General features: G+C 38.5%; 2 protein-coding genes across 2 annotated transcripts; both read left to right on the plus strand.

The window, feature by feature from the left end:
• Positions 1-21688: 21688 nt before the first annotated feature.
• Il13ra1 (interleukin 13 receptor subunit alpha 1) lies at positions 21689-80678 on the plus strand. The gene is made up of 11 exons (XM_077106352.1): positions 21689-21823; positions 33242-33381; positions 38639-38777; positions 40571-40691; positions 50570-50757; positions 53160-53311; positions 58642-58689; positions 58985-59117; positions 62275-62371; positions 64244-64328; positions 78141-80678. Exons 1-11 carry the CDS (start codon positions 21745-21747, stop codon positions 78231-78233), a joined length of 1275 nt encoding a protein of 424 aa, XP_076962467.1. The 5' UTR covers positions 21689-21744; the 3' UTR covers positions 78234-80678.
• A 24937-nt stretch (positions 80679-105615) lies between these two features.
• Zcchc12 (zinc finger CCHC-type containing 12) lies at positions 105616-108664 on the plus strand. The gene is made up of 4 exons (XM_077107271.1): positions 105616-105798; positions 106143-106200; positions 106361-106449; positions 106876-108664. Exon 4 carries the CDS (start codon positions 106984-106986, stop codon positions 108187-108189), a length of 1206 nt encoding a protein of 401 aa, XP_076963386.1. The 5' UTR covers positions 105616-105798; positions 106143-106200; positions 106361-106449; positions 106876-106983; the 3' UTR covers positions 108190-108664.
• Positions 108665-144179: the final 35515 nt, after the last annotated feature.

A 144179-nucleotide genomic window follows, 5' to 3' on the forward strand; every position in this document is an offset into this window, starting at 1 on the left:
ATCTGCCTCCTCTTTCTCACACACCTTGCATATAATCCTTTAGTAAACATTTTTGGCTCTAACTTCAAAATATACATCTAATCTTAATCTTCCTCACCACCTTTCATACTACCATCCTAGTTCAAATAACTTTCATCACATGTCTGCCCAACAAAAATAGCCCTCTAACATATCTGCATGGATTCACCTTTTACTTCCTAAGGGTTCAACAGCAAAAAAAAAAAAAAAAAAAAGATTCTTTAAAAATAAAAGGTAATGGCCGTGGGTGTGGCTCAGTGGTAGAGTGCTTGCTTAGCATGTGTGAGACCCTAGGTTTAATTCCTAACACCACAAAAGAAAAAAAAGGTAGATTATGTCATGTCTCTGTTCAAATTATCCAAAGGCTTCTCTTCTCCAAGTGGAAGCAAAAACCTATGACATGCTGGACATGGTGGCTCACGCCTGTAACCCCAGCAGCTTGGGAGGCTGAGGCAGGAGGATCCCGAGTTCAAAACCAGCCTCAGCAACTTAACAAGATCCTTTCTCTAAATAAAATATGAAAAGGGATGGGGATGTGGCTCAGTTGTTGAGTGCCACTGGGTTCAGTTCCCAGTACAAAAGAAAAAAAAAAAAGCCTTTGAAACCGAGACTGGTGTGGTACTTTGCTACCTCTAGAGAACAGCACTAACTCTCTCCCATTTTCCCACTACATTCCTGTTACACAGGCCTCCTTAGTGTTCCTTGTATATACCATGTCCACTGCCACCTCAGTACCTTGCACTTATTCTTGCTTCTGCCTGGAATGCTCTTGCCCAAAATGACATCAGTTTTCTTCCTCATTTTAGGTTGTTATTCAAATGTCACCTTATCACAGAAGCCTGCTCTGAACTAATAAGTACTCATCTCACTCTAGGACTCCTTATCCCTTAATTTGCTTTATTGTTCTCCATACCAGCTCACACCCTCTGTTATGGTTTGGATGTAAGGTGTCTCCCTAAAGCTCATGTGTGAGACAATGTAAGAATGTTGAGGTGAAATGATTAAGTTATGGGAGCTGTAATCAATGGATTAATCCATTTGATGGATTAATAATTTGAAAGGACCACTGTATCGGGTGATAATTATAGGCAGATAGGGTGTGGCTAGAGGAAGTAGGTTACTTGGCGTATGCCTTTGGGGTTTATATTTTGTCCCCAGTGAGTGGGACACTCTGCTTCCTAGCTGTCGTGGTCTGAGCTACTTTTCTCTACCGTGCCCTTCCACCATGATGTTCTACTTCACCTTAGGCCCAGAGCTGTGAAGCTGGCCAACCATAGATTAAACCTCTGAAACCATGAGCCAAAATAAACTTTTCCTCCTCTAAGTTGTTCTTATCAGGTATATTGGTCACGGTGACACAAAGCTGACTAATACACCCTCTGACATTATAGTATTGTATTTGCTGGTTTGTGGTCTGTCTCCCTTAAATGGAATATAAGATCCATGAGAACAGAAACTTTGTCTTGTTCACTGCTGTATTCTCACCTCCTAAAATAGTTTCTGACACATAGTAAATGCTGAATGAAGAGATTAATGAAAGACACAGCCAAGAGTACAAGAAATTAAGGTATAAGAAAGGAAGAGGGAACCATCTTAGAATGATATACAGGTGACCTGTATTCTAGTGACATGAGATTTAAGTCCATTGGCAAAGACTGTTAGTTATCTTCCAATATTTATTCTCCTCTATGTCCATAGTAACAGAACTCCTAATTATTTATTGTGGGTCTTTCATTATAAGGCAAGCACTCTTCTGCTGAGCTATACTCCCATCCCAGAACTCCTAATAATATTTGGGGAGGTACTAGGGATTGAATTCAGGAGCACTTGACCACTGAGCCACATCCCCAGCCAAAGTATTTTATATTTTATTTACAAACCCTCACTGAGTTGCTTATCACCTTACTTTTCCTGAGGCTGGCCTTGAACTCACGATCCTCCAGCCTCATCCTCCTGAGCTGTTGGAATTACAGATGTGTGCCACTACACCCGGCCCAGGACTCCTAATTTTTGACTGGACACATGACCACCCAGAATGAAGATTACCATGACTAACTTCTGAACAAGCAAATGTCATGGAAGCTACTGGGAATCATCCTTAGAAGACAATTACCAAATCCCTCTTCTTGGACTCTTTTTTTCTACTGGCTAGAATGTGAAAGTGAAGGTTAGAGCTGGAGCAATAGAGGTCACATACAGTGGAATAACAAGATTGAAAGACCCTGTGTGTGCCTGTGAGCATTGTGGGGACAAGTACTCCATACCAGCCTCAGACTGCCTTTCTCTGGACTGTTGTGAAAGAGACAAGTTTTTCTCTTGTTTATTCCATTATCATTTTAGAACTCTGTTGCTCTCAGTGGAAACTAATGTTAACCAATCGATACACATTCAGAGAGAGGAGCCAAAGTCTTGGAACCAAGAGCCCCATATAAAGCCTGAATCTTCAATTAGCTTTTCCCTGACTAAAATGGTGAATTACAATAAGCCTGTCTACTGGATGCCTGCCTAGCACTGGTTTCTGGGCATGAAAATAGACCTCACTTGAGAACTCATAACTACTAATAAGGAAATACTTTTTAACATTCATTTTTTAGTTATAGGTGGACACAATATCTTTATTTTATTTTATGTGGTGCTGAGGATTGAACTCAGTGCACCACGCATGCCAGGCGAGCACTGTACCTCTGAGCCACAACCCCAGCCCAAGGAAGGATTTTTTCTAAACAACATGTAAACAAATTAACCCAAAGGCAGAGATGATAAATCTGAGTGCATTAAAATAAAAAATACACTTCCAAATGACAAAGACAACATAAATGAAGTTAAAACCACAGACTTCATGAGCAAGGGATCAGTGCAAGAAAATATATAAAGGATCCTATAAATCAGTTGTTTAAAAAAGACAACCTAGGAGCTAGGATTGTGGCTCAGTGGTAAAGTGCTTGCCTAGCACACATGAGGCTCTGGGTTCGATCCTCGGCACCACATAAAAATAAAATAAAGTTTATTGTGTACACTTACAACTAAAACAAATATTTAAAAAAATACAACCTAATTAAAAAAAAAACTAAGAGGGAAAGGACATGTAGAGGTGCCTCAGGGAGGAGGAATGCTTAATGACCAGCAAACAATTGAAAAGGTGCCCAACTGCCATATGGAACAGGGAAGTGTGAAAAACTCACCCTTAATTGAGTCCTCATTACATGTCAGACAACATTTCAAGTGCTGCCCATAAGATACTATTTCACATTCATTAAATTGGCAAAAAAAATTATATTTATTTTTTAGTTTTAGGTGGACACAATATCTTTATTTTACATTTATGTGGTGTTGGGGATTGAACCCAGTGCCTCATGCATGCTAGGCAAGCACTCTACCACTGAACCACAACCCCAGCCCCAAATTGGCAAAACTTTTAAAAAATATTTTTTTAGTTGTTGATGAACATAATATCTTCATTTTTATTTATTTATTTTTATGTGGTGCTGATGATTGAACCCAGGGCCTCACACTTGTGAGGCAAGCAGTCTAACACTGAGCTACAACCCCAGCCCAAATTGGCAAGACTTTTGAGAGTACAACGAATCACCCACTCCGGCAAGGATACGAACCAATGGAAACTTTCACGTGCTGCTAGAATACAATCACCTTACAGGGCAATTCAGCAATATTTAGTAAAGTTGAAGATTCGAATTAGTTCCAGAAGGACACTTTAGAAAATCCTGAATGTGTCTCAATACTGTTCATAAAGTTGGTTGTGGGGGCACATGTCTGTAATCCCAGCGCTAGGGAGGTTCAGGCGGGAAGATCACTGAGTCTAGGAGTCTGAGGTCAGCTTGGGCAACATAGTGAGATCCATCTCAAAAAGACTGCCCTTGAACTTGTGATTCTTCTGCCTCAGCCCCCTGAGCTTCTGGGATTATAGGTGTGCACTACCACACCCAGCAGTAACAGCCCTATTTTAATAGCTAAGAAATGAAAACAATATCAATGTCCTCCAATGAATACCCAAACATACATGATCTGGAATATTCTACAACAAGGAAGGTGAATGAACTAAAGCTATATGGATCAACATAGACAAGTCTCACAAAATCCTGAATGAAAAAGGCAAATTCTAGGATGGTGTGTACCAATTATCATGTGTCTCTAGTTTTAAAATATGCAGAACAATCCTGTATTATGAACACTCTCATTATAGTACTAGTACAAAAATATTCAACATAATGGTACCTCCAGAGAGAGATGGTATATGAGAGACTTTGGAAATGGTTTCTATGCAGTGCCGACACTGTAATATTTTAATTCCTTTGTGTGTGTGTGTGTGTGTGTGTGTGTGTATGTGTGTTTGTGTGTATGAGACAAAATCTTGCTATGTTGTCCAGGATGACCTCAAACTTACAATCCCCCTCCTCAGCCTCCCAAGTGAGTGGGATTACAAGCATGCACCACCATGCCTGGTTCTAATGTTTGAATTCTGAAAAAGAAAGGCAGAGGCTGGAGGTATGGCCCAGTGGTCATGCTAGGCACATATTCAGCACCTACAAGGTTCTGGGATTCAAAGAAAGAAAGAGAGAGAGAGAGAGAGAGAGAGAGAGAGAGAGAGAAGGAGGGGTGGGGAAGAGAATAAAGGAAGGAAGAAGAAAAGAAGAAAGGAAAAGAAAGAAAAAAAGAGAGAGGGAAAGAGGGAGGAACAGAACTTTCTATTGCCGTGACAAAATGCATAAGATAATCAATTTAGAAGGATTTATAGATTTATTTTTTTATAGATTTATTTCGGCTCCTGGTTTCAGTCCAAGGTCTCTTAACAGGCCCATTGCTCTGAGCCTGTTGGGAGACAGAACAAATGACAGAGGGCATGGTGGAGAGAAACTGCTTACTTCTTGGCAGCTAGGGAGTAAAGAGAGAGAGAGAGAGAGAGAGAGAGAGAGAGAGAGAGGAAGGGGCTAAAGAGAGAGAGAGAGGAAGGGGCTAAAAGTCCCAAGATGTCAAAGGCATGCCCCCAGTGACCCAACTCTCCAAAGCACCACCAGCAGGGGCCCAAACAATCAACACACGTGAGCCTTTGGAGATCATTCTAGATCCAAACTACAACAGGAAATCATGTAACTGCAGTATAAAGTTACAGTTTGAAAAAAAGCTTACTAGTAGATATAAATGTGTTTTTATGTTTTTCAGTATACATTTCTGTATGCTTGAAATATTAACAATAAAAATATATAAATCAAAAGTAATCATGTTGAAAAAATAGAAATCAAGGAAAAGAATACAACATAATCTCATCATCTACAAGTGTTAATTAACTCTTTTTTTTCAATTTATCAGAAAATAAGTTTTGTTTCAAAATACTGGGGATTGAACCCAGGGGTGTTCTACCACTACACTACATTCCAGACATAATAATAATAATAATAATTATTATTATTATTTATTACTATTAAGGTATTGGGGATTGAACCCTGGGATACTTTACCACTGAGCTATACTCTGAGTCCTTTTTTATTTTTATTTTTTATTTTGAGACAGAGTCTCACTGAGTTGCTTAGGGAATCATTAAATTGCTGAGGCTGGCCTTGAACTTGAAATCCTCTTGTCTCAGCCTACTGAGTCACTGGGATTATAGTCATGCTCCACCATACCCAGACAGAAATGTTAACATTTTGATCTAAATTTTTTCATTGATTTCTGGTATTTTTTGAACCCCTATTCTGTGCCCAAACAGGATACTGGACATTGAGGATACTTTGAGCCAATAACACCATAACATTCTTTTTTCAGATCTTTTTTCTTCTTTAGTAGATTTATGTTGATTTATAAGATACAAATACAGGACTGGGGTTGTGGCTCAGTGGTAGAACACTTATCTAGCACATGTGAGGCATTAGGTTTGATCCTTAGCACCACATGATAAATTAAATAAAATAAAGTTTTAAAAGATACAAATATATATTTATAATTTCAATGCACATTTGACAATTTGATGTTTGACATGCAATAAAGAATATATATTTAAAGTCTAAAATTGTATATTTTGATATATGTATACACTTGTGAAGCCATCCCCAAAATCAATATAATGAACCCCATTCATTTCCCCCCAAAATACTGTAACATTCTTGAATATGTACTACTACTGTCAAAAGTCACAGCTCTGTTAAGAAGTATTTTTAAAGTGTCTATTTAAAGTTTTTTTAGTTGCAAGGACCATTTCTACTTTTTTGTGTTTGTTATGATATATTGAGGCCTGTGTATAATTCTAATTTTCCAAGAATATTACCCAGTGGTTTGAAGTTCAATAAGTTTATGCATTTGAATGATGGTAGTTGTTGTAATTTATTAAAAGATACAATATTTTCAAATGTTGATGATTTACTATGGCTTAAATTTTTTATAACAGAATTAAAAATAATTACCTAATTTCCATGTCTCATGGTAATTTTGTTCCTTTCTTCACTTTATTTTTTTCATTACAATTCTTAATACACCTTTATACCACAATTTATCACATCTCTGTATATAAGGTATGTTGACACCAAATTCACATCTTCATACATGTATTTTGAATAATGATGCCTGCCAAAATAAATGTCAAGATAATTATTGAGCAAATATTTAATGGAGAAAATTGCTTCACTTTTTACATAGAGGATACCACAAAAGTAGAACATGTATTCTATCTGGCATTTTTTGCGTTTTCAGGAAATATTGTAAAAAATTAGAAAGAAAAAGTAAATTTTAAAAAAGTAAACAGTGTTGTGAATGCTATGAAATATGCTATGTATAGTGTACAGGATTCAATTGTATAAACTTGAAAATAAAATATTTCATTTCCCCCCCCCCAAAAATAAAGTTTTTTTTAGACTAATATTCAGTGTTTGTCAAAGGTATTACCCACAGTTTCCTGGAAATAACAGTAACTACTCCTTTTATTGAGCATTTGCTATGTGCAAGGGCCTATTCTGAGAACTTTCAATGTATGAACACATCGAATCCTCACAACTACCCTCTGAAGCAGGTGTCATTATTATCATATCTCCATTTTCAAAAGAAGGAAGCTGAGGCCCTGAGAAATTAAGTAACTTGCACATAGTCTCACAAATAGGAAGTGGTGGAGTCAGGATTCCTACCAAGCAGTCTGGCTCTGGAGCCCTTGCTCTTAACGACTATGAAATCTTATTTTAGGATCACTAATTTTGCAGTTATGATATTTTGGGTTGTTGCTGTGCAGTGGGTGAAATCATTAGCATGAGTTGATATTTGAAGTCCAACATGGTATAGCTTTAATTAGTATCATTCCATGAAGCCTGTATGGCTTATGTCCTTAATCAGAGAGCAAACTTCTGAAAAACAGACAATATTTTTTAGGTCACCATGTACCTTAAAAGTGTTTTCTGCCCACAGAAGGTTGTCAGTATTTACTAAATGGTTAAAAGAAAACACACCAATATTTCCACACTGAGGCATTAAAAAGTTTAATTTCCTAGGTCAATCACAAAAGATAATTCTTAAGAAAGCCTCTTGTACTATTTTGGTTCTCGTCAATCATTTTGTTAATAGTAACTTTTTTAAAATTTTTGGTGTTAGGGATTGAGCCCAGGGACACTTACCACTGAGCCACATCCCTAGTCCTTTATATGTTTTACTTTGAGACAGGGTCTCCCTGAGTTGCTGAGGTCCTCACTAAGTTGCTGATGCTGGCTTTGAACTCCAGATCCTCCTGCCTCAGCCTCCCAAGCTGGTGGGATTATAGGAGTGCACCACCATGCCCTGCTATCCTTTTTATTTTTATTGTGGTAAACTATACATGATGCAAAATGCACCATGTTATCAATTTTTTATTTTTGGTACTGGGGATTGAATCCAGAGGTGCTTTACCACTGAGCTACATCCCCAACACTTTTTATTTTTTATTTTGACACAGTGTCTTGCTTTGAGCCTTGCTAAATTGCTAAGGCTGATCTCCATCTTAGGAGCCTCCTGCCTCAGCCTCCCAAGTCACTGGGATTATAGGCATGCATCATCATGCCCAGCAGTAATTTTTAATGTACAATTCATACTGTTCTGCAACCATCACGACTATCCATCTCCAGCAATATTTTTTCATCCCCAAAAGAAAACTGCTCACATTAACAGTAAATCCCTCGTTTGGATGTCCCCAGACCCTTATAACCATCATTCTACTTTCTGACTCTTTGAATTTGACTATACCAAGTATCACATAGCAGGGGAATATTGATGCAGTATTTCTTCTTTTGTAACTGGCCTATTTCACCTAGCATAATGCCTGCAATGTCCATTCATGTTGCAGCATGTGTCAGAATTTTCTTCTTTTTAAAGAATGAATAATATGGGCTGGGGTTGTGGCTTAGTGGTAGAGCGCTTGCCTAGCACGTGCAAGGTCCTGGGTTCAATGTTCAGCACTACATAAAAATAAATAAATAAAATAAAGGGCATTATGTCCATCTACAACTAAAAAAATATTTTTAAAAGAATGAATAATATTCTATACTATGTGTATTCCACATTTTCTTTATCCATTTATCAATTTGTAACAGGAGCCCCTTTCTTGTAACTGGGGTCCACTTTATGTTTTGAATATAAACCATGCTATTGGCCTTTAGTGGCTTATTTTAAAACTGATGTGCTTTCTTCTTTCCTCTTCTCTCTCTTCCCCTGCCTAAATGTGGGAAAACAAGATTGACCTCCTTCCTGTCCTAAGCCAAGTTATCTGTCCTTCTGTTTGATGCCCATTGAACAAAGAAACTGGATCTGAAATGGAAAAACAGCTTTCTTAAAAATAAAGTTGAGGATTAATTACATCTACTGATAATATCTGGAAAACAGCCCTTGAATTTCCCTTTTTAAAGTCCTCTATCCCTTCTAGCGGTGAGAATGGCAGCTTCTGTGACATGAGTCCTTGCCTTTCTCTGCCACAGTCTGGCTGGGCACATTCTGACTAAACTGTGGCTCTCAACATTTCTCCTTTGCTAGCAAAGCAACAAAATTTATTTTTCCTTTTTCTCAAAACCTTGTCTTCATTATTGAATTAGCATTGGGTACAAGGATTGAGCTTTCAGTATCACGTTGATGAACATTTGGATTGTTCCCACTATTTGGCAGTATGTCTAATTTGTTTTATTCTTTCTTTTTTTTTAAAGAGAGAGAGAGAGAGAGAGAGAGAGAGAGAGAGAGAGAGAGAGAGAGAATTTTTTATTATTTATTTTTTAGTTTTCGGCGGACACAACATCTTTGTTTGTATGTGGTGCTGAGGATCGAACCCCAGCCGCACGCATGCCAGGCGAGCGCGCTACCGTATGAGCCACATCCCCAGCCCCTTATTCTTTCTTTTTTATTTTCAATGCTGGGAATTGAACCCAGAGCCTCACACAGGCTAAGCAGTTGCTCCTCCACTGAGTCACACCTATTGTCCTACATAATTTGTTAAATAACCTCCATGCTATTTTACATAGCACCTGTGTCATACATTTCACCAGCAGTGCACAAATATTTCAATATCTACACAGGCTCACCAACACTGGTTGCTTTCTGTTTTTATTGTTTATTTTTATTTGGGGCAGGGAAGTACTGTGGATTGAACCTAGTGGTGCTTAACCACCGAGCCATATCCCCAAACCTATTTTGTATTTTATTTAGAGACAGGGTCTCACAGAGTTGCTTAGCACATCTCTTTGCTAAGGCTGGCTTTGAACTCATAATCCTCTTGCCTCAGACTCCTGAGACACTGGGATTACAGGTGTGCACCACTGCTCCTGGCCCTTTTAAATTTTTATTTAGAGACAGGGTCTCATTAATTTGCTTAGGACCTTTCCAAGTTGCTGAGGCTGGCTTTGATTCTCCTGTCTCAGTCTCCCAAGATGCTGGGATTACTGGCATGTGTAACTTTACTCAGACTTGTGTGTGTGTGTGTGTGTGTGTGTGTGTGTGTGTATGTATGTTTTAATAATAACCATCCTAGGGGCTGGGGCTGTTGCTCAGTGGTAGAGTGCTCATCTGGCACACGTGAGGCACTGGGTTCAATCCTCAGCACCACATAAAAATAAAATAAAGCTATTGTGTCCATCTACAGCATATATATATATATATATATATATATATATATATATATATATATATATATTCCTAATAGGTGTGAAGCAGTATCTCATTATGGTTTTAATGTGCATCTCCCTAAGGTTTATGCCTTATATTTTGTCTATTTTATCTTATTTTAAATAAATCATAGTCCCTGTTAAATGCCTTAAGAGAATTCAAGTATTTGTTTACCAGCAAATAATTCTCACATGTCTACCAGTTGCTAAATTTATTTTGTTTAAATTCAAGTATACCTGTGTGTGAAGAAACTCATTGTTTCAATAGTTTAAGCATTAATATGGCAGGCACTGTGCTAGACACTTGTCACAAGTTAGGTTCCCTAGGAAGTAAACTTTTGGACAGGTTGTTAAGGAAGGAGTGCCCTGTGATGAATTCTTATGCAAGAGAGGGGGGAAAGGCAGCATTGAGGTCTTCAACAATTTTTAAGAGTTTAAAGATTCCTGAGATCAGCGCATACCAAGGGAAGTAGAACTCCCATTAGTCATTTCCAATCAGATAGCTGTCTGGGGTTGAGGATGTAGCCTAATGGTAGAGCACCTGCCTTGTATGAGGCCCTGGGTTTCTCCCCTACTACCACAAAATAAAAATAATATACTTTATCTGGATACTAAAATTGAAAGACCCTTTTTTCTCTCCCCCATATACCCCATTTATATTCTTTCTCTCTCTCTTTTCTCCTTCCATTTTCTCATTCTTTCCTAAAATTCTCTCCCCTCTTAAATGTTTCCTTCTTTGCCCCTGTGTACCTGTTTTCCAGTATATGTTTAGTTCACACCCCACTCCTCCAATCTTTCTATGGATTGTAAGAAATCAAATTGCTCCTGCAATTGCTATAATATGCTGGCAGCATCATACTTCTTGATGAAGAAAGATAAGATAGATTATATATAGTTTGTTTTTCAGAACTTCTGAATCATAGAAAGGCATCTTGTTATTGTCTCTGTTAATAGTCATTTTGAGTCCCTGAGAATAGATTGTATTTCACCTACACTTTAAAGTGAAATTGCAGTTTTGTAATAAGGAAATTTCAAACAAAATTCTATCAGAGTCTATTTAAAATTTATCTTGAAGAATAAAAGTGTATAAATTGCCATCAAAACATTAGATTCTCAGGGCTGGGGTTGTGGTTCAGTGGTAGAGCGCTTGCCTAGCATGTGCGAGACCCTGGCTTCAATCCTCAGCACCCCATAAAAATAAATAAATAAAATAAAAAATTAGATTCTCAAAATCAAAAGATTAGATTAGATTCTAAAAATCAACCACTTGAAATATGGAAGTTCAGCACCTCTGTTTATTTCAATCCAAGTGTGGAAACCACCAGAGAACAGAAAAGCACCCAAAATTCCACCAAGCACCAGTGTTCCTCCATTCACACAATATATCTTGAGAGAATGTCATGCTACAAAGGACACAGAAAAAGCAAAGATCTGAAGTAACTGGAGTGAGGAATCTCCACAACCATCAAATACCAAATTAGAAGAGGTCTTCTTTTTTGGGTTTGGGGACTTTTTGCTTTTTGGAAAGAAAATAGGTTGCTTTCTCCAATTATCATGAAAAGAATATATACAGTCTGCTAAATTTAGTTGTAGCTCTGTCACAACAATGATGACAAAATTTTCCTGACCACATTGTGCTTGAGTACAAATGGTTCCTCTTTCCAGGCTCTGGTTCGTGCATATACAAATTCCTGGTGAGCTGACACCCACTGTTCTACAACAGTACTCCTTGAGAGTCCAGAGTAATGATCCAGCTGTCCCTTGAAGGGGAAGATGCAAAGACTTAACCTATATCCTTGCTGGTGAGATCTGTTGTCTTTATAGCCATTCACGGAAGTGCAGGGTCCCAGCTGATCCAGTTTCAACATGGCAGCCTAGACCATCACACAGAGTTGGCTGTGTATTGGGTAATACCTTTGCCACTTAGTAGAGCGGGTATCAGTAGACAAGGGACTGTACATTCTCATTCTGCCCCTACTGTGCCCCTCCACGCTGACTCTCTCCCACAAGTGGCTTTATTGTTGCAGCTTGCACATGTACCTGGCCTGAGGATAAAAGGGCAAGAACAAACAGGAAATTGAGCAAAGGAGAAATGAAAGAAAAAAGACTGAGAACAAATAGGACAATGCCAGTAGAAAGGAGAACAACAGAAGCGGAACCATGAGCTATGAGGGAACTATGAAGATGAAAGAATACTAGAAATGCTAATAAAAGTTCCCATTTCTTAGTACTCATTATGGGCTATGTACGACATAAATATTTCATGTGAGTTTCTTCATCTCGTATCTCACATCTCCTTATAATAAACTTTCTGGTAGACACTGTTATGCCTATATTACAAAGGATCAAAGATACTGTGAAATGAAAAAAAAAAACCCTCAAAACATTAAAAAAAAAGTCAAGAGAAGAGAGGACAAGAAACAAAAAAATGAGCCAGGAGCAGTGGCGCATGCCTATAATCCCAGCAACTAGGGAGGTGGAGGCAGGAGGATTCCCAAGTTCAAAACCAGCCTCAGCAACTTAGCAAGGCCCCTAAACAACTTAGTGAGACACTGCCTCAAAATAAAAAATGAAAAGGACCAGGGAAGTGGACCAGTGGTTAAGTGTCACTGGGTTCAATCCCCAGGTGCCAAAAAAAAAAAAAAAAAAAAAAAGAAGAAGAAGAAGAAGAAGAAAAGAAAAGAAAAGAAACAGAAAAATGAGGCAAATAGCACAAAATCAGATGGTAGAAATAAGTATAATTAGAAGGAAATGGGAACCAGGGATGTAGTTCAATGGTTGAATGTTTGCTTAGCATGGACAAGGCCCTGGGTTTGATCCCCAGCACAAGGGAGAAAAAAGGCAAATGTAAATGAACTAAATGCTACAGTTAAAGGACCATGATTTCCTATGGGATAGAAAACACAAATTGGGCTGGATGTGATGATGCACACCTGTAATCCCAGCAACTCGGGAGGCTGAGGCAGAAGGATTGTGAATTGAAAGCCAGCCTCATCAATTTAGCAAGACCCTAGGCAACTTAGCAAGATCCTGGGCTGGGGATGTGGCTCAAGCGGTAGTGCACTCGCCTGGCATGCATGTGGCCCAGGTTCGATCCTCAGCACCACATACAAACAAAGATGTTGTGTCCGCCAAAAAAAAACTAAGAAATAAATATTAAGAAATTCTCTCTCTCTCTCTCTCTTTCTTTAAAAAAAAAGATCCTATCTCTCAATAAAATAAGGTTGGAGATACTGCTCACTGGTTAAGTGCCCCTGGGTTCAATGTCTAGCCCCCCCAAAAAAATAAATCAATAAAATAAATAAATAAAAGAACCCAGAAGGAAATTGGCAAAGCAGGGGATCTAGTGTCATCCTAAAACTCCAGTTTATAGGACTACTGTCCTATAAACTGGAGACGCAGAGTGAAATGACTGGCCCTTGCTTCTGAGCTGAGAAGTAGCAAGTCTGGTCTCCATCTCTTAGTCCAGAGTGCAGGCCCCCATAGCACGGTACTAGGTATGCAATTGACAAAGTCAGAAGCAATTTTCTCTATGACCAAGGGTCAGAAAAGGCAGTCAAGGTGAAAGGGTGTGGGAAAGATAGGGATAATGTGGGAACTACATTGGGATGAGTTTTGCTGCTCCTCCTGATGCCTGTTGTTTTCCAAGTTAAAAGTGAGGCCTTACAGGGCTCAGAGGCACGCACAGGCCTGAAATCCTAGCAACTCAGGAGGCTGAGGCAGGAGGATTGCAAATTCAAACCAATGCAGCCTCAGCTACTTTGTGACTCAGCTTGACCTTGTCTCAAAATAAAAAGGGCTAGGGATGTGGCTCAGGGGTTAAGCACCCCTGGGTTCAACACCTGGTACCCAAACAACAACAACAAAAAACAACCAACCAACCAACCAAATAAACAAACAAAAAAAAAACCACATGAGGCTTCAATTCTGTGTTTGCATAGGGATCTATTCAAAATCCAGGTGTGCAAAGTGAACTCTGGGGATGCAAATCAGAGTGTTGATTCCTGGAGCAGAGGCGCTGGTATGCAAACCACTTTCTTCTCAGAGAGGCATTGTGGACTGAGGCAAAAGGGACTAGAGGTTTCTTTGGGTAAATGTAAATATTAATTATCCTCTCTTTCAAGGCAAACAATGAAGACCTTTCAGCACAAGAAGGTGCAGGTGACTTAACACGCAAATGGCACATTTGAATCTTTAATCTGAGGACCCCAGAGACTAAGATACTTATGCTAAGGAGCAAAGTGGTGATGCACTAACGTGGCTATTAAAAGCTGCTCTTGAGAGGGCACAAATTGGACCAGTCTTGCCTGGGTTAGTAAAGAGGGGCAGGGTTTTAGATGAGCAGTGGAGAGGGTGCAGTGATAAGGTCGAAGAGGGCTGGGGGATGTAGTCCAGTGGTAAATTCGTCACCTAGCATGTGCAGTCCTAGGTTCCATCCCCAGCACTGCAAAGAAAAAGAAAGGAAGGAAGAAAGGAAGGTTGTAGGGGGGTGATCCTGGCTGAGATAATGGGGTAGCAGCAATGATGACAGCACCTGGACCAGAAGCCAAAGGAGGGTCCTTGGATGCTAACATACAGAGGCACTTCCTGAAGCGTTGGAAAGCAAAGCAGGACCCATTTCAGAGAGGGTTTACAGCCTGAAGAGTGAAGCTACAGAGCATCTGGGGGGAATATTGTAAGTTCTCATGGGGAACAAGAGACAGCAGTGTTTCCATGCCCCCAGGCACACTCTTGCATACAGAAGTACCCCAGGTAGTTTTATCCTGGAAGAATCAGCCTCACAGATCCTCAGCCCTGACTGCAGAAAGTTTGCATAAAGGCTGTCCCTAGTCCTGACTGCCAATACCTCGAATGGTCTCTTCTTGGTCTTCTTGTCTCCAGGTAAGAATTAAGAAGTCTTGTGGAGTACAGTTTTGCACACCTGCAATCCCAATGATTCTGGAGGCTGAGGCAGGAAGATGGCAAGTTTAGGGCCAGCCTCAGCAACTAAGGGAGGCCCTGCCCAAAAATAAAAAATAAAAAGGACTGGGGATGTAGCTCTGAGGTAGGGCACTTGCCTAGAATACATGGGGCCCTAGGTTTCATCCCCAGGACAGGAAAAAAAAGAATGAAGACATGGTAATTCATATTAGCTGTCCCAAATGCCATTTTTATTACATTACACCTCATTTGTGAAAACCTTACTCGTCTCCTTGTTGTTTATGAGCAAGCTACAAACTGACCTCCTCTTCCCCCTTCCTCCTCTTTTTTTCTTGTGTCTCTCATACCCTGGTTATCCTTTGAGGTCTGGTTTAACTCTGTCTTCAACAAGAAGCCTTCTAAAGCAATTCCAATCACAATTGTTTGTCTTGCCTTTCTCTGAACCTATACCACAGATGAACTTTTGTTTGTTTGTTACATTTTCTCTCATTGTTGTGTATACTTTTCCACAGTTTAGACTGGGAGTTTCCCAAGGTCAGAAACTTGCCTTTTGTTTGTTGGTTGCTATCCCTCATAGTACTTAACAAAGTGTAATTTATTTATTCATTAATTATATTTTTTGAGCATGTACTACGTGGCAGGCACAATTCTGGTTGCTGGAGATACAGCTGGGAATAAACAGGAAAAACAATTCTGCCCTCATTCAGCTTACATTCTAGCATGGAGAGATATTGATCCAGGAATGGGGAGGAGGAAGGTGTGTTTGTGGAGCTTGCCATTTTGGGTGGGGTGGCCAAGGCAGGCCTCAATGGGAAATCTGAATGAGGTGAGGGAGTGAGACATGGATATTTTGGGGAGAGGAAGCAAATAGCAGAGCAAATAGGCACAGAAAAGGAGCTGAGGCAGCATTGTGTTTGGCTTGTGTGAGGAACAGCCAGGAGGTCAGTGTGGCTGGAAGAGAGTAGGGGAGCTGGGTAGGAGATGTTAGAGAGGTAATGGGGTCAGGTAGGATAGGGCCTTGGAGGTCATTGTGATGACTTTGATATTGGAGAATTCTGAGCACAGGAACATCTTGTTGAATTAAAAAGTTAGGGCATGGTGGTGCATGCCTGTAATCCCAGTGACTCAGGAGGCTAAGACAGCAGGATTGAGGCTAGTCTCAGAAATTTAGTAAGACACTGTTTCAAAATTAAAAAAAAAATAAAAAAGAAGAAGGGCTGAGGATATAACTCAGTGGTAAGGCACCCTTAGGCTCAATCTCCAGTACTGCCAAAAAATAAATTGTTTAGTACTGGGGGTGTAGCCGACTGGTAGAATTCTTGCCTAGCATGTGTGAGGCCCTGGCATGGATTCCCAGTACTACAAAAAACAACAGCAAATTTCATCTAATGAACACTGTAGGAAGCCTACAGGTCTATGGACTTCAGATTTTGAGCAGCCACCTCAGCGGCATGCCTACTTTGTCTCAAACTAAACCCAAAGCTTCCTGCCAGAGGCCAGAGGTTTCTTATACAAAAGCACTTCCTTGAGTGAACTCGAATAAACCTATAGAAGAAAACCACTTGCTGAAGACTGGGGACCTTCAATTCAATTAATCCTCAACACTAAGGGCAGGACATGTGTCCCTAACCAAGTTACAGTCATCATTTTATTCTCTGTTGTCCCCAAGCCACTTTGAATAAACTTAGAATCTAAGAGCAACGCGTTTCTGTGCATACATGGCCTCAAGATAAGGATGTATGTCCTTTCCAATCCTGCCCCTAAGCTTCTTATGGGTGAAAATTCTGGAGTTACTCTTGACAGAGTCCTTGACCTCCAAGGAGTTGGCTCCAGTTGCAAAAATAGAATGCACACAAATCTCTATTATTTGCTATGACAGTGGAACTTGTTGAGTGTCATGAGCCTACACATAGGAGGAAACAGAATTTTGCATTTGGGGGTTAAAAGAACTACAAAAAAATGTGATATGTGATGGAAAAGCTTTTGAAGCAAAAAGGTTTGTAGTGACAAAAATATCAGAGGTGTCAAACAGGATCAAGGAAAGTAGTAAATGAGCTGGTCCTATTTCCAGTCCTCATCACTGGTCCTGTAGACTATTTATAGCAAAGGTCTTCAAACTGGTCCTGAAGATTCACCCTCCACAAAACAGATGTTCCCCATGTGAAAATCGGATCACTTCATTCCCCAGCTTATGCTTTTTAAATGACACCCCTCTCCTGAAATGCCACAAAGGGAAGTCCTAACAAGCCAGGCCTAGGAGTTGTAGGGGGCCATAGAGCTAGTGCAGACAGGGAACACGTGCTCTGTAGACACAGTGGCAGCTACTTCTTGGCCTCCTCTGACTGTTGCACACTGGAACTAAGGTAGAATACAATTACAGAACTTTTGGTTTCTTTAAAGAACCTAGAGATCCAGGGCTTAGGCAAAATCTGATTTTTTTTTTTTTCATTTTGGCATCTAAAGTCAAGTAAATTTAAACATGTTATGGGCCAAAGAAAAGTGCTCACAAGAAGGTTTGGGGTGTAGCTCAGTTTCAAAGCACTTGCTTAACATGCTGGAGACCTTGGGTTCAATCCCCAGTCCCGTCCCCCCACCAATACACACACACACACATACAAATAAGCAAAATTGTCCGCAAGGGACATTCAGCCTGAAGGTGGCCAGTCAGCTAGTAGTGCTAGAGTTCTGAGTGGCCTAGGAGCCCAGCTGGAAATAAAGCTGGGAAAAGTCTGAGGAATCCAAACAGTCCTGAAGAGGCAATCCTATGGGTAAAGGAGTTGGGACTTCTCTTTGTGGTATTTCAGGAGAGGGGTGTCATTTAAAAAGCATAAGCTGGGGAATGAAGTGATCAGATTTTCACATGGGGAACATCTGTCTTGTGGAGGGTGAATCTTCAGGACCAGTTTGAAGACCTTTGCTATAAACAGTCTACAGGACCAAAGACAAAGACCGGAAATAGGATCATGGTGGTGAGGAGTGGGGAGAACAGACCCATGGGATTGTTTACAGTCTAGCAAGTGACTACATCTACATGGCTAGATAGCAGGATGGAGGCACTGGGAGTGCTAGTTACAAGAAAGAAAAGCCTCAAGACTAAGCAGTTTTTTTAATTTTATTTTTTAAACATTTATTTATTTTTTAGTTGTAGTTTCACACAATACCTTTATTTATATGTAGTGCTGAGGATCAAACCCAGGGCCTCAAACATGCTAGGCGAGCACTCTACCACTGAGCCACAATTCTAGTCCCTCAAGACTAAGTAATTTTAGCATTTATCTTCCACTGTTTTTTGTCAAGCAAGTGGACAATCAATGGGTAGAGACCAATGAACAAAAGACAACAAAAAGTATTCTAGTTCAAGATTTCTCAACTTTGGCACTATTGTCATTTTGAGCAGGATAAGCCTTTGTTGTGGAGGCTATCCTATACATTTTAGAATACTAATAGTATACCTGTCCTCTATCCACTGGATTTCAAAAGCATGCCCCTCCCCAGTCATGACAACCCAAAATATCCTCAGACATTGCCAGATGTCCCGGGGGGTGGGGGTGGGGGGACAAAATTTCACCTCTTCTTGGGACCATTGCTCTAAAGTCAGAAGTAGGGAAATTCCCTTTCTGTGACTTCCCCTTTCTCATTGCATTTCAGTGGTGTGAGGATCTGCCTGGATTTTGCTCGACAAATGGTAGAAGATCCTTTGTGAGATTTTTACTTAAGAGACCAGCATTTTCCGCTAAACCGTTGTGTATGTTAGTGCCTATGTCCTTTTTGAACTCATGAGGATATTTCTCACTGGCTAGAGAGACACACACTTTTGCAAAAAAGGACATCATTCTTTCCTGTCAGATATTTTCTTCTCTCTATCCTCTTCCACTTCCACTTACAGATAAAGGGAGATCCTCAGTGAAAAGGGTCAAAATTAAAAAGATCAAAACAGCTCACTGGAGCAGCTGAGGGGCACAGGTCAGCCCAGGACTCTAAGCCACCCCAAGGTAAGGCAGGACAGGTGACTGGTAGTCTCATGCCCAAGTCATCAGGGCTCTAAGGGTTAAAGCTAAACTTCATGTTTCCTCATCGTGATTTTGATTACTCAAAGCCAAACTGATGAGAGCTTCTTGTTTATACAGTTCCTGGAAAGCTTTCCATTTATCTGCATTCTTCTGCAGACCAGGACAGTGGCCTAATTCAATCCAAGATACCCTTTGAATAAATTAAACAGAATTTACAAAGAAAGGTTTTATGTTGAAGAAACAACGTTCCTAACCCTCTCCACCACCTTAAAAAAGAATTTTTAAAAAATTATTACTGGATGTGTAAGGATCAGAAAGAAAGGGAACCTACTCCAGGTTCTTAGTCATGGACAATAGGCCTGAATTATCTTGGTGGAAGGAAATCAGGTTCCTTCCATCCCCGCACCATGGTTTCTCTTTTTCCTTACAATGCTCAAATTCTCAGGGCCTTTTATGGAAGTTAATGACAAGTCACAAACCTTATTTTTCTAATCATTTGCTAGCATTATGGTTTATTTTATTTTAAAAACACCGCTTGATCTATGCCAGGTAGTACCCATAATGGCACTCAGCCAGTCCCCAGGGCCTCCTCTTCCAACTGGAGACTCCTTAAAAGGTAGATGACATAATCATTTTGGAAATGTTATTATAAACGCATTATATTAATGTTTATAGCAAATGTTAACAAGTGTGTATGTCTGTGGTGATAGGGGAGGCCTTGGGTTAGAGAATGGCCAATCTATTTGCAGAGGGATTTAAAAATAATAGTAATATCTGTCAGTTCTATTTGCTTTGATAATTTATGGAGTGTTTTCATAAATATGACTTTACTCAAATATATATCAAGGATTTATACTGAACCTTTAATTGCAAGAAGAATCAACACCCTAAGAAACAATGCAGGCAGGCCCTCCTCCTAGAAGCCTTTGTTCTCATAACACACCCTTCTTTGTGTCCCATAGTTCCATGTTCTTACCCTTATAATAGACTCTTAAACTGGCTGCAGCTCTTTGTTGGCACCATCTACTGTTTGTGTGTGTGTGTGTGTGTGTGTGTGTGTGGTGCTGAAGATGGAACCCAGGGACTTGTGCATGTTAAGCATGAACTCTATCACTGACACCCCCAGCCAAGGTCTGGTTATAAAGATTGTCTTCCACAGTTCCTGGAAGGACACTTCATAAATATTTATTGAACCTGAAGGCCTTCATTCCAAGAGTGGATCATTTGTTTTGACTGGGTTCAACATCCCAATGCCCTTTGGGTGAGGTTGATACTAGGTACACTATCAGTTGTTTTATTGCTATATTTTTTGCATCTGCTTTTCAGGTATATACGTTGACTTAATTTGCCCCCAATGCACCTAACTTAATGAGTCTTATAATCCATCCAGATATGACTCTTTCCTAGAGGGGATGATGATAAAATAATGCTTCCTACAACATACTCTGATCCCTAGCACCTGAGGATGTATTGTCTTACATTGTAAAAATGACTGCAAATGTGATTAAATCAAGACTTTTATGCTGGAAAGATTATTGTGGATTATCTGGAAAGCCCTGTCTAATCCAAGGGTCTTTATAAGGGAAAAAATGGAGGCAGGAACAAAAAGGGAAGCAAACAGAGGTCTGAGTGGTACAGCAACAAACCAAGGAATGTGGGCAGCCAAGAAACTGGAAAAGTCAGGAAACAGATTCTCTTCTACAATCTTGAAAAGAAATGCACTTTGATTTTAGGTTAGTGAGACTTCTGACCTCCAGAAGAGACCAAATTTGTGATTTGTTGTAGCAGCAGTGGGAAACTCATAAGGGTTCTCTTTTTCCTTCTTCCTCAACCTCTCACAGGCACCTACTTTCAATTCAATGTATTCAATGGTAGCCTTCCAACTCATCCCATGCTCTCAATTGTCATTGAATATACATATATATATATATATATATATATATATATATATATATTGGTTGTGGGCTTTCAAAAATACAAGTACATTGTATGGTACTGTCCTTCATATTTGGAATGTTGCTTTTTTATAAAAATACAACTCAATATACTGCATCACCAGCTTTCAGATATACCGTTTATCCTTCTCATAAAGCACAGATGCTACCAAATCTCCTATTTGGACTTTCAAGTCCACCCAGTGAAGTAGGGCTGGTGTTAGTAACCCTGGAGTCAGAGTTTAAGAAACAAGGGCTCAGAGGTCAAGGGCTGGCAGGCAGGTTTCCCTACTCCCAGGCCAAGGTTCTTTCCACAGATGACAGTGCCCTAGTGTCCAGCAGGGCACAGCCCTTGGTACCTCTGAGGCCCCGCAAGTGCGCACCCAGCGGCTACGCCAGCGGGCACCGAATCCACGGCGCGTAGGGCGGGGGCTCCTAGGCTCTTGAGCTGGACCGCGACGTGGTCGAGGAAGTTGTGTTTGGTCAGAGATCGGACCTCGGAGGCGGCGGGCTGTGGCCTGCGACAAGGCCAGGTGTCTGGAGCGCAGTGGGAGCCTCTGGAGCCGCCGGCGCCCCGCCCCCTCCGCCCGCGCTCTCCGGCTCGGGTTACCTGGGGCCGTGGGCGGGGCGGCCCTTCCCGTCTGCGCCGGCCCTCAGCCTCCAGGGCGGCGGAGCCGGGAAGTGGGAGAGGGAGCGAAGTAGGCGGAGACTGCCGAGGCTCCAGCCCGGCCGGGCTCCAAAGCAAGGGGCTGCATGGAGCGGCCGGCGCGGCTCTATGGGCTGTGGGCGCTGCTGCTCTGCGCCACTGGTGGCAGGGGCGCCGCGCCCACAGGTGAGTGGGGCCCCTGGCCCGGGATGGAGGCTGGAGGGCTGGGGGTCGTAGGGGTCGCGGCCGAAAGTTCCGCGAGGGCACCGCGGGGCCGAGGGGTGCGTCGAGGGAGCTGGGAGCTGCCCTCGCGTCGCCCCGCGTTCGGCGACCGCAGCTCCCAGCGACGGCCGTCTGGGGTCCGTCGCTCGCACTCAGTTCGAGGTGGGAGACCCAGAAGTGTCGGGGTTTTCCTGGGCGCGGTGGTTGTGGCAGTGGCGGCAGCGGAGCAGGGGGACGACGGTAGGCAGTCTCACTTCCCTTGAGCCGTCGGGAAGAGCCCAGGAGGCTAGCTCCCGGGGGCGGTACTGAAACATGCCTGTGGCTTTCCAAGTGAGCCCAGGAGGGGTTGAGGAAGCCAGAGATGGCAGGGACTGTGATCCAAGTCCGGGCGAGCCCGGAACTTCCCAGGATCTGCCCAGGGCGGCGCAGATCCTTACTATGGGAACGTGGCTTTTGGGGGGTGGAAGTTGACGGGAAGCTCTCAAGATCCCGATCCCTGTAGAAAAGGACGTGAGAGTCAGCCTTCTCTGGCATCTGAAATATCCGTAGGGGAAACCTGGAGCACTATCTGGGCAGATCCTTCTCCCTTTAATAAATTTATGTTTTGGGATAATCTTACATATATGGAAAAGTTGCAAAGATTGTTCAGAAAGTTCCCCTATCCTTCTCAACCCTTTGCAGAAACTTTAGAATAATCAACACTGCAGAGTCGCTATGAAAATTAAAGATTAATGATGTATTCACGGACTATTCCTGGTATGAGTGGCCTTTGGGACATTTTGGGTAGCAATGGTAGCTCTAAATTTTATGGATTTTATTATTATATTGACACAAATATCAAGAATTTGCTTATTGCATTTTTACAAATGTGCTATGCTTTGAAACTCAAGTAAAAATGAGTCTGCTTTGTTCCAGGCAATGTTCTAAGGGGCTAAAGATGCCACAGTGAGCAAAATAGATCGAATCTTTGCCCTGCAGAGCTAAGGTACTATTGGCAGAGTCAGAGAAGGGGGGAAAAGTAAAATATATGGTATGTCAGATGACACAGGTTTGCCATTGTAAATTTTTCAGACTTTATTGAAAAAGCAGCATTTGAGTAGAGACCTGAGGGAGGCTTGAAGTATGACAGTGTGTGTGTTTTTCTTGTGATGCTAGGGGTAGAACCCAGGGCCTCATGGATACTAAGCGAGTGCTCTACCACTGAGCTACATCCTCAACCTTTAATAATTATTGAACTGTCTGCCTTATTTACTGATGAGCCAGGCTCTGAAAATTGACTTAGAACCTTAGAGGAACAAGCATAATCTTTTCCTCCAGAGTGTTTCTAGTTCAACTGGGAACAGGTTTCCACAAACAGGTGAGGAAATTGCAGGTCAGAGAAGGGAAGGGACTTGTCTAAGGTCACCCATATTATTAGTTTCCTGATATGCAACCTTGCCACTGCAGCACCCTCCCTCCTACAGAGCCCTTCCCACACACACCTGAAACAACACCTGGCTTTCTAGACAATACTGGCAACCCCCAAATTAATTTTGTCACAGTGATTTGTTGGTAACTTGTTTACTTAGAATACAAAATTTTTTTCTCTCCATTAGAAATATCAGTAGAATTTGCATTGAGGTATGGTGGCAAAAGCATTAAATATCTCCAGTCATGAGACTTGAATTTTGGTAGTTATGACATTTACCAGCTGTGAGACTCTGAGTTAGTCATTTCCCCTTCCCTTGCACCATAGTTTTCTCATCAGTGAAATGCCAAGGTTGAACTCCATAAGTTCGAACAGTTCTTGCATCTCTGAGCCTTTGAGTATTTAAACATGATTAGGTTACCAGCTTAGTTTTAGTCTGGTTAGCTCAATAGCCCACTTTGTGGCAAGTCCAAATAAGAGGCAGCATTTATATAATATTTACTCTATGCCCAGCAATTTTCTAAGTGCTTTCTATTCCATTTCATCTTTACTGCCTAAACTGTAGGTGTTGTTACTAGTTCCATTTTGTATGTGAGGAAGCTTAGGCACAGTGAGGCTAAGACCCTTGCCCAAATAAAGTGGAAAAGTGAGGCCTCTAACCCAAGCAGCCTGATTCCAGAGGCCATGCCCTTAACCCCTGTACTTAGTGTCCTTTTCAATAGAAGCGAGGGTAATCCTTAGTTGGCAGAGGAGCTGGTTGCTTTACAGGGCAGCAGGGCAGAATCAATTGGGACCCGTGGAAGTATATGCAGACTATTCATTAAGAAGCAAATTATATATATATATATATATATATATATATATATATATATATATATATGAATGAGACTGCTTTTTATCAAGGCTGAACTGTGTAATCCAAACAATAAGTACTATAGGCATTCAGAACAGAGGAAACTGTGAGGGTCGATAGTTTTATGGAAGAGGTAATATTTAAGCTAGACCTCGAAGATAGGTGGAATTTGAGTATGTGAGAAGTGATTCCCAGTAGGAGGTGGTTGGCAGGAGCAGACCCAGAGGTGAAGGTAAGAGTGTTCCTTTGTGGTCAGTAAGGAGCCTAAGTTGGCAGGAGAGGATATTGGCAAGGTCAGTTCAGACAGAAGAGCTTTATTTGCCTTTTTGGGAGGGGGGTACTGGAGATTGAACCCAGGGGCACTTAACCACTGAACCACACCTCCAGCCCTTTTCATTTTGAGTCAGGGTCTCGCTAAGTTGCTGGCTTTAAATTCACAATCCTCCTGCCTCAGTATCCTGAACCATTGGGATTACAAGTGCGTGCCACTGTGCCCTGCTTTGTTTGCTCCTAAAGGCCCTGAACTGGACACAGCCCAAGGGAAATGACCCTGGAGGAGAAGCAAGCAGGAAGACTTGACTAGTTAGGGGAGCCACTGGAATGTAAGCTCTGTGGCAATTGGGGTTTGCAGGTCTCCATTGGAAAGATGTGCTCTGTACACGTCCAGTGCAGAACATGATTTCCTGGTGTCTTCCCCCACCTGGTGGGGCTCAACAGAGCATGTTATTGTGGTTGGGGTGATTAAGAAAGATGTTCAAGAAAAAAAATGGACAGGAATTGATGACTGAGTGTATGTGAGGAAAGGAGATGAATGACTCATATGATTCTTGTGATGTCCTTAACTTTTCCCAAAATGTGCCAGCTCCTGTGTCTGGACGGGAGAAAGTCAAAGCTACCAGCTAAGCAAAATGCATTAAATCTTTAAAAAATATTGATTCTGTTAACTCTTACTTCACATAGTCTAGATGACTGTAGACTCACTTGGGGTTTTCAATTTACCAGGAGGAGATACAAGGGTCCCTTCTTCCTTCCCTCTTCCACTTCTGATGTCAGTGATCAATCTCCAAAAAATAATTGAGAGTGGATGCCTAAGGAAGGTACAAGGGATACTTTTTATGTCTCAAAGGCCATGGGTACATAACAATTTCACAGAAAACGGAAGCAACTATTTAGAACCATTATGTCTAGTCAAAAAGAAAGCAGGGCTGGGCACGTGGTGCATGCCTGTAATCCCAGTGGCTCTGGAGGCTGAGGCAGGAGAATTGTGAGTTCAAGGCCAGCCTCAGCAATTTAGTGAGGCCCTGAGCAACTTAGCAAGACCCTTTCTCTAAGTAAAATATTTTAAAAAGGCAGACAGCCGTGTGCATTGGCACATGTCTGTAATCCCAGCAGCTTAGGAGGCTAAGGCAGGAGGATCATGAGTTCAAAGCCAGCCTCAGCAATGGCAAGGTGCTAAGCAACTCAGTGAGACCCTCTCTCTAAATAAAACACAAAATGGGGCTGAGGATGTGGCTCAGTGGTTGAGTGTCCCTGAGTTCAATCCCCAGTACCTAAAAAAAAAAAAAAAAAAAAAAAATGCTGGGGATGTGGCTCCATAGTTAAGTGCCCCTGGATTCAGTTTGTGGTACAAAAAGCAAGCAAGCAAGTAGCTAATACATAGTACTTGCACTGTACAAGAATTGTTCTCAGCATTTTACCTATATTAACTCATTTAATCCTTCAGAAACCCTTTTGCAATATTATTAGTATTATCATTATCAAGTAGATAAGAAAACTGAGGAATAGAGAGGTTAAGTAACTTGCCATTTACTAAATTGCAGAGCTGGGATATGAACTTGGGCAGTCTGGCTCTTTTAAGTCTTTCCTTCTAATTACTGCACTATAGTGAAAGAACAATTAGAGATCTTTACAAAGAGTATTGTTACCGCTATTTATCAGTAAGGAGAAGCACGCTGGGGCAAGTGTAGAGTGGAAAGTGGAAGGCTTTATTAAAGGACAGCAGAAAGACTTCTCCCCAGAGGAAGAAGAGGACCCAAAAGGCTGGATCCATGGAAGGGGGAAGTCTTCCCTTTTTTATAGCTGAGGTCTTCTTTCAGCTTTCCCACACTCCTGTCTTTTTTTACCTTTATCTTGCAGTGATAGAATGCAGATGCGAAGGCCTAAAAGGTGGGAGTTAGGTGGACTGAAGGAGTAATCTGGGCAGGAAGGGCCTGGGGCAGCTTTTTGATTAGCAGTTCCCTGTTTGCTGGGAGCTGTTTCATTAACATTTCCTTTGGATGGGCTCTGGGCTTTGGGGACATTAACATTTCAATTTTCCCAAGTGCTGCTCTGGTTTCTGGGACTCCAGTCTCTATAATAGCCTCTGTTTTATTTCTTACTGGATATTAGACCCGATTTACCTAACTACACTAACTACCTATCTTTAAATCTGGCTTCATTATCATTACCACTTATTTATGTATATGTCTGAGTGTGTTATACATACATACACATATACACACAGTGCACATGGATTCATATATGTTTAAATATTTGGTGATTGTATTTTAAGATTTATTTATTTATACTGGGGTTTAACCCAGGGATACTTTACCATTGAGTGACATCCCAGCCCTTTTTTATTTTTATTTAGTTAATTTTTTTTTTAGCTGTAGAGGGACACAATACACTTATTTATTTATGTGGTGCTGACGATTGAACACAGTGCCTCACATGTGCTAGGCAAGTGCTCTACCACTAAGATACAATTCCAATCTCCCAAGCCTTTTTTTATTTTTTTATTTTGAAATAGAGTTGTACTCAGTTGCTTTAAGGCCTCACTAAGTTGCTATGGCTGGCCTTGAACTTGTGATCCTTTTGCCTCAGCCTCCAAAGTTTCTGGGATTGCAGGTGTGCACCATTGAACCCAGCTCAATTTTTTTATTGGGTAAAATAAAATGATGATCTACTTAATGATGATCTTGCCTGAAATTTTCAACTTTACAATGGTGTGAAATCAGTACATATTAAAAAGAAACTGTATTTCAAGTTTTGAATTTTGATCTTTTTAATAAATTACATGAGATATTTCATATTTTATTATAAAATAGACTTTGTGTCAGCTGATTTTGTCCTAACTATTGACTAATGTAAGATTGCTGAGCACTTTTAAGGTAAACTAATCTAAACTATGATATTTGGCAGGTTAGGTGTATTTAAACACATTTTCTTTCCTTTTTTTAAAAAATAAGAGTCAGGTTTTGCTATTTTGCCCAGACTGGTCTTGAACTTTTGGGTTCAAGTAATGCTCCTGCCTCAGCCTCCCAAGTGACTAGGACTACCGATGCAAGTGCCCAGCTTGTTTTCTGTTTTTATTATTATTATTTTTACACTAGTCATCCTAATGGGTACAAAGTGGTATCTCATTATAGTTTTGAATGGCATTTCCCTAAATGTTAGATATTGTGAGCATTTTCATGTGCTTTTGACCATTTGTATATCCTGTTTGGTGAAATGTCTATTCAGGTCCTCTGCCTCTGTTTTTGCTGGGGGAGAGGGGCGGGTACCGGGGATTGAACTCAGGGGCACTTGACCACTTAGCCACATACCCAGCCCTATTTTGTATTTTATTTAGAGACAAGGTCTCAATAAGTTACTTACTTAACACCTCTCTTTTGCTGAGGCTGGCTTTGAACTTGCGATCCTCCTGCCTCAGCCTCCTGAGCTGCTGGGATTACAGGCCTGCACCACCACACCCAGTCTTTGCCTCTTTTTGAGTTTTTTTTCTTTGTTGTTGAGTTTTTAGAATTCTCTCTATATTCTGGATATGAATCCCTTATCATATATGATAGATAACTATTTTCCCCCATTCTTTGTGTTGCTTTGAGACTATGTTGATATTGCCATTCTATACACAATTTTTAAAAAATTTTCACAAATTTCAGCTTGTTAATTATTTTTGTTATCTGTGTCCTTAGTGTCCTATCAAAGAAATCAATGCCAGATCCAGTGGCATGAAGCTTTTGTCTCACATTTTCTTCTGAGAGTTTTAGATATCATATTTGGGTCTTTGATCCATTGTGAGTTCATTTTGTACACAGTGTTACGTAAAATCTACCTTTCTTCTTTCACATGTGGATATCCAGTATTCCCAGCATCATTTATTAAGACTGCCCTTTCCGAGGAGTGTTCATTTGGCACCCTTGTCAAATATCATTTGGCCATATATGTGATAGTTTATTTTCATGTTTTCTATTTTATTCGATTGTTCTGTATGTCTTTTTGAAAGGACCATGCTGATTATTGATTATTATAGCTTTTAAATAAGTCTTGAAATCAGAAGTATGAGTCTTCCAGCTTTGTTCATCGTTTTCAAAATCATTCTGGCTATTCAGGTTCTCTTGAGGTTCTGTATGAATTCTTTTTTTTTAATTTGTTTTAATTAGTTACACATGACAGTACAATGACCTTGACATAGCATACATTTGAATCAGATATAATTTCTCATTTTTCTGAGTGTACAGGTCGCAGAATTACATTGGTCATGCAGTCACATATATACACACAGAAATAATAATGTTTGTTTCATTCTACTGTCTTTCCTATCCCCCCTTCCCCTCCCCTCCCCTCCCCTCCCATCACTTCTCTCTACCCAATCTAATGTGACACATTTTTTTTTCTTTTTCTTCACATCGTCAAACATGTATTCTGTATAATGATGAGGGTCTCCTTCCATCTTCCGTGCAATTCCCCTTCTCCCACCCTTTCCCTCTCACCTCTCTTCCCTATTTAGTGATAATCTTCTTCTCATGCTCTTCCTCACTACACCATTTTGAGTCACCCCCCCCCTTATATCAGGAAGACATTTGGCATTTGTTTTTTAGGGATTGGCAAACTTCACTTAGCATAATCTGCTCTAATGCCATCCATTTCCCTGCAAATGCTATGATCTTGTTATTTTTTAGTGTTGAGTAATATTCCATTGAGTATATATGACACATTTTTTTTTTTATCCATTCATCCATTGATCAGCATCTAGGTTGGTTCCACAGTCTAGCTATTGTGAATTGTGCTGCTATAAACATTGATGTGGCTGTGTCCCTGTAGTATGCTGTTTTTAGGTCTTTTGGGTATAGTCCGAGAAGAAGAATAGCTGTGTCAATGGTGGTTCCATTCCCAGATTTCCAAGGAATCTCCATATTGCTTTCCAAATTGGCTGCACCATTTTGCAGTCCCACCAGCAATGTATGAGTGTACCTTTTTCCCTGCATCCTTGCCAGCACTTGTTGTTGTTTGACTTCATAATGGCTGCCATTCTTACTGGAGTGAGATGGTATCTTGGCCATATTACCAAAAGCACTTTACAAATTCAATGCGATTCCAATCAAAATCTCAACAACATTTCTCCCAGAAATAGAAAAAGCAATTATGAAATTCATCTGGAAAAATAAGAGACCCAGAATAGTTAAAGCAATTCTAAGCAGGAAGAGTGAAACAGGTGGTATCACTATACCAGATTTTAAACTATACTACAGAGCAATAGTAACAAAAACAGCATGGTACTGGCACCAAAACAGGCGGGTAGACCAATGGTACAGAATAGAGGACACAGAGACCAACCCACGAAATGACAACTACCTTATATTAGACAAAGGTGCTAAAAGCATGCAATGGAGATAGGATAGCATCTTCAACAAATGGTGCTGGGAAAACTGGAAATCCATATGCAACAAAATGAAATTGAATCCCTTTCTCTCACCTTGCACAAAAGTTAACTCAAAATGGATCAAGGAGCTAGGAATCAGACCAGAGACTCTGCGTCTAATAGAAGATAAAGTTGACCCTAATCTCCATCACATGGGGGCAGGCCCCAAATTCCTTAATAAGACACCTATAGCACAAGAGTTAAAACCAAGAATCAACAAATGGGACGAATTCAAACTAAAAAGCTTTTTTCTCAGCAAGAGAAACAATAAGAGAGGTAAATAGGGAGCCTACATCCTGGGAACAAATATTTACCCCCCCACACTTCAGATAGAGCTCTAATCTCTAGAGTCTACAAAGAACTCAAAAAGTTAAACAACAAAAAAAACAAATAACCCAATCAACAAATAGACCAAGGACCTAAACAGAAACTTCTCAGAAGAGGATATACAATCAAACAACAAATACATGAAAAAATGCTCACCATCTCTAGCAGTCAGAGAAATGCAAATTAAAACTGTATGAATTCTAGGATGGGTTTTTCTATTTTTGTAGAAAATAGCACTGGGCAGAGCTCTACCACTGAGGCACCTCCCCAGCCCATGCCATATGGAATTTTGAGAAAGATTGCATTGAATCTTGAGGTCACTTTAGATAGAATTGACATCTTAATAATATTAAATTTTGTAATACATGGACATGAGATGTGTTTCTATTAATTTGCATCTTCAATTTCTTTCATAAGAAATAATATGGCCATACAAACCTTTGACCTAGTTTGTTAAATTAATTCCTAAGTATTTTATTCATCCTGACGCTATTGTAAATGGAACTATGTTTGTAATTTCCTTTTCCTGAGGTTTATTGTTAGTTTATAGAAATATGACTGATTTTTGTGTGGTGACTTTGTATCCTGATACATAGTGGAATTAATTTATCAGTTCTAACAGTTTTTTTGATATCTGTAAGGTTTTCCACATGTAAGATCATGCCATCTTCAAAGGCATATTTTGCTTTTTTACAACAGGATGTCTTTTATTTATTTATTTATTTTGTTTCTAATTGCTCTGGTTAGAAATTCCAGGACTATGTTGAATAAAAGGGGCATCTTTGTCTTCTTCCTGGTCTTAGAAAAAGCTTTCAGTCTTTCACCAGTGAATGTAATGTTTGCTTCAGTTTTTTCATATATAGCTTTATTATTGTGAAGTACTTTTTTGTATTTGTAGCTTGTTGAGTATTTTTATAATGAAAGTTTTTTTTGGGGGGGGTACTGGGGATTGACTCCAGGGGTGCTCAATACCTGAGCCATCTATCCAGGTGTTTTTATTTTTTATTTAAAGACAGGGTCTCACTAAGTTGCTTAGGGGCTCGCTAAATTGCTGAGGCTGGCTTTGAACTCACAATCCTCCTGTCTCAGCCTCCTGACCCACTGGATTACAGGCATGTGCCACCATACTTGGCTTTTTCTTATTTTTCTATTCATTCTTTCATTTGTGTCTGCTGTAATCTTCATCATTTTCTTCCTCTTCATAAGTCTGGATTCAGTTTGATAAAGTATTGTAACTATAGTCCTTAATTAATTATTACCACTTTAGAAAATTTTGGAGGATTTTTTTTAATGAGTCTAACAAATTTTATTTTGGATCTTTTTTTGGTAGTTCTGGAGGTGGAACCCAGACTCTTGCTCATGCTGGGCAAGTGCTCCACCAATGACCTGCACTCCAACCATATTTTGGAATAATTTTTGATTTACAGAAGAGTTGGAAAGATTGGACAGAACATTCCACCCAGTTTTTGGGGAATGACATTGATAGCCCTGGTTTTAGGAGTTCTCAGGAATGTTTGAAAATGTGTTTCATGGCTTCTTCTCTTTCCCTCTTCAGATTAGTCAAAGCTCTAGTTCCAGCTGCTTAGTGTCAGACCTCAGGGGAACAACTAGGGCTGCTAAATCTTTTTCTCAGTACTTCTTTGGAAAAGCTATAAAAACAACAAAAACAATAAACAGATCATGTTAGAGAGCATTATTGAAGACAAACTTCTTAAATCCACTGGCAGAAATGCTGAGACTGAACTATTACTAAGTGAGATATAAATCCCAAGTTCAGGGAACCCCAAATCTCTGCATGAGCACAATTCAGAAATGCTAGTATTTAAGAATATGCTCAGCCAGGCACAGTGATGCACACCTGTAATCCCAGCAGCTCAAGAGGCTGAGGCAGGAAGTTCACGAGTTCAAAGCCAGCCTCAGCAAAAGCAAGGTGCTAAGCAACTCAGTGAGACCCTGTCTCTAAATAAAATACAAAATAGGGCTGGGGATGTGGCTCAGTGGTTGAGTGCTCCTGAGTTCAATCCCCAATAACAATATAAAAAAAGAATATACACTTCTTTATGTCAAGTACAATTGGCCCTCTTTTCTCAAAGGGTCCCATATTTGTGGGTCAAACAACCACAAATTGAAAATATTTGAAAAAAAAATTGTGTCTCTACTGAACATTTACAGACTCTCTTTCTTGTCATTATTCCCTAAACAATAGAGTATAACAACTATCTATGTATCAGTTACATTGTATTAGGTATTATAAGTAATCCAGAGATCATTTAAAGCAGAAGGAAGGATGTGCATAGGTTATAGGCAAATACAACTCCATTTTGTGTAAGGGACTTGAGCATCTAAAGATTTTTTGGTTTCCACAGGTGGAACCAAATTCCCAAGGATACTAAGGGAGAACTGTAGTTAAGAACATGATGAAACCATGTTTTCCAGGTTGCAGTCCCAGCTCTGCCATTTACTAACCGTGGGCTATGGGACAAGTGACTAAACCTCCCTGTGCCTCAGTCATGTCATCTTTTGGGGAGGGAAGGGGGTAGTGGGGTGTGAACTTAAGGGCAATCGACCAGTGAGCCATATCCCCAGCCGTATTTTGTATTTTATTTAGAGTCAGGGTCTCACTGAGTTGCTTAGCACCTTACTTTTGCTGAGGCTGGCTTTGAACTCATGATCTTCCTGCCTCAGCCTCCTGAGACACTGGGAATACAGGTGCACCACCATGCCCAGCAGTCATCTCATCTTTTTTTTAAAATTTTTTTTTAGTTGTAAATGGACACAATATCTTTATTTATTTTTATGTGGTGCTGAGGATCAAACCCAGTGCCTCACACGTGCAAGGCAGGTACTCTACCACTGAGCTACAGCCCCAGCCCCCAGTCATGTCGTTTTTAACATTAAGCTAATAGAAGTCCTTATCTCAAAGGTTGTTATGAGGATTAGATGGATTAACTGTGTGTGCAGTGTTTCCAACAATGCCTAAGTCAGTAAATGCTAGATATTGTTAACTCAGCTGTTATTATTTTTGGCTTTTAGGAAGTGGGAGAACAGACCACATGAACCATTAAAAATACTGGTATTGATACATTTCTTTTATGTGCTTGATTTGAACAGAAACTCAGCCACCTGTGACGAATTTGAGTGTCTCTGTTGAAAACCTCTGCACAGTAATATGGACATGGAATCCTCCAGAGGGAGCCAGTCCAAATTGTAGTCTAAGGTATTTCAGTCATTTTGGTGACAAACAGGACAAGGTAAGTTTCCTGGAACATACTGCATTATTGAGGTAAAGTGAACACTATGTATTGGGAGCCAAGAATAAGTCAAAATTCTAATCTTACTTCAAACTGGGAGCTTTATTTTGGGTTGTAGCCAAATTTCAAGAGGGGTTTAACCAGCTATTGACAAAACTGAACTTTTAAAAACTATTTATGTTATTATTAAAATTTATTTTTACCTGTCAACTTGCATCTATATAACAATTTCAGTTTTTCCAGGAACTTTCATATTTACCATCTAGTACAGATAGATATGCAAGAACTTTGTGATCTACAGTAAGTGGCTATATAGAAAGTGAAAATTTAAGATGTCAAGTGGTAGGTGGGTTTGAGCAGAAAGTTTCCTGAAGTTTGAGGAAAAATGAAGAAAACTTTAAACTTTTCTAGTCAAATGTAGTCAACTGATTTAAGTAAATTGGTATTAACATGGTTGGATAATTACAGGGTCTTTATGATCTTATTCAATTGTTATATCAATCTATATCTATATCTATATCTATTTTAGTTGTAGATGGACACAATACCTTTATTTTATTTATTTATTTTTATGTGGTGCTAAGGATCGAACCCAATGCCTCACATGTGGAAGGCAAATAAATGCTCCACCACTGAGCCACAATCCCAGCCCTTCTTTATACCTTCTTTCAGTATGTATATGTTTGTAATGGGAAAAGGGTATTCGGGGTTATATTTGTCCAGGATTTTGAGGAGGCTGATATAGTGAGTTATGAAATCATTATTCTGAAGCAGCTTTGGTGGTGGGATGAGTCAAACTAAATTTAGTTGGCATACTACTCTTAACTGACTTAGCTGGTAAGTGATTTAACCTCTCTGAGCCTTAGTATCCTGTGTGTCAAATGGGACCCCACTCACTTCCCTGGCTTGTTGGCCTGTAACAAATACTATATGTGAAAGTTGAATAGTGATTGGAACAGGGAAGTTTCCAGAGGGAAATTTGCTTTCCTCTCTCTTCTCTGCTGAGATATTAATTATGGCTTAGGTATTAATTGAGGCTTGTCAGGAGTATTTGTGTATGATTGATTAAATGGAATGAACTCAGGGGTACTTTCCCCAGCCTTTTAATTTTCTTTTGAGATACATCTCACCTGGCTAGAAATATTGCTTTCTGCTTTTTTTTTATACTGGATATTGAATCCAGAAGTACTTTACCACTGAGCTTTATCCCTAGCTGCCTACCCAACTTTTGAGTCAGGGTCTTGCTAAGTTGCTTAGAGCTTCACTAAATTGCTTAGAGCCTCACTAAGTTGCTTGAACTTGTGATCCTTTCCTCAGCCTCCTGTGTCATTGGCATTACAGGTGTGTGCCACTGTGCCTGGCAGTATTTGCATTTTAGAAGCGGTCCTCTAATAGGCTAAAAGCCTTGTGATAATTTTAATAGTGAAACTCAAGTTCCCATTGGCTTCTTCTTATTCTTAAGAAAGAGCCTTAAACATTTGAAATCTTAGTGCTTGTTTTGGTAGTTCAGCCTTGAGAAATTCAGGAAAAGAATTGCCTTTGTGTGTGAACCCATGGTCACATAAGTATCTAAGTGGCACTCTGAGGAGAGTCAGGTCTCTTTTTGTTAACTTGTCAAGGATCAGTTAGGTAAATATGCTGATATTCTAGCCCAGAAATTAAGTGTACTTAGAGAAATTTAGACTTGAAAGTCTAAGCCTTAAGAGACAGTGCAATTAAACAGAATTGAGTTTGAAAATTTGTCTCTTTCCCTTTCAAGCTGTGTGACCTTGGGAAGTCACTTCACCTCCCTGAGTCTTCATTTCCTTTTTTTTTTTTTTTAATATGAGGTGTGGCTGAGGATTTCATGTTCATTAAAGGAAAAGAGGTTTGTCATGTACGGGACACAGTTTGTGCTCAAGTAATTGTTAGCTATTATTATTATTACTATTGTTAGGTTGAAACATGCAAAATTGCACTATTATAGCACAAAAATGGTTGAATGTTGACAGTATTATATAATTCAGCCTAATATTATCATTTAATTTTGCTCCTTCTATTTCACTTCTGAAGACACCAGATGGAGACCATAAAGGGTGACCTCTGCCTGAGTCCTTGTTAATTTTAACCATTTGAAAGTTTAATATTTATCAATCCTTTAGTTGTGATAAATGCAGATTATTCCTTCCAATCAGTAATGGGGGATTTCCTGTCTGCCTATTGAAGTTTACTGTGCCAAAGCTGAAAATGAGTGGCAGGAGTAATTTTCCTCTCTCCTTTCTGTCATTTGTATACAGCATTATTATCATAGGTAAAAGATGGGTGTATATACCTTTGAAACATTGAAGCAGTGGCATTAGCATGGTTAGTACATGTTAGGGGGCTTATGCAGTGTCCAGTGGTCCCAAGTTGCTAAGTGAGATAAACTCCGGAGGTCATTTTCAATCTTCAGATAGTAGGCTTATCAGTCAATGTCTATTAATTCCTTAATCTGAAAAGTAGAAGAGGCATCTGGCATCAGATTTTAGTTATCTTTCATCACTAAGAGATAGGCAAGTCCCACTGGGTGAGTTAATCAAAAGTCCCTTCTGTCCAGGCATCTAGAGAGGCAAAAGCTGAAACTGACTCCATTTCTTTCTGAGAAAGGAAATTTGGAGTTGAGAAGATGCAATCTAGCCAAGTGACCATTGGTCCAGAAAAATGAGTTCAGGACTCTGGTCTTGGTTTTTGATAAATTTTCAAAGGATGCCAGATTCCCTGAGGGGTGGAGAATAATACAGCAGCTACCAGTGGAATGATTCACCAAAGCCGAAAGTCACGTGGGAGCACTCACACATATCTCATTAAGATCTGATGGGAGGAATCTAGTCCTGTAATGAGGAGAGAGATGCCTGACTTGGCAATCATTAATAATCAGAGTTCCTATTTTTTTTTTTTTGGTAGTACTATGGATCAATCACAGGGGTGCTTTATCACTGAGCTACGCTTCCAGCCCTTTTTATTTTTATTTTGAGACAGGGTCTTGCTGAGTTGTCCAGTCTGGCCTTGAACTTGTCATATTCCTGCCTCAGCCTCCTGAATGGCTGAGATTACAGGTGTGCACCACAGTGCCCAGCCACAGTTCCTACATTATTCATATCAATTTAACATTATATACCTTGAACTCTCAAATGCTTTAAAAACATTATTTTTTTTTAAATGTTTCCTCCTAGTATTCCTTTTCTAAATTATCTTATTATTCATATGCCTAAAAGATAAGATACAGATATAGGTACTAAAGCATTTTTAAAAAATCTAAATTCCATTATAATAAAAATCTCTGTGTAATAAAACTCCTCAGCCCTCTAACTGAAACAATATCTAATATAATAAGAGAACTGTGATTTTTTAATGATGATTCTAATTTATGCTGTTTTTAAATTCCTGGAAATTTTTTTTTTTTTTTTTTTTTTTTTTTTGTGACGCAGGAGCTTGAACCTAGGGCTTCACACCTGCTAGACAAGCACTCTACCACTGAGCTACACCCCAGTTCTAATTTATGGTATCTGATGGTACATTTTCCCCTGGTATCCTCAAAGGGCAAATACAGATTCCAAACAAGAATTATCAAGGATCATTGAGTCACTGTGATTCATTTAGGGATAGATAGGACTTGTGTTCAGTAAAATTGTGAGGTTAGTGAAATTTTCATGCAAAGTCTTCCTGTTACCTTACACGTGATGCTGGGAGTTGGTCTTCAGTTTCACAGGCCCAGAAACCTCATTTCCTCAGCACCCATTCATCTCTCAAGGTACAATTCCTTACTTTGCTTTGAAAACTAAAATGACGAAGCATTCTAGAAAGACTTCTGTCAGCATAACTGGTGTGTTCCATCCTGGTAAGCAGAGCCTATATGGGAAGCCAAATGATAAGTAGGTTTCTTGGCAAGGAATCAGGAATTTGTTGTGAAAATGTACTTTGCTAAGAATAGCTTGAGGCCCCACTGAGGGTAAGCAGAGCTTTGCTGGCTACTCGATGTCCACGTAGCAAAGTCACCCTCTCTTTCCTCCCAGCCAGAATTTTGCTCAAAGATACTTCTTTTTCCAGGCGGACCAACTTCCCTGTTCATAGTGCTGTCTTGACTGAGCCTAAGAACTATTCTGTCTCTGTAAAATGATTTTTCTCATGTCTTTGCTATGGTTTATTTCTTGTTGATTTACCAGCTACTTCTTAGCAGGTATCCTTATGTCCAGGTTTTGGAGGTGTCTGCAGTTCCTCTCTTGCTTAGCTGGCATTAAGCATGTGAAATTTTAGAATAGCTGTTTGGGGTGGTAGATTGAGCTAGTTGGAACCAATTTTCCCCTTCATGGTCATCAACACATTATAAAAGGAAATACTATCTGAAACTTGAGTCAGAAACTTGCAAAACAGGAAGCTCGCTCCTTGGAGCTCTGATTAAAAGCAGCTCCATTCTTAATTATTCCAACTCTGTCACCTTTGGAAATGTTAATTTTCCAGAGTCATTTAATTTCATTATTCTGAATCATAATAACTGAACTTGTGACTTATGTCTTTAAGATGTCTATAAGTTGACTTTTGTGGTTCCACAAATCTCATCTACTTTTTAGAGTAAGAGTATATATACTCAGTGCACATAGTGACTCTTGAAATTTATATGCATATGGAGGATGATCACAATAATCAAACAGTACAGAAAAGTGTTTAATGAAAACCATTTCTTTGGTTTTCAATCCCTAGAGATAACCACAACTACCAGATTCTTAAAGCGATCCTTTTTTACTGATCTTGATGGTATCTGCTTGAAATTGAATTTTGATAATCATATTGTGTTTCCTTTAAAGTGGTTTTTGGCAGCTGATGTGTTAGCATGGTAGGTTTGTGAATAAACTTCATGATGTTGACACTTGTAAAATGTAGAAAATTGTCTTTAATCCACACCAGGCTTTGTCACTGGTGGCACAACTTATATTTGGTGCCGGGTTGTTTGTTGTGGAATGGATGGCTGTTGTGTGTCTTGCAGGATATTTAGCACCATCCTTAACCTCTATCCTCTAGATGCTAGTAGTTCCCTACCTTCCAAGTTATGAATGTCTAGATATTACTGACTTTCCCCAGGGATGGCAAGAAAACAAAACTACTCTCAATTGAAGATCACTGATCTACACCATTTGACAACTTACCATTTCAAAAACATTTGGGCATGCTCATGTTTAATTTTTTAAGCACATTTTTGTGTGTTTGCTTCATCAATGCTTTTTTTTTAACTTTCTAACCTTAGATTATTGCTCCAGAAACACATCGTTCAAAGGAAGTACCCCTAAATGAGAGGATTTGTCTGCAAGTGGGGTCCCAGTGTAGCACCAATGAAAGTGAGAAGCCCAGCATTTTGGTGGAAAAGTGCATTTCACCCCCTGAAGGTAACTGAAAAAGCACTCTCTCTGTGTTTACAGATTAAATCCAAATTCAGGATGTTTTGAGGGAAGAATGTTAAAAAGGAAAAATAAGCATGTTGGCTTAGTTTCACTAAATACTAGCCCTAGGAAAAACTGTTAAGTAATGAGGTTGATCATTGTCCCCCACTCTCACATTACCTAATGTTCTTCCAGTTCTTATGTTGCATACTGATAAGAGCAGGGCTACGAGATACTAGCTGTCTTAGGTTTAAATCCCAGCTGTCACTTATCACAGTAAAAGTATGATCTGAGGCAGATTCCTTAGCCCCTCTACACCTCAATTTTTTCGTCTGTAAAATGGGGATGATGGTGATAACTACCTCTTAAGATTATTGAAGGGATTATCTAAGTCAATATACATAAGGTACTTAGAATGATCCCTGGCAAGAGCAAATGCTATACATATATGTTCTTCCTTTTTTTTTTTTTTTTTTTAATATACCTGGGATTGAACCCAGGGGCACTTAACCATGAGCCACATCTCCAGCCCCTTTTATTTTTTATTTTGAGACATCTCTTGCTAATTTGCTTGCTGAGGCTTGCCTTGAATTTGTAATCCTCCTACCTGAGCCTCCCAAGCCTCTGGGATTACAGATATGCATCACCATGCCTGGCCATTATGTTATTTCTTAATATTATGTTGTCCCTTGGTTGGGTAGGGAAGGGCCTTATTTTCCACCTCCAAACCTTAGCACTGCATATCCTACCTGCCTTGCGTTGATCAAAACCTGTGAAATGCTATTTATAAAGTTATAAAATTCAGGACTGCCAAGAGATTGGAAGCATGGTTTAAGATAACTTACTTGCTCTGTTCACATTTCTTTAGGAGTTTAATAATCTGAGAAAAAGTTATATTATGACATAAAATGGTTGATGATGGCTTGGTGCAGTACTCCTTCAAGGATTATTAAGGGAAACAAGTTTATTTATTTATTTTTTGGGGGTACTGGGAATTGAACCCAGGGGTGCTTAACTACTGAGCCATATCCCCAGCCCTTTTTTGTATTTTATTTAGAGACAGGGTCTTGCTAAGTTGCTGAGGCTGGCCTTGAACCTGTGATCCTCCTGCCTTAGCATCCTGTGTTGCTGGGATTATAGGCATGCACCATCACACTCAGCTACAGATTTATACTTTAACTAAAATAACTTAATGAAGATAGAGATTTCAGTTCAGAAAGATTTTTGTGCTCCTAAAGGCATAACACAACATAAGTAACTGTTAAAGATTGTTTATCTATTCAGAACTATTTCAGGAGGAATATTCTTTACTTTTAAAAATAGTATTGATCAAAAAGAAGGAAGGTATACTATACCTCAGTAAAGTGTTTTTCAATATAGGGTTGGGGCTAGGGATGTAACTCAGTGGTACAGCATGTGGTTAGCATGTGTAAGACCCAGGGTTCCATCCTGAGCACACAAATAATTAATAAATAATGATTAATAAATAAGTAAGTAAGTAAATAAATAAATAAGGGCTGTTGTATTTTTATATTAATTTATGAATAGTCTTTGCGTATGATTGAAATATTATTTGGCCTTTAAACCTCCCTCTCCAGTTAGAGGTAGAAGAGTTTTCTTTGTGTCAGGAGGTGAGAAACAAGGTTGCAAACCTTAGATTTGGATTTTGGCTATCTGGGTGATTTCTGGGTAAAATGGGATGAGAGATTCTGGTAAAGCAGCTTGAACATCCTCCGCCAACCACCATGCCACAGAAAAATTGGCAAGCAGGGTCCTAAATTCTTACCTGGTTTTTCTAGGTGATCCTGAGTCTGCTGTAACGGAGCTCCAATGCGTTTGGCACAACCTGAGCTACATGAAGTGTTCATGGCTTCCTGGAAGGAATACAAGTCCTGACACTAACTATACTCTTTACTATTGGTGAGTATGTATGTGTACTGGAGGACTGATTATGATTGCATAGGGAACCTTTTGATTCAACCTAGTTTTTTTTTTTTTTTAAAGGAACAGCCTATTATTCTCTACAAAGGCAAGGAGGAGGGCACTTTACTTCAGTGGAAAATGCATCTGCTTTGTGTGTCTTCTTTTAAAAAAATGCTTCCTAGTATGTTCACATAGCTGTATATTCATCACCTTAATCAATTTTAAAATACTTTAATTACTTCAAAGAAACCTGATCCCACGAGTACTCGACTCCCTTTCTTCTCACCCTCCCAACCCCTGGGAACTACTCATCTATTTTCTATCTCTATAGATTTGTCTATTCTGGACATTTAATACAAATGGAATCATGTAATGTGGGGACTTTTGAGACTGGCTTCTTTCACTAGGCACAGTGTTTTCAAGGTTCATCTGTGTTGTAGGATGTATCAGAATATCATCACATTTTATTGCTAAATAATATGCTATTGTAGGGATATACTATGTTTTCTTTATCTGTTCATCAGTTGATGGACATTGGGTTGTTTTCTGCTGTCGGCTGTTGTGAATAATGTTGCTATAAACATTCATGCACAACTATTTATGTGAACCTATGTTTTCACTTCTTTAGGAGTACCCATGAGTAGAATTGCCGAACTGTATGCTAACTATGTTTGATTGTTTAATGAAGGCTGATTTTTCTTAACATTATTGAAAATATCAACAAGTCAAAAAAAAACCACCTTTCTACTTTTAACTCTAGATGCATAGGGTATTGGTGTGTGTGTGTGTGTGTGTGTGTGTGTGTGTGTGTGTGTGTGTGTATGTATCCACACATACTTTTTTGGAAACCTCTTGGGTAACTGTAATGCAATATCAAAACTAGAAAATTGGCATTGGTATCATCCACAACCTTATTCACAGCTCACCAGTTTTACATGTGCTTGTGTATGCTCACTGCAATTTTATCACATTTGAAATATAGAATGGTTCTATTGCTACAAAGATGCCTTGAGTTGCCCTTTTATAGCCATACTTTCCTTCTGCACCTGCTTTTCTCTGCATTCCTCTCTCCCAGGTGTCTCTAGCCACTGGCATCTACTAATCTATTCTCCATCTCTATAATTTTGTCAGTTCAACAATGTTACTGGAATGGAATCCTATAGTGTGTACTACTTAAAACTGGCCATTTTTTTAACACACAAATGCCCTTAAACCTCATGCAAGTTGTTACATATATCAAGAGTTTGTTCAACAATGTTACTGGAATGGAATCCTACAATGTATACCACTTAAAACTGGCCTCTTTTTTTTTACACACACAAAATGGTCTTAAACTTCATGCAAGTTGTTACATGTATCAAGAGTTTGTTCCTTTTCATTGTGGTATTCCATAATATGGATGTACACCTGATTTTTGTTTTTAATTTTTTGATACTAAGGATTGAACCCAAGGATGCTTTACCACTGAGGTAAATTCCCAGCTCATTTTAGTTTTTATTTTGAGACATTTTCACTAAGTTGCTGAGGGTCTTGCTAAGTTGCTGAGGCTGACCTCAAAATTGTGAGCCTATTACCCCAGCCTCCCAAGTTGCTAGGAAAACAGTTGTGTGCCACCATGCCTGACTGGATGCACCTGTATGTTTAACCATTCATTCATTGAAAGGCATTTTGGTTTCCTGTTTGTTGCTATTACAAATAAAACTTCTAGGGCTGGGGATGTGGCTCAAGCGGTAGTGTGCTCACCTGGCATGCGTGCGGCCCGGGTTCGATCCTCAGCACCACATACAAACAAAGATGTTGTGTCCGCCGATAACTAAAAAATAAATATTAAAATTCTTTCTCTCTCTCTCTCCCTCTCTCTTAAAAAAAACAAATAAAACTTCTATAAATATTTATGTATAGATTTTTATGTGAGCATGACTTTTTACTTCTCTTGAATAAGTACACAGGAGTGCAAATTACTGAGTCATATGGTAATTACTTGTTAATATTTTTAAAAAATTGCTAAAGTATTACTTACCTAGGGCAGTTGGACCATATTACATTGCTGCCATCAATCTAATTCAATTCAATAAGCCTTTATTTAGCACACTTTGTAGGTAAAGCACTGAATGGGCAGCAGACAAGAAACTTGTCCCTTGGCTTCTAAAGCCTAAAATAGACAAGGGGAGATAGAGTCCAACACAGTTATCTTTGTCACTATAAGGCAGTATATGCCATAGGCTGTTGCTGAGGCACGGAAGGATTCTTGTAGGAAGCTAGGGTGGAATGGGAACTGGTGGGAGGGGGAAGCTGAAGGCTTCAAATAGGAGATAGACTGGACAGGTGGGAGAATTTCTTACAGGTTGGCCTCTGGGGAAGAGTGTTCTGAAGAATGGAGAATTTTTTCAAAGTAGGTTTATTTACTCTTTCCAAGGCCCTGAAAATATCATGAATGCATTGACTCTTTTTTTAATCAACATATAATATTTATGCATATTTATGAAATAGAATATTATAATTTGATACATGTATACAATAGGTAATGAGCAAATCAAGGTAATTAACATTTTCATCTCCTCAAATATTATTGGTTCTGTTTTGGGACCTTCAAAGTCTTCTCTACTTATTTTGAAATGTACAATTAATTGTGGACTACTGTTGCCTTATTGTGCTCTAGAATATTAGAACTGCTTCCCTGTTCCCCAACTGTGTATTGGTACATTATCCAAACTCCCATTATTCCTTTTATCTTCAGAAATGGGGATACTGAGTTAGCTTAATAGCAGATGGAGAAGGGAGAATCCAGCCTTGACACTCTATCTTGTACATGGACTTGTTCCCTCACTATTATTTGTTAAAGTGGATCTGAGAGAATGGGGTGTAAAGGACTGTGTCCAGGAGTTCTAAAGCTACCAAATAAGCACTTTCATCCTGGAGTGTTGAGCTGAGCGTAGAGTTCAGTGACAGAGCACTTGCATGAAGTCCTGAGTTTGATCCCCAGCATCACAAAAAAAGAAGAAAATAAAAAAAGAACGAAAGAAAAAGAAAAAAATCCTGGTGTGTCTATTTTGCTTGATGACCTCACAAAAAGTATTTTTGGTATATAAAAACACTCATGAAAAAAAAACACTCATGGCTATAGAATGCAAAAAAAACCCCACAATTTTTTGGTTTAAGTTTATTTTTAACTGATACATAAAAATCATGCATATTTATGAATCATTCATGTGACATTTCAATACATATATAGTGTATATAATTGAACTATATAATTCAATACATTATATAGTGTATAATATTTAAATCATGTTAAACATTTCTACCTCCTCAAACCGCATGACTTTTAGAATGAAAACCTCTAAAGTCAAATTCACTCACGTGTCATGTAGAAGGCTCCTCCTGGCAAAATTGAGCAGCATTGCAGGTGAAACCAGATGGCACTAAGATTGTACGTTTCTTCCTGGAGGTTTACCTGGAGTGCTTTGCCACTGAGCCTCTTCCTGGCCCTTTTATTTTTTATTCTGAGACAAGTCTCACCAAGTTGTTGAGGCTGGCTTTGAACTTGTGATCCTTTTGCCTTAGCCTCCCAAGCTGCTGGGATTATAGGCATGTGCCACCATGCCTGGCTTGTTTCTCCTTTTCTTAAAATGCTTTGTGGCTCCTTGGTGTTTTGGAGTTAAAATACAAACTCTTGAACATGACAAAGACCTTCCATGACCTGGCCCCCATCAACCTCCCTAGCCCTGGTCTCATCTCCTTCCCTCCAGCCCTGCCCTCTTGCAGCCTATCATTTGGTTTACACTAAGCTTCTTTCATATCCTCAGACTGACTTTTCAAGCACTCAGAAGACTGGAATTCAAACAAAATATTCATATAGAATAGTGGAAACATTCTGTTCTTTTGCCCCTCGAATTTTGCCCTTTTACCTAATGCCTCTCATTTGTCTTCATCTCAGCTCAGACACCATTTCCTCTCCAGAAAGCTTTCCTTGACCTCTCAAGTCTAGATACATGTGCTTTCCTCACATCCCGTCCCACCACCTTGTACTTTTGCATGCCAAAGCACTCATCACATTGTGTTATTATTTCCTGTTTACTTGGTGGTAGCCTGCCCCAGGCTACAATCTCCTTTGAAAACAGGGGCTGTGTCTTGTTTTCCCCAGTGCCTCACCATGGTAGGTATTCTACAAATCACTTGTGAATGTTTGGTAGGATCCAAAACTAAAGAACATTCAGTGTTGGGGTGAGAACTTAGGAAGTGTAAGTGACTCAGAAGCATTATAGTATGGGAATCAAAAGAGAAAAGGATGAAGTACATCTGGCTTTCTGAAGACTTGCTAGTAAAGAGGCCAAAGAACTAAGCATAAGAATCACTGGCCTGTGAATATTCTCTCTGATACCTGCATGCTAACACATCAAAAGGGTGGGAAGAAATGATAGAAGTTCATTGGATTGGAGAAAGGAGAGTGGAGGGAAGGGAGAGGAATGGGAATAGGAAAGACAGTAGAATGAATTGGACATAACTTTCCTATGTTCATACATGACCAGTGAAACTCCACCTCATGTACAACCACAAGAATGGGATCCTGATTAGAATAAATTATATTCCATGTATGTATAATGTGTCAAAATAAACTCTACTGTCATGTATATCTAAAAAGAACAAATAAAGAATAGAAGCACTGGCCTGGCTCTGTTGATGTTGCGGTGAAGTCTAGGGAGAGCTGTTACCAAAGATTTTTTTTTTAATTATGTATTATTTATTTATTTTAGTTATCAATGGACCTTTATTATTTATTTATTTATATATGGTGCTGAGAATCAAACCCAGTGCCTCACACATGCCAGGCAAGTGCTCTACCACTGAGCTACAACCCCAGCCCTACTACAGACTTTTAACAATGCCCTAGGAGTTGGTAGCATCCTGAGTTTATTATGCTATTTAATCTCTCTTGCTCTCCCTGGAGGAATTATGGATAAAACTACAGGGAAACCTTTAAAGAGTCTGTATCTATAAGGGAAAGAAAAGAAGTCTTAAAAATCATGTCTCATTCTGTGGCAGACTGTGTGGAAAAATAACATAGCTAATAGAATTGGGTGGTACTGCAGGTGGATGGCTTAATCCTAGGGTTTCTGATAAGATAAAAATTAGGAAGTGTCTTGAGAATATATTAGCACAAAGTAAGTTTCAGTTCAAATTATGCTGAGTGTCTTCTCTGAGTGAATGAATTAGAAGAAAACTGGACTGACCAAGTTTGAAAAAGCATTCTCCTTCCTCTGTGCTTATGTGGGCTCTTGCCAAAGCTGATAGTAGATGGTACTTGGGCTGGCTTTCAGCCCTCAGTTGATGCTTTTTTGCAGGACACAATCTATACAATGATCGAAGGTGGCTCAAGAGAGTGGTAGTTTATTGGCACCCAAGTGGAGTAGGTATCAAAGATCCTACTTTCTATCACACACATTCCCAGAGCTCATCAACAATAGGTTTTTTTTTTTCCCCATAGTAAACATTTGTGATATTCAACACAGGAACTGTTAGCTACTTGTGGCTATTTACATTTAAATTTAAATCAATTAAAATTAAGTTAAAACTTGAGTTGCCCAATCTCACTAGCCAGTTTCACAGTGGTTCTTGTATTGGGCAGCACAGATATGTAACATTTCCATGATCTTGGAAAGTTCTTTAGAACATTGTTGGTAAAGATTCTATATCCTCCTCTATTCTTTCTAGAGTCAAACTGCTTGGATTCAAGTCCTGGCTCTCTTCCTTACTAGCAAGATGATTTAGGGCAAGCCTCTTCTTTCTGAGCCTGAGTTTTATAATCAGTAAAATGGGGGTAGTGATAATAGCACTTAATTCTTAAGGTTGTTGAGGGATGTTATTGTATGAAAAGTGTTTGGAGCCATGACTAACTGCTGGCAAGTATAGAGTAAACACTGAATCCCTGATAGCTGTCATTATTGGTGTGTGTTATTCATCCCCAGTCCCTTGCAGGTAGAGTCATTACACAGTGCTGGCCTCCTCCCCGCTGCCTTGGAGATTTGGCACCAATCTCCTACCTCTTATTTCCCTAGATTGATTCTTTCCCAAACAAAATCACAAAAGCCAGGGAGTCAAGATAGTGCTCATTAGCAAGTACCCAGAAATGATTTAGCTACCCATGTAAATCACATCACATACACTGCCAAAGACTGTTTTCCCTAATCTCCAATCAGAAAATGTGGAGTCATTTTTTAATTTAAAATAGATCTTTGAAACTCTAGGGTAATGACTTATGCCCTTACAGAGATAGTCTGGCATTCGAAGGACCTAAATAGCTTACAGACTAACCAGAACAATGAATTTTAGGGAATTTCTTACCACATTAACCATCTTTAAAGTTGGAAAATAATCTCTAATTTGTCCATCATCCCTTATGTCTGCAATGTAATTCTGCAGAGGAATTCTGTGTGTGTATTTCTACAGAAAGCACTTGCTATTTATTATCTAGTCTTTCATGAAAAGTCCAAAAGGGTTGTCTATTTAAAACCAGTATTTTCTCTTTTATTATTATTTTTCTAAGTTACAACGAAATTATTTTAAAATTTCACATCTGGGGTCCTGCATATATGTGAAATACTCAGGGTACAAAAATGAAAAAGAGATCTAAAAGATTGCTTATTAGAGGAGTTCCTTTCATTATTAAAAATAATTTTGTACGTAGTTTTCTCTAGTTATGTAAGAAAAATATCTTTGGTTTCTGTTTCTAGTTGTGGGTGGAAAACATTCTAGGATGGTCTGATCCAAGAACTAGCCATGATAATAACTTAATTTTTAAAACATTGTTTTCTTTCATAAATTACAGGGACCTACAACTTGGAGAAAAAGTCTTGTACTATCTCTTGAAGAATAAGAACATTCTGTATGTTGAAGCATTCTTTACACAGTCTTTGTAGGAGTAAATATGTTAGATCTGAATTTTTAAAAAGGATTTGCAGCAGAACCTCCTGGAGAATTTCTGTTGGAATGCATGATTCCTAGACCCAGGTGATCCCCTTCTAAGTCTGAGAGAGGATTTGAGGAATCAGCATTTTATTTATTTATTTTTTATTTGTTCTAATTAGTTATACATGACAGTAAAATATATCTTGACATATTGTACACAAATGGAGCACAACTCCTCTTTCCTCTGGCTATACATGATGCAGAGTCACTCTAGTAATGTATTCATACATGTATATAAGGTAATAATCTCTGTCTTATTCTACCATCATTCCCATCCTCACAGACCCACCCCTTCTTTCCCTCCCCTCTACATAAACCAAAGTTCCTTCATTCTACCCTACCCCCGCCACTTCACTATGAATCAGCATCTGCTTATCAGAGAAAACATTCAGATTTTTTTGGGAGGGGGATTGGCTTATTTCATTTAGCATGATATTCTCTATTTCTTTCCATTTACCTGCAAATGCCATAATTTTATTCTCTTTTAATGCTGAGTAATATTTTATTGTGTATATGTACCAGTTTCTTTATCCATTCATCTGTTGAAGGGCACCTAGGTTGGTTCTATAGTTAAGCTATTGTGAATTGTGCTGCTATAAACATTGATGTGACTGCATCACTGTAGTATGCTGATTTTAAGTCCTTTGGGTATAGACCAAGGTGTGGGATAGTTGGATCAAATGGTGGTTCCATTCCAGTTTTTCTGAGGAATCTCCATACTGCTTTCCATAGCAGTTGCGTCAATTTGCAGTCCCACCAGCCAATGTATGAGTGTACCTTTTCCCCCACATCCTCGCCAACACTTATTATTGCTTGTATTCTTGATAATTGCCATTCTGATTGGAGTGAGATGAAATCTTAGAGTAGTTTTGATTTGCATTTCTCTAATTGCTAGAGATGTTGAACATTTTTTCATATGTTGTTGATTTTTTAAAAATATTTATTTTATTTCTTAGTTTTAGGTGGACACAGTATCTTTATTTCACATGTATGTAATTCTGAGGATCGAACCTAGTGCCTCGTGCATGGTAGTCGAGCACTCTACCACTGAGCCACAATCCCAGCCCTGTTTGTTGATTGATTATATTTTTTCTTCTGTGAAGTGTCTGTTCAGTTCCTTATCCCATTGGGTTATTTGTTTTTTTGGTGTTAAGTTTTTTGAGTTCTTTATATATTCTGTAGATTAGTGGTCTATCTGAGGTGCATGTGGTAAAGATTTTTTTCCCATTCTGTAGACTCTCTCATCATGTTATTGTTTCCTTTGCTGAGAAAAAGCTTTTTAGTTTGAATTCATCCCATTTATTGAAGGAATCAGCATTTTAAATTACTACATGAGCTGAGGATATAGCTCAGTAGTAGAGAGCTTGTCTAGCATGCTGGAGGCCCAGGGTTCCATCCCCAGGACCAAAATTAACTAACTAAAAAAACTACAGATGGTTTTGAGATAGCAGACTAAGAGTTTGGGACTCTTTACTCTTCATTTGTTTTTTAAAAATTGTCTTTCTTTTCTGCAGAATGTTGGCACAGCTCCTATTATAGCTAATGATAGAAAGCCTGAGTCTGTGTCTTCTGCTCATTATTAAAAAAACAGTTCCCGGGCTGGGGATGCGGCTCAAGCAGTGATGTGCTCGCCTGGCATGCGTGGGGCGCTGGGTTCAATCCTCAGCACCACATAAAATAAAAATAAAGATGTTGTGTGCAACAAAAACTAAAAAATAAATATTAAAAAAATCTGTCTCTCTCTCTCTTAAAAAAAAAAACAATTCCTACACTAAAACATGTAAGGAGTGCATTTTGTCTACCTGCACTATGCTAGGTGCTAATGATCATTGAGGAAGTCATGCATAGAGGTGAAGTGGGAAATAAGATACCAGCAGCATAATTTATTGAAGGCACTTGAAGCCTCATTGTGGAGTAGGGCACTTAAAAAGCCATTGTGTTCTGGAATGTTGTTCTGGCAGCAATGGAAGGACACTAATAATGAAGGTCAGGGAGGTCAATCTGGAGAAGTTCATGAAATCTGAGGCAGTGAGGTCATGAATCAGGGTGTAGGCAATGAGAGTATCACAGAAGACAAGAATCCAAGATGCTTTGCAAGCAAAATTTGGTGATAGAATATAGGGAAATGAGAAACAAAGATGATTTCAAAGTATATAAAGAGCCTAGAGAGAATGAGCTTGGAGTGATGGAAATGGGAAGATAGGAAAAGGCAGTTTGGTGGGGAAGAGAGTACATGCTGTGTTGAACACTCACTGTGAGTTAAGAATAGAACACTTAGATGGGGCAGTTAGAATCTGGGACTACCTCTGTGGTGAGAGTCAGGAATAGGAATCTATATAATAGAAATTCTAGTGGAAGGATGGGAGTGACAAACTGAGGTTGAGTGGATGAGGGAGCCAGAAGTAGAGAAGAAGAAGCAGGCAGAGGGGACCCCAGGGGAACCATGGGTTTCAGCATATCAGCTTTTTTAAAAAAAATTTTAAATATTTATTTTCTAGTTGTAGATAGACACAACACCTTTCTTTCTTTCTTTATTATGTGGTGCCAAAGATCCAACCCAGGGCCTTGCACATGCCAGACAATCGCTCCACCGCAGAGCCACAACCCCAGCCTCAGCATATCAGCTTTTTAAGAAGCATAAAACTACTTCTCTTCCTGGCTTCAGAATATCTTCATTCATACAGAAGTTGACTCCTATAACTTTCATAGCTATTGACTATACTAATGTCTATCAAAGAATAGCCTTTTTTCTTAGGGCATGAAATGAGCCTTATTATAAAATAGAGTTTAAAAAAAACTATCTTGCCTTATTGCAAATATTGCTTTTCATAGACATCTCCTTCAATGTTTAAAAATTCTACTCATTATTTTGTTCAAAATAATGCAGAAGGTTTTCTCTTATCTTGTAGGCACAGCAGCCTGGGGAAAATTCTTCAATGTGAAAACATCTATAGAGAAGGTCAACACATTGGTTGTTCCTTTGATCTGACTAAAGTGAAGGATTCCAGTTCTGAACAACACAGTGTTCAAATAATGGTCAAAGATAATGCAGGAAAAATTAGGCCATCCTTCAATATAGTGCCTTTAGCTTCCCGTGGTAAGTTTTAGAAATCCACTATGACTATGGGTATGTTATATCTTTTGAACAATCAATTCAAATAATAAAAATAATGATAATTTTGGTTTTAAGATCTTCTTGAAATAAGAGACTACATTTATGTAGACCTTTCTTTGATAGATTCTTTTTGATGAAGCAAGTTTGGAAATTCTATTAATCAAGAGCTCATGTGCCAAATGCATTATTCTTGTTTACTTAGGCGTACACTGAAACTTAGAGCAATTGGTTGTAGAACCAATATTGGAACCCACGTTGTCTGAATCTAGGATCTTTTCTCTTCACTTATGAAACTTGAGAAGATGGTGCTCATATGATCATATAGTTTCAGAATAATCTTTCTTGGTTAGAAAAAGCTTAGATTGAGGGTGATAATATTAAGATTAATATTTAAAATTTTTTTTGATGCTGGGGGTTAAACCCAGGACTTCAGCATGCTAAGCAAATGTTCTACCACTGAACTATATTCCCAATCCAAGACTGGTCTTGAAGTTGCAAAAATATTTGACACTTTGTGTGGCACAGGCACTGATTAATCAGAACAACCAGGATAGCTGTGCCTGGGTGTACCAGCTGAGTGTTTGCCTATTAGAAAGACTTGAAAACAAAATATCTCGTTGAATTCCTAACTCCTGTACCTTGGATAGACATATACACCCTTTATAAGTATTTTCTTATCTATGACATGGTATATGTAGTCCCTTTTGACCGCAAAGAATTGTCATAAGGTTCTGATGATATAAGGTATATAAAATGTGTTTTGTGACTCTCTACAGCAAAATAGCATCCACATACTGATTAATTTGTTTCTGATACCCTAGCAGGGAGCTCTAAGTTGGCTAAATGGTATATGGATGATTCATAGGTAAGGAGCCATCATTTGACAAAGGGTCCCAAGCCTGTGAGCAGAGCACTACTTCCCACTCCTTCAGGTAGTCATGAGAGTAATTATAGCAGGGGACAAGGCAACCTAGTCTGCAGGCTATGGGAGTGAGGCTGGAGTAGTTTGACAAATAGAGTAGGCTAAAGTAAAACCCTCCTTTTTCTTTCCCCTCATTTGGTGGATTATATCCTAAATGGACTTTTTAAGGCTTATTTTACTGTTGTTCTTCCTGGAATTAATGGTGACATAAAGAAAATACTTTTCAGCCAGAAGATGACATCTACAAGTTGTTTTCTGTTAATTATCCATTATCTTCTGTGACTTGGTATTAATGAATTCCTGACTTCTACAAAAGTAAATTGACCTGGTTAATGCTTTATTTTTTAAAATTTTTTGCTACCAGTGATTGAACCTAGGAGCAATTAACCATTGAGCCACATCCTCAGCCTATTTTTATATTTTATATATTACTTAGAGACAGGTCTTGTTCTTTTTCTTTAGATACTTATCTTTCATTTGAATGTCTTAACATTGAAATATCAATGAAATATGGGCCTTACATTTGTCACTAGATGATAATGCTTAGGGTCTGGCTAAGTTGCTGAGGCTGGCTTTGACTCATGATCCTCCTGTCTCAGACTCCTGAGCTGCTGGGATTACAGGCATGCTCCATGGTGCCCAGCCCTGACTAATGATTTTTTAAAAAAAAAAACAAAACAACTTTATTTTTTATTGTAATCAGATAACATTAAATTTACTATCATAATCATTTTAAGTGTTTAGTTCAGTAGTGTTAAGTATATTCACATTGTTGTGCAACAGCTTTCTAGAACTTTTTCATCCTGCAAAACTGAAACTATGTCTATTAAACATTGATTTCCTTCCCCCAAGCCCTGAGCAACCACTTTTCTTCTATTTCTGTGAATTGACTACTTTAGATACCTCATGAATGGAATTATACAGTATATATCTTTTTGTGTTTAATTTATTTCACTTAGCATAATGTCCTCAAGATTCATCCATATTTTGGTTTGTGATGGAGACTAGGCTAATATTTTAACTGTGGTCCTTAATTGCATGAGCGAGTGACAGCTAGGAAAGACCCTTGTACCTGGAACTTTGTTGCCTGTGAGGTAGAAGCCTATTTGAATCTAAGCATTTTTCTTTATTCTATATGTTGTAACCATAAATTTTCCCTAATTATAACCTGACTATTTTCAAACCAGATGTAGGTCGGAGTTTGTGATATCTACCAGGCACCCCCCCCCCAAAAAAAAATTTCCTTAATTCTATTTTACTAGGCAGTTTTAAATAGACTTCCTCCATTAATTGTGGCTAATCAGAAATTGTGAAACTACAGATTTGATCATATAAAGTCATTAAGAGCATCACCCCTATTTTGATTTTACTTTGTGAACCTTCATTATCCAGATGTGTCCATAAATATATGTATATAATCAAATCAACTTTGGGAGCTAATTTACTTTCTTTTCACTTTCAGTGAAACCTGATCCTCCACATATTAAAAATCTCTTCTTCCAAAATGGTGCCTTATATGTGCAGTGGAAGAATCCACAGAATTTTTTTAGCTCATGCTTATCTTATGAAGTAGAAGTCAATAACAGCCAAACCGAGACACATGATATTTTCTACGTAAGTTTTTTTTTAGATGGTTCTTTTTCTTTGGATACATAGTTTTCATTTGAATGTCTTAATGTTGAAATATCAATGAAATGTAGGTCTTACAATTGTTACTAGATGATGAGGAGGATGAGAATACTGAAATTTCTTGTCTGAAATAGGGCGGGCATTGTGGAAAGTTGGAGGGTTTATGGTAGTATTGGCTGACAGGTTCAAGCTATTCATTGATTTATTTTGTTTGACAGATTTATATTAAGTGTTTACCATGTGCCAGGCACTTTTATGTACTAGTGATAAGGCAACAAACCTGAAAAACAGTTTTTTTTTCTTCATGAACGTTACATTTTAGAAAATAAGTATGTAAGTGAGCAAGCTAATTTCAGACCATGAGCGCTCCGAAGAAAATGATAAAGTGGGGTGATATAGTGTAGTGACTGGTTATATCTGAGGGTATATTAAATAGGGAAATTATCCAAAATAATGACCTTAGAAATGAAACCAGAATGCTGAGCAGGAACTAGCTATATGAAGATCTAGGGTTAGAGAGGGTTCCAAATACAAATCAGAAGCAAGAATGAGCTCGATGTATGAGAAGACAAAAAGGAGACTGGTGTGCCCAAAATATAGTAGGAAAAGATGTCAGAGCAGTAGGTAGAAATTAGGTGGCCTGCATATTTGGAAGCTCTGATAAGGCCATTCCATTTTCTTGGAGTTTGTGCAAAGAAAGTAGTCAGATTTGAGTAGTCAATATTTGTTGGATTATATATAGTTGTGTTGTTCAGAATCAAATGCAGTACATACTAATTCAAGATTTCTTTGGAACCTTGACCAGAATGTAGTATAACCTCAGGGCATTAGCCCCACTATTATATTTATGTAGAGTTCACAAAATAGGTCCTTATACATTTGTGCTTGAACCACAAACAAAGTGGGGGCTGGTTTGTTTCTTTGTTTATTAAATTGTAACTTTTGGCCCAGATTTAAAATCAGGCTACCCTATGAATGTATTTCCATAAGGTGGCACTCAAGACCACAGGGACTAACTATTACCACTCATTTGTTTGCTACCTGCCTAGGCCCTTTGTGCATTTGGGTTTTAGAAATTAGATGCAAAATGTTTCATACTGGTTTTTAAAGGAGCCCAGTATCTTTCACATGGGTAAATTCCTTGGTGCAATTGTTTTAGCTCATCATGGATCTTTCAAAATGCTTGCTAAAATAAGCCAGTGTTGACAGGCTGTAACTCCACAGGGAGTGACCAGGTCTGCAGCAGAATAGAATTCTGGGCATTTGCAAATGAAATCTGCTTGCTGAAATATAATCATTATTACTACCAGAACCCACGGTGATCTCATGAAATACCACAAAAGGCAAAAGCAGAGGGCTTGCACGTGGTGAGGAGTGTGATACACAGATTTACAGCAAAGCCATTTATCAGAAGGCTGAAATATTCTTGATTACTCCAACCTTTTACTGTGTGAAATCCTGAGACACATGCTACTTGTATTAACTCATTTTGTCCCCAATTATGTCCTGATATTTAAAACCTGATCACATGTATTCCTTTTCACTGAAAATATCAACTTTGTAGGAAGAAGTCAGATGGTGTCTGCTTTGTGCTGTTCTCGCTTCTAATAGTAGCTAACATGTACTGAACCGATCACTGTGTACTAGGTATATTAGTAAGTACTGTATCTGAATCATCTAGTTTAGACCTCACAATAACTCTAAGGATCTAGGTCCCATTATTTAGTCTTTATTTTATAAATGAGAAAACTTAATTATTCCTAAGATCATTTTTCTAGTAAGTGGTAGAATCAAGATTTAAGCAAAGATATAACTCCCAAGGTTGTATTCTTAACCACTGGAAACCATGTCAGTACTTCTTGTAATAGTAATAGATATCACTTATTAGGTATTAATAATGTGCCACAAAGATACTCTCCTGTGTTCTTTTTTTTTCCTTTTGGCAGTACTGGGGATTGAATTCAGGGCCTCATGCATGCTAGGCAAGTGCTCTACCACCGAGCCACATCCCCAACCTTCTATGTGCTTTTTCTATGGTAGTTTATAACAATCCATTAAATAGGTACTGTTTAATCTATGTAGTTTTGAGAAAGTAAGGCTCAGAGAGGCTTGGTAACTTGCTGCAGTCCACACAGCTAATAAGTCAGTAATTACTCAAAGGTTGGTTGGTCTCCATGTATTAAACTTTGACCAAGAATACTTAGTATACCACCATGTGCATAATCATTATTTAATGAAATCTTACTGAGTTAAATTACTTTTTTTCCACTAACTTCCAAACTAAAAAAAAAACACATATACTATGGACGCTATCTACCTAAGTTAGAACTATAGTCTCTTTAGAATTAGTTCTGTTTATATACTTGAGCTTGATAGTCTCTGTCCTAGCAGGTGTTCACCAGCTGCTTCCTCTCTAGAATGTCATCAGTTCTTTGTGTGCTCACTGATTTTGAGCTTCGCAGTTAGATTTTTTTTATAAGACCTAAGGGATTATTATTATTATTATTATTATTATTATTATTATTTGCCTGGTGTTACATTAAGAGGGGAAGTAAGCTGGAACATGAACTGGTACCATCACAAGAATATTCTGTAGTTAGAGGTAGCTCATGACACAATCATGAAATAAGGAACAACCTTTTTTTAAACCACCCCCTCCCTGCATCCCTGCAAACCATCTACTTGGTACTCTGTGCCCTCGATTTTCTCCTCTGAGAGGTATCTAATTAGCTGATAAACAATGCAAGGGAGTTTACATTTGGACAAGAGCTAAAGACTCTAATGCCCAGAATGATTTGCTGACTAGAATTTACATATTTGTGAGATGGTTAGGGGCAGAGGGACATCAGTCTACAACCTGATTCCTCAAGTGGCCACTTGTGATTCCCCAGCAGGCCTGTGGTTTTAAATGGCCAGTAATGGGACACGGTAACCCCTGAGCTTTTCCTTTACTCACTTGTATGAAATTTTGAAAAGATTGTCCTTCATCATTCCATTGGACTTTCAGCTCTTCATACATGTTGACATGAACCACTTAGTGAATGACACTGAATGGCTCAAATTAATGACTATGTGTTCTGGTCTTTGTTCCATGTTTAAAAATCTCTTTGAGGGCTGTGGCTGTAGCTCAGTGTTTTGTAAAGTGCCAGCCTCACAAGGGTGAGGCACTGAGTTCAATCCTCAGCACCACATAAAAATAAAAATATTTTGTCCATCTACAACTAAAAAAAATTTAGGAAAATATCTCATGTCTTAAAAAAAATAAAAAAATAAAAATCTGTTTGATAGAAGTTGGTTAACCTAAGCAACAGAATTTTATGCATTGGGGCTAGGGATGTGGCTCAAGCAGTAGCGCGCTCGCCTGGCATGTGGGCCGCCCGGGTTTGAGCCTCAGCACCACATACAAACAAAGATGTTGTGTCCACCAAAAACTAAAAAGAAAAAAAAATATATTGAAAAAAAAGCATTTCATGCATTGAGTTTTCAGTCCACTTTTAAAAAACTTACATTGAATGAACTATTTTCTTTATATCAGCTAGTAAGTGACTTACTTATGTGGAAGAGAATTGTACATCAAACTTTCTTTTCTTCTACCTAGTTTTTTTTTTTTTTTTGTATCTTATATTCTCAATAAGGGAAACTAATGTCTCTCAAAGTTTTTTATTTGGCTGAGGGTATAGCTCAGTGGTAGAACACTTGCCTAGCATGTGCAAGGCCCTGAGTTCCATCCCCAGCACCCAACAAACACACAAAAAAACCAACTTTTTAATTGATGTATAATACACTATAGAAAAATTACACAAACTATTAACATACAGCTCAATGATTTTTCATAAATGATTTTCACAAAATGATTTTTCACCCATGTAATCAGCCCCACAAAACCTCCTCATGACCCCTCTCATTGCTACTCTCCCAAAGAGCAACTACTATCCTGACTGCTAATTCCATAGATTTGATTTGTTGCTACTTTAAATACTTTCTATAAATGGAATCATACCGAATGTACTTTTTTGTGTGTCTGCCTTCTTTCACTCAGCATTCATTATGTTTATGAGCTTCTCCAGCATTGTTTCCCATAATTGTGGATGAGTCATTCCCATTCTGCGCATTCCATTTTATGAATATACCACTTTTATTTATCTGTTCTCTCATTGATTTGGATAGTTTCCCATGAGCATTTGCCTACTTGTCTCTTGGTGCACATGTGCATACATTTCTGTTGTGTATAGGCATATATGGGTCCTAAGGTTACATCTGATTGTCTGTAGTAGATAATAATAGTTTTCCCAAATCATTGTGCCAATTTACTTTATTAAGCAGAAATTGAGAATCCTAGATGCTTAGGCAACTTCTACTTGGTATAATGTAGTAGGTGCGTGTTATGTTAACTGTGGATTCAGTTTGCATTTCTCTGATCACCAATTCAGTTGAGCAGTTTTTCATGTTTATTGGTAGTTTACATATCCTCTTGCGCAGTGCTTGTTCAAGTCTTTTGCCAGCTTTTCTATTGAGTTGCATTTTTTTCTTACTAATTTATTGAGAAAAAACTTTATGTAAGTCCTTTGGAAACTTCAAGTATGTTTTCCCCCTCTATGCATTGCCTGTTTATTTCCCAAATAGGGTATCATTTGATAAATGAAAGTTTTTAATTTTAATATAGGTCACTTTATAAAAACTTACTACTTATGATTAATGTGGGGGTTTTTGGTGATGTTAAGAAATCTTTCACTGTTTCAAGGTTATGAAAATAGTCTGTTGCTCATCTAAAAGCTTATTATATTTATGTGTTCACTTATTTTAGTTTGCATATTAGATCCGCAATTTATTTGTTGTTTAGCTTTTTGCAGGGTATATGGGCATTAAACCAAGGGTACTTTATCAATGAGCTACATCCCCAGCCTTTTTTTTTTCATTTTTTATTGGTGTTTTATAGTTGTACGTATTGATTTTATTTTAAGAAAGGGTCTTGCTAAGTTGCTCCTCTCTAAGTTACTGAGGCTGGCCTTGAACTGGTGATCTCAGTCTTCTGAGACATTGGGATTACAGGCACATGCCACTGTGCCTAGAAAATATTTGTAATATTTTCTGAAAAATATTTGCAATTAATCTTGCAAATAGTGTGAGGTAGGGATTAAGATTCTTTGTTTCCTACATAGATATGTAATTGGCCCAACACTACATTTTAAAAGGCCAAACTTTTTTCAGTATATCTGATCCTCTTTTAATGGAAGATAAGAGAAGCTTGTAAGAAATGACTAAAAGATATAAAATGTGTTATTAAACATTGGAAATTCACTTTTTTATTTTTCAAGGTTGAAGAGGACAAATGTCAGAATTTAGAATTTCAGAGAAACATGGAGGTCAGTAGATTCAACTTGAGTTATTTGGGCTTAGACTCCCATATTATCGGGGGTGGGGCAAGCTTAGCACAGCAGAACTTTGAACTGATTTGGGAAAAACAAACTACTTTGTTCTGTGGGTTATTGCCAGTTTTCTTTTTCAGGACACAAATCAGATAATTTGAGTTGCAATCCAAGTCTTAATCATATACAGAATTTGGCAGATAATTATATTATGATTCAATAGCAGAGGCAGAATAAACTGGTAAATTTATTAAAAAATAAATTCTTTGTGTATTTTTATTTTATATCTAAGGATACAATTTGTTTCATGGTTCCTGGTGTTCTTCCTGATACTTTTTACACAGTCAGAATAAGAGTCAAAACAAATAAGTTATGCTATGAAGATGATAAACTTTGGAGTAATTGGAGTCAAGCAATGAGTATAGGTAAGAGAACAGAATTTAATTATAATTTAAACATTGATGTGTGGGAACTAAGGTGAAGCAGGAAGAATATTGGGGAAAGGAAATATCATGCTTTAATTTTTGGGGGGTATTAGGGATTGAATTCAGAGGTGTTTAATTACTGAGCCCCATCCCCAGCCCTTTTCATTTTTATTTTGTGACAGGGTCTTGCTAAGTTTCTGAGGCTAGATTTGAACTCACAATCCTCCTGCCTCAGCCTCCCAAGCCACTGGGATTACAGGCATGTGCCACCACACCCGGTTGTCATGTTTTCTTGATGTACGCCAAAGTGTACTTAAAAATGAAATTTATCTTCTCTGTAATTACTGTCAAATCACCCAGGGTTAATTGACAATAAAAACCTCTTTGTAAAACCACAACCCAAATGGTGTTATCCTTATCTCTGTCCCATTTCCAGTTTTTATTAATAATCTGAACAAAGGCATAGAAGGCAGAGACGATCAAATCTTCAGGATTTACCATGTTAGAGGACTGTCCTATATACTGGTTGACAGAATTAGGAGAGGTGACATGACCTAATGGAATTTAATAGATATAAACTTATATCTAAACTTGAAAAAATCATTTATTAGCGGAGATTCTGAGTAAGCCAGGCTCAAATATACGATTGGAAAGACCTAGGCTTTATGTCTGTATGTTGTAGAGTGTTATACAGGGTTTTATTTGACAGTAAGCTCAAAGTAACTCAACAATGGAACCTTAAATAGTCCTAACACGCATGTGTGGTCTTGGGCAGCAGTACTAGTGAAGTCCCCAGAACACGGGAATGCTGCAGGGTGGGACATGGTGGTCCACTACTTCAGGAGTGTGCAGTATCCTATTTGAAGCCTACATTGTAGGAGATCCTTTGTTAGACTGGACACTCTGGGTAATCAGGATGTTGAAGGACTTTGAAACTCAATGAAAAACAACTGATAAAGTAGCCTTGAGAAATCATAATTGCTGAATTCTAATATTTGAGGTATCATCATCAGAAGAAATAGGCTTTCCTTTTTGCAGCTCCATGGGGCAATATAGAACCAATTTAAGAACTTTGAAACAGCTAAGAGTCAGAGAGATGGGTTGCTGTGGAAGAAGTCAGTTCCCTATTTATTGAGATACTTGAACAAGCTGTGTGCCAGGCATGATACGACCCCCAAAGGTTAGTGGCTCAAAACAACATACATTTACCATCTTATAGTTTCTGTGGTTCAGAAATCTAGGCATGGGTTAGCTAGAAGCCTCATGAAGTGGCAGTCAGACTGTAATAAGGACTACAGTCTTACTCATGTGATTGTTGGAAAGTCTTAGTAACTAGCTGGTTGCTGAATGGAAACTGTGGCATGATGAATCATTTACACACCCCCCCCCCCGCAAAAAAAAGATGTTTAATTCTCAGCCCCTGTACCTATGAACATGACCTTATTTGGAAATTGGGTTTTGGCAGATGTAATCAACTTAAGATGAGATCATACTGGATCAGAGTGGGCCCTAAATCTAATGACTAGTTATAAGAAGAGGACAGGGCCTGGGGCTGGGGCTCAGTGATAGAGTGCTTGTCTAGCATGTGTGAGGCACTGGGTTTGATCCTTAGCACCATATAAAAATAAACAAATAAAATAAAGGCATTTTGAACATCTACAACTACAAATTTTTTTTTAAAAGAAGAAAGGGCATTTAGAGATACAGATAGACATACAGGGACAAAGGTCATTAAAGAAGGAGGTGGCAAGTGGAGTGATGGAATATCAAGGAATTCCAGGAGCCACGTCAAAGAGTCAAGGAGTGATTCTTCTTAGGGCCTTCAGAGGGAGAATGCCTTTGCCAATACCTTGATTTTGAACTTCTAGCCTCCAAAACTATGAGAGAATGAATTTCTGTTGTTTTAAGCCCCCTAGTTTGTAGTAATTTTTTGCAACAACTTTAATAAATTGATTCAGAAGCTTCCCTTAGTTCCTTTCTACTTGGACCACCCCTCAGGATTACCTCTTGACATGGAAGCTGGCTTCCGCAAATGAGTAAGCCAAGTAAGAATGGATATATGAGAGAACACCCAGTGTAGAAACCATGGTCTTTTATTATCTAATATTGGAAGTGACATCCTATTACCACTGCTCTTCTGTTTAGAAGCAAGTCAAGTAGTGCAGCTCATGCTCAAGGGCAGGGGATTACAGAAGAATGTAATTAGCAACAAGCAGGAATTATGTGGAGCCCAGTCCTCTAAAGGCTGCCTAAGGTGATTCTGCTAGGCCCTAATGATGCTTTCTAGATGTCTATGCCCTTGTGGGAAAAAAATGAACATATAAATAGGCAAATGGAATTCCATGTGTTAGTTGTAGCAAGGCAGGCTTTGGAATTGTAGTGTTAGATTTGAGACCTGATGCCATCATTTACTAAACCCTTCTGATGAGTTACTAAGCTTCTCTGAACCTTGTTCTTCTTGACTATATAAATTAGAGATAATACTATATAGTGAAGATAGGAGATTAAGCATGTCAAAGCACCTTATGTGGTACCAGATGTATAGTAGGTTGCTCATTTAAGAAGAGTAGTAGTAGTCGTTAGGACTGTTTTAAGTTTTCTAGTACTGCAAGTAAGCAGTAAGAAAAGATATCACCGTTAATGAAATGATACATTTAATAGATATGACATCTTTGTTAATAGTGTCTGGAATTAGTTAAGATATCCTGATTGCAGATAATCTTTAGGGTGTTTACTTCTCCAGGAAATTTCCGGCACCAGAACCAGACATTTTTGTAAATTTTTTGGTTTTGGTGCCAGAGAGTGACCTCAGGGGTGCTTAACCACTGAGACACATCCCCAGTCCTTTTTATATTTTATTTAGAGATAGGGTCTGATTAAGTTCCTTAGGGCCTCAGCTAAGTTGCTGAGGCTGGCTTTGAACCTGAAATCCTCCTGCCTCAGCCTCCTGAGCCGCTGGGATTACAGGCATGCACCACTGTGCCTGCCTTTTGTAACTATTAAGGTAACAGAAGACAAGATAAGTCAACAGTTTGGGACAATAGGTTGGGGTAGGGGACAGAAATATCTGTGATCTCACAAACTAACAGAATTGTTGTCTTATCTCTTACTAAAAGGATTTTCATTCTCACATCTTTGTTTGCTTTCTTATCTCTAGGTAAGCAGCCCAATTCCACATTCTATATAACAATGTTACTCCTCATTCCAGTAATCGTTGCAGGTGCCATCATAATACTTCTGCTTTACCTGAAAAGGTGAGATACCTGCCCAGGCAGGTTTTTTGTTGTTGTTGTTTATTTATTTATTTTTATGTGGTGCTGAGGATTGAACCCATTGCCACAACCCTAGACCCACCAGGCAGGTTTTAGTTTCTGCTATTCCGGTTGCTATGGTTACTACTATTTGTGCTGGTGTTTTATATTTGTCCACATATTAGAAGAATTTGGCCTATAATCATTTTTTGGTGATATGACATTGCAAATAAATAAGATTGTGCCCGTTTTCTGATAAGGAAAGCATTGGCTTAGTTTCTTTGGGCCTGTTCAAGCACTGATCCTTTTGCATGTGTTTAGCATCATTGAATGGGTCTTCTAATAATTTATTCTTTCAAATGCCTAATGTATCAATAGTTAGTTGTTAGCTTTTGGAATGGAATTTTAAAGAAGAGGCTAGGGATATAGCTCAGTGTTAGAGCAAGTGTTTAGCAAGTGTGAGACCTTAGATTCATTCCCAGCGCCAAAAACGAAAAACAAAACAAAACAAAACAAAACAAAAAAACGAAGTGAAGACCATTGCTACAGAAATGACTTGAATAGTTTTAATATGAAGCAGGCTGTTGCTAATGCTATAGGAATTAGAACTTCACCAGGTTGTCACTCATATCTGCCATTCACTTCTTCAGAATATTTCATTTTCTTGGGCTGGGGATATAGATTAGTGTTAGAGCACTTGTATAGTGTCCATGAGACCATGGTTCAATTGCCAGTGCTGAAAAAAATACCCAAGAATGTTTTATTTTCTCTATCTCACTATATGGACTGTTATTTGCTCTTGCAATAAATACTTAAGATTGGAATACCGCTGTTAAACTGGGTCCAGAACCAGTTTTTTTTTTTCTTTGCAATACCAGGAATTGAAGCTAGGGGTGCTCTACCACTGAGTTACATCCCCACCTCAGCCTTTTTTTGGGGGGAGGAGATCAAGGATTGAACTCAGGGACACTCCACCACTGAGCCACATCCCCAGCCCTATTTATTTAGAGATAGGGTCTCACTGAGTCACTCAGCACCTTGCTTTTGCTGAAGCTGGCTTTGAACTCATGATCCTCCTGACTCAGCCTCCCAAGCAGCTGGGATTACAGGCATGTGCCACCATGCCTGGCCTACCCCAGCCCTTTTTATTGTTTATTTTGAGACATGGTTTTGCTAAATTGCAGAGGCTGGCCTTGAACTTGCAATCCTCTGCCTTAGCTTTCTAGTTGCTAGGATTATATCCATGTACCACTGTACCCAGCTCAGAACCAATATTTCAATGTTCTTTCAATATGCATATTATTATTATTGAATGCTTACTTATTTGCCAGGCACTATACTAAATGTTGGGATTATAGCAGGGAACAGCACAAAGTCTGTCTTTACGTTCTAGTTGGGGACACACACACACTGTTAGCAGGATTTTGTTTTCAAAATTATAAAAATCAAGCTCCCATATGATCTATTCAAAGTACAGTACCATATTATTTAAATGATAGAATATAAGTAAATTGCTTATTCTATCAGTCCATGTGCTTCACCCAAACTTGATGTCTCTTAGGACATTGATTTCCCATAACCTTTTTTAAAAAATATTTTTTTTAGTTGTAGGTGGACATACCTTTATTTTTAATTCATATGTGGTGCTGAGGATCAAACCCAGTGCCTCACACACACTAGGTGGGTGCTCTGCTGCTGAGCCACAACCCCAGTCCCTCCCATAACCTTTTTAAGGGATTTTTCACAATTGTTTCTTCAAAAAATGAATTGTGTACTATGACTTTTACCCACACTTTCTTTTAATATGTCTGTATTTAAGTGGAATGCTCCTATACAATGGAAGATTTGATCCAAAATGTTTCTGTTTTCTTAAAGGCTAAAGATCATTATATTCCCTCCAATTCCTGATCCTGGAAAGATTTTTAAAGAAATGTTTGGAGACCAGAATGATGATACCCTGGTAAGCACTGACTCCATGGGGGTTTGAAAAATTTTTTGAGGCTAGCTGTGAGATTTTTTAATAATTGTGGTAAAACAGGCATAACATAAAAGTTACCATTTCAATAATTTTAACCATACAGTTCAGAGTCATTAAGTACATTTACAAGGTTATACAACAATCACCACTGTTTATACCCCAAACTTGTTCATCTCCCAAACAGAAACTGTGTTCATTAAATAATAACTTTCCATTTCCCCATCTCCCTGCCTCTGGTAACCACTAGTCTACTTTCTGTCTCTGGGAATTTTCCTTTTCTAGGTACCTCATATATGTGCAATCATACAATATTGGCCTTTTTGTGGCTTACTCACCTCACTTAGCATCATATTTTCAAAGTTTTCATGTGTCAGAATTTCATTTTGAAATTGGTCATTTTAAATTACAGTTTATCTAAAAGATTAAAGAATAACAGATGGCATATATTGGGTCTAAAGTCAAGCATACCAACTAAAAAGGCCTCAGACTACTTTGCCCATCTCTGATCACTGGGCTTCATATTCTTTCTGAGATAGGGGATATATTTTATTGACACATGTACAAGGAGGAGGCTCCATTATGAAGCTGGCGTAATAGGCTGCCTGAATCTTGGGTAATTTTTAAAATTTGGTGCAGGGAAATATAAAGATGGAGTAATCAATGGAAATGCACTTTGTTCATGCAATTGCATGAAAAACTGAACTGCAAACACAGGGAAATAGAAGAGGCCCACCCCAACTGCTATTATTGATTTCTAGGAGACTCTCATGATAGAATTTGTGGCTAGAAACCTAAGACATCATGGGGACAAAAGATGTTGAGATTCTTTGATAAATACATTCACTCTAATGAAATAATAGAGACACTAAATGAAATAAATATCATCACTGTATATATCTTAAATTAGTAATAAGAGGCATAGGGCAATTAATTTGTAGAAGTAGCATATCATACTAGATAATAGCCTGGGCTCTGGAGTCAAATTGTCTGGATTCAAAACTCTGCTATGTCATTTACTGTCTTTTTGACCTTAGATAACTTCCTTAGCCTCTCTGTGACTTGGATTCCCATTTGTCAAGTTGGAAGTAACAACAGCACCTGCCTTACAGTGCTGTTATGTGGATTCAATTAACTTAATACAAATAGTTAATTCTATAGCAACTGGTTAGCATGTCTGGAACATTGTAAGTGCTTAATAAGTGTTAGTGATAAGTTTTACTATTGCTAATAATTTTCAATTATCTTTAATACCCAAATAATTCACAAGGGAAATCTGAATAACATTTGACTAGGGAAGGAAGACAAGCCATTACAGGCAAGCCATCAGATGAGGATCTCTCTGGATCACTTTTTCACCAAGTCAACTTCACAAATGGTGGGTGACTGCCAGACCTTGGAGGATAGGGTGCCAATAAGCAATCAGGTCCAAAAATCTGATACCTGATTAAGAGATTGATTGTAAACCATAAGTGGGGTTGACTATGGCAACCACTGGTTCTTTAACTTTAGTTGAGTTAAAGTCAACTGGAATACTTGTAAGAAATATAGATTCCTGGGTCCTGCCACCAGAAATTCTGAATTGGCAGGTTAAGGGTGAGTCTCAGGAATATGCATATTAAACAGGAGCTTACAGATGATTCTGCTGCTGGTAAGATGGTCTGTAAACCACACTTCAAAAATCACAGTTATAGGGCTAGAATTGTAACTCAGAGGTAGAGTGCTTGCCTAGCATGTGTGAGGCACTGAGTTCGATTCTCAGTACCATATATAAATAAATAAAATAGGGCTGGGGATATAGTTCAGTTGGTAGAGTGCTTATCTTGCATGTACAAGGCCCTGAGTTCAATCCCCAGCACCACAAAAAATAAATAAATAAGATATAAATAAATAAAGTAAAGGTCCATTGACTCCTAAAAATTTTTTTTAAAAAAAATCAGTTATAGATATTTTCCTTAGAATTACCACTCTTTTTTCATTTCAATAGCTACTGTGATAGATACTAGAAGTTGGAAATTGTGCAAGTACTGTAACAACTCTAAGCAGTTATTGAAAGTCTGCTATGTGCCAGAGAGTATAATATATGCTTTGCTTATATTATCTTATTGAATCCTCAACCAACCTATAGAGTATGTGTTTTTAGTATCATTTTACAGATAAGGAAGTAGAACATCCATGAGGTTAAATAACTTAGTTGTGATTACACAACTAGTTGGCGGTAAGGTAAGATTTGACCCAGACAGAACTGTCTGATTCTACAGTTCTCTTGATTTTTCTACTAATGTGCTATTACCTCTTGTCAGGTATAACAAGGCCCTCAAGGACCTTATGGTCTCCTAATATAATATATCTAAGACATTCCAACCAAAGCATTGATGAGACATATATTTTCAGCTTAATATCTAGTTTTTAATAAGTAGTGGGAAAGTGGCAGTTTTCATGCGTTACTGGTGGTTCTATAAAAGAAGGTATTGAGGTTGAATATCCCTTATCACCAATGCTTGGGACCAGAAGTATTTCCAGATTTCAGATTTTGGAATATTTTCTTAGACTTCATTGGTCAAGCACCCCCAATCCAAAAATCTGAAATACAAAATGCTCCAAAATTTAAAACTTATTAAGTTTCATGTTAGCACTCAAAAATTTTCAGATTTCAGAGCATTTTAATGATTTTTTGAGAGAGAGAGAGAGAGAGAGAGAGAGAATTTTAATATTTATTTATTTTTTTTTTTAGTTTTCGGCAGACACAACATCCTTGTTTGTATGTGGTGCTGAGGATCGAACCCGGGCCGCACGCATGCCAGGCGAGCATGCTACCGCTTGAGCCACATCCCCAGCCCTTCAGAGCATTTTAGATTTTGAATTTTTGAATTAGACATGCTCACCCTATATATATCCATATATATCTTTTCTGGAGGACAACTTGGCAAACTGTAACAAAAATCTTTGGTCCTATAATTATACTTTTAGGAATTGATTTTTTTTGTGGTGCTGGGGATTGAACCTGGGTCCTCATGCATGCCATGCAAATGCTCTACCAACTGAACAACATCCCCATCCCTAGGAATAGATTTTTTTTAATATTTATTTATTTTTTTTTAGTTATCGGCAGACACAACATCTTTGTTGGTATGTGGTGCTGAGGATCGAACCCGGGCCGCACGCATGCCAGGCGAGCGCGCTACCGCTTGAGCCACATTCCCAGCCCAGGAATAGATTTTAAGGGAAAAAAAATCAATCAATGGTATAAGAATGATCAATGTATCATTTGATTTCTTTTTTTCCTCCTCTTTTTTTTCTGCATTGGGGATTGAACCCAAGGCCTCACACATGCTGCACAAGTGCTTTACCACTGAGCCCTTTTTACCCCAGCCTTTTTTAGTTTATTTTGAGCAGGGTCTTACTAATTGCTGAGGCTAGCCTCAAATTTATGATCCTTCTGCCAGAAGCCAAAGTTGGGATTATAAGTATGTGCCTCCAAGCCTGGGGCATCATTTTTCATCTAACATGAAAAATTAGAAACCAATGAGAAATAAAAAATCTAGAATTAGTTTTAAAATTTAGTTTTTCTATGCATTTAATGTCTTAAAAATACAAGAGTAAGAAAGATTAGAAACCTGAGTATATTACAATCCTAATTTTTATTAGACAAGTATTAATATATATGTAGAACAAACAATGAGTGGAAGGAAATGGGTCAGAATGAATGATCATCTCCAGGCAGAGGGATTGTGGGTAACTAATAATATTCTGTCTACCTTTATGAAATTTCCAAATTGCCTATAATGAGCATGCATTAGTTTTATAATAAAAGAACCCCTGTATAAGTCATTAATAAAGAGAAAGAATATTGTAGTCATCCAGTCTGAGAGATAATAGGGACTTGAACTTAGATGGTAACAGAGGAGATTGATGTAAGAAACATTATTAAAGCAAACTCATTGTGACTTGGTGACTCTGTGTGGATGATAAAAGGTGTGGAGAGTAAAAAATAATTTCAAGTTTTCAAGTCTGGGCAATAGAGTGAACGATAGTAACATTGACAGCAAAATCAGATCAATTATCTTTCTCAGAGATGGGAAAATTGCTTTTTTTCAATTTTCTGTCTAGAGGATAATGTGTTGTTTTTGTCCCGATGAGTCAGATAATTCTGTAATTTAGTGAGGCAGATATACCAACAAGATGGACCACTAAAAGCATGAGATGTTTTTGTTCATGGTGGTTGCAGACCATTAAACAAAATCAGTTCTTTAAAACTAAAAGTGTAATAAAAATGACAGACATGGGAAAGGGTAAAGGAACAGATTTTTCTGTCTGCTTTTAACCAAATGAATAATCTGCTTTCTTCACATGGAAGCAATTCTCTCAAACTGATCTGCACATACAGCACAAGGACTAACCTTTTATTTCTATAATCAAGTTACAGAATGAACAAGACCCTAGAGATCATCAATGAAATAGATGTTTACATGTTTTGTTATTTCCCTTTAATTGCAGTTTTCAAAACTCTAGATTCTCATTCAACTTCCTCACTTTAGGACTTCTGGGGCCATAGAGAAGTTTCTCAAGAACTATCATATAGAGATGCAATTGTACAACTTGGATTATTACCAGGTAGCCTAAAGTTACCAACTCCTAATCCAAAGAAATAATCCATATCCTTTTAAAACATTCTTTAATTTTATACCACACCATCAATAATGCTTCTTTTTTTGGGGGGGGTACCAGGGATTTAACCCAGGGGTGCTTAACCACTGAGCCATATCCCCAGCTCTTTTTATTTTTCAGTCAGAGTCTCACTAAGTTGCTTAGAGCTTCACTTAGTTGTTGAGGCTGGCTTTGAACTTCTGATCCTCCTGCTTCAGCCTCCAGAGGTGCTGGGATTACAGGCATGTGTCACTGAACATGGCTCAATAATACTTATTTAAAGAAATTTATTTGGATGTGGCTACAAATTAAATCATCACTATAGTTTTTCTTAAGATTTCTAGTGTTTTGATGATGTTTTTGTTCATCACTGTAGTAACGTTTTGGCCAACAGCATTTCTTCCTCTTGCTTTGCTATTTGCCTTTTCCTTATGACTAATTGGGTTGCTAGCCATATTTGGGGTGGGAGAGGGGGACTGCAGAGGGAATTGCTTCTCCTCTGTATCTTCATTTCTTTCTTCTATAAAAAATGTCTGTTCTTCCCCTACTTCTTGGAAACCAATTAAAATTTCAATACTGTGCCAATTTTACATTCCTGATCCGAAAGCAGCTTTTTAACTCCCAAATATTTTTTTCCTCTAGTGGTTATCCTTAAAAACTAAGAATGCTTCCTTCCATAGCCAAAATAGTATTGTCACAGTTTTAAAATTATTAATTCCTTCATGTCATCTAATACTCAGTTCATATTCAAATTTTTCCAACTCTCCCAATTGTCTGGGGGCAAATATCTTCCAGTTGTCCCACTACTAACAGAGTGATAACAGCATGCTCCTTCCTGCTATCTGAATTTCTTACCCTCCCTTGCCACCTGGAGTATTAGGGGTGGTGGTATGCTAGCATCCTGTCAACCCTTCAGCGAATGCTTTTAAGCCAGTGACTGTCTTGCTTGAATCAGTAATTTCTGTAGGTGCCATAAAATGATGAGTTTCTCATTCTATCATTTCAGCTACATTTATAAGCTGCCACTTTCCTATGAAGCACTGCTTTCAATCATCAGCTGACTGATTGATAGGTCAGAAATTCAGTCTCTGCTAAAAAGCCAGGATGCAAGTTTAATTCTTTCCCTTATTTACAAAATTTTAAAGTGAGGAGTTGAATTAATAACCACTTCAAGTGGTACCAAATGAGACCCATCTACCATATTCAACTCATCCTCTTTCAAGCAGTAGTACTCTTAACATGTGGGGATGTACAATTTTTATTGTTCAACTTTCTATTTTGACTGTTGATCTGAAGAGGACTGGGGCATGAAATAGGTTGATTCCTATATAGAATACCAGTGATTTTGTGTGGTACTTGGGTATAAAAACCCACTTGACTTCTATAGACAATTCACTGTGAAAAATATCTTAACCAAATCTTGAAAATAATGTTAAATTCAAACATGATATCCCATTATACTACTGAATTTATTTCTTTTTAATATATAAACACATGCGCTATTTTTCTAGGCTTTGATGACTAGCAACTAAACACCAGTTATATTATTCTCATAAACATTGATTTTTTCACATATGATATTTTACCTATTTGGTCATTATTTTATTGTTTAAGACCTTATTATTATTTTTTTTAATTACTGAGTGTGTTCTTGTATGCCTATAATCCTAAAAACTTAGGAGGTTGAGGCAGGAGGGTCACAAGTTTGGGGCCAGCCTCAGCAACTTAGCAAGGCCCTAGGTAACAGTGTGACCCTGTCTCAAAATAAAATATAAAAAGGGCTGTGGATTTGGCTCAGTGGTTAATCACCTCTGAGTTCAATCCTTATTACCAGATGAATAAATAAATAAACGGCAGCATAAGGATTGAATTATAGACTGGTAATTTTGTAGATGGCTTTATTTTTTTTCTACAAGTGACTTCAAAATTAGACTGGCATAGAATTTATAAAATTGAATGCTAGGTTATATTTTTATATTTATTTGTATTCCCTCATATAACATATTCCATGTAGTGCCCAGGCAAAGACCACAGTACTGATAAAGGGTAAAAATGAGAGTAATCTAAGTTCTAGGAGTGAAGAAAGGCAGTTGAAAAGATTAATGTATTCTTAGAGGCCAGTCTGCTTTAGTGTTCACCTTATTGAAACATATCACTTTTTTTCTTGTCCAGCACAGTCAAGCATTGGGTCTAACTACCAGAAACCAATGAAACTGTCATTTTCAGGGAATATTTGTAATTAAAATACTTTCTTTTAAAAGAATTACTTACTTATTGTAGAAAATGAGAACTGCAGATAATCAAAAGAAAAATAAACGCTGGACTCGGTGGCTCATGTCTGTAATCCCAGCAGCTCGGGAGGCTGAGACAGGAAGTTCCTGAGTTCAAAGCCAGCCTCAGCAAAAGCCAGGTGCTAAGCAACTAAGTGAGCCCCTGTCTTTAAAAAAAAAATACAAAATAGGGCTGGGGATGTGGCTCAGTGGTCGAGTGCCCCTGAGTTCAATCCCCAGTACCCCGCCCCGCAGAAAAAAAAGAGAAAAATAAAATCACTCTTAATCCTATCACCTAGACATGACTAACTTGACTGACTGCACAAAAAGATAGAAATACACCTAATGATGAATGGAATAATAACAACAACAGCAATAGTTTATACTCACTGAACCTTTACTACCTGTCATATACTTTTCTAAACATGTCCCCCATTAATCCGTCCCCATCCTGAGGTAGATATGTATTATCTTCATTATACAGATGAAGAAAATGACATACCAGAATAATGTGAACTGCTCAAGGTTACACTGCTGTTATCCAACAGAACTGGGATCCAAACTTATATAAGTGGCCTCATATAGAGCCCTCGTTTAGTGTTACTTCTGTGTATGAATATATATTTGATGCTCACTACAGGTTTTTGTATTAATATCTCTCCTGTCATTTTGGATATTTGAAGCTCTTAACATTTTCTTAGGAAGGTTTCATTGGACTGGCTTGTCCTGAATTATTTAAATGTTGATAGCGTTCACTGCACTTATAATTGCAAGTCATTTTGGCAATATATTGTCACATGTCCTGCCTTTGGTATCTTAAATGTATCATCCATTTTCTTCTGACCTAAAATATTGTCAAAGACAACTGACAATATTGTTTTCCTTTCCACATGAAAACACTTGGCCTTTTTGCCTAGTTGTCAAAATGTTTTTCCTTCAAAATCCAATAATTTTGCCAGAAGATACCTTAGTGTTGTTGATTATTCTGGGTTAACTCTCTGAAGTACAGGTTGAGGAACTCTAATCTGAAAACAAAATCCAGAATGCTCCAACATCTGAAGTGTTTGGAGCACTAACATGCTGCCACCTAGCACAAAATTCTGCATCATGAAACTTTGTTTTATTCATACAATTGCTAAAAACACTATATATTTTGTATATGAAGGGTAAGTAACATAAGTAACATAAGTGAATTTATGTTTAGGCTTGGGTCTCATCCCTGAGATATCTCATTATATATATATATACAAATATGCAAAAACCTTCCAAATTCAAAACACTTCTGATTCTGAGCTTTTTTTTTCCTGATTTTTTTAAATTAAATTTTTAAATTTTTCTTTTTAGATATACATGACAGTAGAGTGTATTTTGACATATTATACAAACATGGAGTATAACTTATTCTAATTAGGATCCCATTCTTGTGGTTGAACATGAGGTGGAGTTACACTGGTTGTGTATTCATGTATGAACATAGGAAAGTTCTGTCCAATTCATCCTACTTTCTTTCTTGTTCCAAACATTTCAATAAGGGACATTCAACCTATTCTGTTTCTATTCCCTTTGCATTTTATATTTGTCACATCCTGTTGAATAATTTTCATATCCTTTTTAAAAAATCACCTTTAATTTTCTCTTTTTCTTTTGGTTTTGTCTAATATCTGTTGTGTTTATTCACCTCATGTTCCCTCTTGGTTAGTCTCCATTTCTGAAATGAAATGATTATTTCTTTTTACTTCTAGTTCTTTCGTGAATCTTGTCATCTCATTTCTGAGTTTTTATTTGTTTGGTGTGGTGCCAGAGATTGAACCCAGGGGCACTTAACCACTGGGCCACATCCTTAGTCCTGTTTTGTTTATATATTTTATTTTGAGGCAGAGCCTCACTAATTTGCTGGCTTTGAACTTGCAGTCCTCCTACTTCAGCCTCCTGAGCCACTGGGGTTATAGGTGTGCACCACCACACCCAGGTTCAGAGTTGTTCTTATTCTGACATTTCATATATGATTCCATGTCATTAAATTGTTTTATTTTTATTTTTATTTTTTAGTTGTAGATGGACACAGTATCTTTATTTATTTATTTTTATGTGGTGCTGAGGATCGAACCCAGGGCCTCACACCTGCGAGGCAAGTGCTCTACCACTGAGCTACAGCCCCAGCCCCTACTTTGTTTTTCATATCATGTAACTTTTTTCTTAGCAAGTTCAGCTAGTTTTGAAATGTTATATTGTAGTTTTCATTAATTTTTGTGGGCATATCTTTCTATGTTTTAATTATGTAAAAATATTATTCTTATGCTCAATTTTACGTGAAATTAGCTTCTGAACTTTTGTATGGAGGCTCAGTTTCAGGAATTGTTTTTAATTTCATGACTATCAAACTCCATATATTATTGCTTTTGAGAATTGTTGTGGCAAACAGTTACTTCTGAAATGTGAATGCCTTCTGAAATCTCCTTGCTCTGCTTCCTGAGTCCTATACTTTTTTTTCTTTCTCTCTAAAATCTTTTTAAACTTTTCATCATTTCTTCTCTTCCTCATCCATTTTTCCTTCCTCCCTCCCTAAGCCTGCTGCCTTTTGTGTCTTATCCACAGTTATCATAGTTTCCATTCCTCTTGTCCCAGTCCTGTCCAGTTTGGAGTCTGTTTCCACTCTTTTCTTGTCAGAGTGCAGCTTTGCCCTGCAAGGGAACATTGGATGATTAGTTTTAAGAGTTCATGGGGGCTCAGGCTGTTCCCATTCTACACCGTGGACTTCTGCACAACCACTATTTGAAGGGGCAGACCCCTTCCTTCCATTTTCAGCTCTTGTTCATAAATTAGTTCACTGATGTCCGTATGAATTATTTCAGAGTTCTCGGATCTCTCAGAGGCTATGTTGATTCCCTCTGTGTACTCTTCCATAGCTGATACCATTTGGTCTGGTTTGCCCCCACCCTCTCTTATTTGGAGTACAAGGAGAAGTTGTTTTCATGTAGTTTAGCTGTAGATTGTGTCAGTGAATTTTGATTTTGCTTTCCTATTTACCCTACTTATCTTTCCTATTTGTGTTTTCGGTACCGGGGATTGAACCCAGGGGTGCTTAACCACTGAGCCACATCCCCAGCCCTTTTTATTTTTTATTTTGAGACAGGGTCTCACTAAGTTGCTTAGAGCCTCACTGAGTTGCTGAGTCTGCCTTCAAACTTGCAATGCCTGCCTTGGCCTCTTGAGCTGCTGGGATTACAGGTGTATGCTACCATGCCCAGCTCTGTTTGTGTGTTTTATGGCAGCATTTTGAGACATTAAAAAACTAGGCTGTCACCACCACCTTCCCCTAAAAATTTCTCTGCAAACTACAGATCATTGGCCAAAACCTGTCACCTGCTACCTGTTTTCGTACAGTTTTTGACCTAACATGGTTTTTGGTAGTGTTTCATCTTTTTATTTGTATGTGTCATGTTGGGGATCAAATCTGGGGCCTCACACATACTAGGCAAAAGTACTTTAACAATGAGTTATACATGTATCCCACCAGCCCTACTTTAAATTCTTTGATTGGTATTGACAGATTATCATCCTGAGAGGTATACAAGTTAAATATCCAGTAAGGATACCAGTTAGATAAGTTATGGTGCAATTTATGCAATGAAATATTATACACAGGTTAAAGAAAAGGAGGTTGATCTATTTTACTGATATATAAAAATATATGACATGCTGTTAATGAAACACCTGGGTTTCAAATGTAGAGTAGTATTTCTTCATGTTAAGGAAACATTAGAATTAGAATATACAAAATTAATTTTTTCACAAGAAGCATAGATTACAATTAAGATGTGCTAATTTATATACTTATCAGTAGTATATACAAATGATTGTTTGACCATACTATTGCCAATATTGTGTTATCTAATTAAAAAAAATTATTGTCAAGCTGATAGAGGAGAAAAAGGCATCTTATCTTAGTATTACATAATAGGCTTCATATTTTTGCATAAGCTTGAATTACAACTCTTTTGTGAAATTCTTTTCCTTGTCCTTTTTCCCTGTGTGATATTTCTTTTTCTTGAAGGTTCAAAAAGTTCTTAATATATTAGATAGTAATCCTTTGGCTTGTCATCTATGTTTGCCTCTTTATTTCATGTAGGGTGATTAATTATGTACAAAAGATGGTTTTGTTTTGCTCAGTAATCCCAATGACCCAGGAGGCTGAGGCTGGAGGATTGCAAGTTGGAGGCCAGCCTTAGCAACTTAGCAACACTGTGTCTCAAAATAAAAAATAAAAGGAGCTAGAGATGTAGCTCAGTTTTAGAGTATTCGTGTGTTCGATCCTCAATGAAAAAAAAAAAAAAGATTTTTTTTCCCTACAGTAAAATCTTTCTTTTCCATGATGATGATGATGATGATGATGATTACAATTACAATGTTGATGTGTAGAAAGCCCTTTCCACTTCAGATTTATCTACTGTTCCCCTGTATACTTTTGTAGTACTTACTTGATTTTTTTTTTTTTTTACTTTTAGTTCTTTAATCTATCAGGAATTTATTTGAGTAGTCTATGAGATAGGGTTTAACTTTGTTTTGCAAATGTTTAGCCAGTTGTCTTAGTGCCATTTATTGAATAAGTCATTATTTCAAGTTTATATAATTTTTGAGATAGCTTTTATGAGAAGTATGCACAATTCAAATTTTTAAAACATAAGGTTTGTTGGTATGTAATTTACAAACAATAAAATTTATTCTTTTTAAGTGTTCAATGAGAAGAGTCTTAGCAAACATATATGGAATATTTCTATCATTCCCCCAAGTTTCCTTGTGCCTCTTTGCAGTTAATCCTCCTGATCTTAGACTCTTGCAACAGTTGATCTGTTTTCCGACCCTATAGTTCTGCCGTTTCCAGAATGTCATATAAATAGAACCATATAATACATAGCTTTTTGAGTCTGGTGTCTTTCACTTAGCATAATATACTTAAGATATAGCAACATTGTTGCATACATCAGTATTTCATTTTTTAATACATAAGTGAGAAATGACCTTATTTATTATTTTTTTATGTGGTGCTGAGGATCGAACCCAGTGCCTCACACATGGTAGGCAAGCATTCTACCACTGAGCCACTTTATTGCTAAACAGTAAATGGTTATACCATTATTTATTTAGCCATTGAATTGTTCAGGGACTTCAGGGTTTTGTTATTTGGGGCCATTATGAATAAAGCTGATAGAAACATTCATGTCTTTGTGTGGGCATGTTTTCATTTCTTCTGGATAAATATCTAGGAGTGGGATTTCAGGGTCATATGGTAAGTATATATTTAGTTCTTAAAGAAATTTTTAGCCTGTTTTCCAGAGTGACTGGATGCTTTTACACTTCTGCGAACAATAATGTGAAAGATCCAGTTACTCTGCATCCTCAGCAGCACTTGGAATTGTCAGTATTTTAATTAGTTATTCTACTAAGTTTTCAGGATTAAATAGTTTATTTAGAATAATTTAGATATATTTTTTGGTACAAGGGATTGAACTCAACCACTGAGCCACAACCCCAGCCCTATTTTGTATTTTATTTAGAGACAGGGTCTTGCTGAGTTTCTTAGTGCCTCGCTAAGTTGCTGAGGCTGGCTTTGAACTAACAATCCTCCTGCCTCAGCTTCCCAAGCTGCAAGAATAATTTGGATATTTTAAGTTGTGTTTCCCAACTTATTTTTCATATACTCTCTAAGACTGGATACTCCTAAATTGTTCCATCCATCTCTAATTGTCTAACCTGAGGCTGCCTAATAATCATAGTTGCTCACTTCTGTTTTTTCTTTGTTGTTGTTGTTGTTGTCTTTAAAAATTCCATTTCTTCCCCCAAACTTAAAAACTATAGCATATCAAAGTAGAAAAAGAGCTTAGATATAATCTAGTGCAAGGTTTGGCAAGCTTTTTCTGTAAAGGGCCAGATAGTAAATATTTTTGGCTTTGCAAGCCATTAAGCCATTTCAGTCTTTCTTACAACTCTACTAGTACAACATGAAAGAAGTCACAGGCAGTACAGAAAAAAATGGGCATTTTCCAAATAAAACTTTACTTATAAAAACAGGGAGCTAGCCAGATTGGCCTGGATTATAGTTTTCCCACCCCTGGTTTAGTCTTAACAACTTTATTTCACATTCGAGAGCACTGAGCTCATATTTCTTCCTTTCCTCAGGTTTATAAATAAAGAGGCAAGCACCAAGATATTGGCTTTCACCATAATGATGTTAGATAAAGCCATTAATCAAAGAGGCTTTCTAAAGTTTTAATTGAGCTAAGACTTTTGAGACAGCCTGATGTATTGCCATTCACTGAGATGTTAACTTTTTAAAATATTTTTTTAGTTGTAGTTGGACACAATACCTTTATTTTATTTTATTTATATTATTTTATTTATTTAATGCACCCAATATCTCTCATGTGCTAGGCGAGTATTCTATCACTGAGCCATAACCCCAGCCAAAGATGTTAACTTTTTGAGCCTGTCATATCTCTGGAGCAATGGTAAAATTAAAAAAAAAAAGGTGTTAAAGGTCCAAGTGAAACAGTTTAAGTAAGAAAAGCATGCACCATTTTATTCATCCTCAAAAGACTGTTTCCAATTTGGAATGATCCACATTTCTTTGTCTCTTGAGACAGCAATTGAATATGATGTAACAATCCCATGCTTTTCCCATCTTTAATGTTAATTTTTGATTGTTTTTTTTTCACTAATTGTTTAAATAGATGAATATTCTTAGGTTGACAAATAAAAACAAGGAAAACATTATACTCATGGTTCCTTGCACGCAAACCTAAAAATAGGCATTGGCTATGACTACTCAGGGAAAGGACATTGTTTAGAAAAGTCATCCTGTATGTTTCTTCCTTCCTTGCAGCATTGGAAGAAGTATGACATCTATGAGAAGCAATCCAAAGAAGAAACTGACTCTGTAGTGCTAATTGAAAACCTGAAGAAAGCTCCTCAGTGATGGGGATAATTTATTTTTACCTTCAATGTGACCTTGTGAGGATTCATCACATTCTCCCTTTGTTATCTGGGGACTTGCTAAATGGAAACTGAAACTACTGGATCCTTTAAAAACAGGCAGCTCATAAGAGCCACAGGTCTTTGTGTGTGTCATGCACCGAAAAACTAAAAATAATGGGCCCTTTGGAGAAAAGAATGGAGTCATTGAATGATAAAAGCAGACATCCTTTGCAAAGTCTTCAAACTAGGGGACAACGCAAAGAGTCATGATGGCAGTAGAATTAACCTTATGAAGAGTTGTGACAACTTCCTAAGGATCTAGCTTGCCTTCTATTTTTTGTGTCAGATAACCCTGAGAAATTTTATTTGTGAGGGAGCTCATTTGGGGTATTAAGTGCTAATAATGTTGAACTTGACTCACAGAGAACAGCTAACAAACAGAATTGTTACAATCTGTTTTTTTTTTGAGATCCCATTGAGTAATGTTTGTGACTATTAAAACTCCTAACAGTCTAGAATCATCATCCACTTCAATAACATTTCCCTCTACTTTGAAAGCCCCAGAAAGGAGTGTTGGCCATGACGATGACAATGACAAAAAAGTAGATGCAGCTTCTTTACCAAGATCATTCAGGCTTTTAAGGGCAGTGGAGGCAGAATGACCCATGGTATATTAGTCTGAACCAAGAAGTCTCTTATGATGTATTTTTTCTTTACTTCTGCTGCCCAAATCAAGTATTAACTATGCCTCTAGCTTATACTAAGCCTCCAGCTGTGAGGGATGTACCCCCCAATAACTTTACAATCTAGTTGGGAATCCTTAGTTCTTGCCACTTTCTTTATCTCCCACAAGTCATTTTTGAGACTTCAATTCCCAAGCTCCCAGGCCAATTTCCCTTTTTCCTTCTCCCTCATTCCCTTCCTTGTAGCCTTTTGATGTTCATTGGAAATTTGGATATACATCTGCTCAAAACACCTAGAGGAGAAGGGAACAATTTTCATCTCAGGTACAGTGTGAGTTGACTGAGAAATAATGAGTAGTTCTTATATATTTTGTAAATTTTATGTGAGTTTGCAGTTTGAGGATTCAGCATTTGATGTTTATGCATTTTCTAAACAGAGATGAGATAGTATTTTCACTTAGAACTTAGCTGTTGGCTTGAGAAAAACATAGTTATATCTGTCTCTGTTTCTTTACAAGATGGACCCTCTTTTCCCTGACACAAATAATAAAGTAGAATTTGTGTGCTGTATTGATAGCCAGCCATCCAAGGCTTCAATGTATATACTCACTTTTTTTTTTTTTTTTTCGCGTATGTTAGGGTTCCGTTTCCCCCCATTCCCACAACATATGCATATGTACTCTTCCTACTTCCTCCAAATTTGAAGAATTTTGGGAAATGATAGATATTCCTCCCTTTTCTCTCATACATACAGACTCAGATTACTGGTAGGAACTTATGAACTTTTTTTTTTCTTTTTATACAACAGTCACTAATATGGTATTATGTAAACATTGTGAATGTGGAACTTATGAACTTTATATCACAAGTTCCCCAAACATTTGCCATTTCGTGTTAATAAGACGAAGCTTCTTGGAATTCCTGCTCTTAGGGCAGGGATATAAAAGACCCCTTCTCTCCACAGGTTTGGGCAAAAGTAGCAACCTGTGTTCATGGTAGTGGAGAAGAACTGTGCCCTGGCATTTTTCAGGAAACTGGGGTACATAGCACTGGTAGATGTGAAGGTGTTTCCTCCCTATGATTTTGTTTTGGAATTCAGATTAATGCTGGGACACAGGTATGGTAGATCATTCACTTTCTCCTACTATACACTAGAAAGAATATTTGGTGCTGTCATATATGAATGAGATGACTTCCTAGCTAGGTCTTTGTAATTCAGGGACACAATTAAATGCCTCACCCAAAGCCGACTTTACTGGTAGCCTATTTTGATGGCAATGAGGAGGATGCTTTGAAATAACCAAGGAACTACTGGTGCTGACAGTCATGCAGCCTGGGAGTGGGGAAAATGTATTTTGTTTCCATCCTTCCCTGTTAACAGTAAAATAGTTGAGGCAGGAGGGGACACTAAATTATGGGAACACCTAGAGTTTTGCAGTGGCTAAATAATGATCCCTAGATCTTAGGAGCTCTTGGAGACATCAGTATTTCACCAGCAGGAAACTAGTAGGTTCATTTACTATTTTGTCTCACCTCTATTTTTTTCCCTATAGACAGATCTAAGTAAACTCATTGTTAAGATGGTCATTTGCCTTCTTTCATTCAGATAAGTTTTTTTTTCCTGTATCTGGGCACTAAAGGGATACATGAACCATTGTTAACATTTTGGGTAATATCTTCAACTAGAAGTCATTTTTGTTTAACCTCTTATAGGAAAATTTGAGTAAAATAAATATTCATTGTCTTTTTGTATATTAATTAAATGTTTTCCTTTGGTTTTATTTTGGGGAAAGCGTTGTGAGGCGTTGGTGAAGGAAAAAATTGGAGTTAAAAGAATAAATATTGTAAAAAAATTCCAAGGAAGCTATTTTATAATCATTTATCATAAGCTTCCCTGATGTTTTGCTGTGCCAATGTTTTCTAATATAAGGACATGCATGTACTTAGTTTAATATTAGTACAGTCTTTGGGGCTGGGTTTGTGGCTCAGTGGTTGAGCGCTAGCCTCATGTGTGAGACATTGGGTTTGATCCTCACCACCATTTATTTATAAAATAAATAAAACAAAGATATAAAAAAACATAATATTAGTACAATCTTTGCACATAACACCTAAAAGGACTTGCATATTTGATAAATTTTAGTTATAATAATTAATGGAAGTGAGAAGTTAGTTCTTTCTAATGTTCAACTTAGATTAGATTGGAGTATGCTAACTATTGTGGTATCCATGGCATACACAGTATACAAAACTCATGGTATGTGATGGGACACTTCTAGTTAACAATCAAGTTAGCAAGATATATTTGAGACTGATAAAATCAGTTTTCAATAGCTGTCTTCTTAAGAGACAGTGATATAGTTTTGTATTTTCCATAATTACAACAACATGTTTGTTAATTACCCTGAATCTCTACAGGATCCAAATTCTAGAATAAGGGTGGGGGTGCTGATCCTAGTAAGGTTATTTCTGTAAGTGTCCAGAAGATTCTGGAAATCCATTTCCAGGTAAGTATGATTATCTGCTTAAATCAAAGGTCTCTAATTCTTAACAATCTACACTGAGTTTTATGATACAAAGCATTTAACTGGGAACACTTGAAGTCATAAATCTGTATGGGATCCATGGAAAACTAATTCCTGTAGCTACAAACATGTTCACTTCATCTCAGGGAAGAAGGGCCAGAATAACCTACGCACATTTGCTTTCCAGAGTGATTTACCATTTTGTCATTACCATGAACTTCTGCTCCTTTAGAAATGCAACTTTATGCTCACACAAATAGCACATTATGCTACTGGGATACTGTAGTTTTATCTATCTGTCTGTCTCTTTTTGCAGTACTAGGGAGCGAATCCAGGGATACTCTACTACTGAACTACATTGCCAGCCCTTGTTAAATTTTATTTTGACACAGAGTCTTGCTAAATTGCTGAGACTGGCCTCATACTTGCAATCCTCCTGCCCCAGGCTCCTGAGTAGCAGGGATAACAGGTCTGTGCCACTATCATGCCTGGCTATATGTTAATAGTTTTAGAAGAAACCAAAGGATGGAAGACATCTGGGGATGTAGCTCAATGGTAGAGCACTTGCCTAGCATGAGCAAGGTCTTGGGTTCAATGCCCAGCACTGGAGGGGGGGGGGGGAAGCAAGGAAACAAAAACATTGATTTCAGAACTCAATCTTCTTTCAAACCCTAATGATTTGGCCAAGCAATGATTTTTTTTTTTGTAAATACTGTAAATTTTGATATGCTTTTACTTTAAGCAAGGGAGGAGTTGTATTGACATTTGGACATGGTAGATATTTTTGACCTCAATCCCCAAGATGATTTCTTACTGAAGCTGCTTTAGCCTTTAAATGCCTTTCCCATTTATCACATTTTTAGTTTACCATTAGCAACAGGAAAATATTTCACTGCAGTTTTCAACATGTATTAGGTCGAGTATCATATGCAAAGAGAAAATCAAGTTATCATGGGGCTACCACGTACCAAGGTACATGTGTTATTTCAGTTATTCTCTATGTCATGCAACAAATTGCATTATCTTCATTTTAAAGACTAAGAAACAGATATAAAAAATGATTGTTATGTTGCAAAAATCACACACCTAGTAATTGACTGAGACAAAACTGGAAAACAAGTCAGCCTAACTTTAAAACATGTATAATGTAGTTAGTCATGTATTTATTTGTCCCAATGCAGCAGCTACTGAAAAAAGAAATATCTTATATCACATTGTTGTCAAATGGTTTATCAACTGGAAGACTCAAAATTTAAATCATTTAATTGTAAAGTGAGCTTTTTACAGTGTCTTAAGATTTATTTGTGTCTTCATTCATCTATGTGCCAGGCAGAGTGCTGGCTAAAAGGGATTTAGAAGTGAGTACGTTTGGGCTTAGTATCAAGATGTATTATATTAGTCAAGGAGAGGCTCTTTTATATAGGAGAAAGAAATCAGGATTCAAATTTAATAGTTCCAAAGGACTAAAGAGACACTTTTCAGAAGAAGAAATACAAATGGCCAATAAATATATAAAAACAAAGTTCAACATCTCTAGCAATCGGGGAAATGAAATTAATAGCTACAATGAGATTTCATCTCATTGCTGTCAGAATGGCAATTATAAGGAATACAAACAATAATAAATGCTGGCAAAAATGTGGGAAAAAGGTGCTCATACATTGTTGGATCTGCAAATTAGTACAACCACTCTGGAAAACAGTATGGTGATTCCTCAAAAAACTAGGAATGGAACCACTATGACCCAGCTATCCCACTTCCCAGCATATATTCAGAAGAACTAAAATTAGCATGCTGAAGCAACACAGTCACACAATATCCAAGTCATGGAACCAGCCCAGATGCCATCAACAGGTGAATGGATAAAGAAAATGTGGTACACATATGTACTCACACACACACACACACATACATTATATATATAATGGAGTTTTACTTATGGCATTTGCTGGTAAATGGATGGAACTGGAGAACATCATGCTAAGTGAAATAAGTTGCACCCAGAAAGTCAAGGGTTGAATGTTTTCTGTCATTCAGAAGCTAGATCAAAATAAAGAAAAAAAAGCCAGGACAGGGATCCCATGGAAATAGAAGAGAGATCAGTGGAGTCGAGGAAAAGGACTGAGGGGGAAGGAGGAGGGACAGCAAAAAGGAAGAATGATGGAATGAATCTGACCAAACTATCCTATGTACATATATGAATATACCACAGTGAATTTCACCTTTATGTATATCTATAATGCTCTAAATTTGAAAATTATAAGTAAATAGAAGGAAGACCTGTAGAGGAAGGGGAACAGGAAGAGGAAGGAGGGAAGGGAAAGGGGAAGTATTGGAGACTGAATTGGAGAAAATTATATTTCATGCTTTTGTTAGTATGTCAATATGAACCTCAATATTATGTATACTATAATGCACTAATAAAAAGTGCTTAAGAAAACTTACAAAACTAGGAGCTGCAAAGGACCTTGGGTAGGTATCTCTCTCTCTCTGTCTGGGTCTGTCTCCCTATTTGTAAAATGATGTCAATTTTAGTCATTTTTAATACCATCCATATCTCTTAACAGTAGCCCTAAACTATGGGGTTCATTTGCAAATGGGAATACTAGGTCTATGACCACAGAACACCCTCTCTGGGTGTTCTTATCTGTAAAATGAAGAGATTGGGCTACACTTGCTTGTAAATTATGACATACAATCAAGCCTAAGGCTAAGAGTCACTTCTTACTCTTGCTACAGGAAGTAGCTAGCTATTAGCAGTAACTGCCAAAAATAACCACAGGACTTTAATACAATGGGAATAAGAAAGGAATTGGTACATTGGATGAACCCTGTAGTCCTCCGAAATCAGGATTTCCAAAAGGGCCCAGCTGTGGTTGTGACTAACAAATATTTCTTTTTTTAATACTTATTTTTTAGTTATAGTTGGACACAATATCTTTATTTTATTTATTTTTATGTGGTGCTAAGGATCGAACCCAGGGCCTTGCACGTGCTAGGCAAGCACTCTGCTGCTGAGCAACAATCCCAGCCCCTAACAAATATTTTTTAACATACTTGGAAGACCCTAGGGAGTTTTGCATATAAACACAAAAATGAACTATGTATAAGGTAGATTGCTTGTATAATAATTACATTGGATATATTGCCTAAAATTGAGTCCATTATGTGCCAATTTGGTAATTGAATTTAACTTTTATTTGATCAAAAGAATATATGCACATAATTTTCAAAAAAATATTATAGGACTTGCTATAGTATAGATCTTAAGTGTCCTGCAAAGGTACACATAGTAAAGGCTTAGTCTCCAGTATGGCACTATTAGGAGATGGTGGGAGTCTTTTTAAGAGTGGGGCCTAGAAGGAGGTCTTTTGGTTCTTGGGGTATGTCCTCAAAAGGGAGGTTAGAACTCCTGCCCCTCTTTTGCTTCCTAGTCATGCTCTTCCACCATGATGTGCTGCCACAAGCCCAAAGCAATGGGGCCAACCAATCCTGGACTGAAACCTCTAAAACTGTGAACCAAAACAAGCCCTTTCTCTTTATAAGTTGACTATGTCAGGGATCTGTTACAGAAATGGAAAACTGACTCACAGACAGCTTAAGAAATAACTCTCTGGTCCCATCCCTTCTTACTTCACATTCCTGCTTTCAGAAAAGATGTCCACACCCTAATTCCTAGAAACTGTGAATATGTCATCTTACACAGGGATAGGGACATTGTAGATGTGATTAAGGCTATAGCATTTCAAATAGGGAGTTCTTCCTGGATTATCTGGTTGGATCTGATTTTACTTTTTTGTGGTACTCAGAATTGAACCAAAGGGTGTTCTATCACTGAGCTACATCCCAAGAATTTTTAAATTTTAAGACAAGTTCTCTCTGAGTTGCCCAGGCTACTCTTGAATTTATGTTTCTCCAGCCTCAACCTCCAGGGGCACTGAGATTCATAGGCATGGCCACCTCACTAGGTTAGGTCCAAACTTGAACCCTTAGAAACAGAGAAATCTCTTTCCTAGAAATAGAAGAGGAAGAAAGATTCAAATCAAAGTGTAATTGCTGGCTTAAGGGCCTTTTGCAAAGTGTGAGAAGGAACTGGATACTATCAATAACTTGAATAAGCCTGGAAACAGAATCTCCCCCCAGAGCCTCTATATAGTAGTAAAGACTAGCTAATGCCATGCTTTTGGCCTTATGGGACCCTAAGCAGTGATTTCAGCTACTTGGCACTGGACTTCTGACCTACAAAAGTGTGAGCTAATAAGTTTGTGTTGGCTTAAATGATTTTGTAATTTATTTATTTTTTGATACCAGAGATTGAACTCGGGGGCACTTGACCACTGAGCCACATCCCCAGCCTATTTTGTATTTTATTTAGAAATAGGGTCTCACTGAGTTGCTTAATGCTTCACTATTACTGAGGCTGGCTTTGAACTTGTGATCCTCCTGTCTCAGCCTCCTGAGCCACTGGGATTACAGGCATGTGCCACCGCATCCAGCAATTTTATAATGTTTTATATGATGTTTTAGCTATTTCTTTTTGGTCTAGGTATACCTACTTCTGAATATCACTCTAATACTAAATGCTATGTCTTTTAAAAAATATTTTATTAGTTATTGATGAACCTTTATTATTTATTTAATTGCTTATATGTGGTGCTGAGAATCAAACCAAGTGCCTCACACATGCTAGGCAAGTGCTCTACCACTGAGCCTCAGCCCCAGCCCAATGCTATGTCTTATTTAGGTGTAGGGATGAACCATTTCTAAATTTCTGCTATGTAAGATGAGGAATTAGCTTTCTTTTTGTGAAGGGAGTGCTGGGGATCAAACCCAAAGCCTCATGCTAAATTTCTTATATGCTGCCTAACATATACACACACACTTCTCTTCCACAAACATAAAAAATTTGGTTACAATATTCAGTATTTGTGCTATATTGTTCACATTTGATGTGTGGAGAATATTATTTTTCTTTTTGTTTTTTTCCAAATTTTCTGGGGTTTTTTTTTGTTTGTTTGTTTTTGTTTTTCAATTTATTTTTCTAGGTACCTGTCATGAGTTCAGCCATAAACTCTCTGGCAGACACATAAAATTTCACTCATTATGGCCAAACATATTAGGAAATCTATTATTTTCATTTATTTTTTTCTTGGAGAGTGGCCCTTGGAGTTTGTTGCTCTCCTGATTCATTCTGGAATGGTTGTTCTCTAGGCTTGTCACCCAACTTTCATCTGGGAATTCCTTTTGCTTCCCTTCTGTGTTAGCTTCTGTTCCTTAGACGCTAAATAATTTTCTTTTGTGGGATTACGTGGTAGTTTTGCTGTACCACACCCTTTACTGACTTCCTTAGAAAGGTTCATTGGAGATGATTTTAATAAAATCCTTCTGTGTCTGAATATATCTTCAATCATGATTAAAATGTTCACTAGGTGAAGAATTCCTCATTGGAAGCAATTTCAGAATGTTGAAGGGATTATTTCAGTATGTTCTGGCTTCTAGTATTGCTTTGGAAAAGTGATTCTCTAATAATTTCCAGCTTTCTATATGTATTTTTTTTCTCTTTATGGTTTTCTTTTGGACCCTAGTGTTTTATTTTTAAACATGTATTATTGTCATAGTCGTTGTTGTTGTTGTTATTATTATTATTATTCCAGGGGCGTTTAACCACTTAACTCAGGGGCACTTAACCACTGAACCACATCCCAGCCATTATTATTATTATTATTATTATTATTATTATTATTATTATTATTATTATACCAGGGATTTAACCCAGGAGCATTTAACCACTTAACTCAGGGGCTTATCCACTTAAACCACTGAACCACATCCCAACCCTTTTTTATATTTCATTTAGAGACAGGGTCTCACTAAATTGCTTAGGGCATCACTAAGTTGCTGAGGCTGGCTTTGAACTTGCAATCCTCCTGCCTCAGCCTCCTGAGTTGCTGGGATTACAGATATATGCCACCATTCCTGGCACCTAGTGTTTTTAAATCTAACCTTATGCCTTATTAGGGACCTTCTTTCATTTACTAGGCTGGGTTTTTATGAGCCCTTTCAATCTAAAACTCACTCTTCATTTTTGAGATACTATATCACTTCTCACATAATCTCTTATATTTTCTCTGTTTCTAGAACTCCTATTAGTTGGATATTGGATAGACTAGACTGATGAACTTGTGTGTCTTTTTCTCCCATATTCTATTAATTTTGTCTTTTGGTTCTGCTTTTTTGGGGGGAGATATCCTTAAATTGATCTGAGCCTCTGTTCTCATCTGTAAAATTTGATAGAAGTCCCTATCTCATCGTGTTGTTGTGAGATATTGAAATAAAACATGTAAAATGCTTAGCATAGTGTGTTCAATAAATGGTAGTTGTGGGGCTAGAGATGTAGCTCAGTGGTAAAGAGCTTGCATAGTAAGCACAAGGCCCTGGGTTTGATCCCCAGCACCACAAATAACAACAACATTAATAATTATAATAATAAATGGTAAACGTGATTGCACATACTGTTATGCCAGAACTGGTTCCTTTTTCCTTTACATGAAAACAAATGATCTTGTCATTTGTTTTCATGTAAAGGAAAAAGGAACCAGTTTGTCATTTGATCCTCTTATAATATCATATTATGCTATAATATTTGCCTTCGTTGAACTCAATTTGTAATGAGAACATTTTCAAATTACACTGTTTTTAGAAAAAAAAATCTACGGTATAAATCCACTTAACTTTGAACTCACAATCCTCCTGCCTTGGGCTCCCAAGCCTCTGGAATTACAGGTCTGTGCCATGGCACCCAACTTCTTTTTATTTCTTTCCACTTTCCCATCACTCCTGGGGTAGGTGCAAACTGGAAAAATAAGGCTGGATCTGCTCTTTGATAATAAAATAAGTAGTTTGGAGCCCAGACTATTTTCTCAGGGTAGGAGTGTAATATAATCCTTTTTGCCTCCTACATTTTTATTGGTGCATTATAGTTGTACATAATGTACTAAGAACCATTTTTATTAAACAAACCAAAGTCAGGTTCACGAAAGTGTATACCTGTAGTCCTACCTACTCAGTGGCTAAGGCAGGAAGATTTCTTGAGTTCAGGAGTTTGAGGCCAGCCTGAGCAACATAGCAAAAGTCATTACTGCAATAATATTACCGCACCTTTAAAGATGAAAAATAGGGCTAGGTTGTGGCTCAATGGTATAGTGCTCGCCTAGCATACATGAGGCACTGGATTCGATCCTCAGCATCACATAAAAATAAAATAAAGATATTGTGTCTACCTAAAACTAAAAAAAAATAAAAATGAACAATAGTTCCTTAATATTATCAAATATCCAGTCAGTGTTCAGATTTCCCCAATTGTCTCATAAACGTTTTTTTCTAGAAGTCACTTAAATCAGGATCCAACAAGGTTCATGGAGACTTTTAAAATACAGATATGATATACTTTGTGATATACAAGGGCAAGAATTTGGGGATAAAGGATTGTTTGGAGTCAAGCATGGTGGCACACACCTGTAATCTCAGTGGCTTGGGAGGCTGAGACAGAAGGATTGCGAGTTCAAAGCCAGTCTTAGCAATTTAGTGAGGCCCTAAGCAACTCAATGAGACCCTGTCCCTAAATAAAATACAAAAAGGGCTGGAGATGTGGCTCAGTGGTTAAGCACCCCTGGGTTCAATCCCTGGTACCTCCCCCAAATAACGATTGTTTGGACATTACTATACCATAATATATCTGCATTGAATGATGAATATGGCCCTGTCACCATAACATGGCTCCTTCTTTCCCCTTCTAGATTGCTGTGACTAAACATTTGTTTAGTAACCCAGAAATTCTTTATAAGCACAATAAGACATCTGTGAAAGTGAATGTGAAAGAAGAGAAAATTCAAGTGTGACCTTGAACTGTTAACGTTTTTTACACAACCAACACAGTCTTCATTAAAAAAAAAAAAAAAAAAAACTGGGCTGGGGTGTAGCTCAGTGGTGTAGTGTGAGGGCCTAGGTTCAATCCCCAGGTTGAAAATCAAAAACAAACAAAACAACACCCCAGTGAGCACCCACCCACACATATAAATGCCAACTTCTAAAACGTCTAGGGAATGTTTTGCAAATAGCAGTACAGAGCACATCTGTCTTGTATCATTTCCCCCCACAGGATAAAGACCAATATAAGCATGTTGGAAATGTGATATGAAAAGAGAGCACTTCAGCATGGACTAATTAAGACCCAAATGATGCAACCCTTCTTTTTGATATTTTAAAGTACACCAAAAATTTGAAAGCAGGATGGAAAAACAGGTTGAGAAAAATTATATGTGGTTAAGTGTGTGCTTCTTAATTCTGCTGAGTTTACACTTGATTATGAAGTTTTCAGTAAGTTGCTGCCTTGAATGCCACTGGGAAATGGTACAAACCATGTGACTATCACCAGCAAGATATATGGATACGTTGGAGTGAAAAATACTGATGAATTGAGCCATAGAGTCTGGGAGCAGGATCCTATTGTCAGGGGATGCTCTATTCCACTTTTTTATTCATTCATTCAAGAAACCTTTGTAAGAGTATAGATTATGTGCAAGATGATATGGTGGATTAAAAAGAATAGGACATGCTTTCTGTTGTTTGCTTATACTCCAGGGCACAGATGGCAGATTTATTTAATCTTGTGGATGGATTCTGCCGGGAATACTGTTTTTTGTTTTGTTTTGTTTTGTTTTTGTACTGGGGATTGAACCCAGGGGCCTTAACCACTGAACCACATCCCCAGCCTATTTTGTATTTTATTTAGAGATGGTCTCACTGAGTAGCTTAGCACCTCCTGTTGCTGAGGCTGTCTTTGAACTTGCAATCCTACTGCTTCAGCCTCCTGAGCCACTGGAATTATGGGCTTGCTTGCGCCACTGCACTTGGCTGGAGCATTGTTTTGAGAAGAATTTGGGCTCAGTGGGAGGACAGCTAAGATCTATTAGTGATGTCTCTTATTGGGTACTGATGGGTGGGTTGAGCTGAAGCATTTGTGCCACCCAATCACCATCTTGGACTAAGGGCTCTAGGGAGATATTCACTTAATTATTAAATAATTAATTATCTATAAGATAGAATACTAAAATTTAAAGTTATAAAAGAGGGTCCAAGTAAAGTGTTATGGACAGACAGTGGAAATGGGGATGTTGGGACCAGGGAAGTCCCAGAAAATGTTCTTGAAATGAGAAACTAGTTGAGCTGCACCTTGATACATGGATAGAATCTGAATAGATTAATAAAAGGAGGGCATTTCTGTCCTTGCGAGAAGTTGGAGAAAAGGCACAGATTATGATGGTATGATGGATTGTGAAGTGAAGATGATGGAGATAAGCAGAAGAGCTAGGAAATTAGATAAGAAATGTTCTTTGTGCATGGAAAAGTGGAGAGGAGGGCACATTTGAAATAGTGTAGAGGTGGACTCGCCAGGACTTGATGAATAGGAGAGATGTTCAAAATGATATAGAGAAGCGTGGGCTTGGGTGAGAAGGGGTGGAAGTGAATGATGAATATGAATTCCATTTTTGGACATGTTGACCTTGGAGTGCTAGAGGGAGGGTCATAATTTCCAGTGGAGGTTGGAGTCACTGAGGGATAGCAATGAGAAGAGAGTAGCTTCAGGAGTCAGGGTCATAGAAGCCTGCCACCAGAGAAGGACCAATGGGATCACTCACAGAAAACACTTTGCAAGCACTTTCAGGACAGGACGAGAAAAAACCCAATTCTAAGCTTCCCATGGGGTCAGTCATGGGATGGCAGGTTAGATGTTACCAAAGCAGAGCACTTCCTTGGCACTTGCAGCTCAAGAGTAGCACACTGCCGCCACCTGGGGGCCATGTGTAGGAATTGTAATGGCAGCTTTGTGAAAATCACTTAATGAGAGGGAACATAATTTTGGAGCCAGCAAGAACTCTCCTCTCAAATGGATTTTTTTTTAATTTAGTTGTCAATAGACATTTATTCATTTATTTATTTATAATCGGCACTGAGAACCGAACCCAGTGCCTCACGCATGCTAGACCAATGCTCTATGAGCTAAAACCCAGCCCCTCAAATGGCTTTTATAGTACTTTTTTGAACTGTTTTCAGCCTAGGTTTACTTCTCTGCCCACAATGAAGAAAACCATGGAGGCACGTTTTCTGTAGCATTCTTACTTTCCAAAAAGGTTTAACTCCAGAAAGCTGACTACTTCAGTTAGCAACATCCTACCAATGAATGGAGATCCTCTGTGCTGCTAATGTTGCCCTGTACTACTGACCAAAGTTCTGGCCTGGGTCATAAGTCCCTGTTGGATCACCAAATCCCTCATTGACTTTCCGGGTCACTGCCTGGCTCTGACCTTTGCTACTAGAATGCTGAATTTTGGCCTCATTTACGTTTCCTTTTGCTAACACCATTTTCTGAAGTGGAACTCTTCATTTGTTCATTCATTTATTCAACAAACATTTATGGAATGGCTCTGGTGTGCCAGGTACTGAGGATAAATTATGAAGCAAAAGCAGTTGGAAGGTGAGCACGGTGGTGCACGCCTGTAATCCTAGTGACTCAGTAGGCTGAGGCAGGAGGATCGTGAGTTCAAAGCCAGCTTCAGCAACTTAGTGAGGCCCTATGTAATTCAGAAACACTCAGTGGTTACACACCCCTGGGTTCAATCTCCAGTACCAAAAAAAAAAAAAAAAAAAAAAAAAGATGGAGCCCTTCAACAAGCTATATTGCAGTCTCACTGGAAAGACAGAAAATAATCATTTTTAAATAAGGCAATTGCTATGAAGGAAAGGTGGATGATGCAGTTGGAGCAGGTAGTAAGGGGGATCTGAATGGCTTGGAGGGTGGCAAAAACATTTCTGAGGATGTGATATTTAAGTTGAAATTTGAAGAATTGGCAAGAATTAGTTCCAAAATAAACTGTTTTGAAAAATATGAAACCCACAAGGCTGGGAAAAGAAGGAGCCATCCTGGTTCCTCTGTCTTCTAAGATGATAATGCAGCAGGGAGAATCAACAGCTTCACACAGGATAGTCTCTAGGAGATCTATATTTATTTATTTGTTTGTTTTAGATATACATGACAGTAGAATATTTTTTCTTATCATACATACATGGAGTATAAATTCCTATTCTTGTGGTTGTACATGATGGGCAATTACGATGATTGTATACTCATATATGAACATAGGAAAATTATGTCCCATTCATTCTACTGTCTTTCTTATTCCCATGCCTCCTCCCTTCCCTTCATTCCCTTTTGTCTAGTTCGATGAACTTTTATTCTTCCCTCCCTCCGGTGTTGCGTGTTAACATCCCCATATCACAGAGAACATTCGGCCTTTGGTTTTTGGGGATTGGCTTATTTCACTTAGCATGATTCTAGGAGAATCTTTAATCTAGATTTGGTACACCTAATTAAGTGAAAAGTCTATGTTTAAAATAAAAATAATAATTAGAACATCAAGAATCTGAAAATTAGCAAATGTAGAAATAGATGAAACCTCCCCCACTAAAAGCCCTTTCAAATTAGACTGCCCTGTTTGGAAAGGAATAAGTACACATAGATAAAGAAATGCTAATGTTCTTGAGGTCCTGAAATAACTATGTGTTAGTTTTTTTCCTTTTTGTTTTCATTTTTAAGAACTGAAACAATTATTAAAATGTATTCTCATCTGAACAACTTGATCATAATCTCTTAAATCTTTTAATATATCAGACCTGGACCAAACTGAGATATCAAAACCCACCTGAGCTTCAGATTTCTTAACCCACCTGAGCTTCAGATTTCTTATCAGTAAAACAGAGATACTAACAACAGGTATATCCAGAGGGTGTTTTTTTTTTTTTTTTGAGACTTAATGAGTTAACACTTGCAAAATACTTAAATCAGTACCCTGGTCCATAATCACATAATGCATGTTAGTTGTCTTATTTCAGGGCCGACCTCTTTATAGAATGTGTTATAGGAAAATGCTTTCAGGCTAAAACACTGAGGTTACTACAACTGAGTCATTAAAGAGACTAGCTACTCCAGCTACACAAGGGTCAAGCCTGACACTAGAAATAGTAAGTAAAAAGAAAACTCAAGCCTGGTACATTGCATATAAATCACCTGGTTTTCAGAAGTACACACACACTCAGACTTACTCAGTACCTCAAGTTCATAGGAGATTTTTCCCTCCTTCATTTCTAACAAGAAGTCATGTAGTCTCTGCCTAAATACCTCCAACAACAAGGAATTCTGTGTTTCTAAAGAAAGGCTATTTCATTCATTTTAGACAGTTCTAATTTTTTAGATCAAGCATCACATTCTGTAGTCAGAAATCGTATTCCGCATCTATCTGTCCATCAATCTTCCTTCTGCAGTGGAGAACAAAACAGAATGTGTTCTCCTTCATAACTGATGAAATTGGAATAAGCACTGTAGATTACAATATTGTGTCACTGTTCAATTTCCTGAATTTCATGAAGGTACTGGGGTCATCTCCAAGAATGCCCTTATCCTTGGGAAATAACGCACTGAATGTTAAGGAGTAAAGTCACACAATGTATGCAACCTACCTATAAAAAGTTCAGGAAAAAAATATTATATTAAGTAGTGAGAGTGATAAAAAGTAAAAATATTTAAAATTGGTGAGATCTAAATAGATGATTTATAGGGATTCTTTGTTTTATTCTTACAACTCTTCTGTAGTATTGAGATTTTTTAAAAGTCAAAAATTGGTGTGAAAAGAATCTTCTTCATATGACAGATCTTCAAAGATTGAGAATAATTTACCACAGTTATTCTAGTCTCTCCCATTCACTTGTTTTCTCCTAATTCATTCTTCAACAAATACTGATTGAGCATCTACTTTGTGCATGTCTAGATTTGGGCAGTATGGATACACCAGAGAGGAAAGTCAACTCTACCTGCTCTTATGGAACTTGAGGGAACTTGTAGATGATTGAAGGAAATCAAACTACTCAACAAATAGTTCCATTCTTTCTGTGATAGGACTATGAAGGAAGAATTGTGGTGGAGGAAGATAATGTGAGAGAACCTACTAGAAGGTTCTGAATCTGCCAAGTGACCTCAGCATCTAAGGTTGTAGGGATGCAAAGGGCAGTGAGCCAAAGAGATTAGCACTCCTTTATAAAAAATCTATTGGCCATGAAGAAGGATTTGTGAGGCCAAGTGAGCAGCTCTGGAAAAGCATTTGACAAGTTGCTCTGTCCTGCTCTCTTAAATGTCATAGTGTTGAAAAGAGATTACGTGGATTTGAATGGCAGGTGCTGTGTCCTGGTGATGTAATCGGAAAAGAGGATAGAATAGCCTTGGTGCCATGGTGCAGGTCAAGACCAATCAACAAGCAAAAGTCCAGCCAACTCCTCAGACATTGGGGAACTACCTCAAAAACCAGGACCCCAGATTTACCCTGGCTTATCCTCCATCAGTCATAATTATGCTAATGGCATAGATATGGTAGTTTACCCCTTCCTACACAATTTCAAATTTGAGTAGGATTTGGGCTTAGAGGAGTCCTAAAAACAGGAAATCCAACAGGAATAATGCCAGCTTCAAATGAAGGACTTGTCTTTACAGCGTAAGTGAAAAAACATAAGCATTAGACCCACCAGTGTATATTTTTTCCCAAGAAAAATAGCCATTAAATTTGGGATGGATTAGAAGATCAAGCTGAGGGGGTACTTGTGAAGCCTAGGGTCTGGAACATAATAAGCTTTCGATGAATGGCAGTGGTTCTTGTACTCATTAATAACAAGTGGGTTGGGTGAGGAAAAATGTACTAGCATGAGGAGTCTGGATATTTGATATATTTCTAGGGCACTGTCGAGGCACAGGGGACAGAACTGTAAATGGAAGACTGCAAGAACTTTCTTTTGCCTATTTCATAGTTTTGCTTATCACAATCACCTAGTATTCTAAACAGTCATTACTAGAAATATAGAATATATCTTTTTTATTCATTCATTGATTCATTAAAAAGATGTGTATTGAGTGCCTGCTATGTGCCAGACACTGTCCTAGGTGCTAAGGATATACAAGCAAACAAAACAAGTAAACATAACCTCATAGTTCTATATACCATGAAAGTTTTCATAGTACTTTAATCTGCAAAATTTCATTTGATCCTCAGGACAATCCAATGTGATAGATGCTACTGATGTTGCCTCCATTTTATAGATTATAAAAAAAACTGAAATATCCAGAGGAGATCAATTAATCTGCACATGAGTGGCAAGGCTAGCATTTGAGCCCAGACCTCCAGGTTAATTCTAGTTTCACTTAATTCAAAATGGCCACCAGTCATCTACTTCTTGGCAGCTTCCCTTATGCCAGTGGACACCCAGGGTTTTCTAGCCTGCCTTCTGCCTCTGGGCTCAACTAGATCTCATCTCTGTCAAGGGGTCCAGTCAATCTGTCAGGGGAGTTTTTGAAGTGCCTGGTTCTATGACTTCACAGTAGATAAGTCTAAAAGGGCCACTTAGGCCTTAGTCATCTCAGACAATCCAAACCAGCAGGGAGAGGGCTGGTCTACATTTTCTGAGATGTCAACTGTGCAGATCTTGGTGTACCTGTGTCTGAGCCCTTCTCTAGTGATGCTCTGGATGGTGCTCTCCTGTGTTCAGAAACCTGGACCAGAAGAAGAGGAAGTGGTGAAATAACAGTTTTGGATGCCAGATCTCTCATCAGGAGATTGGCACTGAGCTCCCTCAGATTCAGTGGCCTGTGCTCTCCTGTTGGTAATACACTTCCTCTGACCTGGAAATCATATTACTGTATTCCTGGAGTTTTTCCAGACTTTAAAAACCTGATAGATTATTAATACTTAAGCAACTTCGAGGAATACCTATTTACAAGAGTACAGAGAACAAGAGATTTAGGTACAGACTTTCTCAGTATATAGAATACTCAGGCTTTTGGGCATAATTTTTCTATATTAAGTCCATATAAATATGCTATAGTGTGGATCTTTAATGGACTTCAAAGTCCCAGGTGCTGAAAATTTGGTCCCCAGCCCAGGCCACTAGGTGGTGGAACCTTTAGTAGATAGAGCCTAGTTGGAAGGATCTTAGATTATGGAGGTGTGATTTTGGAGGGACCCCCTCCCTTCCCTTCTCTGTCTTCCCAGCTGCCATGAGGTGAATAGCTTGTTCTACCATGGGCTCCCACCATGATGTTCAGCCTTGCCACAGACCCAAGGTGATGGGCAAATTGATCTTGGACTGAAACTTTTGGAACCATGAGCTAAAATAAGTCTTTCTTCCTTTTGAGTTGATTCTCTCATGTCTTTTGTCACAGTGACGGAAAGCTAACACAAAATAATAAAACTGTGTTTGTTTAGAATATTATCTTAATTTCCCATTGATGAAAGTTATGTTGAACAAGAAAACATGGTGCAGTGGAAAGCACAGCAGCATTGGAATTAGATGGACCTGTTTTCAAAACATGACTCTACCTCTTACAAGCTGTATAACTTTAGGCTTCTCACTTAACCTCTCTGCATGTTGGTTTCTATTAAGTCTGCCAATTCACAAGCTCAGTTTGAGGAATAAGGAAGTTGGCATATGTAAAGAAAGCATCTTACATAATGCCTGCCACATTAAAATGGTCAATAGATATTTATTCATTTTAACCTCCTTTGGACTAACTGAAGAGGCAGAACTGAACTTGAAGAGTGAATCAACAGAAATGTAAATGTTGAGGTTTGGGGTTTGTGGTTTAGCTCAGTGGTATGAGTGCTTAACATGTGCACAGCCCTGGATTCAATCACCAGGGCCACAACAAAGAAAGAAAAAAAGAGAAAGAAATATAAATGTTTTAAAAATGCAATTGTAATATTTTTGTTTCTCTAAAATAAATGGAAAATAGGACAATAACAGTCCTGCAATAGGGACTCAGAATTAATTTAACAAATGTACAGAGCTTTAAGAAGAAATAATAAAGATGCCAGACAGAGAGCACTTGTGTCATATAACATTCTCAAAGATTATAAGGATAATCTTCTTAAATCCTCACAATAACGTTTCAGCTGGGTATGATTGTAATCTCCATTTACATATGTGGAAACTGAGGTACAGAAGGATCACAAAACTGAAAACTAAGTGGTCAATGCAAAATTTAAACCTGGTGGGTTTGGCTACAAAACCCGCATACTTTACATATTTTGTTCAGGAACCAAAGAAGTACTGCTTTTTTGAAGGTCACTTTTTCCTTCATCTCTACTCAAATCCCTTCCCACCTCAATTCCCAATTTTAATCCAAGGGACACTTAATTTAGCAATCCTTTCCTTTAAATATCTAGAATAAGGGACTGGGGGTATGGCTTAGTGGTAGAGTGCTTGCCTGGCATGTGTGAGGCCCTGGGTTCAATCCCCAGCCCCAGAAAAGTAAAAATAAATTTATTTTATAAATTTTATAAATTTGTTTAGAAATTTATATATATATATATATATATGTATAAATTAGACTTTATCAAAATTTTATATACATATATTTGTATATAATATATATTTGTATATGTATATATAACATATTTGTATATATTTGTATATATGTATATTAAATTTTGATAAAGTCCAATTTATCTGATCATATATATATACATACATATACATATATACATACATATATTAATTTGCATATATATTAATTTGCATTTCCCACATGGCTAATGGTTTATATATACATATATGTATATGTATATACATATATATGTATGTAAAAATTCTTTGGATTGAAACCAGGGCCTCAAACATGCTAAGCAAATATTATGGTTTGGATATGATGTGTTCCCCCAAAGACCCATGTGTTGAAATCTTTGTCTCCAATGCAAAGAATGTTCAGAGGTGGGGCTCTTAGGAAGTGACTGAATCATGAGGGCTCTGACCTCATCAGTGGATTAACCTATTAGTGGATTAATAGTTTGGTGGCATTATTGGGAGGTTGTAAAAACTGCAGGAGGTAGGGCTTAGTTGGAGGAAGTAGGTAACTGAGGCCATGCTCTGGAAGGGAAAACTTATCCTTATCCCCTTCCTCTCCCTGGATGCCCCTGCTTCCAAGCCATCATGAAGTGAGCAGCTCCTCTCAACCAAACTTTCTTTGCCATAATTTTCTGCTTCATCCACAGCAATGCAGTGAGCCAATCATGGACTGAAACCTTTGAAACTGTGAGCCAAAATCAATCTTTTCTCCTTTGTGATGTTTTGCTCAGGTATTTTATCCCAGTGACGAAAAGCTAACACATCAAATCTATCACTGAGCTATACTCCCAACCCTACTCCTAACTATCTTGACTTTTAAAAAATTGTAGTTGTAGATGGACAGCATGCCTTTATTTTATTTGGTTATTTTTATGTAGTGCTGAAGATCAAACCTAGGACCTCACAAGTGCTAGGTAAGCGCTCTACCACTGAGCCCCAGCCCCAGCCCCTATCCTGATTTTTATGGTAATAAATCTTGCTTTTTTTTAGTTTTATCATCTCTATGTGCATGTCTAAACAATATAGACTCTACCTGTGTGTAAGCTTTATACAAATGTCTTCCTTTTTAAAAAACAAGCTTTATCTTGATACAGTGCATATCCATAAATTCATCCTTGTAAATTTTATAATTTAATGTTTTTAAAATATATTCAGAGTTGCATCATTACAATCAATTTTAGAATGTTTTCTTCACCATAAAAAGAAACCCTATACATTAGCAGTGGTGCTCTTTTCCTTTTCTTTCCTCTCTCAGTCCCTGGCAAACACTAATCTATTTTCTGTCTCTATGGATTTGCTTCTTCTGAACACTCCATGTAAACAAAATAATACAATATGTGGCCTTTTGTGCCTGTCCTCTTTCATGCTTTCAAGGCTTATTTATGTGGCAGCATCAATCAGTACTCATTTCCTTCTATCCATTCATCAACTGATGGACATTTAGTTTGTTTCTATTTGAGGGCTATTATTATTAATAATATGTTGCTATGAATTTCAGTGTACAAGTTTTTTACAGATATTTGTTTTCATTTCTTTTGGGTGTCCATCTAGGAGTGCAACTGCTGAATCATATTGTAATTCTATATTTAACCTTTTGAGGCTATTCCATACTGTTTTCCAAAAAAGCTATACAACTTTAGATTCCCAGCAGCAATATTTGAGGATTCTAATTTTTCAATATCCTTGCAAAAAACTTGTTATTTTATTTATTAGAGCCATCCTAGTAGGTATAAAATGGTATTTCATTTTGGTTTTAATTTGCATTTTCCCGATGGTTAATGATGTGGAGCATCCTTTCATGTGTTTACTGGCCATTCATGTACTATCCCTGGAGACATGTCTATTCAGATCCTTTGCCATTTTTTAAATTGGGTTTTCTTTTTATCATCAAGTTATAAAAACACTTTATGTAAGTCTCATATCAGATACCTGATTTGCATATATTTTGTCTCATTTGTGGACTCTTTTCCCCCTGTGGTACTGGGTATTGAACCTAGGGGTGTTTACCACAGTGCTACATCCCTAGCCCTTTATAAAATTTTACTTTGAGACAGGGTCTCTCTAAGTAGCCCAGGTTGGCCTTGAATTTGCCATCCTCCTGCCTCAGCCTCTCCAGTAGCTGGGATTACAGGTGGATGTCACCAAAACAGGCTCTATGAATTGCCTTTTGTGTTTCTTGATAGTGTCATCTGATACAGAAAAGCTATAAATTTTGATGAAGTCCAATTTATCTATGTTTTACTTTATCACTTATGCTTTAGTGTCATACCTAAGAATGTTTTCCCTAATTTGAGGACACAAAGATTTATATTTGTTATTTCTTTTAAGAACTTTATAATTTTAGCTCTTATATTTGGGTCTATGATCCATCGTGAGTTAATTTTTCATAGTGTGAGGTAGCAGTCCAAATCAATTATTTTGCATGTGGATATTCAGTTGTCCTTGTACCATTTGTTGAATAGATTATTCTTTCCCTATTGAATGGTCTTGTTACCCTTCTCAAAAAGCAATTGACCAGGGGCTGGGGTTATGGTTCAGTGATAGAGTACTTGCTGGTAGGTATGAGGCACTGGGTTTGGCCCTCAGAACCACATAAAAATAGATAAATAAAATAAACATATTAAAGGTATTGTGTTCATTTGCAAAAAAAAAAAAAAGCAATTGACCATAAACGTATGTGTTTTTTTGTGGACTCTCAATTCTCTTCCATTGATATGTATATCTATCCCTATGCCAGGACCACAGAGTCTTGATTACCATAGCTTTGGAGTAGGACTTCATGTTGGGAAGTATGAGTCCTACAACTTTATTCTTCCTTTTGAAGATTGTTTTGGTTATTCTATGTCTCCTGCATTTCCATATGAATTTTAGGATCACATTGTCAATTTCTACAAAGAAGCCCACTAAGATTATAGTAGAAATTACATTAAACCTATACATCCATCTGTAGATTTTTTTTTAGTAATAATAATTAGTGTTTAACCCATGAACATGAAATGTCTTTCCATTTATTTAAATCTTCAATTCCTTTCAACACTGTTTTGTGATTTTTCAGTTTATGAGCTTTGTACTTCTCTTGTTAAATTTGTTCATAAATGTCTGGGTTTTGGTGCTGTTGTAAAAATAAATGTCCTAATTTCATATTTTGATCATATATAGCTAGTATATAGAAATACAACTGACTTTTGTATATTGATCTTGTATCTTACACTCTTGCTAATTCATTTACCAGTTACAGTAGATTTTTAATGACATCCCTAAGATTTTCTACATAAAAAAATCATATCACCTACTTATGGGATATGTTTTTACTTCTTCCTTTCCAATCTGGATGCCATTGATTTCTTTTTCTTCCATAATTATCTTGGCTAGAGCCTCCAATATGATGTTAAATAGAAGTGGTAAGAGGGGGCATTCTTGACTTATTATTTGCTTGCTTTATAGTTCATCAATGTTTTTGTATTTCATTAATTTTTATTCTTGTATCATTTTTAAAAAATTGGTGGGCTTGCTAACACATTCCTGTAGTCCTAGGGGCTCAGGAGGCTGAGGCAGGAGGCTCACAAGTTCAAAGCCAGCCTCAGCAACTTAGTGAGGCCCTAGGCAATTCAATGAGACCCTGTCTCTCTTTTTTTTTTTTTTCATGAACAGATGATGAAATATTTATTCATTAGGACTCAAAAAAGACATTTTTTTAAAGAGAGAGAGTGAAAGAGAGAGAGAGAGACAGAGAATTTTTTAATATTTATTTTTCAGTTTTCGGTGGACACAACATCTTTATTTTATTTGTATGTGGTGCTGAGGATCAAACCCAGTGCCGCGCACATGCCAGGCGAGCGCGCTACCGCTTGAGCCACATCCCCAGCCCCATGGATTCAAGACATTTAAAGGAAGGCAAATTTTCCTATGTATATCCCATCAGTAAGAGTGTGGGCCTTTGGGTGTCCCACAGCCAAAGGAGAACCTTTCTCTTTTTTAAATTGATTTTTAAAAAAATGACAGTGGAATGCATTACAATTCTTATTATACATATATACTGAGACCATATCTCAAAATAAAAAATGAAAAGGCTGGGGATGTTGCTCAGTGATTAAGTGTACCTGGGTTCAATTCCTGGTACCAAAAAAAATTTTTTTTTGCTTTATTTTTTCTTACATCTTGGTATGGAGGCTTAATTTTTTAACTTTTGGCCTTTCATTATTGCTAATAGATGTTCTTTCTTTCTAAGCACTGCTTTAGCTGTATCTCACAAGTTGTGATATGAGCATTTTCATAATTGTTCAGCTAAAAATATATTTTTATTATTTTTTATTTTGAGACAGGGTCTTGCTAAAGTGCTTAAGGCTTGGCTTAGTTGCTGAGGCTGGCTTTGGGCTAAGATCCTCCTGCCTCAGCCTCCTAAGCCATTGGAATTATAGGTGTGGGGTACTGCACAGGGCTTTACTCTCTTTTTGGATATGTCAAATTAACATAAGCAGGGCTACTATAAGCATCCCCATCCAGGCTTTCATTTTGGATGGGTGAAACTCCTAGTGTGAAGTGCCCCTTTACATTCAGTTCCTTTGGTGGGATAACAATGCCTATCTCACTAGGGTTGCTGGGATCCTTAAATGAGGTAAGGTATGGAAAACTGATATAGAAGAGGAAAGCAGTCAAAGGTAGTTAATGTTTCAACTGGAAGCTTTAGCTCTTAACCTTCAGGATTTTAAGGTTTAATTTTTACAATTGAAAAATAAAATATGGCCTCTTTAGAACCATCAGTGCTGGAATTCTTGAAATTAGATACTCTTTCACCCCCAATCCTTTTCCTACAACATGAGGCCAGAGATAATATATGCCTTATCCAACTTGAAGCAGTTTAGCAAATATGCCTCTTAGCTGTACATAAATAGACCTTGATTTTGTTTTGATGATCCAACCCAGCACTGGGTTTACATAATTGAACTTTTTGTCAGAGTTCTAAGATTTAGTCCTTGTCTCTACCCCCACCCCCACCACTGAGGATTGAACCTAGGAACACTCTACCACTGAGTTACATCCCCAGTTCTTTTTATTTTTTGAGATGGAGTCTCACTAAGTTGCTAAGGCTGGCCTTGAATGCAACATCCTTCTGCTTCAGCCCAAGTCACTGGGATTAAGTCTTTGTCTTTTTTTTTTTTTTTAATGCCACCAGGTCCCACTGCAGATTATGGGATTTGGTGATGAAGTCAATTTAAATGTTTAGAAGTCAGGATCAGATATCCTAGTACTGGGGAGCAGAATCAAAAGTCTGAAGAAAGTCCATAAACCATTGTCAGCCTCATCCCTGACTGTGCAAGGTGAGCAATCTGCCTCTTCTCTGTACTTCCACCAACCTTCACCAGCAAGTAGCTTATTCTCTGGGGCCAGCGATGCCAAATCCAGCAAAAGAGAAGTCCCCTCCAGAGCTCTAGGAAGAAAAAACTAGCAACCTGTCCTCAAGCGAAGAAATGGAAGTACTGTCTGTATCAGTGACAGAGAGCTGTCATCAAGGGGTTTAGTCATACTGAGTTTCATTTCATGTACTTCCTCAAGTACCAGTGAGGGTGGGAAGATATTAATGAAGAAAAGTTGAAGGGGAGTGGTTTTTAATCATTACTGGCCCAAGGACCCATTTAAAAATCTACAAAGCTGTGGATTTTAGAAAAATACACAGTTTGTATTCGTTTTCTGTGGTTGTCTGCTATGGTCTGAATGTTTGTGTACCCCAGCCCCATTCATATGTTGAAATTCCAATCCCCAAGGTGATGGTATTACTGAGGTGTCATAAGAAATCAAACACTAGTGGGAAAGTGGGTGGACAAGACAAACTTTACTTCTGCCAGAAGGGTGTGCTACCGCAGTTGCCTAGTAAACACACCTGGGCAGGCAATCCACCTGCTCATATTCCTATTGCAGCGCTGCTCTTCACCACCCTGATTGGAGGAACTTGGCCTAATGATCTATGGGATTGGCTAATTTTAAAATTGGGACAGGCAAAGGGAAGAGCTATAATTAAAATGGATCCAATTTGATCCAATTAAAGCTGAATACTATATTCTGAAAATGGACAACCAGACTTTTCTTTCTCACATTAGGTAGTGAGACCTTTGATTTGGTCACAAGGGAAAAGCACTCATGATTAGGATTAATATACTAACAAAAGAGAAGCTGGACAGTTAGCTTGTCCCTTCCACCACATGAGGACACAGTAAGAAGTTGCCATCTATAAACCAGGAAACAGGTCTTCAACAGAGACAGAATCTGCCAGCACCTTGATCTTGTAATTTCTAGCCTCCAAGGTCTATGATAAATCAATTTCTATTGTTCAAAAACCAGTCTGTGGCATTTTTTAGAACAGCCTGAACAAACTAATATGTTGCCATAACATACTACCTCAAAATGTGTGCCTTAAAACAAAAGAAATGCATTTTCTCATAGCCCTGGAAGCCAGACATTTTTCGTGCCTCTTCCAGTTTCTGGTAGCTACTCACTTTCCTCTGCTTGTGGCCCCATTGCTCTGCTGCAGTCTCTGCCCTGTATTCCCATCTTCTTGTCCTCTTTCGTGTGCATAAACTTTCCCTCTGCCTCTCTCTTATAAGGACACTTACAATTGGATTTAGGGCCCACCTGACTAATCTTCCCAAATCGACATCCTTAAATCACATCTGCAAAAGACCATTTTACTTCATGAGGTAATATTTACAGATTCTAGGGATTAGGGCTTGATATATTGGGGTGGCCATTACTCAACCTTCTTCAAAGTCCCAAATTTTTGCATATAGTTTCAGGAAGATCATGTCTCCCAGGCAGGAACAAGAACATGCCCTGGAGATGCAGTTCACCGCCAATATGCTATGCATAGGTAACATAGAAGTCAGGCCCATTTACCTATTCACAAACCTCTCTACACCACAAAATCAACTAACATCGTTGGTTAAAAATACAAAACTATACTGCAAACTTCTACTCTAGTAAACCAGAATCCCCTAGAGCTGGGGTCCAGAAATCCGCATTCTCAACAAGCTCCTCAAAATGATTCTCATACGGGGCTGTGGCTGTGGCTCAATGGTAGCACTTGTCTGGCATGTGTGAGGCACTGGGTTCGATTCTCAGCACCATGATAAATAAATTTAAAAAGATCTATCAACAATTAAAATATTTTTAAAAAATGATTCTCCTGCAGTCCACTTTGAACCTATACTTGAGTGTTGGTTAGGGAGCTATGGTGCTCCAAATCTTCCATTAAGTGGACAGACTGCCACCTCCTTCACAATAAAGGAGGAAACGTCTGAAGGAAACTGTTTTCCACAAACGGAGCACTAATGCTTCCTCCCATTCCCCTAACACAAAGGTGACGAGCCTCTATTGTTTTGATTTTGGTCCTGCCTCAGGTTTATAATACACCTGCCCTGAAGACGTGGAATTGAGCCGGGGGGGGGGGGGGAAGAAAGAGTGGAGGGAGAAAGAAGCCGACTCACGGGTAAAACGCAAACCGATCTCTGAGACCTGCGGAGCTGCACGTGACGCCCCACGGACCTGCCCCTGGGACACAGGTTCTCCCGGCCGACTCCGCGCCGGCGCCCGCCCCCGCGCTCCACTGATTGGCTGCGTCGGCTCGCTCCTCACGCTCTTTTGTCTCAGCCCGCAGAGGATAAAAGCAGCCGCAGCTGCCTCAGGAACCGCGCTGCCGCGTCTCGGCTCCCCCTTGTTGGGTGGCCGTGCGAGGCAGTTCCATCGGGCATCTCTGGGCCGCTTAGCTGCGGAAGAGGCGCTCGTCTTTTTCCTTTACAGGGCTGCGGAGATTAGAAGGCGGAATCCAAAGCTGTGGACGCCGGAGCACACCGTTAGTAGCGGGTTGCAGGTAAAATACATGGGGGCACAATTCCCTCGTACGAAGAGGGGTGGGGGACATCCTCCCCAGTACTGGGCGGCTCCCACTGTGGAGAATCGGTAACTTCGAGGAGGGGAAGGAGCACCCAAGGCCGGCCACGCGGAGTAAGGAGGTAGGGCTCAACCTGGATGCTTCCGACTGGGTAGGATTTGCCTGGACTGGGGAGAGGGGAGTGGGGGGTGGCGTGCGCAGGACGAGGGGTAAAGAATAGTGTTCATTCCGAACCCTCTTTGCATATCCTCACCTCTTCCTGGGGAGGAATACGTGGGTGGGTGTGTCCAACTCCTGTTTTTTTTTTTTTTTTTCCTCCATAGCAGCTCATCAAAGACGAAAACCTGAACTTTAATTCTGCGCAGTTGACTGATACAGCTGGTAGGTCAGTGGTCTCCCGGGGGTTTACAGAGGTGCATTTTGGCTTGTATTCAGAAGGTGGGAGAAGCAGCGTGGTGCGGGGAGTGGGGGCGGGGAGTGGCGGGATGAGATTGAGGCTGAGGCTGCTTCTGACCCTTACCTTCCCTCTGCTGTGGCGCAGTCTTGACGCCCTAAGCACAGGGGTCTACAAACCCGGAGGTGAGCTTTCTCATAGAGGGCACCGGTTGCAGAGCTTGAACCTGAAAAAAGGTGAGCATTATTTTCTGAGCCCCTGTAAGAATCAAAAAAATGAGAGAGGGGGGAGGATTTTGAGAAGGGCTGGTGGTTGAGGCTAGATCATGAAATTAATTAGATCTTATTTTATTTCCACAAATCCGTAAGCACTGTGCTCTGTTGAGAGCCCAGCATCAGCTGCATTATGCTGTAAAACCTGGAATTCGAAGCAAGTCGCAGTTCCTCTTGAAGAACTTGGCGGGAGGGGGTCAGTTTGGCTGCAGAAAGCACCCTGGTAGCGAGGGGACACCAGCTAGCCCTGAGAACCTGTAATTGCCAGTCTCCTGCAGGATATTTTTAGGGTAGTGGATAGATATAAACTGTAATGCACGCTACTGAGGTAGGGAGAGTCTGTAGCTGCAGCCTGCTCTCTGTTTAATCCCCCCTTTTCCTTTTTTACAGCCTCCACTGAAATCGGAAGAAGGAAGAACACCGCAACATCTGCAGATTAGGCTTTTATTTCTACAAAGCCTGAGCATCGTGTATTCAGATACCCTATCATTGTTAGGCATGGCTAGTATTATTGCACGTGTGGGTAGCCGTCGGCAGAATGCGCCGTTGCCGCCTTGGGCCCATTCCATGCTGAGGTCCCTGGGCAGGAGTCTTGGGCCTTTGATGGCCAGCATGGCAGACAGAAATATGAAGTTTTTCTCGGGGAGGGCGGTGCCAGCACAGGGGGAAGAAACCTTTGAAAACTGGCTGACCCAAGTCAATGGGGTCCTGCCAGACTGGAATATGTCTGAGGAGGAAAAGCTGAAGCGCTTGATGAAAACCCTTAGGGGCCCTGCTCGAGAGGTCATGCGTTTGCTCCAAGCTGCCAACCCCAACCTAAGTGTGGCAGATTTTTTGCGAGCAATGAAACTGGTGTTTGGGGAATCTGAGAGCAGTGTGACCGCGCATGGTAATTTTTTTAACACCTTGCAGGCCCAAGGGGAGAAAGCCTCCCTTTACGTGATCCGTTTGGAGGTGCAGCTCCAGAATGCTATTCAGGCAGGCATCTTAGCTGAGAAGGATGCCAACCAGACTCGCCTGCACCAGCTCCTCATAGGAGCTGAGCTGAATAGAAATCTGCGCTTCAGGCTTCAGGGTCTTCTCAGGATGTATGCAAATGAGCAGGAGCAGCTTCCCAATTTCCTGGAGTTAATCAGGATGATAAGGGAGGAAGAGGATTGGGATGACTCTTTTATTAAACGGAAGCGGCCCAAGAGATCTGAGTCAGTGGTGGAGGGGGCAGACAGCCCCGGAGCATTTCAGGGCTCCCTGCCTGTAGCAATTGGCAGTGAGGACTGCAATGTGATAGAAATAGATGATACCCTTGATGACTCAGATGAGGATGTGATCCTAGTGGAGTCTGGGGACCCTCCACTGTCATCCTCAGGTGCTCCTCCCTTCAGGGGCAGGGCCAGATCTCAGGACCAAGTGTTGGTCATTGATCCCCCCAGTAATTTTGGAACCGAGGCTCCTTCCACCAGCAGTGGTTCTGGACATAAGATTAATGGTCCTAGGGATATGCGCAGAGCCAGGAAGCGAAAACACACAACTCGCTGTTCCTTTTGTGGGGAGGAAGGACACTCAAAAGAAACCTGTGATAATGAGAGCAACAAGACCCAGGTTTTTGAGAATCTGATCATCACCCTGCAGGAGTTGACACATACAGAGGAGGAGGGGTCAAGAGAGGCCCCTGGTGAATCCAGTGATTCCTCTGAGCCACAGTAAGGTGCTAGCCCCCATCCTTAAATGAATCTTTTCCCATATTCAGAGTTTGGTGATGGGAAATTTAGGAGAGGGGGAGTTCTAATTGCATGAGTTAATTTACAAAGCGGCTTTCTTTTGTCATGGAGGAGAAGGGGTCTCATATTACCAGTATAGTGGAAGGGGATGTCCTGACCTTTAGGCTTGCTGCCTTTTCCCACTGCCTAAGAGTCTATTTTCTGTGTGTGCCCATTTCTTTGATGGCTTTATGCTCTTTGTGAAAGTTGTATAATTCATTGCTAAATCTTTAAATGATAAAAGTTCAAAAAGTAAAGTATGTTAACCCCGAACTCACCACCCTTATTTAACCATTGTCAGCCCTTGTGGTGAATGTCTTTCTGGATATTTTCCTGTACCTATGAACCCAGATAGATATATGTATAGATAAAAGTGACCAAATATAAGTGCTGTTCTATATGCTGTATTTTTTCACCAAACAATATATGTTGTGAGCTTCTATGTCAATAAATATATCAGCATCTACTTTAATATCTCTGTGGTATTTTAAGAAGTAAAGGGAAAAAATAAAATGTAGTGAAAAAGTATAAAGTGGGGGAGTCATTTTGAGATTGTGTTTTTATCATCCTTATTTTGCAGAGGAGGAAAAGGGAAGAAGGGCTGAAACATTGCTCAAAGGTAAAGGGTCTCTTGATCACAGCAGAACTGTCTCCTACCTCATTGAGCCAAATTATAGCCTGTATTATTTGACAACATCACAATGCTTTCTTCTCTAATGTATGCTGAGGTTACAGCCCAACATGAGGACTTCAGGGGCTACATCCCTGTTCATTTTGGAGAGGGGCAGTATTCCTTCCTGGGTGGATTCCTTAAGTTGCGGTTGCTGCTTCCAGACAACATTCTGGTCATAACAAGGACTCTCTTCTGTGACCTGAACACCCTGTGCCCACTCCCCAATTAAGTAAAGGAGAGAGCAGCTACTCTTGGGAGCTCAGCACCCAAACCTCATTCTGTAAGCTCATGCTACAGCTGTAGAGCATAGGTAGCCCAAGGACTCCAAAACTAACCCCATTCCAACTCCTGCTCACCTCCACTCCCACCCCTTTGTAGAGAGGGATGAGCAGCAATCAAGTCACCAGGGCACACAATAGAACGTGGCAATCAGAAAGTCACTAAGCCCTACACATCATTTTAGCAGAGTGGAGGACATTCATGGGAGAGATTAAAAAGGGAGCTCTCCAGGAACCTGCCTCTCAGGAGCTGTCCCATCTGGCCTCAAATTGAAGGGTGATAAAAGAGGACATGTGTGATCTCAGACCTGAGAGTCCTTATGTTCCCATTTTTGCAAGCTGGACAGGCTTGGTAGTGGGGGTGAAGATGATCTTGTGTAGATGATCCTGTGTAAGGTAGAGAGCAAAATGCAGGCTCACATCTGAGGCCCCGAGGGAATTTTTCATGGAGGAGACAGGCTCCACAGAGCAGGGACACAGTGTGCAGCCATGGGGCTGGTGTGTCAGGGGAGAAGGATAGAGCTTCATGGGTCAGGGAGGAGGTGTGAGGGCATTCTAACCAGGGGGGCTTACATGGAGATTGACAGGGACAAGGAGACGGGCAGGAATCAAGAGACTGCGGGGTTTTTGTGCAGAACCCTGGTTTGTGTTGTACTAGGTATGGCACAGTTTGGGGGTCTCAAGAAAAGTGATTAGGGTTCTAATTATGTTAGCAGCTGATGACATGCTCAATAAGGACAAACGGGGCACACACTGAGGCCCTGAGGTAGGAATGGGAGACAGGCTACTGGAAGTGAAGCCTTCCCTGGGTTGTCACACCCAGAACCTGCCTTGAACTTGGGAGTGTTTCTTTACAGAACACGCCCTCAGCTCTTCCTTGGCTCCTTGCTCCTGCTCTATGCATGTCCCCACAATCTGATCTTACAATCTTCCCCATCCCCATCCCATCCCCTGGAGCCACACCTTTTGGTGACAGGTGTGAAGATTCAGCTTCCTGTACTCTGTGCCTTCTAGCCCTTCCTCCCCTAGCATTCAATGTTTACTTTAAGCCTCAGTCTCCTAAACCGTCAGGGCCGTAAAGAAACTGGGAGGCTCCTGTGCCCCTGACCCTTTAGCCAAGAACTGGGTCAGACACAAAGACTCAAGAGGACCACTCCTTGCATTCCTCCAGGGCACCTTTGAGTCCCTGGTTGGGACTCTTGAGCCAATGGTGACACATGTCAGAACCCCAGGAAGAAGGCAGCTCTTCTCAGGCTCCCAGAGCCCCAGGAGCCACCAACATTTCCCCACAGCTTGCATAGGTTCTAACCATTAATTCCTCCCTACCCCTGCTCAAATCTACTCTTGGTGGGTATCTACCCCCATATTTAGCCCAGGTTAGAAAATTATTCTATTTCAAACTCACCTTTTCTTGATTCCACTCTATAAATGTTTGTTGAATATTTTACCCAAAAAACAGATTATGCTGCCATCATTTCTTTCTGGCACCAGGTAGATAAGAAAAGAGAATGGAAAAATAAATGAATCCTGTTCATACCACCACCTCCTTTTCATTGGGGTTAGCTGGGGTGATCAGTATTGACTACTTCTTGGAAAACCTGTTCTGTGATGGATCCTCTACATCCTCCTTCTCTGTTGTGTACATTTTAAATTATCAAAAATTTTATTTCACTAACCTGATGTGAACTGACATTTCTTTTTTACTTCATTCTGTGTGACAGTGGCTTTTCCTTTACTGAAGAAATATGTATTTTCTCTAATCAGGTACCTAGATATACAGATCAGACTAATTGGATTAGCCAAAAGGCAGCTTCTAGAAAATTTTATGTCTGATATCTTTCATTTCAGGCTCTGAGCTTATTTTCTTCCTTATTGCTCCATTCTCATTGGTCACTAAGGGATGAAAATCATTCGTCAGAGGAAACTGGTTTCTGAGTGCCCTTTTGCATTACTTCCTCCTTTCTGGATTCTTTTCCTTTGGTTTCCATGACACCCTTCTCTCAGGGTTCCTCCCTCCATGTCATTTTTGATTCTTACTTCTCAGCCTCTGTTGCTGTATTTTCTCCCACTTTCTGATCTTTGCATCATTGTAATAAAAAATACAAATCATCACAACTGTTATCCTTAAGAGCTTGTGTGCCAAGCACCCTGTATCAAGTCCTTTAAACACATTAACACCTTTAATCCTCATTTCAGCCCCATAAGGTAGGCATTACTATTATCATATATTTCAGATGAGGAAATGGACTGAAAAAGAAGAGACTCATGTTAAGGTTGTGCAGCTAGTTAGTGGGTGGATGACTCCAGAGCCTTTATACTCCTTCTATGTCTTAGTTCTCATGTGTTCATGAAACCCTATCATGCAATGCTACTCTTCACATATGACGTGCAAGGAAACTGATGTTTGTAAATATAGAATAAGGCCTGCCTTTTGCAGGTGTATGTATCCTATGTATGAGTGATTAGCACAGGGAATTCCACTGCAGGCTCTCAAGAAATGGTAGCACAATCCACAATAGCTAAGCTATGGAACTGACCTAGATGGCCATCAACAGATGAATGGATAAAGAAATTGTACACACACACACACACACACACACTCACACACACAATGGAATATTATTAAACCATAAAGAAGAATGACTTAAGACACTCACTGGTGAATGAATGGATTTGGAGATTATCATGCTATGTAAAATTAGCCAGTCCCCCAAAGACAAAGGTTGAATGTTCTGATATGTGGATACTAACACACAACAAGGGGAGCAGGGGAAGGATAGAAGTTCAGTGATTAGACAAAGGGGAATGTAGGGAAGGGCAGGGGATAGGAAAAGGAAAGATAGTGGAATGAATCTGACATAATTTTCCTATGTACATATATGAATACACCACAGTGAATCTCAACAAGACTGGGGTCCTAATTAAAATAAGATGTACTACATGTTTGTATAAATCTGTCAAAATACCCTCTACTGTCATGTATAACTAAAAAGAACAAATTAAAAAATAAAAATAAAAAAGAAACGGCAGGTACTAGGCTAGAATGCAATGTTCTGCTACAGAAGAAAGGACAGGAAAAAATAATGCTGTCTGTACCATGCATACAGTGCTTATTTAACATTAATCTGAGGATGTGACAGTCTGCCTCCTTGAGCTACACTGAGCTTGGCTTCTGACAGGCATAAGGGTGGATTTAAAAAGGCCTGAAAGTTTAATGATGATGATCAGCTGATAAGGGAACACATGTTGAATGCCATAGTTTAGCCTGTGGGCACAAATGACCCTAGCCCTAATGCCAGCCCCTATGCATGGTTTGTGTGTCCCCAGAGAATTTGTCTTTCCCCTACATGTTAAAGGCACCCCTATCCTTTCAGATAGCCCAAGACGAGCCAAACCATTTCTCTTAGTAACAGGGGTGAGGGAAGCTGATCTCAGTGTAACAGGCCTTTGTGCATCGAGGGAAAAGGCATGATTGAGGTCTGAGGAATCCTTTAAAATGCAGGTAACCTTATAATCCTGCCATTATTAGGTATGTCCTGGATAGGATAAAAAGGCACAGAGTCCTAGCTAGCCTAGGCATAGTGTGACCAAAATATTTTAGAGGCTCACATGGCTTGATGTGGTACAGACAGAACTCTCTGTGTTTAGGCATTAACTAAGGAAGCAAGAAGGAATAAAACAGAGGAAGAAAATAGTTTCGTAAATATTGTGAAAGGTATGTGAGCATATGAATTCATTAACTCAGGCCTAAAGTCAGGGTTAATGTCCATCTAGGAAAGATGGTGCCAATTAAAATGTCATTGTAGCTGGGGATGGTGCCACACATCTATACTCTCAGAGATTTGAAAAGCTGAGGCAGTAGGATCACAAGTTTGAGGCCAGTTTAAGCAACATAGGGAGACACTGTCTCAAAATACAAAAAATGAAAAGGGCTAGGGATGTAGCTCAGTGTTGTAAAGTGCCCCTGGGTTTACACCCCAGTCGAAAAAAAAAGAAAGAAAGAAAGAAAGAAATCATTGTCAGTTAAAGTATATAAGATAATTATAGTAATGTCATTGTTCTTATTTCCTATTTTGATAAAAAAATTTCTGTGATGTTTTATACTGATACAGAAGAAATAAAACTGTAACTTTTATATTATCAAAAGTGGGGTGGGGCGGGCGTTGTGGCTCAGAGGTAAAGCGTTTGTCTAGCAAGGCCCTGGGTTCGATCCTCAGCACAACATAAAAATAAATAAATAAAAATAAAAGTATTGTGTACAACTAAAAAATAAATATTAAAAAAAGTGGGGTGTTGATCAGCTATTATCTGAACAAAGAAGATTTTACGAACAAAGACATTTATCCTAGCAGGGCTGGTTTTTGTGTTCTCATCCTAACAGGATTCATGAATCCCCAGCTACAGCAGTTCATCTGGTCATCTCAGAAAAGAGCTGACAACTTAGTGTGGCCCCTCAGGATTGCACCCTCAGATATCTACCATGTTCACCATCCCCACTTTACAGACAAGCACATCAAGGCACACACAGTATAGGCACTTGTCTAAGATCACACAGCTACTATGGGCTAAAGCTGTAATTTGAACTTCAGATCGGCTTCTTCCCAGAAGAACCAGAAGTCATTACTGTTGTGCTATAAAGATGTTCCTAATGTAATGGGTACAAATATCTGATCATTCTACTGGCTGCATCCTGGTACCTTATATAATTGCCAGGTCAGTACAATAGCATGGCCTCAATCTCGTTTGTTTTATTAATTAAGACTGAAGAAACAATCAGTTTAGTCAAGTTCCTTTTCAGTGTCTGGAACCATCTTTTTTCTCATATACATGGGATAAGATAATAAAAATGACAAACTGTTGGTGAAGATGTAGGCAAATAGTCTTTCTCCTACACTGCTGGTAAGACTGAGGATTGACACATTTTTAAGGATAGTCCAACTGGGAAACATTTCAAAGTTTGAATTATGAAAATCCCAGGATCCAGCAGTCTAACTTCCTGAAATTGATGCTGAGAAAATAGCTGGACACATGTAAAAGATTTTATGAACAAAAATATTTATCCTAGCCTTTTCTTTTTTGGAACAGTGGAAAATTGGAAACAACTTAAAAGAACATGAGTAAGATTTGGCTCCATGCTTGCAATGGAATGCTTCACATTAAAAACTCTGGGTGTGCCTTCAGATCATTGGGTCTCACTGGAAAAATGATGTGTGGCTTCTCTAGGAAAGGACTTACAAGACCACTACTCTGCCAGGCCACTTGTGCTCTCTTTGACCTTCAGTGTTCTGCACCATCATTCTGAACACTCCCATTCACATGACAAAACCCTCATCAAACTTCAATTGTCATTTCACCTGGCAGTCCTGTGGGCCAACTTTCCCTGACTCTGCTAAAACTCTTTCCCTATACTATAGGTAGTATTTTAATTTTGTTACAATTGCTTATATAATTGTCTGCCTTCCCTACTGGATTCATACTACCCATGCCCAGCACAGTATTGTTGGGGTATCTTGACACATACTTCATGCACCCACCTCACATGTGTGTGTGCCAGCTGTTCTCACTGCTCCTTCATATAGCTCTGTGACTTGATTCCTCATTGATATTCCAGTATTTGCTCAAATCTTCTTAGTGAGGCTTGCTTTGAACTGTCCATTTAAAATTACATATCTGGCCCAGCATGGTGGTGCCTACCTGTAATCCCAGTGGCTCAGAAGGTAGCAGCAGTAGGATTCCAAGTTTGAGTCCAGCTAAGCAATTTAGTGAGATCCTCAACAACTTAGTGAGACCCTGTCTCAAAATTTAAAAAATAAAATTTAAAAAAGGACTGGGGCAGGACACTGGGGCACATGCCGATAATCCCAGCAGATTGAGAAGCTGAGGCAGGAGGATCATGAGTTCAAAGCCAGCCTCAGCAAAAGTGAGGTGCTAAGCAACTCAGCAAGACCCTGTCTCTAAATAAAATATAAACCAAAACCAAAACCCTGCATATCTGGCACTGGTCCTCTCATTTCCCTTCCTTCTCTTTCTCCCTTCTCTGTTTTCCCAATTCATGCATCTCTTCTACTATACTGTACTACACAATTTATTGACTTATTATATTATATATTGCTGTCTTTCCCCACAAGAATATAAACTCAACAAAGGCAGACATCCTAGTCTGCTTAGTTTGCTGGAGCACCTTTATCTCATAAAACACTGCCTGGAAAATAGCTGGTTCATATGTTTGTGACTGGAATGAATGAAGTGCCTGACACACAGTAGTTGCTCACTGAATGGCCGCCTTTGTCACTGCTGCCCACCTGGAAATGGTGCTGCTAGAGAGGAGAAGGCGATGAGAGAACAGTGGCCATCGCTGAACCTACTTGTTGAGATCAGAAACCTTGGAGATTCTCTAGATTAACTGTTTGCATCTCTCTCCCCCAGCCTGTTACTTATTAGTTGGGCCATTCATTCTTGCCATACAGAAAGTGGGAGAGAGGTTTATATGTCATATCATCGAAATTTAATTATTTGAAATTCCTAATCATCTCATATGCATTTGTAAATATTAAAAATAATTGCCCTGAAAAAATTTAATATTTAGGGTACTCTATTATTTTCCTTTTATTAAGAAATAATCAAGAGTAGTAATATGATTTTTCTATTGGTATGTATTAAACATATCAACAATATACTAAGAATTCTTAATCCCATTTTAAAGGAGGGAAATGAGTCTTAGTAAGATATATTAACAGTACTAAGGTTATATAACCAGGAAGAAGTAGATAAATTGTACTTCAAATTCTGTAAATTATCCTATATTTCAAGTAAAAATATTGGTGTTGCTGAGAAAAACTGAATCATAGTGGAAGATCATTATTGGGGCAGGAGTAATGGGTAGATATGAATACTTGACCAATTTCCTGTTCATTAAGAACAAAATAAAGCTGTCTGAAAACTTATGAGTAAAGGAAATTAAATTTTACTAGTGGGAACATGATGGAGGTTGATTTTAAATGCTCTGGATGGACCAAGAGCTAATTTTGGCCCAGGAAAACATACTTGAAAATAAACTGTTATATAACATTGATATTTGAAACTCATGGAATGATAAATACACCTTTCCCTTGTAGCTGGGGGGCGTGATGTGTGCCTATAAGTCCTAGCTACCAGAAGGGCTGAGGATGTAGTTAGTTCAGAAGTTCAAGGCTAGCCTGGGCAACTTAGTGAGACAGTCTCAAAAATAAAACAAAAGCTGGGGGCAGTGGCCCACACCTCTGATCCCAAAAATTCCAGAGGCTGAGACAGAATTGTAAGTTTGAGGCCAGTCTCTGCAATTTAGTGAGATCTTGTCTCAAAAAAACTAATAACAACAATAAAAACAACAAAATAATAATAAGAAGGGCTGGAAAATAGGTCAATCGTGGAGTATACCTGGATTCAAACCACAGGACCCCAGTAAATAAATAAAAAAGTAAGTCAGGGAATGTAGCCCAGAGGTTTCATACCCAATACCACAAAAACCCACAAAATAACTTTTCTATGTATGCTAGAATATATATATATATATATATATATATATATATATATATGTGTGTGTGTGTGTGTGTGTGTGCGCACGCGTGCACATATATATATGTATATATATATATACATTCCCTCTCTCTCTCTCTCTCTCTCTCTCTCTCTCTCTATATATATATATATATATATATATATATATATATATATATATATATTGTACCTGGGATTTAATTCAGGGGCACTTAAGCACTGAACCACATCCCCAGCCCTTTTTCTTATTTTTATTCAGAGACAGGTTTCACTGAGTTGCTTAGGGCCTTGCTAAGTTCCTGAGGCTGGCTTTGAACTCACAATTCTCTTACCTTAGTCTCTCAAGGTGCTGGGATTACAGGCATGTGCCACCGCACCCAGCTAGAATATTTTGTTAAATTATTTGTTAAATAATTGTAGGCTTGTTATACCATAGAATATTTACAATATCATAAAACTTTGTAAAAGATTATATATAGTTAATATTTAAACAGTCATAAAGGTATACAGAAAGGGAAAAGAAAACCACAAGTGAACACTGAACATTTTGGCTTATTTCTTTTAAAGCTTTTTTCTAACCATGAGTGTAGATACATGTATAATTTACTTTTTTGAGATTGTATTCTCTATATAATTTTACATATGGCAAAACATTTAAAAAGTTTTGTTCATTTTTTAATGATAAGTGTAATAATATGTTTCTTTTTCAGTACTGGAGATTGAGCTCAGGGACACTCCACCACTGAGCTATATCTCACCTGTTTTTATTTTGTATTTTGACACAAGGTCTTGCTCAGTTGCTGAGTCTGGCCTTGAACTTGCTGTTCTCCTGCCTCAGCCTGGGAGTATAGGCATGTATCATCACACTCAGCAATAAGTATAACAATTCTGAAAACAAATAACAAAGATTATTTGGCAAAAAGAGAACTAAGTGGGTAATACCAATAAAAATACAAGAAATAAACACTGTTGTTATTAAGTTGAAAAGTACCAATCATAAATTGTATGATTATTTTCCTAAAAAAAAGCAAGAGAATTGATGACAACATCTGAAAATAAAATAATGAGAGACAATATAAAATCTGAAAATCTGAATGACAGAAGAAAACAATAAAATCTCTTCTGACTGCACTATTTGAAGATTTGAATGACCTGGGCACCATCCATACTGCTGGCCCACCTCACAGTTACAATACAAGGGACCCTTACCCTACTAGACTTGTTATGTGCAGAGATTCATTGAGAATGAAACAAGTGTGGTGAGAACTATGAAAGGGTGAGCCAGGGAACAGTTGAAATACAGAGGAGAGCCCTATAATCCAGGGAATCGTGAATGGCTTCTCATAGATGATATGTGGGCTGCAGACCCATTATTATCCTTAGCAAGTGGGAGCTCAAGGAAAGCCATCAGAGCTCCAACCAATGTGAAACTTATATACCCTACAATTGTGGCAGAGAGCCTCAAGCCGGGGGTTCAAGCGACTGGAGAGAAAATTGATGGTCTTGAGCCAAGGTAGTAAATGAAGTCTATGCCTCCACTGGATTTCTGTGGGGCTTTCAGAACTGTCGCTCTGGCTTCTGAGTCTTGTCAATGCACCTGTTGCTATGACAAAGCTGAGTTCATTGCTAATCTCAGTAAGCGAGAACACTACTTCAGAAAGCCTTGACAGTGATTCAGGGAGGAAGGGAAAGAATTTATTGAGAAATGACAGTTTAGTTTAAGGTAGTGGGTCTTTTAAAAGCAGGGATTTGTCTCTTTTAAATCAAAGATCATGACACTAACAGCCTACTACTGATAAAAAGAGACAGGAAGATTTTAAGGAGAGACATTCAAAGAAATTTCGGGTGCAAGTTCTTCATGTTTTTTCATTGAAAAGTCGATGTGCTTGGGATGGGGGTCCTGTAATGAAAAGGAGGACAGTGGACTAGCAAAGTTCCGTGTATGTGAATACTAAGGTGTGGTTTTGTTTCTCAGTGTCTAGGCTGAATGTGGGGAGAGATGGTTTTAATTCTCATATACATAGATTTAAGTATGTATTTTATGGTGTCAAAATACTCTCATTTTCCTGATTCCTGAGGAAGGACACCTATTCTTAGATGTTTGCCAAGCCTTGAGAAACAAATCAAACATCTACCTTTGATCAGTCTGTTAAACCCTTGGGTTATTTTATTTACTCCCCATAATCACCTTGTGAAGTAGGCACTATTATTATCTATATTTTGGATATTGAGGCTCAGAGAAGTAATAATCAGCTTACATCATCTCAGCTAGAAATACATGTTTTCAGAAACATCAACAATAACAACAAAACACAAAACGTCCCTAATCTCTTCCGTAGTGATTTTTTTTTTTTTTCTTGGCACAAGGGAGCTGAAATCCTGGTTCAAGATACTTATATGGAAGTTCTGTCTTCGTGGGTGGTCTTTGTCCCTCTGGGAAGAAGGGAAAGGATGGACACATTGGGCCTCCAGTTCGGGCTTGGGGCTGCTTCCCTGGGCCTTGTGGTGCCAGCCCCAATTCCACCCCGCCAGCCTCGTGGCCATTTCTTTCGCAGAGGCAGAGGTCACGTCTCCCATCCACTCAGGGGCGCTCCCGGCTCGCACTCTGCGTGCTTCCGCAGCGCCAGCTTTGCCCGCTTTCGGCCACCAGGGGAGCTACCGCGCAATGGCGTATCGAGGGCGGGGCTTTTGCCACGCCCTCTGTTATCATGTACAGGGTTGGGGGCCGGAAGGTCTGCGGGGGAAGACCCCTATCGCTGTAAGGATGTAAGTGACGAGGCGAGGTCCTGCCGGTTCAGGCTGCTTTCCTTCACCACCAGCCCTCATAGCTCTGTCGAGGCCAGAGGTTGGGGCTGCAGCGGAGCGTCCATGTGTGTTTCCCTGGCACCCTTTCTAGAAGGAGTTTTAATGTGCCTGTTTTTCTTTCATTTATTTTTTAAATTTTTTAAAAAAAATACTTACTTTTTAGTTGTAGTTGGACATAATACCTTTATTTCACTTATTTATTTTTTTTATGTGGTGCTGAGGATCAAACCCAGGGCCTCACACGAGTGAGGCAAGCGCTTTACCCCTGAGCCACAACCCAGCCCCTCTTTCATTTATTTTTTATAAATATTATACATGCACATAGTTATAAAAAAGTCAAATACTTCTACAAGATTTTTTTTTAATTAAAAGAATCTCTTGATTTATTCCCTATTTTCTGTGCCCCCAAAGCAAACACTTTCTATTCTTTTAGCTTTTTTTGGTTATTTACCTCTATAGTTAAACACTATATTTTTGAGACAAAAAAAATCAACCCTGAAATAAGCCAATCACCATTCTCACATGCACTGATTTTTTAAATTGGTAAATATAACCCTTGGTTAATTATGAAAATCACTGTCACAATGAAACCTACCTTCTGTCAATCTAAGTGAAAAGAAGACAGGTATGCTTGGCAATTAGGCACTAGCTGAAGCAAGACAATGTAAACATTTTAAAGGAATGGCTGAGGAGTTGTTTTCATTCTTGGTACCTTAGTATCATGTAGCTTCAATAATCCACCACCCATATGCAACTGTCAATTAAGAGGGTTTTTATTTTCATTCATACTTTTTTTGGGAGGGGGTGATGGTACTGGGGTTTGAACCCAGGGGTGCTCTACCACTGAACATTCCCAGCCCTTTTTAAAGTTGTTTTTTTTTTTTTTTTTTTTTTTTTTTTAAAGACAGGGTCTCACTAAGTTGCTGAACTGGCCTCAAACTTGCCATCCTCCTGTCTCAGCCTCCTGAGTCACTAGGATTACAGGCATGTGCCACCATACCTGGCTTCATTCAAACCCTTAAAACAAAAGCAAAGTGAAAAACAAGCAGCATGATATAGTCCAGCGATTGGCAAACTATGACCTATGGGCTAAAAATGGATTTCTTTTTTTTTTTTTTTTTTTTTGCAGATGAACATTTACAATGGTTTTGCTGATTGGTAACACTAGCTTTCAACCCCAGTAAGTGAAGTATTATTCTCGCATTACATTCCTTTCATCAATAGGCCCGTATTTAAAAACCTTGTCAATATTGTTATGTTTTAAATTTTATTAATAAAATTGTGGAAATATATTTTTCTTATAATATAAATGCCTATGTATTGCCCTAAAATATTAACTATATTAAAATATATATTATATTTTTCTTATAATATAAATGCCTATGTAATGCCCTAAAATATTAACCCTAAAATATTAACTATCTGACCTTCACAGAAATGTTTACCAACTCCTAGTTTAATAGAACAAAAGAACAGAAAGCAATTGCCACATTCTTACTGTGTGACCTTGGGAAGCCGCTTCAATTCTCTGGTTTTTATTTTCATTATAAAGTGGAGATAAAGGGTGATATACCAATGAGATAAACACTAGATGCAATCCCCTAAATTTTTGAATAATTAATTATACAAATATTTCTTGAGGTACTATTATGTGCCAAGAACTGTTACAGTCTTTGGGAATAAAGCAGGAAACAAAATTCCTGTCCTGAAAAAAGAATACTAGTCTAAATGAAAAGAGACTTAAAATGCAGCATGTGGTCTAATATTGGATCCTGACTTTGAAAAAGCTAGGTTTATAGAACATTTTTGGGAAAACTAGGGAAATTTTAATATGGATGGTTATTAGATGAGATGAAAACTTACCTAAAATGGGATGTTAAAGGTCATTAACTTGGAAGTATTTGCAAAATATTATCTCATTTGGGAGAAAATGCATATGAATATTATATATTCTTAGAAAAAGATTTGGTCCAGGGCTGGGGATATAGCTCAGTTGGTAGAGTGCTTTCTTTGCATGCACAAGGCCCTGGGTTCAATCTCCAGTGACACACACATACACACACACACACACACACACACACACACACACACACACGGGTGGTGAATACCTATAATCCCCAAAACTCTGAAGGCTAAGGCAGGCAGCTTACAAGTTGGAGGCAGCCTTAGCAATTTAGCAAGATTGTGTCTTAAAGTAACAGGGGCTGAGGATGTAGCTTGGTGGTAGAGAACCTCTGGGTTTAATTTCTAGTACTGGAAAAAAATGTGGAAGGACATATTCCAAGCTGTGAATGGTGGTGATTTCTGTGTGGTGAGACTCTAATATTTCAGTTGACTTTTTTGTTTTCTAATTTTCTACAATGAACATATGCTGCTTTTTGTAAGAAAAACACATGATTTGCAATTTAAAAAATAATATCTGTTCAAGGAGTTTTACATGTTTGCCTCTTGCAGGTATTAATATCGTTAAATCTGTCAATTTTCTGGGGAATGCATATAAGAATTATACTGCCAGTGGGCTGGGGATGTGACTCAAGCGGTAACATGCTGGCCTGGCATGCTTGTGGCCCGGGTTCGATCCTCAGCACCACATACAAAGATGTTGTGTCCCCCGAAAACTAAAAAATAAATATTAAAATTCTCTCTCTCTCTCTCTCTCTCTCTCTCTCTCTCTCTCTCTCTCAAGAATTATATTGCCAGTAATGAATGATCAAGGATCTGCTGCGAAACAGTTGCAGAATGTTAACTTGACACTGCTGGCAATTCCTTGGATTATTCCTGGTAATCTTTCTTGTATCCAAGACTTTCAAATGGGGTGGGAGTTTATAGGATGGCCAGCAGTTTAAATAGAAGGACTTTAGAGGTGATCCTTGAAAGTGTCCATCTAAGCACTGTTCCGGAAAGAGGCCCCTGCCTGAGAACGGCCTGAACTAATTCAGCTGGAGATAAATGTATCTCTGTTTCGTCAATGAACACATCAGGCCACCAAAACCTGGTGCAATTAATTATTTGAATCATGCAACTACTCCTTTTATTTTTATTCTAGGCAAGGGTCTGCAAACTATAGCCTGTGGACCAAATCTAGGGGTGTAGCTCAGTGGTACAGCATATGCTTAGAATGCACAAGACCCTGGGAGGAGGAGAAATAATGAATGATGCTCTAGTCTGGGTGGGAAATGTAAGAAAAGTGTATTTCCAATCTAAAAAGGACAAACAAAACTTTGTAAACCAAGTTTACTGGGACCCAGCCACACTTACTTGTTTGTGTATTTTCTATTATTGTGTTTTCCCTACAATGGCAGACTTTAATAGTTGTGTCAGAGACTGTATATAACCCACAAAGCTGAAAATATTTACTCGCTGGTCCTTTAAAGAAAATGTTTGCAGATCCTTGTTCTAGCTCAGCAGAAAACTGTCTCAGTAGGCATTTCTGTGGGAAGAAAATGCCCACTAATGATTATATTTTAAAAATCGGTGTTCTGATTTATAACCCACATTCACTTTATTAACATGTGTCAGTATTCTTAATTTCAGGTGAATATAGGTTTTGTTTCTTATCCTGAAAGTTGAGGTGATGCCAGACCATGACACATTAGAAAAAATTCATTAAGGTAAATGCTCCCCTGTGAGCCTTATCAATAGCTAGTTAGCTGATGTTCTATTCATCTAAGATCTGGTTATCCTTCTAATTTAGTTCAAGTGCCACCTCCTGTCATGAAGCCTCCTCTGATTCCTTATCCTGATTTCACTGTCTGCATCCCTTGCAGACTCTGTATGATAATAACACTGAATATGATGCTTGGTAACTTAGATTCTTTCTTTCCACTGAAGAAGCAAGGGCCATATTCTTTTGTTCCTTAGTATGTCTCCCTAAGCCTCGCATACAGTAGCTTACTAGCTGTATATCCTTGGCCATGTCATTTCTCTGAACCTCAGTTTTCTCATCTGTGAAATGGGAATGATAATAGTAGTAGCCCTCATACTGTTTTGGTGAGAATTAAATAAGACTATATTAGTTAGCTACTCAGTAAACAATTGTTGAATGAGTGAATGACTTACAAATACAAAGTTGGATTGTATTGGGAATTGTGAAAATCTGCATCAGCAGTACCAAAAGTAATGTGCAGTAGTTTTGTTTGTCCTTTTTAGATTGGAAATACACTTTTCTTTCATTTCCCACCCAGACTAGAGCATCATTCATTATTTCTCCTCCTCCCAGGGTCTTGTGTATTCTAAGCACATGCTGTACCACTGAGCTACACCCCTAGCTCCTATTTCATTTGTTTTTTCAACACATACTATTCTTTCTTTCTTTCTTTTCCTGATATTGAGGATTGAGCCCAAGGGTGCTTTACCACTGAGTTACATACCCAGTCCTTTTTAATTTTTATTTTGAGACATGGTCTTTTAAAGTTGCTTAGGAACTTACTAAGTTGCTGAGGTTGACCTTCAACTTGTGATCTTCTTGCCTCAGCCTCCAGAATTGCTGGGATTATAGGTGTATGCCACTGTGCCTGGTTTCTGTCAACACTCATCGAATACCTTTGGGATGGCAGACACAACAGGATATACACAATCTCTGCCCTCTTGGTGTTTTCATTCTGGTGGAAAAGACAGGTTAATAAACAAGTAAACTGGCAAATAATAATGTGTGACAGATTGTGATAAATGATAAAGAAAACAAATAGGCTAAATTAGACTAATTGAGGAAGATTGTTTATAACTAGTGATCAGTGAGCTTCTTTGAAGAGGTTAGAATTAAGGTGAGAGTAGAAAAATGAACCAAACATGAAAAGATCTGGGGGAAAATATTCTAGAAAAAGATAGTAAGTGGAAAGGCCCCAAAGTTAAAAAAAGATGTGGTGTGTCCAGGAACAGAAGCAGCCGGGAAAGCTAGAAGGGTAAACAAATTGGACTCATTCTAGAAGTAGAGGAAGGCTATTTAACAGGCTTTTAATTTTTTTTTTTTTTTTTTTTTTAGTTTTAGATGGACACATTACCTTCATTTATTTATTTATTTTTATGTAGTGCTGAGGATCGAACCCATTGTCTCACATGTGCTAGGTGAGCGCTCTACCTCTGAGCTATCACCCCAGCCCCCATTTAACTGTTTTAAGGGAGTGACATGATCTGACGTGATCTGTCACTGTTTTTTAAAATTTAAAAAAATGTCAATTAAAAAAAAAAAACTGGTAGAGGGCTGGGATTGTGGCTCAGCAGTATAGTGCTCGCCTAGCATGAGCGGGACCTGGGTTCGATTCTCAGGACCACATAAAAATAAAGGCATTGTGTTGTATCCATCTTCACCTAAAAATAAAAATTTTAAAAACAAACCTGATAGATAGAATAAGGGGCCTCCAAAGATGTTCATGTCCTAATCCCCCAGAATTTGTTAATATGTTACCTTATATGACAAAAAATGAATTTTGGTTTAAGTTAAGGATCTTGGGACAAGGAAATTGTTCTGAATTATCTGGGTGGGTACAATATAATGACAAAGATTCTTATAAGAGGTACAGAAACAGTCTTCCCCAGAGCCTCAGGAGTGAATAAAGCCTTGCTGACATCTTGACTTTGGACCTGCAAGACCCATTTCAGACCTCTGACCTTTAGAATTGCAATATGATAATTCTACAATATTTTAAGCCATTTACTTTGTGACAAGTATTTACAGGGAGAGAGAGATAAATAAAAAACTGATGAGAGTAGTACTGGGGTGGATAGGAACAGGGTAAAAGGATAGGGGAATAGTAAGGGTGTGAGAAGGGACTTTTTTTAGTGTATAGTAGTGATTTTTAAAATCATGTTTATTTCATCTGCTAACAATATGGGCAAACACAGAAACAAACAGAACACAAACACATAACACAAACAGAAACAAAGTCACTTAACTGTAGTGAACATGAATAACAACCACAATGAAAGAGTAGTAGAAAATAACCAAGGCATTATGAACTAAATTGTGTTTCCTTGAAATTCCTTAAAGCCTTAATCCCCTGTGTGACTGTATTTGGAGATAGCACCTCTAAGGAGGTAATTAAAATTAAGTGACGTCATAAGGTCCTTACAAGAAGAAGAGGAAACAGGAGGGGTGCATACATCCAGAAAAAGATATTGTGAGGATACAGCAAGAAGGTAGCCATCTGCAAGCCCAGGAGAGAGGCCTCACCAGAAACTAGCTTTGCTGACATCTTGATCTTTAGACCTCTAGCCTCTAGAACTGTGTCATGTGGGGGTGCTCAGACCCAGGAAACAAAGTTTGGGGTTTGGCAGGTGGAAGAAGATGCAAGACATAGTTAGGATAGTAGAATTTTTTTTTTTTAAAATAATTTTGGCTATAGATGAACACAATATCTTTATTATTTATTTTTATGTGGTGCTGAGAATCGAACCCAGTGCCTCACACATGCTAGGCAAGCGCTCTACCGCTGAGCCACAACCCCAGCCCAAGGATAGTAGAATTTATTCAGAGGTGGCAGTGGCCTTCATCCCCCAACCAGTTCCATTTTGCCCCCACTTAGACCCTGAGTCTTTTCCAGGTCCCTATTATATGCAGGCCAAACAAAGAAGGTACATTCCCAACAGGTTACATCAGTGGGCACATGCTCACAAGCAAATGTTTATAACCTCCAGAACTTACACTGAATCAGTATTTCCGACTTTGACTACATACTAACTATAACAGAGCAAATTCATGGCCTTGGCTACATACTAAAAACATAACATAAAACATAATATAGCCCATTGGAAGTCTCAGTGAGGGAGCCTAACTATAGTCATTTTGGACCTGTCCAAATGATCCACCCCTTTAGGATTCCTTGCCATACAATCTGTACATCTGAAATCTTCCACACTGAATCAGTGCTTAAGCAGGCCAAAGCTGAAAGTATCATTCATTCCACGGCCGGCAGCCTGTGGGTGGTATGGAATGTGTAGCTTCCATTGAATCTGTAACTGAGTTGCCCATCACTGCACATACTGACCTGTAAAATGAGTACCTTGGTCACTCTCTATTGTGATAGGCTGGCTGTACAAGGTCTGGGCACTGTCATGGTGTGAATCATAGTATACTGATTTGCTTAACCACTGGACTAGGCAAACAAAAAGCCTGTAGTTATATCCACGGCCATCAAGGCAAATATGGTACTTTCTGATTTAGGTCTGATTTAGGAGTCTGTTAAAGGCAGACTCCCTTGTTTGACTACATTTCACATAGTTTTCACACTTGCATGCAGTAGGTAGCGATTTAGCCAAGCCACCAAGTGGAAGGCACCCGCTCTAACCACCACACCCTAGCCAAAGCATTTGCTTCATCATTCCCTGGGTTAGTCAGGGGGCCATGGCCAGTAACATGTCTGGGAGTCACCTGTTCTTGGTGGCCCAGCTCCTAGAGCTCTTTGCACAGAACTTGTCCCCAGTACACAGCATTACTGTATACTGTAGTACACTAGGGGTATACTACACCCATATCACTATGGGTAATGCTTCATTTTGCTATCACCATTCAGCTCAGCCAATGGCTATTTTGTCTTATACTGGTCCCAAACCAGTGTTTGTTTCTGACTCCACAGCCATTGCCATCCAACAGGTAGTTATCCACAACTGGAGTCATCAGTGTATCAAACACTGAGCAGTATAGGTGATTTACCTTCAAGGTATGGGCTTGTTTCTGGTTCACATACATAGGTAACAGGCCCTAGCACCTCCTGAAGTCTCTTGTCTCTGCTGGCCTCTAGCACACTTGGGCTCTCTTGGCTCCTGCTGGCTCCTGGCACACGTAAGTCACAAGGTTGTGCAGGATCAATAACATGTAGAAGATGGGGTATTTTGACACTGTTGGCTCCCAGAACCCCTAAATCTCACAGGCATAACAACAAAGCAGCCAGAGCTCTTTTGGCTTCTGTCCAAATTATTTTCCCAAGTCACCAACTCTGCTTTATTGGTAGATTGTGGTGAACTTGGTCATCTGGGCTAACCCTACCAGCAATTACTCATTGGAGCCATCAGCTACTGCTGTTTCTTTTTTTCTTTTTTCTTTTTCTTTTTCTTTTTTTTTTTTTTTTGCATTGCTACTGACTGGGTTTACAAGTGATAATCTTCCTCTTCCTGGGATGCCACGAGCTCTATGGGGGCAGGCCAAGGTGTATTTTCAAGATACAGAGGTCCTCCTCCAGTGATGGGTACTCTGGCTTTCAAGGCCTCTTACTTATCTTGCAACTCCCTCATCTTGGAAATTTCTGGTAAAGCTGCATCAGTTTTTGCTCTCAAAGCTGAAAGTAACATTCATCCCACAGCCCAGTGGCTATGCACATAGCTACTCAGGCTGTTTTCTGTTTTTGTTTTTTAATCTCATCTATATTGCCATTATCATCTTTGTCCTTGGCTGTGGGCTGGCAACTGGGCTCTGTGGCTCAATTCAGTTTGCTCTACTAGGCCCATGTTCCCCATAGGACAATCAGAAGACTTCTGTATGCTCACAGGGAACCCATCCACTATACCCCAACTCTACACAGGAGTCTATGTTAATAGGACCTTGGCAACCAAGTGCTACATGCTGCTTGGTGACCACAGGTCTCTCCCATCCACTGGGGTTGAGGCATCTTTCACCTGTAGAAGATCCTGCTGGCTATGCCAACTGTTGTTTGGGGACTCAGACCTGGGAAACAAAGTTCAGGGGTTGACAGATGGAAGAAGATATAAGACACAGTTAGGATAGTACACATGATTTATTCAAAGGTGACAATGGCCTCCAGAATCCCGTTTCAGCTTTAGCCCCCAGCCAGTTTTATTTTTACCCCCATTTAGGCCCTGATTCTTTACCATAGGCCCTTTTTATACAACAAACAAAGAATGTACAGTCCCAACAGGTTATATTAGTGGATGCATGCTCATAAGCAAATGTTTGTGTCCTTGAGCGTGTACACAGAATCAGAGTGTTTCTGACTTAGACTACACACTAAACCATATGAGAGCCAATTCATGGCCTTGGCCACATAGTAATAGCATAACATAAAACATAACCCACTGGACATCTTGATGAGGGAGCATAACTACACCCATTTGGGGCCTGTCCCAACAGTGAGAAATAAATTTCTGCTTTTTGTTTTTATTTTTGGTACCAGGGATTGAATCCAGGGGTGCTTATCCATTGAGCCACATCCCCAGCATTTTTTATTTTTTATTTTGAGACAGGGTCTTGCTAAGTTGGTGAGGGCCTCCCTAAGATGCTGAGGCTGGCTTTGAACTTTTGACCCTCCTGCCTCAGCATTCCAAGCTGTTGGGATTACAGGCATGCACTACCACACCTGGCAAATTTGTGTTTTTTAAGCCAACATATGTGGTATTTTACTATGGCAGCCCTGGCTGACTAATATACTAAGTAATTTTGGTGAACAATGTTTTGACTATAAACTATTAGATAGTGGTACTTAAACCAAGGTATGCGTAAGAGTCATATAGAGGGCTTGTTAGAACACAGATTTCTAGTTCCTGCTCCCAGAATTTCTGATTTCATAGGACTGGGTTGGGGTCCAAAAACTTGCATTTCTAACTTGTTCCAAGTGATACTAATGCTGCTGGTCTGGATCCACATTTCAGAATTAAAGCCTAATTACCTACTGTAATTAGTATTGGGATATTCTTACTTCTAGGCTTTCTCGGCAGATAGAATTAGTAAACTTATGTCAATAAACAAATGTAGATTTTTATTTCTATATGTCTATACTCTGGATCAATTACATACTACAACTAGCAGGGTTGTTCTCCATGGGGGTATGGGTTAGCAAATCTGAATCTACATATATTCTAATATTTAGCTAATAAGTAAACATATTACAAATAATGAGAGCCAGCTTTTAACTCTGTCAGAGGAAGGAGTTATAAGTAAGACAGGAGAGTAGACACGAACCTTGTGTCATCAGAGGTATGAGTATGGATATATTGTTTTATGTGCACACACATACCACTCTCTCCCACACTCTCATGGAGATAGATACAGAAATAGAAACATACATTTCTGTATATACATATATTTCCTAATTTCGTGGAGAAAGTCTAGAAGCAAGGATATCCCAATACCAATGAGCATACCTAGTGCTCAGATCTTGGGTTTTAATTTTTAAAATTAATTATTTAATTATTTTTATTTTATTTATAGTGCTGGGGATTGAACCCAGAGTCTCATGTCTGCTATATACATGCTAGATACATTATTATTGTATTTTTTTGCATTATTGGGATTGAAACCTGGGCCTCATGTGTGCTGAGCACTGACCACTTGACCACTGAGCTACATCCTCCAAGATATTGGATTTAAAATACCATTCTCCAGATAAATGGAACTGGGGCTCCTTGGAGAAATGTCTGATTCCAGGGCTGGGGGAGGGACAGTATAAGATGAACTTGGAATATCTTATGCTGGAAAGTAAGAAAGTGCTGAAGGAATAATGGAGACCTATCAAAAAGACACAGAAGTCAACTTGAAAGGATTTCTGATGGTGAAATATGAAACAATTTAAATAACAAAATAAATAATAGTAATGAACTGTAAACCACAGAATAAAATAAGAATCCATGAGTCCATACTAATATAAAGAAATAGCTGAATAAATAAATGGCGAAGAAGGGAAAGCAGGGTTTTATGGGAGAATTCCATTTAATGTAGAAAAATAATGGAAATAAAAATTTATCATTTGGCAATTACCATAGTAATAATTGTTTTAGGCACAAATCATCAATGGCCAGGCATGGTGGTGCATGCCTGTAATCCCAGAAGCTTGGCAGGCTAAGGCAGGAGGATCATAAGTTCAAAGTCAGCCTCAGCAACTTAGGGAGGCCCTAAGCAATTTAGTGAGACCTGTCTCAAAAAAAAAAAAAAAAAAAGGAGTGGGGATTTGGCCCAGTGCTTAAGCACCCCTGCTTTCAATTCCTGGTACCAAAAAAAAAAAAAAAAAAAAATCGGGCTGGTGATGTGGCTCAAGCTGTGGCGTGCTCGCCTGGCATGCGTGCGGCCCAGGTTCGATCCTCAGCACCACATACAAACAAAGATGTTGTGTCCGCTGAAATCTAAAGAATAAATACTAAAAAAAATTCTCTCTCTCTCTCACTCTCTCTTTTAAAAAAAATCAATGGATGCGAAAATTAATGGACAAAAGTATGTCGAGAAACAAATATTTATATAATTTCAGAGTATCTCCCCATATAATGTGTATTAATTCCTCTTTTTTTGTGTGGTGCTAAGGATTGAACTCAAGGCCTTGTGTATGCAAGGCAAGCACTCTACCAATTGAGCTAAATCCCCAGCCCCTGCATATTAATTACAAAGGGGAAAATAGTTACTCTGGAGAAAGCTGGCAGATACCACCTTAATCAAGTGATCAAAGTAAACATCACTAGCAATGGAACAAACCGACATCATGTGTGTTTTGATATGATGCGTTGCAGACACCCTGTCACATATCTGTAGTATTCTTATCAGAACACATAACCTGAATTTAGTTATGAAGAACCATTAGACAGATCCAAAATTCAAATTGGTCAATATTTTTTTAAAAAATATTATAGCAATGAAAGAGAGAGAGAGAGAGAGAGAGAGAGAGGAAGGAAGGAAGGAAGGAAGGAAGGAAGGAAGGAAGGAAGGAAGAAAAGACTGAGGAACTGCTCTAGGTTTAAAGAACCTAAAGAGGCATGTGTGATCCTGGGCCAGAAAAAAGACATTGGTGGGGAGATGGGAGAAAATAGTATGTGATCTGTAGACTAGGTTACATTATAGCTTGAATATTAATTTCTTGGCTTACAATGCCATACTGTGCTTATGGATGATGTTAGCATTTGGGGAATCTGGATGAAGCATGGATGAGGATCCCTTGCACTACTTTTGCAAATTTTTGGTGAGTCTCTAATATTTCAAAATGAAAAATTGAAAAGAAAATGTGAATTATTTACCTCCCCACAAAGCATACCTGGCTGATCTGATTTCTCTGTGAAATGTTGCAAAGGGCCAGAATATAAGTTGGAAGACCAGTCAGAAGACTATTTCACTGCACCAAGGGATAGATGATGGTGGCTTGACCTAGAGGAATGATGGTAGTGGAGATGAACAGGGTTAGATAGATTCAGGATGCATTTTGACATTTCCTTGGGAAGAGTATTACATCAGAAGGAATGGAAGGGAAAATAGAATTATTTGAAAGCTGGTTCTCTATGAATTATTTTCTGATAAAACATGGAACAGAGTAGATTCTACATGCTTAGATATTTGTGGATTCAGAATCCTCTATTATGTAAGCTAGAATGTTTACAACTGGGCTTTTCTTTATCTTTTTCCCCTCAGAGTTTTAGTAGTGTTTTCTCATCCAGGGTAAGACAAGGAAAGGGACTTTCTTTGGTTTCCTCCTATATTTACTTTTTTTAAAAATATAGTTTTTTAGATGTTGATGAACCTTTATTTAATTTATTTATTTCTATGTGGTGCTGAGGATCGAATCTAGTGCCTCACACATGCTAGGCAAGTGCTCTGCCACTGAGCCACAACCCCAGCCCTTGTATTTACTTTTGCCTTGGACCTTCTCTTGCTAATACAACTCTGTTCTCTTCAAGGAGGGGGTTGAGTTCTGTGTTGTCATCTAAATAGTGACCTTTACTGTCTCAACACACAACTAAACCAGTCAGGGTCATTCCAGCACAACTGGGCTGACATGAAATAATGACACACATACAGAGAAATACCTTTTTCTTTGAGTTCTGTGATGGCCCCTCTGACCCAGCTCCCACAATGGAGGCAAGGCAGGCAAGAAAAGAGAAGGAGCACATTGAGGAGAACCCATTCAAATGAGGCAAGGAGTCAGGTTTCTGGGAGTTAAGTCTAGCTTCAGGATGTCTTGCAGGTCAGCAGGTTGACTGATGTTTTGGAAGGCCATGCCCATCTCATGTGTTGATCATTCATGTGATGATCAAAGTTAGGCAAGTTGCATTTTTTATAGGTTACAGGATATTTATTCTTTCTCTCAATTCTCACATTTAAGTGTCTTTTAGGTCTGTCAGTAATGTAAAAATTCTGGAGGCAGAAGCCAAACATCTTTCTGAGTGCCATTTCACTGAGCGTGAAAGCTTCTAGGAGTTATGGCACCCTCATGTAATTGTTTTCAATTCTAGGAAGCCAGTCTGTAAATAACTGTCCTGTATAGGAAAACTTTATTTCAACAATTTTTGTATTTTGACAATTGTCCAGATATATAGTCTTAATTTCTAAGGACCAGCATGATTGGCTGGTTTAAGTTTCTCATTTGCTATCTTTTCCTCAAAACATACTCCCAGATAGTCATTACAGTCAGTACAATTAATCTAGTTACATTGGTGGACTTTCCAGTCCACACAGCAATGCACATTAAAGATGGACTTGAGAGATGGGTCCACAGAAGTCTCTTCATAATTTTTCCTTACCTGACAAGCTTGTGAAGCTGCATGGCTGTAAACTCTGCAGCTGAAAATTTACCTTCCTGTGCCATATTTTTCAGTCATTTTCACAATTACAGGTTTAAACTCTTCTTTGAAATATGGCTTAACTTACTGAATTATGTTCAGCAGCAGTAAGACTCTTAATGTTACAATTTAAGAAAATTTTTGAAATATTTGTAAGATCTAGTGTGTGCATATAGGGTCCTGTTTTCCCCCTTTCTTTATTTAATAAATTGATTAAAAGGCTGGTATAAGTCATAATATCATTAGTTTAAAATTATAGATAATAGTACAAGTATTTAAATAATAAGAAAGTATCTCTTTTATATTTTGAAATATAAAATAATTTTAAATAATATTAAATAATTATCTTAATTTGGGATGAGGCTAGAGATAGAATTTTTAATTTAGGAGTTATGGCCTTTACTAGGGGCATGAGAAATATATATATCTTTCCAAAATAGGAAGTAAATATGTTAAATAAGCCTAGAGAAGATGTTTTATTTTTTACCATTAATAAAAAATGAAATAGAAAAATGAATAGTTTTTTATTTACCAAACTATGAAAAACTGTTATTATTGTTATCAAACTTAGTGCTGACTTAAGTAGGGGGAGTTTGTATGTCAAATATTAATGAATAAAAACAAGTCAACAGTGTGGTTTAAGATAGTGATCTAATTTAGAATTTTATATGACATTGAGCTAGTAATGACATTTTGAGGGATCTGTGTCAAAACAATCTTTGCATATAAAGAAACAACTACATGAACATACTTAACAACTTCACTCAATGTAGCAAAATTAGCTCCAAAAACCATGCATAATCCATAACTTTACTAATTTAAAAAATATCAATGTATGTAGGTATTGTCTCATATTATTAAAGTTGAGGAAAAGTCTATCATGTTAAATTTCTTATTGAAATAAGCTTTCAGCTGTTGAGCTGCTTTATTTATGGATGTCTGTTTAATATTTTAGGGATAACTATTTCCAGAGTCATTTTTCTCAGTGATTTATCACTGAGAAAACAGTTTACTGTTGACAGGGGCTCAAAGTAAGGCCCTGTTTCAATGTTTAGAGCTTCCAAAATCTGTTTATAACTTAGAAGAGGAGTAAAATTTTTAACCAGGAAGTTTATTTTTTGGGGGGTAAGAGTAGCATTTTAATCTCTTTCTGCCTGTATGTTTGTCTTTCCTTTTCCTCATTTGGTCTCCATTTGACTATGGTGTAACATTCAAACTTGGCTAGGACTATGTTAACCTTTGTAAATCCCTTGGAATGTCTAGGGCTAACTGGATGATAAACTCATCTTTTGAAAATGGGTGGCCCCCTATAAATCCAGGGTGTTGTACTGTCTTTTGAGTCTCTCTATGAAAACAATAGGATTTTTGTAAAGGCTTACTAAAATTATTTTTAGGCATTCTGTTTACCTGTTGGATATCTGTTTTGAGGAGTTGTCTGTGCTCCAGACAGACTATAAGGCTTGTCCTTATTCTGTGTTATTGGGACATGGTTAAAATAAATTTCCCCCCATTTTTTTTTTGGTGATCTCTTAAAATTTAGCTAAGTAATAGCATAATATCTTTTTAGGTGTGGTCAGACATTTGACATAAATTTTGAATCACTACAATACATGTATTTGGACTTTTTAAAAAAATTTCTCTGAATTTGTTTTTGTCTATATCAAGTCTGAGAGGTTCCCTTTGATCTTTCTTTCCAGTGGGCAATTTTTTAAGGCCTTCTTTGATGATAGTAATTGAGGATAGATATAAAATTGAGACATCTTTTATTAATCATTGTAATTTTTTAGTATATAGACTAGCTGATCTATCTTGATATTATATGTAAATGGACAAATTTAAGGAACTTATCCCTTCCTGAGAGAAGGCCTCAAAATACCTTTGTATTTTAGAATATTATCCCTTAAACAGATGTCTCTTAATTGTCCTTTTTAAAAAATATGACTAAGGTTATTTCCCAGTGTAGGGAGTGACATACAAGTCTTATAATAGGTTCAGTCAGAGAATCCCAAATTATATAAATGAATTTTTAATAAACCTTGCAATCGTTTTTTAAATTTGTTTTTTAGAAATAGTTGGATAGAATACCTTAGTTTTGTTTATTTATTTTTTTGTGGTGCTGAAGATTGAACCCAGGGCCTCACACGTGCTAGACGAGTGCTCTGCCACTGAGCCACGATCCCAGCCCAAACCTTGCAATCTTTATAGATCAGAATTTGATATATAACTTTAGTTTTGAGTACTTTGATTCTAACACAAAGTTTTCTTAAATTTTATATCCCCAAAACCCATATATCTAGTAAACATAAAATTAATATGTAAGAATTAGTAAATTATCATAATCATTAAATTTTTTTAATTAGTTTTAATTTTTAGACAGAAGTTTCAAAATTGGAACTCAAGGTAGTATTCGAAGACAATTATTGTTTAATCAAAGATGTGTATGAATTGGATTCACTAAAAATTGGCCCTTGTCTTAAACATTAAGAATCACTAGGCAAATAATGACCTTATGGGATGAGGTTGTAGCTCAGTGGTAGAGTGCTTGCCTGGTATGTGTGAGGTACTGGGTTCAATCCTCAGTACCACACAAAATAAACAAATACATAAGATAAAGTTATTTTGTTCATCTACAACCAAAAAAAAATTTTAAAAGATAACGACCTTACTTAAAATAATGTTTCAATAGGTTTTTATCATGTCAAAATATGGATAAAATCTTGGTTTGTATCAGTATAATAAAATCAGGGGAAAAAGCATGAAACATCTTAAAACTGATCATTTATATATTTATATTCAATCCGGCTACATATAAATCTGTCTTTTAATTACTTTGGCCTTTTACCTCATTGTCTAGATAATCATATAAAGATTTCTTTATTAAGGAAAATCTTTTTTACCATAAAAGTCTTAAACATATAATGATCCTTTTCTTTTACCCAAAGATGATTTCTTCTTTTTCTTATGACTTTCCAAAATGTGTTTCCTCTCTGTTGAAGTATTTTCTTCTCCTTTTAGAATTCTTCCTGGGATATATTTGCGATAATTCCTGTAAATATTAGAATTTTAATAATTGTTTTAAAATGTTTTTGTTGTACATGGACACCATACCTTTATTTAATTTATTTATTTTTATGTGGTGCTCCCCAGCACCACAAACCCAGGGCCTCACATGTGCCAGGTGAGTGCTCTACCGCTGAGCCACAACCCCAGCCCTAATTGTTATTTTTTAATTAGAAGAGGTACTTTAAATGAAATGCCTTTTGGACATCTCTGTTTATAAAATTATATAGGTATTTTATAGTAAATTATATTTATCTTAAATATTTAAAACTATAAAAGGCAGAGTATTAGATAAATGTATATGTAAAAGTATAAATTTGTGCTTCCTGTTGAGGAAAATCAATTGGAAGCAAATAGACATATATATGTTAATTATTTTATGAATTATGGATTATAGATTATTTAAATACCTGGAAAAATATGCATTTATAATAAGGTATAGCTTATAGTTATCTTATGAAACCATATGGTTGTTAAAATATTTGAATCTATTTTAACTTATTTTTAACTAGCAGTGCACTCTTTTCTCTAGGTGAATCACAAAATTTCTGTGCATATATCTGTCTATATTCTGTATTTACATAGAGACCAAGAAGAATAAGGATATTTGATTGTCATGAAAGGTTGAGAGGAAACCATCTCAGATTGCTGGCTTTTTTTTAAATCTCATGATGATCAAATGTACTCTTATAATCTCTAAAAATAAAATACAAGCAAGCATATGTAGCTCTTATAATTGTCATATTACCTCTGCAATTTTTCTTAATAATATAGTCATAGAAAATTTCCAAGGGAACCTGTTGAGGGATAAAAATCAGATTACTTAGCTTTGAGAATATGTCAGGATCGGGGCAGCAACATAGAAACCTGTAAAACCCGATTTTGCCTGAAAAAGATGTCTTTTTTATGAGAATGTATTAAAATCATGAAGAATTTTTTTTTAATAGTTGGGCACAGGTATCATAATTCCAGTTGCCAGCCTATGTGAGGCAGAAGGTAGGGGTTAGTAATTGGAAGGAGTGCCCAGAAGCCCGTTTGAGTAACAGATGAAGGACCAATAAGAAACCTGCAAAAAATGTGGGAGGTGGAACTTATCTGCTTTGTTGTCCTGGCCGTGTGGCTAGAGAATCCTTTTGGGTTCTCTGTAGTCCAAGGTTTTGCCTGACATTTTGGGATTTTTATCTCGTGCATTGCTTGTTCTGATCACAGCAGTCCTGGTTGTATCTTGCAGCACCAGGTGGCATGTGCCTATGGCCTTGCATCATTCACTTTGCTTTTCAGTTTTTGCAGTTGCCTTAGCAACCAGGGAAGCCAGGAGGCCCCCTTTGGTTGTTTGCATCTTTGCCTGCCCAGCAAGGGCACCTGGTTCCCAGGTGAAAGTCCCTGGTCCGGCTGTCACAGCGCTTGGCCATTTCTCCCACCTGTGTCTGTCCTGCTGGGGCAGGGCTTGTGCTTGGCAACTTCCCGGGTGTTCTCGGCCCACCCAGTCAGCAGGAGGCAGAGAGGAGCCAGTGGGTGTGGCTGGCACCGTTGCGGCTTTGGTTTGCCTCCCCGTGTTCCTGTCTGATGGTGCTGAGCAGTTGCGCTTATGGCCCTCTCAAAGCATGCTGGTAACCCCAGAAGTGGCTTTAGCGGTCAACACCCATGCTGTTAGCCAAATCTTAAGGTAGTCGTGTTTGGCATTTAGATTAGGTTGCCTAAGGGTCAAAAGTACTGCTGGTGGGAGGTTAGAGCCTTGCATCTGTCCCAGAACAGCAGAAAAAAAAATGTCTCTCTAGAAGTAGAAAAATCCTCCATATCAAATTTCACCATAAAAAATCTTTGCCTTTGCTCTCTCACACTCCAAGCACGGATTCCTAGCATATAACCCCCCAAAATCTTTACCTAATTTTTCAAAATACAAAAATTAACAAAAGGAATCCAAAAAAGATCAATTAAAGCGCTTTTTCCATGGGAGAGGATTCTCTATATTTAATTAAGGTCTCTAGAATATAAAAAAATGATTTTTTTCGTCTTTCTAAAGACAAAAAATTCCCAGATGCTGTAAGTTGAACATCACAAAGTTTTCTTCTAATTCACTTACTTTCTACAATTCACCACAATACTCTGAAAAGCTAAGCACGCTTAACTTTTGGAAAGAAATTTCAGACTCACTAAGTTTCTAAAAGTCACCCTGGAGTCCCTGTATGGGCCATCTTTTGTCGTGACACACAACTAAACTGGTCAGAGTCACTCCAGGAGAACTGGGGTGACACGAAATAATGGCTTACAGACAGAGAAATACCTTTTTCTTTAGGTTCTGTGACAGACTCTCTGACAAAGGAGGCAAGGCAGGCAAGAAAAGAGAAAGAGTACACCTTGAACCCAGGTTTTATTGGGGAGAAGCCATTCAAATGAGGCAAGGAGTCAGGTTTCAGGGGGTTAAGTCTAGCTTCAGGATGTCATGCAGGTCAGCAGGTTGACAGATGTCTTGGAAGGCCACGCCTCTCATGTGCTGTGTGATGATCAAAGGCAAAGCAAGTGAAAGGGATACATATGTGCACAGCCAGACAGAGCAGCATTGTCAGTCCAGTCTGTTTTGTGTGCTCAAGATGCTCACAGCTCATACACACAGCCCATAGCTGGTTTGCCACATACATAGCTCCTGTCCAGAGTGGCTCCCAATACTTCACAAAAACCCTCTGGTCTCCTTCTTTTTCCATGTGATATGCCCTTTCCTATATTTAAATATTTACCTAGAATACACTCTTATTAAAATATTTTCTGTCTTTTAAGGCTCAGCTCAAGAACCACCCCACTCCAAGACACCTTCCCGGATTTACTCTTCCTAAAGTAATTCATCCTTCCTGGGTAAGTCATGCCTTTTAGTTTATTTCTCTTATTTGGCCTACATTAATCCATTTACAGTCACACTCATTGCTTTGAGCTTATTTATATTCATGACTTTTATTTTCTACCAGATTTAAATTCTTTGAGGGTAGGTACACATACATGTTACATTTTAAATGACTTTTTTTGTTCCTGTCTTCACATGCCAAAGAAGTTTCACAGTAAAATAAGTTTATAAATTCTCCCCCATGTGCTTCAAATTAAATCTTTACTTTGCCTTGTTTTTACTGGGAACTTTTCCTATGAAATGTTGTGGTCACTTCCTTTGTCTCCAGTGATCTCCTTTGTAACTTTAAGCAACTGCCTATTCCTTTGAGTTCCATTGATTTGGTGGAGTTTCTTCCACCAGAGGGAGCTCCTTACTACATATAGATTTATCACTTTAGAAAGTAAAAGAAAGGATAACTTTCCCAGAGAGGATGTTGAAAGCAAGGGGAAAATAAAGAGTAGAAAGTAGGAACTGATCATCTCTCCTATAGCTTGACTTGACCTCAGCATTAGCTGTCTATTCAAATGCTATTTCATTTATATTGTTTTTGGTGTGCTTCTGGCCTGTGTGTCAAGATTTTCCCCCTCCTAATCTACTCCATTCATTTCATCTACAAATATATCTATATATTTATGCCTGTCTGTCTATCTATCTATTGAGTGCATAGTGTCAGGTATTTTTGTAGATGCTAAGGCTTTAATTGTGTATGAAACAGGCTAGCTTCCTGAAATCATGACACTGATACTCATTTTTAGATAATAGTCAATAAGTAAGATATATAAACAAAACACATAGTCTTATTAGATAGGGATAAACATGAAACATAAAAGAAAATACTGCACCTTGTAGGCCAGTGTGAGAACGTCTAACTTTCACTTAGAGTGAGATGGAAAGCAATGGGTGATGTGATGTGATCTGACTTATATTTCAGAATTATTTTGTAGAAAGTAAAGACTGGCTTGGGCCAGGTTGTATAAGTGGAATTGGGGAGAATTTGGTGAATTTTGGGATTTCTTTCAAAGGTACAAGTCAACTGGATACATGAACAAATCAGAAATGGGACATGAGAGAAATCAAGAAAAGCAGGGCCACTATATTGTACACCACCAGTCATATTGATGAAAATGTGACTGGTGCCCCTTGAAATTGTGTAGTCCAGCATCTCTGTACAAGACAATTCCACCGTTAGACATCTGAGTGGAGATGTTGAATAAGTCATGGGATATATAAGCCTGGTATTTAAAGGAGTGGCCTGGGCTGGAGGTAAAACTTTCTGAGTAATTGGTATCTAGACAGTATTTAAAGTATTATATGCATGAAATCAGGGCAATGACAGTAGTTAAAGAAGAGTAGGGGAACCAAGGACCAAATGCTGGGACACTCCAACATTTAGAGGCAGGAAGATAAGGAGGAACAAGTGAAAGAAACTAAGAAGATTTGGCCAGACGATAGAAAGAAAACCAGAAAAAAAATGGTATCCTAGAAGCCAAATGAAAAAGTTGCTTGAAGGAGGAGGGAATGCTTCCCGGGGCTGGGGGTGTAGTTCCTTGGTAAGGCACTTATCTATCATGTGTGAGGCCCTGGATTCCGTCCCCACCACTGCAAACTAAAAACAAACAAACAAACAAACAAACAAACAATCCTCCCAAACTTCTGATTGGCCAAGCAAGATGAGGGCTAAGAATTCTCTGTCCACAATTTATCTCCTCTCTTTTCCTCTTGAAATATTCCAATCAAACTTTTATCCATTGAAACAGCTTTTATCAAAATAACTGATGATCTCTATGTTGCAAATTCTATCAAGAATTATTAGCCCTCATTTTGCTTGGCCTATCAGAAGTTTAGGAGGATTGCTTTTTTGTAATTTGCAGTGGTGGGGATGGAATCCAGGGCCTCACACATGATAGATAAGTGCCTTATCAAGGAACTACACCCCTAGCCCCCATAAGTATTCTTCACAGTTGATCATTCCCTCCTCCTTCAAGCAACTTCTTCATTTGGCTTAGGATACCATTTTTCTGGTTTTCTTTCTATCTTCTGGTCAAATCTTCTTAGTTTACACAAATCTTCTGAAGAATGTTACTGTAAGTAGAAGCAAAGAAAGAAGTAAATAATTGAGTGGCAGGTATGTGGATGAAGAGGGGCCTTTAGAATGTGAGAGGCAATCACAAGTTTGCCCCAGGAGTCCTCATGGGGAGTTGGAGTTCACTTGTCCTTATTCATATACAGTTTTGGGGGTAGAGGACCAAGAACTAAAACTTGGAAACTGGAGGAGATATTATCAACAGGTTTGAGTAGAATGGACCCTAAGGAAACCCATGGATACCCTTTAATAAAACTGAACTCATAACCTCTGCACCTAGCAAGAGAGAGTATCTTCACATGCTAAGAAATTGGAGTAGTGAGGTGAAGCTGTAATCCTCATCCACAAAGTGATTCTAGCCCCTTTGCCTCTGGCCTCAATTACATTAAAGAAGGTAGTCTTTCTAGAAACATTATTGGTGTGTGGAAAATGGAAAAAAAAAATTGTATAGACACTGTGAGGATGACTAAATCCCAGCTAGCATGTGAACCAAGTGGGAAAACTGGCATAAAAACTTAGGTCCTATTTCTGCTAATTATTTCCATTACTTGGAAAGAAGTGGCCTCATCGGTAGAAAAGAGTGTAATTCCAGATTAAATATTTTAGCTTTATGTTTTAGTAGTGATGGCTTTGAAAATAAGTGATTTTTCCTGTTTTCCATGTAGTGTTTTTGTATGACATTTTTTCTATTCCCATGCTTTGAAGGTCCAGCTCATGTGTCTGTCACCTGCTGTGCAGAACCATCTTTTAAAGTCCCCTTTCAAGCAAAATAAATAATTTCCTCCCTGCATTTCCATATCATTTTTTCCCTAGAAAATATCATATTATGTTAGAGTTGTGTGTGGATGAGAACTGAAGAGGCAGTACAGTGTAGTGGGTAAGAGCATGGGTTCTGGAGTTAGGCTGCTGTTATGGTTCAGATCTTAGATGTCCCCCCAATTCTGAAGAAGGTAGAAACTTTAGGAGACAGGGCTTGGTTGCAGGGAGTTAGCTCATAGAAAGGAGCATGCCCTCTAAGGGGAAATTGGGACTTTGACTCCTTCTTTCTTTGCTTACCTTCATTAATTGAGCAGCCTCCTCCATCTTGAACTTCCTGCCACAATGTACTGCCCTACCACAAGCCCAACACAATGGGGCCAATTGATCATGGACTGAAACCTCTGAAACTGTGAGCCAAAATAAAACTTTCATCCTTTTAAGTTGATTATCTCAGATATTTTGTCATAGTGCTAGAAAACTAATATAGCTTCTGTGTTCAAACAGTGGCTCTTGCAAGTTTCTAACCTCCCTGTACCTTGGTTTTTCATGTCTCATCTCAGTTTAATAATAATAACATTGAAGGAGTTTTGTAATGGAGATGTATAAAGATGATAGAAATTAATACATGTCAAATATTTAGAAAAGTGCCCAGCACAGAGTAATTGCTCAATAAGCTTTTATTATTTGTCTATCTTCTTCTTGTGGAATAAGACCACATTTTTATCTTTGTACCACTAATGCTTAGCACTAGACTTGACACAGAGTACTAGGTGCTTACTCAATTTCTTTGAGGAAAAAAAAAAAACAGGTTTCTAAACCAAACCAACTTAAGTCTGTGTTTAATGGTTTCATATATATGTGGCCTCTTATGAGATTATTCATTCATTATTGCATACCACTCTCTAATGGTTAAGAATGAAAGTTCTAGAGCCCAATTGTCTACTTTGTATACTGGCTTTACCACTTATTAGTTGGATCAGAGTAGGCAGGATATTTAATTTCTTAGTGCCTCAGCTTCCTCACCTGGAAAATTAGGACAGATTTAGGAAGTTCAGCATGGAGTTGCTGAGCTCTTGAATGTTAACAATAATTATTATCAATCCTATCATTAATTAAATGACTTAATGAACACCTACGATGTTCCCAAGACTTGGCTAAGCAATAGACATGCAGAGATGAATGAGTATAGTTTCTGCTGAGAGAAAACTCATAAGCTAGTGAAGGAAACAAGTATAACTAAGTTGGTATGTATAGAATTTATCATATGAAGAGACTGAATTTACAGGAGAGAGTAGTAAGATTTTATACAAGAGGGAGTTTCTCAGCTTCGTGTCTATGTGTTGGCAGCTCTAGGATATTAATATTGAGTAAATATTAAAATCCCTTTTGTGGTTTTTGAGCAATAAGTTTTATAGTAGATTTATCCCATCAGATTTCCTTAACAAAACCACTTAACAAGAGGCCTCATCCTGTGTTTTGAAACCCAGAGAAGCTGTTCTGAACCAACATCCCACTTTCAGGCCTTCTTAAGTGTAGCAAACATGGTTTCAAATAGTTTTCATTGGGCAAAGCTCGTATTTCCTTTTGTAGTTAACCAGAGAAGCCTCACAGGCAGAAGACTCCATTTCAAATGTCTCTATCCTGCCCACTCCCTTCCTCTCAATAAATTTTCTAAAAACATTGACATTTAGATTCTTCCTATCCTTACTCCAACAATCAGGCAGGAGGGAAGTAGAGAGTGGCATGTTTTCCAAGAAAAGGCCAGGGCCCTTTTCTAGTTCATGCTTTTAATAGGGGCTCTCAGAGATGGTGGAGCTAGAGCTATATTTAAATTATTGAGCTCAAGGACAGGGTGTGGGTAGAGGAAAACCTTTATGTCTTCTGTCTCTCAGAAAACCAATAAAGCCATTGAAGCTTGTGTAGTTCCCCCAAGTAGTTAATGAGAACAATAGAATTTAGAGTTCCTGGTGTTCCTCTGTAGCTGATTTTGGCAGATGATAAGCAGCTTGTAAAAGGGCTTATTATTTGAGTACAGCTTTGGCTGCCTGACTTTTAAGGTTGATTATTTATTTTGCATGTTGTATAACAGGAGCATTGGGCAATGCTCAGAAGAGGCCTTCTGGGTCAGAGATGTAAGGGCTTCTCTGACTCTTTCCTCCAAACAGAACTGGCTTCCAGCTGTGGAGTAAGGGGCAAGCTTGTATACAGGGCCCAGGCCAAGGCCCTTGGATGGCCCCCTAACCACTAGTCAGGCTTCCTCACTGGTTTCTTTTGGGGTTGAAAACTTTGACATTTTCATCCAATCCCGATCCCAAGAAAAATATTTCTGTGTGTATATAAGTTTTCAAACCTGCACTGGTAATGTGACCTGCTTTTGAAAGAAATG

Source organism: Callospermophilus lateralis, chromosome X (genome assembly GCF_048772815.1).
Source record: "Callospermophilus lateralis isolate mCalLat2 chromosome X, mCalLat2.hap1, whole genome shotgun sequence".
NCBI classification, from domain to species: domain Eukaryota; kingdom Metazoa; phylum Chordata; class Mammalia; order Rodentia; family Sciuridae; genus Callospermophilus; species Callospermophilus lateralis.

What these genes read in the sequence shown, in the direction of transcription:
- Il13ra1 (XM_077106352.1), top strand. Translation starts at nt 21,745, where the DNA reads ATGGAGCGGCCGGCGCGGCTCTATGGGCTGTGGGCGCTGCTGCTCTGC. An exon ending in AACTATACTCTTTACTATTG is followed by an intron (nt 40,692 to 50,569) that starts GTGAGTATGTAT and finishes CTTATCTTGTAG; the next exon opens with GCACAGCAGCCTGGGGAAAA. An exon ending in AGTGCCTTTAGCTTCCCGTG is followed by an intron (nt 50,758 to 53,159) that starts GTAAGTTTTAGA and finishes TTTCACTTTCAG; the next exon opens with TGAAACCTGATCCTCCACAT.
- Zcchc12 (XM_077107271.1), top strand. Translation starts at nt 106,984, where the DNA reads ATGGCTAGTATTATTGCACGTGTGGGTAGCCGTCGGCAGAATGCGCCG.